The 130,784-nt window shown below is 36.9% G+C and overlaps 32 protein-coding genes and 3 pseudogenes across 40 annotated transcripts in view; 22 read left to right on the top strand and 13 right to left on the bottom strand.

The window, feature by feature from the left end:
• The first annotated feature begins 288 nt into the window (after window positions 1-288).
• LOC18024465 (late embryogenesis abundant protein D-29) lies at window positions 289-1,456 on the top strand. The gene has a single exon (XM_006406656.2). It carries the CDS (start codon window positions 365-367, stop codon window positions 1,226-1,228), a length of 864 nt encoding a protein of 287 aa, XP_006406719.1. The 5' UTR covers window positions 289-364; the 3' UTR covers window positions 1,229-1,456.
• Window positions 1,457-7,566: 6,110 nt separating this feature from the next.
• On the top strand, window positions 7,567-11,646 carry LOC18024466 (CBL-interacting serine/threonine-protein kinase 1). The gene is made up of 12 exons (XM_006406657.2): window positions 7,567-8,025; window positions 8,129-8,191; window positions 9,334-9,405; window positions 9,513-9,620; window positions 9,704-9,784; window positions 9,888-10,067; window positions 10,154-10,369; window positions 10,462-10,566; window positions 10,654-10,770; window positions 10,874-10,936; window positions 11,032-11,106; window positions 11,253-11,646. Exons 1-12 carry the CDS (start codon window positions 7,819-7,821, stop codon window positions 11,313-11,315), a joined length of 1,350 nt encoding a protein of 449 aa, XP_006406720.1. The 5' UTR covers window positions 7,567-7,818; the 3' UTR covers window positions 11,316-11,646.
• Window positions 11,647-13,221: 1,575 nt separating this feature from the next.
• Window positions 13,222-14,883, top strand: LOC18024467. Its single transcript, XM_024159262.1, has 4 exons — window positions 13,222-13,895; window positions 13,997-14,081; window positions 14,168-14,431; window positions 14,527-14,883. The coding sequence occupies exons 1-4, from the start codon at window positions 13,222-13,224 to the stop codon at window positions 14,881-14,883; spliced, it is 1,380 nt and encodes a 459-aa protein (XP_024015030.1).
• A 1,193-nt stretch (window positions 14,884-16,076) lies between these two features.
• On the bottom strand, window positions 16,077-17,147 carry LOC18024468 (putative F-box protein At3g17500). The gene has a single exon (XM_006406659.1). It carries the CDS (start codon window positions 17,145-17,147, stop codon window positions 16,077-16,079), a length of 1,071 nt encoding a protein of 356 aa, XP_006406722.1.
• A 927-nt stretch (window positions 17,148-18,074) lies between these two features.
• LOC18024469 (probable GTP diphosphokinase CRSH, chloroplastic) lies at window positions 18,075-20,347 on the bottom strand. Its single transcript, XM_006406661.2, has 4 exons — window positions 19,951-20,347; window positions 18,753-19,685; window positions 18,379-18,669; window positions 18,075-18,294 (listed from the first exon to the last, which is right to left on the bottom strand). The coding sequence occupies exons 1-4, from the start codon at window positions 20,338-20,340 to the stop codon at window positions 18,148-18,150; spliced, it is 1,761 nt and encodes a 586-aa protein (XP_006406724.1). The 5' UTR covers window positions 20,341-20,347; the 3' UTR covers window positions 18,075-18,147.
• Window positions 20,348-20,598: 251 nt separating this feature from the next.
• LOC18024470 (50S ribosomal protein L3-2, chloroplastic) lies at window positions 20,599-22,578 on the top strand. The gene is made up of 5 exons (XM_006406662.2): window positions 20,599-21,045; window positions 21,322-21,531; window positions 21,724-21,828; window positions 21,906-22,019; window positions 22,138-22,578. Exons 1-5 carry the CDS (start codon window positions 20,677-20,679, stop codon window positions 22,309-22,311), a joined length of 972 nt encoding a protein of 323 aa, XP_006406725.1. The 5' UTR covers window positions 20,599-20,676; the 3' UTR covers window positions 22,312-22,578.
• Window positions 22,579-22,759: 181 nt separating this feature from the next.
• On the top strand, window positions 22,760-23,794 carry LOC18024471. The gene has a single exon (XM_006406663.2). It carries the CDS (start codon window positions 22,886-22,888, stop codon window positions 23,507-23,509), a length of 624 nt encoding a protein of 207 aa, XP_006406726.1. The 5' UTR covers window positions 22,760-22,885; the 3' UTR covers window positions 23,510-23,794.
• Window positions 23,795-24,338: 544 nt separating this feature from the next.
• On the top strand, window positions 24,339-28,032 carry LOC18024472. The gene is made up of 5 exons (XM_006406665.2): window positions 24,339-24,608; window positions 24,890-26,965; window positions 27,060-27,143; window positions 27,224-27,613; window positions 27,705-28,032. Exons 2-5 carry the CDS (start codon window positions 24,968-24,970, stop codon window positions 27,867-27,869), a joined length of 2,637 nt encoding a protein of 878 aa, XP_006406728.1. The 5' UTR covers window positions 24,339-24,608; window positions 24,890-24,967; the 3' UTR covers window positions 27,870-28,032.
• Window positions 28,033-28,252: 220 nt separating this feature from the next.
• On the top strand, window positions 28,253-31,396 carry LOC18024473 (novel plant SNARE 13). The gene is made up of 10 exons (XM_006406666.2): window positions 28,253-28,612; window positions 28,906-28,998; window positions 29,314-29,407; window positions 29,731-29,768; window positions 29,929-30,029; window positions 30,355-30,434; window positions 30,511-30,567; window positions 30,650-30,742; window positions 30,821-30,895; window positions 30,983-31,396. Exons 1-10 carry the CDS (start codon window positions 28,536-28,538, stop codon window positions 31,088-31,090), a joined length of 816 nt encoding a protein of 271 aa, XP_006406729.1. The 5' UTR covers window positions 28,253-28,535; the 3' UTR covers window positions 31,091-31,396.
• Window positions 31,397-31,803: 407 nt separating this feature from the next.
• On the bottom strand, window positions 31,804-35,298 carry LOC18024474 (probable sugar phosphate/phosphate translocator At3g17430). Its single transcript, XM_006406668.2, has 10 exons — window positions 35,018-35,298; window positions 34,416-34,617; window positions 33,977-34,084; window positions 33,741-33,772; window positions 33,582-33,632; window positions 33,391-33,452; window positions 33,030-33,291; window positions 32,548-32,813; window positions 32,365-32,459; window positions 31,804-32,255 (listed from the first exon to the last, which is right to left on the bottom strand). Exons 2-10 carry the CDS (start codon window positions 34,506-34,508, stop codon window positions 32,097-32,099), a joined length of 1,128 nt encoding a protein of 375 aa, XP_006406731.1. The 5' UTR covers window positions 34,509-34,617; window positions 35,018-35,298; the 3' UTR covers window positions 31,804-32,096.
• Window positions 35,299-39,623: 4,325 nt separating this feature from the next.
• LOC18024475 (probable receptor-like protein kinase At3g17420) lies at window positions 39,624-42,588 on the top strand. Of its 2 annotated transcripts, none has more exons than XM_006406669.2 (7): window positions 39,624-39,817; window positions 40,436-41,047; window positions 41,132-41,359; window positions 41,453-41,623; window positions 41,718-41,847; window positions 41,944-42,159; window positions 42,249-42,588. In XM_006406669.2, exons 2-7 carry the CDS (start codon window positions 40,479-40,481, stop codon window positions 42,339-42,341), a joined length of 1,407 nt encoding a protein of 468 aa, XP_006406732.1. In that variant the 5' UTR covers window positions 39,624-39,817; window positions 40,436-40,478; the 3' UTR covers window positions 42,342-42,588. The 2 variants fall into 2 exon arrangements, with proteins under 2 accessions (XP_006406732.1, XP_024015796.1); XM_024160028.1 differs by lacking the exon at window positions 39,624-39,817 and adding an exon at window positions 40,048-40,063.
• A 187-nt stretch (window positions 42,589-42,775) lies between these two features.
• Window positions 42,776-46,017, bottom strand: LOC18024476 (pto-interacting protein 1). The gene is made up of 8 exons (XM_006406671.2): window positions 45,870-46,017; window positions 45,184-45,298; window positions 44,845-45,095; window positions 44,523-44,649; window positions 44,128-44,401; window positions 43,759-43,891; window positions 43,370-43,456; window positions 42,776-43,118 (listed from the first exon to the last, which is right to left on the bottom strand). The coding sequence occupies exons 2-8, from the start codon at window positions 45,263-45,265 to the stop codon at window positions 42,978-42,980; spliced, it is 1,095 nt and encodes a 364-aa protein (XP_006406734.1). The 5' UTR covers window positions 45,266-45,298; window positions 45,870-46,017; the 3' UTR covers window positions 42,776-42,977.
• Window positions 46,018-46,986: 969 nt separating this feature from the next.
• On the bottom strand, window positions 46,987-48,240 carry LOC18024477 (putative F-box protein At3g17620). The gene has a single exon (XM_006406672.2). It carries the CDS (start codon window positions 48,223-48,225, stop codon window positions 47,020-47,022), a length of 1,206 nt encoding a protein of 401 aa, XP_006406735.1. The 5' UTR covers window positions 48,226-48,240; the 3' UTR covers window positions 46,987-47,019.
• Window positions 48,241-49,134: 894 nt separating this feature from the next.
• LOC18024478 (S-adenosylmethionine synthase 2) lies at window positions 49,135-50,954 on the top strand. Its single transcript, XM_006406673.2, has 2 exons — window positions 49,135-49,242; window positions 49,483-50,954. The coding sequence occupies exon 2, from the start codon at window positions 49,513-49,515 to the stop codon at window positions 50,692-50,694; it is 1,182 nt and encodes a 393-aa protein (XP_006406736.1). The 5' UTR covers window positions 49,135-49,242; window positions 49,483-49,512; the 3' UTR covers window positions 50,695-50,954.
• A 54-nt stretch (window positions 50,955-51,008) lies between these two features.
• LOC18024479 lies at window positions 51,009-53,005 on the bottom strand. The gene is given in 7 exon segments (XM_024160029.1): window positions 51,009-51,271; window positions 51,352-51,514; window positions 51,555-51,841; window positions 51,928-51,993; window positions 51,996-52,102; window positions 52,356-52,485; window positions 52,981-53,005. Coding segments are annotated over 7 exon segments (933 nt in total). The 3' UTR covers window positions 51,009-51,116.
• Window positions 53,006-53,668: 663 nt separating this feature from the next.
• Window positions 53,669-55,684, top strand: LOC18024480 (methyltransferase-like protein 13). The gene is made up of 9 exons (XM_006406675.2): window positions 53,669-53,956; window positions 54,051-54,164; window positions 54,362-54,430; window positions 54,537-54,556; window positions 54,641-54,693; window positions 54,816-54,846; window positions 54,929-55,007; window positions 55,120-55,259; window positions 55,453-55,684. The coding sequence occupies exons 1-9, from the start codon at window positions 53,779-53,781 to the stop codon at window positions 55,486-55,488; spliced, it is 720 nt and encodes a 239-aa protein (XP_006406738.1). The 5' UTR covers window positions 53,669-53,778; the 3' UTR covers window positions 55,489-55,684.
• Window positions 55,685-55,760: 76 nt separating this feature from the next.
• On the bottom strand, window positions 55,761-66,338 carry LOC18024643 (kinesin-like protein KIN-12C). Its single transcript, XM_024160000.1, has 34 exons — window positions 65,805-66,338; window positions 65,566-65,721; window positions 65,249-65,332; window positions 65,046-65,165; window positions 64,855-64,968; window positions 64,664-64,756; window positions 64,415-64,575; window positions 64,268-64,342; window positions 63,856-63,943; window positions 63,721-63,779; window positions 63,574-63,637; window positions 63,417-63,482; window positions 63,162-63,323; window positions 62,981-63,085; window positions 62,638-62,873; window positions 62,492-62,561; window positions 62,374-62,418; window positions 62,218-62,276; window positions 61,805-61,871; window positions 61,668-61,724; window positions 60,269-61,577; window positions 60,069-60,145; window positions 58,673-59,959; window positions 58,477-58,584; window positions 58,213-58,376; window positions 58,051-58,123; window positions 57,865-57,939; window positions 57,333-57,572; window positions 57,152-57,250; window positions 56,989-57,063; window positions 56,841-56,899; window positions 56,550-56,661; window positions 56,367-56,462; window positions 55,761-56,253 (listed from the first exon to the last, which is right to left on the bottom strand). Exons 1-34 carry the CDS (start codon window positions 66,336-66,338, stop codon window positions 56,086-56,088), a joined length of 6,357 nt encoding a protein of 2,118 aa, XP_024015768.1. The 3' UTR covers window positions 55,761-56,085.
• Window positions 66,339-67,074: 736 nt separating this feature from the next.
• Window positions 67,075-68,390, bottom strand: LOC18024644 (wall-associated receptor kinase 2). Its single transcript, XM_006406677.2, has 3 exons — window positions 67,780-68,390; window positions 67,367-67,687; window positions 67,075-67,241 (listed from the first exon to the last, which is right to left on the bottom strand). Exons 1-3 carry the CDS (start codon window positions 68,288-68,290, stop codon window positions 67,141-67,143), a joined length of 933 nt encoding a protein of 310 aa, XP_006406740.1. The 5' UTR covers window positions 68,291-68,390; the 3' UTR covers window positions 67,075-67,140.
• A 1,468-nt stretch (window positions 68,391-69,858) lies between these two features.
• LOC18024645 (importin beta-like SAD2 homolog) lies at window positions 69,859-76,919 on the top strand. 2 transcript variants are annotated; one of them, XM_024159670.1, is made up of 21 exons: window positions 69,859-70,076; window positions 70,572-70,744; window positions 70,853-71,020; window positions 71,290-71,400; window positions 71,513-71,593; window positions 71,746-71,942; window positions 72,013-72,073; window positions 72,271-72,345; window positions 72,429-72,506; window positions 72,601-72,663; window positions 72,754-72,837; window positions 72,919-73,097; window positions 73,553-73,592; window positions 73,684-73,827; window positions 73,948-74,067; window positions 74,158-74,373; window positions 74,650-74,811; window positions 74,982-75,654; window positions 75,839-76,044; window positions 76,292-76,427; window positions 76,519-76,919. In XM_024159670.1, exons 1-21 carry the CDS (start codon window positions 69,917-69,919, stop codon window positions 76,668-76,670), a joined length of 3,279 nt encoding a protein of 1,092 aa, XP_024015438.1. In that variant the 5' UTR covers window positions 69,859-69,916; the 3' UTR covers window positions 76,671-76,919. The 2 variants fall into 2 exon arrangements, with proteins under 2 accessions (XP_024015438.1, XP_006406741.1); XM_006406678.2 differs by having other exon boundaries at window positions 71,516-71,593.
• A 338-nt stretch (window positions 76,920-77,257) lies between these two features.
• LOC18024646 (probable inactive DNA (cytosine-5)-methyltransferase DRM3) lies at window positions 77,258-81,469 on the top strand. 2 transcript variants are annotated; one of them, XM_006406679.2, is made up of 10 exons: window positions 77,258-77,383; window positions 77,759-77,841; window positions 77,939-78,073; window positions 78,209-78,305; window positions 78,426-78,523; window positions 78,604-78,700; window positions 79,099-79,247; window positions 79,327-79,426; window positions 79,624-79,715; window positions 79,800-81,469. In XM_006406679.2, exons 3-10 carry the CDS (start codon window positions 77,945-77,947, stop codon window positions 81,168-81,170), a joined length of 2,133 nt encoding a protein of 710 aa, XP_006406742.1. In that variant the 5' UTR covers window positions 77,258-77,383; window positions 77,759-77,841; window positions 77,939-77,944; the 3' UTR covers window positions 81,171-81,469. The 2 variants fall into 2 exon arrangements, with proteins under 2 accessions (XP_006406742.1, XP_024015582.1); XM_024159814.1 differs by lacking the exon at window positions 77,258-77,383 and adding an exon at window positions 77,508-77,586.
• Window positions 81,470-81,720: 251 nt separating this feature from the next.
• LOC18024647 lies at window positions 81,721-83,502 on the bottom strand. Of its 4 annotated transcripts, none has more exons than XM_024159778.1 (6): window positions 83,374-83,447; window positions 83,127-83,243; window positions 82,925-83,025; window positions 82,768-82,812; window positions 82,152-82,249; window positions 81,721-81,934 (listed from the first exon to the last, which is right to left on the bottom strand). In XM_024159778.1, the coding sequence occupies exons 3-6, from the start codon at window positions 82,976-82,978 to the stop codon at window positions 81,856-81,858; spliced, it is 276 nt and encodes a 91-aa protein (XP_024015546.1). In that variant the 5' UTR covers window positions 82,979-83,025; window positions 83,127-83,243; window positions 83,374-83,447; the 3' UTR covers window positions 81,721-81,855. The 4 variants fall into 4 exon arrangements, with proteins under 4 accessions (XP_024015546.1, XP_024015548.1, XP_006406743.1 ...); XM_024159780.1 differs by having other exon boundaries at window positions 82,776-82,812; window positions 83,374-83,445; XM_006406680.2 differs by lacking the exon at window positions 83,127-83,243 and having other exon boundaries at window positions 83,374-83,502.
• A 312-nt stretch (window positions 83,503-83,814) lies between these two features.
• Window positions 83,815-85,890, top strand: LOC18024648 (annotated as a pseudogene).
• A 1,228-nt stretch (window positions 85,891-87,118) lies between these two features.
• Window positions 87,119-89,409, top strand: LOC18024649 (zinc finger BED domain-containing protein RICESLEEPER 2). Its single transcript, XM_024159724.1, has 2 exons — window positions 87,119-87,268; window positions 87,502-89,409. The coding sequence occupies exons 1-2, from the start codon at window positions 87,232-87,234 to the stop codon at window positions 88,578-88,580; spliced, it is 1,116 nt and encodes a 371-aa protein (XP_024015492.1). The 5' UTR covers window positions 87,119-87,231; the 3' UTR covers window positions 88,581-89,409.
• Window positions 89,410-89,745: 336 nt separating this feature from the next.
• LOC112088998 (zinc finger BED domain-containing protein RICESLEEPER 2-like) lies at window positions 89,746-91,881 on the top strand. The gene is made up of 2 exons (XM_024159790.1): window positions 89,746-89,865; window positions 90,032-91,881. The coding sequence occupies exons 1-2, from the start codon at window positions 89,817-89,819 to the stop codon at window positions 90,973-90,975; spliced, it is 993 nt and encodes a 330-aa protein (XP_024015558.1). The 5' UTR covers window positions 89,746-89,816; the 3' UTR covers window positions 90,976-91,881.
• Window positions 91,882-92,716: 835 nt separating this feature from the next.
• Window positions 92,717-94,640, top strand: LOC18024650 (annotated as a pseudogene).
• Window positions 94,641-96,597: 1,957 nt separating this feature from the next.
• On the top strand, window positions 96,598-98,702 carry LOC18024651 (probable protein phosphatase 2C 43). Of its 2 annotated transcripts, none has more exons than XM_006406684.2 (2): window positions 96,598-96,885; window positions 97,417-98,702. In XM_006406684.2, the coding sequence occupies exons 1-2, from the start codon at window positions 96,598-96,600 to the stop codon at window positions 98,404-98,406; spliced, it is 1,278 nt and encodes a 425-aa protein (XP_006406747.1). In that variant the 3' UTR covers window positions 98,407-98,702. The 2 variants fall into 2 exon arrangements, with proteins under 2 accessions (XP_006406747.1, XP_024015744.1); XM_024159976.1 differs by having other exon boundaries at window positions 96,749-96,885; window positions 96,972-98,702.
• A 180-nt stretch (window positions 98,703-98,882) lies between these two features.
• Window positions 98,883-101,475, top strand: LOC18024652 (dihydrolipoyl dehydrogenase 2, mitochondrial). Of its 2 annotated transcripts, none has more exons than XM_006406685.2 (3): window positions 98,883-99,228; window positions 99,760-101,020; window positions 101,166-101,475. In XM_006406685.2, exons 1-2 carry the CDS (start codon window positions 98,956-98,958, stop codon window positions 101,008-101,010), a joined length of 1,524 nt encoding a protein of 507 aa, XP_006406748.1. In that variant the 5' UTR covers window positions 98,883-98,955; the 3' UTR covers window positions 101,011-101,020; window positions 101,166-101,475. The 2 variants fall into 2 exon arrangements, with proteins under 2 accessions (XP_006406748.1, XP_006406749.1); XM_006406686.2 differs by having other exon boundaries at window positions 101,170-101,475.
• A 298-nt stretch (window positions 101,476-101,773) lies between these two features.
• Window positions 101,774-102,606, top strand: LOC18024653 (pectinesterase inhibitor 2). Its single transcript, XM_006406687.2, has one exon. It carries the CDS (start codon window positions 101,869-101,871, stop codon window positions 102,508-102,510), a length of 642 nt encoding a protein of 213 aa, XP_006406750.2. The 5' UTR covers window positions 101,774-101,868; the 3' UTR covers window positions 102,511-102,606.
• A 35-nt stretch (window positions 102,607-102,641) lies between these two features.
• Window positions 102,642-103,578, top strand: LOC18024654 (pectinesterase inhibitor 2). Its single transcript, XM_006406688.2, has one exon. The coding sequence runs from the start codon at window positions 103,028-103,030 to the stop codon at window positions 103,547-103,549; it is 522 nt and encodes a 173-aa protein (XP_006406751.1). The 5' UTR covers window positions 102,642-103,027; the 3' UTR covers window positions 103,550-103,578.
• Window positions 103,579-103,741: 163 nt separating this feature from the next.
• On the bottom strand, window positions 103,742-104,616 carry LOC18024655 (stress-response A/B barrel domain-containing protein HS1). Its single transcript, XM_024159989.1, has 2 exons — window positions 104,367-104,616; window positions 103,742-104,150 (listed from the first exon to the last, which is right to left on the bottom strand). The coding sequence occupies exons 1-2, from the start codon at window positions 104,504-104,506 to the stop codon at window positions 103,961-103,963; spliced, it is 330 nt and encodes a 109-aa protein (XP_024015757.1). The 5' UTR covers window positions 104,507-104,616; the 3' UTR covers window positions 103,742-103,960.
• On the top strand, window positions 104,590-105,864 carry LOC18024656 (annotated as a pseudogene).
• Window positions 105,865-106,372: 508 nt separating this feature from the next.
• LOC18024657 (E3 ubiquitin-protein ligase UPL6) lies at window positions 106,373-113,987 on the bottom strand. The gene is given in 27 exon segments (XM_024159301.1): window positions 106,373-106,662; window positions 106,786-106,875; window positions 106,970-107,041; window positions 107,163-107,236; window positions 107,325-107,405; window positions 107,583-107,672; window positions 107,779-107,949; window positions 108,123-108,189; window positions 108,273-108,340; window positions 108,575-108,673; window positions 108,791-108,916; window positions 109,054-109,194; window positions 109,375-109,461; window positions 109,594-109,677; window positions 109,776-109,843; window positions 109,846-109,915; window positions 110,247-110,343; window positions 110,487-110,782; window positions 110,890-111,005; window positions 111,126-111,207; window positions 111,307-111,489; window positions 111,671-111,853; window positions 111,928-112,108; window positions 112,232-112,343; window positions 112,699-112,826; window positions 112,946-113,043; window positions 113,440-113,987. Coding segments are annotated over 27 exon segments (3,090 nt in total). The 5' UTR covers window positions 113,599-113,987; the 3' UTR covers window positions 106,373-106,595.
• A 515-nt stretch (window positions 113,988-114,502) lies between these two features.
• LOC18024658 (gibberellin 2-beta-dioxygenase 4) lies at window positions 114,503-116,665 on the bottom strand. The gene is made up of 3 exons (XM_024159866.1): window positions 116,322-116,665; window positions 115,297-115,672; window positions 114,503-114,918 (listed from the first exon to the last, which is right to left on the bottom strand). The coding sequence occupies exons 1-3, from the start codon at window positions 116,663-116,665 to the stop codon at window positions 114,655-114,657; spliced, it is 984 nt and encodes a 327-aa protein (XP_024015634.1). The 3' UTR covers window positions 114,503-114,654.
• A 5,557-nt stretch (window positions 116,666-122,222) lies between these two features.
• On the bottom strand, window positions 122,223-123,554 carry LOC112088893. The gene is made up of 2 exons (XM_024159266.1): window positions 123,474-123,554; window positions 122,223-122,913 (listed from the first exon to the last, which is right to left on the bottom strand). The coding sequence occupies exons 1-2, from the start codon at window positions 123,529-123,531 to the stop codon at window positions 122,819-122,821; spliced, it is 153 nt and encodes a 50-aa protein (XP_024015034.1). The 5' UTR covers window positions 123,532-123,554; the 3' UTR covers window positions 122,223-122,818.
• A 3,964-nt stretch (window positions 123,555-127,518) lies between these two features.
• The window catches only part of LOC18024659 (serine carboxypeptidase-like 33), a 3,528-nt gene continuing 262 nt past the window's right edge, over window positions 127,519-130,784 (top strand). The window contains exons 1-9 of the mRNA XM_006406693.2: window positions 127,519-127,817; window positions 127,899-128,006; window positions 128,139-128,234; window positions 128,390-128,482; window positions 128,717-128,805; window positions 129,107-129,531; window positions 129,649-129,744; window positions 130,364-130,469; window positions 130,724-130,784. The exon at window positions 130,724-130,784 is cut by the window's right edge and continues 262 nt beyond it. Coding sequence (XP_006406756.1) covers window positions 127,547-127,817; window positions 127,899-128,006; window positions 128,139-128,234; window positions 128,390-128,482; window positions 128,717-128,805; window positions 129,107-129,531; window positions 129,649-129,744; window positions 130,364-130,469; window positions 130,724-130,784 — 1,345 coding nt within the window. The 5' untranslated portion in view covers window positions 127,519-127,546. The remainder of the gene's footprint in view (window positions 127,818-127,898; window positions 128,007-128,138; window positions 128,235-128,389; window positions 128,483-128,716; window positions 128,806-129,106; window positions 129,532-129,648; window positions 129,745-130,363; window positions 130,470-130,723) is intronic.

Here is a 130,784-nt window from a genome sequence, read left to right on the forward strand (position 1 = left end):
ACTATTTTTTAAAGTAAGAGTATGGAATTTAGTGAAGATTTGTTATCCATTGTTTTTAAAATAAATAAGACGTGGATTGGATACTGTTAAGGAGATAAGAATTAAAAATGTCTTGAAAGCCTTTTTCAAGTCGGCAGAGTAACACGTGTAAAGAAGCACGGAACACGAATCCTAGATCGAAACGCCAGAAGAAGTCGGTACGCGCCACGTCCTTGGACACGTGTTAACAACCCATCTCGTTTTCTACTATACATAACAGAGCAATCACATTTACCAATCCTCGAAGAAAAATCCACACAGAGCTTTTCCTGAGAATCATAAATCGTAATTTTGGTTATCGATTGATTAGTGTTGAAGTAAAAAAATGGGTTTAGGGAGGAGAGTGCACGGTTTGGTTATGGTATCTTTGGTACTTATGGCCATTGTAACGATGTGTTGTGTCCAAGCAACCACCGAGGAAGAAGCGGCTAAAGATGAATCATGGACTGATTGGGCCAAGGAGAAGATCGGTCTGAAACACGAAGAGGACATCGCTCAGGAAGCGACTGATAAGGCCAGGGACGCTAAAGACGAGGCCACACGCAAAGCAGAGGAAGCGGTAGGAGCTACGAAGGAGAAATCGGAAAGGGCTTACGAGACAGCGAAATCGAAAGCCGGCGAGACTATTGGTTCCGTGAAAGACAAGGGAACGCAGAGCTACGATACAGCCGGTCAAGTGAAAGATGACTTGACTCACAAGTCAAAAAAGGTTAAAGACAGTTTGTCGGGAGACGAAAGCGATGAGACGTGGACTGATTGGGCTAAAGAGAAGATCGGAATCAAGCACGAAGACGATGAAAACTACCCTAACGTGGGGGACACGGTGTCGGAGAAGGCTAAAGAAGCTAAAGACGCAGCTAAACGCAAAGCGGGAGAAGCTAAAGGAAGGTTGGAAGAAACGGTTGAGACGGCGAAGGAGAAAGCTAGCGATTTCACGAGTGCGGCTAAGGAGAAGGCGGAGAAGTTGAAGGAGGAAGCGGAGAGAGAAAGCAAGATTGCGAAGGAGAAGAGTAAAGAAAGCTACGAGAGCGCGAAATCCAAATCCGATGAGACTTTGGAGTCTGCAAAAGATAAAGCGTCTCAAAGCTATGATTCAGCTGCTAAGAAATCGGAGCAAACTAGAGATACCGTCTCTCACAAGTCAAAACGTGTTAAAGACAGCTTGACCGACGATGATGCTGAGCTCTAAAATTTGTGTTTTTTTTCAAAAAAAAAAAGTTGTCGAGGAGTATAAACAGCTTTTGAGATGGGTTATGTTGCTTTTTCTTGTTCCTGATGTATAAATATGTATCTTGTATGAATCTGTTTTCATGTTTCTTTTCTTTCTTTTTTGGTTTCGTTGTGCATCGATCGGTTGATCTCTTAGGGTATACATATATCGTATGTTTTAAATTAAGAGGCTAGTTGCAGTTGGTTGGGCCTGATTAGTGAGTTTCATTGGCCCAAAGTCTTTTGAGATAAGATTTTGGAAATTGATTAAAAAGTCTTTTGAGTGAAGAAGCATAATCACAATAATATGAATATTCATATCTGAATTCATTTTTTTTTTTTAATTATCTGAGGACTGTCCGAGGAAGCATACATACTAATTTACCGATTAGCCATTAGCGTAGTTAATTTAAGCCTACTTTTGCTTTGATGTTAGTTAAATATGTTAATAATTGGAATCTGTTGAAACATGGATTAAACATAAGATAAACACGTAGGTTGTATATTAATTAACCTTTCCCTTTATTTATCGTTTGGCTTTTGCCCCCACTCCAGTAGTCGAGTAGTGGCTGGTGGGAGGAAGTGGATTGCTCACCTCACATCACAAACTTATAATAACAATACACTAAGCTCTTTTTAACCATAACGTAGTTCACTTTTCCAAATTAAATTAAATTATAACCTCGACAATCATTTTGTTAGTAAAAATAAAAATAATAGTATTCAACTTTCTTTTTAATTGCCAAAAGGGTTTTCTAATTGTTTTCAGCTTTCACTTTTTGCTTATGTCAAATGCGACAAATGGCTTTGCTTTCTCCTTTCTTGTTCCCAAGGGTTATAGATTCATTTCCGCGTCAACCAAATGTATAATTTAGCGTATCGTATTATATACCATCCCGTGTACTTTTGAGTTTCTTAATGCTACTAGCTATTAGTAAATTATATTACAATAAGTTATTGCATTCACCTGAATATAGGGCATCCAGTCTGGTTATGTTGATTATATGTATCGAATACCAAACGTAAACCATATCAATGAAAACCATATGAAATCGGAAAATAAGTATTCGGATTCGATATTTAATGTAAAAACGTTTTTTAGATTAACTAAACTTACATTCACTTGAAAAAAAAAAAAAAAATCAGATTCGGTCTTCCTTTTGTGTTCGAACTACCCATATCCGACACCAAATAAATAAATAAACTTACAAAGATAAATAAATTAAAATCTCAATCTTTTTGAAGGATTTTGAGTTGATTTTTTTAAAAAATCGAAACTGAACTACAACGGAATCCAACCAATACCAATTAATATATGTTTCTCTATTTCATACCTAAAAATTCAAGCCAACCGAAACCCAAAATCGTGTATGACCCTAATTTTGTCACTAACTAGTACTCACATTATTATTTTAGAATTAAATCGAAAGACATGAATCTATAGTATTACTATTACCTATAGTATTACTATACCTAGTGTTAATTATTGGGAATAGGATTCGGTAGACATCATGTTTCGATCTTGATTTTTAGTTGGATCTCTTCGTAAAACCGATAAAATAATATTGATTTTGTATCACTTTTGTTTTTTTTTCTTTTTCCTTTCCAATTGATGTATCTTAGAATTATACAAATTAAGCTTCCAATTTGGCATTCTTGGGGTAGACATAAACTAGACTTGTCTCTTCGTCAATGGAAAGGTTTGTGTCATGCGTCTATTTTAAAAATGTATAAGATAGGACATGTATATGTGGATTGAGTTTGGATAAGATTCGTAAAAAAAAGAGACTGATTTATCCATTTAAGAATTATTTAATGGGTCGCTTTTAGGAAAAAACCTATGTTAAACTAAGTTTATTTAAATATTGATCACAATATTTATTTGAACACTCTATAAATTGACGTTTAATTATTGTTATGGAATCTAAGATCCTTTTGGAACTTAAGTTATTGGCTATCACTTATCACAAAGTCTCCCTATTCTGTATACTATTATATATTTAATTAAGTGCGTTAACGTCTACAGATAAAGAATATTCCCCACAATTTAACATGGAATTTATAACCTCCAAAACAAATTTCAACATGGAATTTTAATCTCCATACAAACTTAGAAATAAAATAAGGCGAACATTTAATTTTATACAAGACAACTTGACGAAGAAAAGAGAAATACAGTATCAAACTTAGTGCAGATAAATCAAACTATATTTATATTTATAAAACCTTGTGGTATTTTATATTCATGTTAAATTTGTGGCATTTGGTATTTATTCCAACTATTTTTTTTTTTATATTTGTCACTTGTCCCTGCAGAACGATATTCTTTTTTCATTTTTTTTATGGTTCCATCTTCATTTATTCCATAATAGTCTAGTGGAACGTAAATATAGATTCAAAAAAAAAAAGGAACGTAAATATAGGGGATTTAGGAATTCAAGATGTTTGAATCTCATATTGCTAATGAAATCAGTTTTAGCATATAATATATAAAGATACAAGATATATCACTCATCACTAACTGATTTTATGTTGCAGGTACAAAATCTCTTAAATTAGCAAGATTTTTTTTTTTCACTTAAAAGGATACTTTTCTTAGCTCAAAATTTATGTATGAATATGGTAAATCTAGACAAAAATGAGCGAAATGGTTAATTTCACATATAACACTGAATATTGGATTCTATTTAGATAGGTTAGTATACGTATATTCTTTATTGAAATCGCAATAAAAGCTTAACAATCCAGGATGTCAAAACGACATCCTAACCTTAATCTTTACCTCATTAAATTGATATTAAATTGAAAACTTGGTTGTGACTTGTGATTGACCAAAAAAAAATTAAAAATTGGTTGTGTTTTAGTGTTTAATTCTTATCTCCAATGAAAACAAGATGCAGATCGTTGAAAGTTGAAACCTGTTTAAGAATTGTTTTTTTAATAAATATTTTCGTATATGGATTCAAACATTTTTTGCTGTACGCAACAAAACATGACGGGCCTGCATCCTAAAATCATCTACCAAAACCTTCCGAGTTCTGATATATATTCCCATATATAACCTTCCGGTGGGATATGTATACCACCAAATATTTTACCAATGATCATTCAAATGATTTGGTAGGGCTAAGAGTTTTCTTACTTGATCATTGTCATATACGAATACAATTAATCATAGGTAATACGCCAGGAGCCTAGGACCCGCTTACGATTATTATGGATACAACCAAATTTAGATGCGAGACTTTCTACTCAGACATACAAAGGGGCCACTTATTTAGATACCAAAATATGTATATATACACATTTATAGATCACTCTCACATGGGCACACAAATTTTATACGAGTTCAACTGCCTTTTTTGAGGTCAAGAATGTCACAATGTGGCTACTCTAATCGCCTGTCGTGTCTTTTTTTTTTTTTTCTGTCATTTCGTGTAGTTTCAATATTTGGCCTCTTACTCTATCATGCATGGTTTCTTCCAATTTCATGTGGTTAACTAGCTTTCATCTAACTAGTTTACATTTAATTTAGGATATAGTGTGCGGTGTACGCAATTATAACTATCAATTTTTGAAATTTGAGGAAAATGTTTTACTTATAGTAATGTTCACGTACATATCCACTAAGTTGATAATACAAGTAAATCACCAGTGAAATTTGATTTTTGATCTAAAAGGTGATAAAAATTTTTTTGGCATATGAAATTTATGACCTAAAAAATTCGTGGTGGCTTTTATAATATATGGAATGGTTGTCACTTGATCGTACGTGTTAGTGATGGTAAGGAATTTAGTATGTATATTTCTACCATCATATAATGGATAATTCGTGATTAAAGCCATCTTAAAACGAACTAAACTTAGTAATATATCCACTGGCCACCTAACACAGCAGACATGAAGCATAATGCATTTGATTCATAAGTTATTTAATGAGTCATTGATAGAAAGGAGACGGAGTTGATACATACACATCTAAATCTATAGAGATATAGGCATATAGCCCACAAACACCAAATCATAAACAAAGCTTGGACGCACTAACACATCATTTGTGAGGCTAAAATGGTTCCTTAAGCGACAAGTAGTCGCATCCGAATACGGCGCTAGTAAATGTGGTAACCCAGTGGATGATGAGAAAACGAGGAAACTATGCTAAAAGTATACATTTATTACGTTGGTTATACATCTAAACCTATAGAGTATATATAGTCCACAAACACCAAATCATAAACAAAGCTTGGACACACTAATACATCATTTGTGAGGCTAAAATGGTTCCTTAAGCGACAAGAAGTCGCATCCGAATACGACGCTAGTAAATGTGGTAACACATTAGATGATGAGAAAACGAGGAAACTATGCTAAAAGTATACACTTATTACGTTGGTTATAATGAAAAGAGAGGTGATGTGTGTTTCATTATATCTTTTTACTTTTTAGGCACATAACCAATTCCCTCTAAAAGTTTGGGAAATATAAGTTTAAACTCTTACAAATTTGTATATTATAGTTATTTCAAATATTAAAAATGGATGATATGTGAACCTTAGAACAAAAAAAATTGAGAAGTATTGAATAAGAGTAAATCATCTAGTAATATTTTATTTAACATGTTGAGATAACCTAAGTTAGGGATTTAATTTGTCCAACATGCATGCAAACATACATAAAAAATTGACAAGAAATTTTATTTTCTTAATTTAAATACCAACCATACGGCATAAGAAACGAGAAAACTAAGTTAGGGATTTAATTTGTCCAACATGCAAACATAGATAAAATTGACACGAAATTTTATTTTCTTAGTTTAAATACCAACCATACGGCATAAGAAACGAGAACAAAAAAGATGGACATGTTAGTTTTTCATTGCTCTCTTTCAGAAACAAAAATAAAATAAAAATAAAAATTTGTGGTTGGAAAAAACATAGAAGACATCAACCACATGGCTGCAATGGCCACACTAGTCAGTCATCAGTTGGTTGTTCGATTCACGTGCTCTCTTCCACCGTTCTCAAATATCTCATTTCCGTCTTCTCTAGCCACGTCTTTGAATCTAGATAATTTCTAAATCATGTTTTATAACTTGGAAAATCGAAGCCGTATTAAATTTTGTTTTATTACGTATGGACCAGTTATGTTATTACGATAGCCACTGACCACCGAAATGGTGTTTTTTTAGGTAGACAACATTTCTATGATTGATTTTGTGCGCATCGAGCGTATGGTGCGTTAGTTTAATATCTTGTAGAATTTGTTTAGATATATTTGGAACCATATCTTCTAATTTGGTTTATTGCTAACATTTCCTTCCAATTCTAATGGAAACATATATACTTTTTGTGATTCTTCTCAGTGTGTATGAACATGAACATTTTGGAAGTTTATGATTTCTTACGCAATTGATAAATTGATGTTTTTCTGTGTTTTTGTAAAAGCTATATGATCGAAGCCAAGTTTAAGTTGAGTTAAATAGTATCTAAATGCTACTGATAAATTTTGGTTAGAAAGTAATCCAAATGGAAATTCAAACTGTACCAAACTTGAGAAAACAATATAGAACAAGTTTCTATATTTGTTATAAAACAGGAAAATCTAAAATGTGAAACCAAATCAAAACTGCTCCAGAAACAATATCTAAAAATGCAACAATCTTTCGAATCTCTTATACTGTATTACTAATTATTATCTAATTTCAACATAAAACTAATGCAACAAATAACGTGGGCCCATAGAGATGCCTACAAGTACACGTATATATCATGATGAATATTTTTATACTTATATATATATATATATATATATATCTCTCTTTTTCGTTAAATGGTTTACAACTAACTTATATATTATCGCAAATACATTCCAACAAAAGTAATTTTAGATACTCTGTCTCTGTGCATGAATTATATACTTTTTAATTCAACTAAAGAAGTTCTGTGTTGACAAAAGTAAAAATAAAAACGAGTTCATTTTTTCCCTATATTTAAAATATTTCATTTAGAGGAGACACATTGGACCAATCACACATTATCTCGAATAGTACTTGGTAAAAAAAAAATTGTTTCGAAACTAATTTTAAATTTAGATTAGTCAGATTTTTATTTTTTTGTGACAACTTCATTAGTCAGATAAATATGTTTATGTTTTTCTTCATCGACTATAAATATTCTGATTGTTATCCAATAAATATGGTTATTGTTATCCAATTAAAATCTGTTTAACAAGGAAACAAAAAAAAAGAAATAAATTATTATTTGCTGAGTAATATATTTCAGAAATAAAATAAATGGGAATATAAGGAAGAGAGGAAGCAATGAGAAGTGGCGTCCTCTCTTCAAATTCAACCGGCACTTCCTTCATCTCTTCTTCTTCTTCCCAATCTTCGTCTCTTCGGATATACTTACACCTATATATATATATATATATATATCTCCCTCATACATACCTGATACCTACACAGCTAAATCCATATCCATAAATCATAATCGAATTAAGCGATCAAATTGGTTCTCTGTTTTTTTTTTGGGAAATTTGTAAATTGGTGAGATCGGAAATTGTGATTGGATGGTGAGAAAGGAAGAGGAGGAGAGGAAGAAGAAGGTGGAGGAGGCGAGGAAGGGAATGCGTCTGGGGAAATACGAGCTTGGGAGGACGCTCGGCGAGGGTAATTTCGGTAAAGTTAAATTCGCTAAGGATACCGTCTCCGGTCAATCGTTCGCCGTTAAGATCATCGACAAGTCTCGTATCGCCGATCTCAACTTCTCCTTGCAGGTTTGATTTCGCGTTTTTCCCGATAAGATCGCCGAGAGAGATTTTGCCGGATCCAATTTTTTATTTTTTTTAAAAAAGCTCTCTCGTTTTGAATTTTTTGCAGATAAAGAGAGAGATCCGGACGCTGAAAATGCTGAAACATCCCAACATTGTCAGATTACACGAGGTGCGTCTTGTCCAAATTAATTTGTGTAAATCATTCTAAAAACGTAATCTTCCTGGATTATCGAATGATTCTTTGATGATTATGTTAATTAAGTTATAGCAACTTGGATTCGTTTGTTTGCTTGCGGTGTAGGTTCTGTTTTTTTAGTACCTGAGTCTGACAAGAGGACATAATAGTAAATAAAATTTCTGAATTATTGTTTATGGTTACTATCCATTAAAAATTTGATTCATTATCGCCTGAAAAAAAAAAGTTAGATAATCGGGTCTGTGGATTACTATTTTTAGTCTCTCAGTGGTTTTTTTTAATATCTTATCTTATAAAACAAAAGTGATTAGAAGAACTTGCTGACAGGATTGAACATCAAATTTCTCTGAAAATTGTTGTTTGTTTTGGGTCTTTTGAGAACATCTCTTACATAGAGATTATGAAATTTGGTCATCAATTTCCTTTAGCTTGTTTTTCACGTTGCCAATTAGCCCACTGTTTACATAAAAAATATTATTTTCTTAGTTAATTATTCATTCCATTATCGATCGAGAACGTTGGCTTGGCTGATAACTAAAAAAAATATGAACTTTTCAACGGAAGGTGGGTCCCAAATATGGTCGTGAAAAAATGGCGCTGATTGATCATACATAATTGCCTAATCTTAGGACCTTTTTTAAGCTTTTATCATATGTATGGACCCACTTTGATCTTATGCATACGCTACTTATTCTTCTTTTCATGATAATACTAATATATTAATATTCAGATTATTATTTGGGTGTTGCTGTACCTTTGGGTTAAAAAAGTGGAGGACGTTTATTGTTGACTTCTAATTATCTCATTTCTTTGAGTTGCTTTGCCTTGTAACACGAGTTTAATCTTTGACTTTTTCGTCAAGCAACCGATTTATTGGATATACGTGGTCCAAGCTTGAGGTCGCGTCTAACGTTGTCGTGTTTCATCTTGTAAATTTCTCTAAGTGTTTACTGTTTAGGGAAAATCTTTGTATATGATTGATAACGTATTTTTACCTTTTTTTATTAGGAGCAATCTTGTTGATTTCTAAACATCTTATCTCAGAATTCACATTTCCCTCTCTTTTTTTTTCTTGAACTTAATGGGTCGCTTCCTTATGGTTGGTCATCATGCAGGTCTTGGCTAGCAAAACGAAAATTTTTATGGTCATGGAATGTGTCACCGGAGGAGAATTGTTCGACAGAATTGTAAGACCCTACTAGCTTCTCTGCTCAAAACAAAGCTCTTACTTTTTTCTTTAACATTATAAGTAGTTTTTTTAGTTAAACTCACCTTCTAATATAATAACTCACAGGTTTCCAAAGGAAAGCTTTCAGAAGCCGAGGGAAGAAAAATGTTTCAGCAGCTGACCGATGGAATCAGCTACTGTCACAGCAAAGGTGTTTTCCACAGGGATCTCAAGGTCCGTGCTTCTCACGTTTTCCAAAACCATGAAAAAAAGCTATGAAATAGTGCTCTGATGTTTCCACTTTATCCATATTGCAGCTAGAGAATGTTCTTCTTGATGCAAATGGACACATTAAGATCACTGATTTTGGCCTCAGTGCTCTGCCTCAGCATTTCAGGGTACTTGGATTTTTCATTTTATATCGTTAACATCATCAGAAAACAAAATATTGTTGAATCGACCATATGTAAGCTCTCACTAATTCTCTCTTTGGCATTTTAGGATGATGGGTTGCTACATACAACCTGTGGAAGTCCTAATTACGTTGCACCTGAGGTTTTAGCAAACAGAGGCTACGATGGTGCAGCATCAGATATATGGTCGTGTGGTGTAATCTTGTATGTGATTCTTACTGGATGTCTTCCTTTTGACGATAGAAACCTTGCAGTTCTTTACCAGAAGGTAAACCGCCTCTTCTCTTTGATATTTTCGATTGGACACACATTTTGAAGGAACAAGCTTGATAAAAGGTTTGATCTCTTTTTCAGATATGCAAAGGAGATCCACCAATACCAAGATGGTTATCACCAGGTGCAAGAACCATTATCAAGAGAATGCTTGATCCAAATCCAGTCACGAGGATCACAGTCGCAGGTATTAAAGCCAGCGAATGGTTCAAGCACGACTACACGCCGTCAATTCCCGATGATGATGACGAAGAAGAAGTTGACACAGACGATGATGCTTTCTCAATCCAAGAACTCGTAAGAATCTGTCACATCACTCGTTATTGCAGGTTGCATTTGCTTCAAGTACAATCTGCTCAATTCTCTGTTTTCTTTTCTGAACGGTGTAGGGATCTGAAGAAGGGAAGGGCAGTGATTCACCGACCATCATCAATGCGTTTCAGTTAATCGGAATGTCTTCCTTTCTTGACCTGTCCGGTTTCTTTGAACAAGAGGTAAAGTGTCTTTACTCTGTTTCAAAGATGTATCCTCTGCTTGAGACAATGTATAAGAATAAAAAAGTTATCCTTTCCATTTCTCAGGATATATCAGAGAGGAGAATAAGATTTACTTCAAATAGCTCTGCAAAAGATTTAATGGAGAAAATCGAAACAGCAGTTACAGAAATGGGATTCAGTGTACAAAAGAAACATGCGAAGGTGAGTCTTAACAACGTGTTCTTCCTCTTCCTTAGCTACTTGTAGTGTTAAGTTTGTAGCGTTCATAAAATTCTAAACTGTATTTTTTTTTTCGTCTCTTCAGTTAAAAGTAAAGCAAGAAGAAAAAAACCAGAAAGGTCAAGTTGGTTTATCAGTAACAGCTGAGGTATTTTAGTTATTACATATATATTTCACTATTTAGACTATTTAGTGATTATATTTGACGACTAATCAAAGGATTTGTTGTCGTGCGTATAACAGGTTTTCGAGATAAAGCCGTCACTGAACGTGGTTGAGCTAAGAAAATCTTATGGAGATTCATGTTTGTATAGACAGGTAAGCTAATATCATCTCTTCTCACTAAGTTCAATGGCTTCTCTGATATGATTCCTTTTTTTTTTTTTTTTATCTTCAGTTTTTCGATTTAAAAGTTTTAGAAAACTAAAGATAAAAAATCTAATTTAAATTTGGGGTTGGTGCAGTTGTACGAAAGACTATTAAAAGACGTGGGCACTTCCTCGCCGGAGCAAGGGATAGTATCATAGGTGTTGGTGTTTTCGGCTAATGCGAAATTTAAAGAGCTTAGTTTACGATATGCTACACCATCAATGTTCATAATTTTTTATTTATATAAAATATAAAGAGCTTAGTTTATATACTTTGTGAAAATATGTGCATTAGTTAGAAAAAGGCGAAGAAAAAGAAAATCACCTCACAAGAATTGGAGCTTTATTAGACGTGCCTAGTCGGCCGTGTAGCCAAATCTCAAGAAAATCTCTTCATTTTTTAGTTTGTAAAAATGAAATATATGTATATAGTTTGTGTATCTTATAGAATGATTTGAGAATACATATAAAATCTGTAAAGTTAAACCTTGTTTACGGGCATGGTCTGGGCAATTGGTCAAATTTTGTTGTTTTTCTCTTGTCTATTACTCAACTTTGCTAAATATGAACCAAACTTGGAACATAAATGAAAACAAATGACCTCTCTGATTCTCCAAAAGTGATTTATGTGTATAAAGTGCCCTCTCCAATTATTAATGCATACAAAGTTCATGATGCTCTCATCTCCGTCTCTTTTATCACTGCATGCATTCGGTCGATGAACAAACTCACACCATGACATACACAAACCGACAATAATGAGTGTATCAATTCACTACCAAGAACTTTTTCCAGGACAAGTTCATAGGTCAACACGATGATCAAAGCCAACGCTCAAAAATAGACTATCTAAAACATTCAAACACTCAAAATCGAAACATTATGGATAAGTCTATATCGAAAACATTCAAAACAACAACTCAAAGAGAAGTCAACCTAAAAAACATATTATATAATCGAAATATGCATAAAATAAAGATAAAGCCAAAACAGACTCTAACACCAATAAATCCTCGATCCTTCCCGCCAAGATGCATGCTGCGATGTGGTTATTGTTTTAGATGAAAACTGATCAATGTAATGCAAAGAAGAAAGGAACATATAAACTATAACAAGTGATAAATATATGTACACATAATAATATAAAATATAAGACAAATTCATACTCCTTCATTACACAACTAAAAAAAGAAAGACAAAAAAATTGGGAGAAATTACTCAGATTAGCACTAATTCATCCAGTTATTACTAGATTAACACCCAAAGAAAAAAAATTACTAGAATAGCATATAATTCTAATCAAAGGACTGAATACCCTATGTAGTTTCTAATAATAACAACTATGCCAATATATTTATCAATTTGAATATTTAAAAGTTAAATTATGTAAATATGATTAATTAATTAAATAAAGACAAATTTAGAAAGGGTAAAAAACCCTAACACTTCTTGGGTAAAAAAAAATCAACACAGCCACCGTCACCAACATCTATCATTTTCAACGGCACCAGAAATTGTCTCACCTCACCGTTGACTGCTCTCCTCAGACCGTGGTTTCTTCTTCTCTGCTTCACTGGTTGAGCCTATACTTTCAAATCGCGTTGTCGTTTATTGTTCGGTGTCGCCTTCACCGAATTTTGTGTTGTCTTCACCAAATTGCAGAGTGCAGAGTTCAGGTCGAACCTCAGCTTTCCTTTCCTTATCTTCTTCTCATTTGTGTGATTTTTTTAGTTTGATTGTTCAGTTCACATATCAAAAAATAATCTCTGTAAGTTCTGATCTGTTACTTTCTTTTCAAACTCATTCCCACTGAACTCTAAAATAAAAACTAATTGAAAGGATTTTTAATTCTTAGTTCATTCTTGTCGTTTTCCTTTGGTTAGTATTAGGATTTTAAATATTATTAGGATAATTAGAATTCTCTCTTTGGTACGTCTTCACATCGTCATCACTTCGTTAGTATTACTATTAGTATTAGAATTCTTAATTTATTCTCCCTCAATGAACTTATATCATTTAGCAATGATTTTACCCAGCTTCTCTTATCACGTTTTTTTAACTAATTATGGCCTCATCAAGTGTTAAGAAGAGGTACCCTCCACTACTTTTTGCTGAAGGAAAAGCACCTAGTCAGTTAAGAAGTATGAACCACAATTGCTATCTCTCCAATTTAAAAATGGTTGAAATAGGAGTTGGGGCAGATGTGTGGGATGCGTTAAAAACTTCTTCTGTTGGAGTAATTGCTAAGCTTAAGGAGGTAGACTACACATGGTGTGCTGGTGTTGTCCATTACTTGCTAACACATCAATTGGTCATTGAAAAGCCTTATGAGATATGGACACTAATTGATAGTCAACCTATTAGATTTTCTTTGCATGAGTTTGAAGAGATTACAGGTCTTAATTGTGCTCCATTTCAAGATAAAGAGAACTGGGATGTTGATCATAAAGAATTTTGGGCGGAAATGAATGTTTCGACGGGGAATGGACCGTCTTTAAAGGAGTTGCAAGCGGTGTTAGATAGATGCAAGGATTGGAGCTTTGAGAAAAGGAGAATGGTAGGATGGTTGTCGCTTTTGTCTATTGGGATCTATGGTATTTCTCCTACTAGTAGAATCCCTTTAGACAAAGCCAAAAGGGTACTTGACGCAGACGTTTTTGAGAGTTATCCGTGGGGACGAGTTGCGTTTAGGAGTCTGATTGAATCCATCAAAGTGATAACTTATGGAGTGAAGAAGTCGTATACAATGCATGGATGTGTTCATGTTTTACTCATTTTGGCATATGAGACAATTGAGGGTTTAGGAGAACGGTATGGAAATGAAAGAATTAGTCCTGCAGTTCCTCTTCTATGTTGGGTGGATCTCGTGCTCGATTCAAATTTGAAGACTTCATCTTAGAAGACAAGAAAGCTAATGACAACAAGGTATGAATGCTCTAATGAGAAGGTTTTAAATATTTTGCTTTTAATTTAAACGATTGCTTGACATGTTCTTTTATTTTAATCTTCAGTTTCGTGTTAGGAGTTTCATTTTAAAATCACAAGAAGATATATACCCTAAGTGGGATGACGATGAACCAGACGAGAAGCTTAACAATCTGATTGAAGATCTACTGAACAATAGATTGGATACACAAGCTTGGGAGATCACTGAAGCACCTGTTAGCAGGAAGAATAAACGTAAGGTATATGTCCGTCAGAGTTATACTGGGGTGGTTGAAGATAACGTTGTTGAAAAGTCTACAAAAAAGAAGAAAGACAAAGGAAAATCAGTTGTGAGTACTAATTATAAACGTTTTCTTTCAAATTTAAATGTTGTGTTTACTATGTTATCCATGTTCTTTATGCTATCTTGTTTAAATTTGTGTAGGTGGATGGAGAAGATTGTGGTGAAAATAGTATAGAGAATAGGGTGCTATCTCAAAGTGAAACTGCAATTGTGGGACTTGTGGACATGGTTAAAACGTTGGTTGAAAAAGTGGATACCATGGACAACAACCTTGATAACAAGGTTTTGTCTTGTTTGGGGCTTGCCTTTGATGCTAAACTCGACGCTAAAGTCCACGCTGAAGTTGAGGTCAAATTAACATCTGTTTACGAGAAGATTGCCTCGCTGGAGAATGAGGTAAAAGATCTTAAAGAACAACTTAAACCACGTGAGATCACAGCCGCCAACTCAAATGTCAACTTAGATGATGAAGTGACAAGTAAAGCTATGGTACGTTAATTTTTTTTTGTTAAGGGTAATTATGTTTGATGTTTGGTGTTATGTTGTATCTGTTAAAAGGAATATATCTTGTTTTGTAAAATGTGTTTTGGCTTGGGTCGTAAGGTAATGAACAGTGTTTGTAAACCTCTTAAACTACGTAAAGTGGACATATTCTCTTTTCATGAATGTCATGTTTTTTCATTTGTATGTGTCAAACATAATTGTTTAATATATTAAAGTCTTATTTATGCTCATGGCAGTTTATAATATTCAGTCATTACAATTTTATGAATAATACTTTTATTTATATTTTCTACAGTCATGGATGGTCCAAACAAAGAAGCCTACACACGATGATTTACCAGTCCAGTGTGTCATTAGAAATATGAAAAATACATGCAAGAAGACCGATAAGTTGCATCAAAAGAAAATAGTGGATAAGGTTGAACACAACAATATTCGGGTTGGTAAACATGCTCTTAAAGTGACAAAAAAAGAAGTTAAAGGGGATGGTGTCACAGCTACTTCTGAAACATGGTCAGACCCTATCTTGCGGGCAAAAGTTAAAGCACTTGGTATGGGTTTAGAGGCTACAGTAGGACACTTGAAGAAGTTGGAAGAGCATACGCCTCCACGAAAACAAACCTATACGATAAATCTGTCATTGCAAAAAGATTTCATAAAAAATCGGTCGTAGTAATTAAATCTGTTGTTTCATTGCAATAAATCTGTAGAATAAGTCGACCACATCTTAAAACACTGTAGAAAAAAATAAATATGTGAAGTCATACGAAAGATTTACTTCAAAAAGTCGGTCATTCAAATAAATCTATAAAAAAAATCAGTCATTAAAGATAAATCTATACAAAATCATAAATCTGTCATTATTACCAATATAGATTTTTAACATAAATTTACAGATTTTTTGCGAAATTTGAATGGCAATTTCGTAAATATTTATTTTTTTTCATTTAAAAAAATAATAATTATAATGGCATTTTTGTAATTGATTTTTTCCTAACAAAGGAAAAAAGGGTAAAATAGACAGACAAATTTTTTTAGTAATTTAAATAAAATTAGAGCTATTCTAGTAATAATCATATAAATTTGTGCTATTTAAGTAATCTTCCCAAAAATTGGAGTAAGGAATGACGTTTTATACCCCGACTAATTAATGCCCTTCTTTTCTTTTGCGTTTTGGTGTTAGTAGTCTACCCTGCTGCTGGATTTGAACCAAAGCTTGGAACATAATTGAAAATAAGAGGTATCATTGGGGATCTATATTCTCCTTGAGGGATTTTTATGCACAGATTGTCCTCTCCAACAATGTATACCGTGTCCCTCATATCCTGACCATATAGGAATTTCCGATCGCACAACACGGCCGCTTTCTTCTCCTCATCGACAAAGAAAGCTATCCTTTGATGAAGAGTATCCTCATATATATCCACATATAAAAACTTGCTCCACCACAAGACTTTGGTCTGATTATCAATCTTATCATCTGTTGTCATCCATATCTCAATCTTTAGTGGGTTACGCTTCTGATATAATACTGAGAGTCGTTCTTCTCCAACAACTGAGAGAGCTCTAGCCCAACTATCAGCACCAGAATTCGGAATCTTCATCGACCATAATTTCTCTGTTGAAAAATCAAAACAAGATATGAGGCTTTGTCCTTCTTTTACTACATTGTGAGCAAGCCAATAAGTATTCCCCTTCAAAGACACGCTGCTGTTTGGGACTATACGGAAATAGGGACAGACACGATTACGATCCCTCCACGAATCAGAGCTAAACTCATAGATTTCATACTCAACAACCATATAGGAAGGCTTATATTCAGTGCATAAGTACCTCAAGATTTTGTAGCTTTGACAAGACTTGTTGTTTTCGTATCCAAGTGCAAACTCACAGTAATACCCGTAACGTTTACTGTCTTGTATCCACCTGGTTTGGCCAGTACAAGGGTTCCAAACCACGAGTCTAAAGTCGTCTCTGGTGGTGCATAACAATAACCCGTCGCAGTGAAAGATTTTACATATCTCTACTTGTTTAAGATTATGAAACTCGTTTAGGCTCAACAACGTTGATGGATCTAGAGCATTGTTGTGAACTTCATGGAGATTTATACTCTCTGAGGAAACCCTTAAATTTTTCAACGTGAAAGCTTTCCATCGCTTGCAAGTAAAACGTAATCGACTCAGAGGAACTCTAGAGAGGATTTCCTCCTCTATCAATTCCCACGGAAGGTCGAGCAATCTCAACGTTTTTCTTGTCATCTCCCAAAGGAAGAAGAAAGCCAGAGGTGGCCGGCTAATTATAAATTAGGGTTTTCCAGTTCTTATATGATATATAGACAGACTTCCGCGTTAAATTTTCATTACTCTATTTTCCTATATGGAATATATTTACTAATTTTACATAAGAGATAAAACAAACTAAAAAAGGGAAACAATCATATTTATGTTCCCACAAGATTGTTGTTTACTAATATATGTCACAAACTTTGTGTTTTCATCATCAGTCATCCTATGAAAAATATCATACATGTTTTTTGTGAGTTCCAGGTGAAATATATGGTAAAGTAGAAATCATATATGGACGGGACTTTGATATCTACAAATTAGCCTTCACTAGTACACTTTACGTTATTAGTATATTTTCTTCAATGTATGTATTTATAGAGATATCTGAGTCTAAATTATAATCTTATGATAATTGAGATTTTCATATTCTGATAAGATTAGATCTAGAGTAAATTATTATGTAATTATCTCCTGTAATAGAGATATAGGTAGATTATCTTATCATAGGGTTCATTTTGTGATATCTCAATCTATGTTAATAACTAATTATTACAAACAAAAAGAGAGCTCACTTTATATTATACTGTAGGACTATTGCAAATGTCTACAAACAAAAAAAAGTGCTCAGTTTATCATAGTTTTACACTAATTAAAGATTTCATTAATTGGGCTGGCTGTTACATAAGCAAAAAAGGAACCAGAAACAAAATTTATGTACACGAAAGATAAACATAAATCAGATCCATTTATATTTAAAATGCTAACTATGCATGAAAAACGATATGACAAAAGGAACAAAACAAACGAAAAAGATAAATAAGATGGAAGAAAGTACGTCCTATTTTCAACTGAATAATCTTCTTCTTTGTAGAAAAATGGGATAAATTATACACAAACAGATAGAAAGATTTACGTTGAATATATGCAAGATTGGGACAAATTATAACCACATTGTAGAGAAAAGTTTTGGTATTTAATGGCTAGAGAGCCGATCCTCAAGCTCTTTGTTATATAACTGAATCAAACCGGTTGTATCTTGATGTGGAAGATCATGAAGCTTCTCATCTAAGAGACTCTTATACTCATTATCTCTATCTTCCCATTTACGCATGAACTCAACCTGCAAACACACAAACCCATCAATTATAAAAGAGAACAAAATGTAAGCAAATGTGAGAAGGAAAAAAAAAAAAAGGAACCGGACTTGTTTCTGAAATGTATCAAATTCGTCTGAGCTAAGAGATCCATCGCTGTTGGAGTCAAGAAGCTGCATCATCTCCTCTGCGTCTTCACCTGGAGCTCCAAGCTCTTCCATCACTTCCATTAGCTCCTCTATGCTGATCATCCCGTCGCCGTTTTTGTCCAAAAGACAGAACACTCTGTCTCTCTGGTTCGTTGTTGCCTTGAGACTTTGGTGTTTATTGGACGAGAGATCTTTGAGACGAATCGCTGCAAGATCCGCTGCTGCCATCATTATTGCCTTAAGCCGCTTCGCCTATAGATAGATTCAAACAATCAGCTTAACCTCCTACGCTTATCTTCTTGATAAACCCACAAAAAGAAAACATAATAGCTTACCTCTTTTGGGTCAGTTAGACCGCCTTTGTACAAAGAATGTGATGCTGTTCCAGCATTAGCGGATCCATCCATATCCATTGTCCGTATCTGTATTTCCATCAAAGGTCTTCTCTGATCGCTGTCGCTAACATCAACCGCCATATGTAAACTCCTATACCCATTTTCCTTTGGCCGAGCAATGTAGTCTTTTGTTCTATGCGGAATCTCCTTCCACAGAGACCGGATAATATTGCTTGTTCTGTAACAGGCTTTTTCGCCAACTTCAACATCGTTTGCCACAGAATTTGGCACCAATATGACCCGTAGACCAAGTACATCGTTCACTTCTTCCGGTTTACGCCCGTCTCTTAAAAGCTTCTTCATCATGCTGTACCTGCTTTTATACCGGCCTTTCACATATACATCATCTACCATTCTAGCCAAAACCAAATCATCCTTCAAAGTCCGATGAAGCTGCTCTTTGTACACGTCTATCAACGGTTTAGACCCGTTCTCGTGACTTCTTAACCATGAATCCAAGTATATATATGATCCCGGGAAAAGATAACGGAAAGAGATGTCCTCGAGCTCAAGTGACAGTTGATTAGCCCCGACGGCATGAGCTAAAGGAGAATAGATCTTCAACACTTGGAGGGAGAGAATCTGCTGGCGATACCTTGGCAAGTGATCTAAATGCCTCATCTCGTCAAGCTTTGAAACGAGGTCCATGATCACAGCTCTGATGTCGTAGTACGTGAGGTAGAACTTCCTCAGCGAAGCAGCGGTTTCATCGTCTAATACATCGACTTTAAAAGGGATGTTCTTCACACGGAAGATCTCGTGAAGCAGATGGGCAGTTCCGGTACCAATCTGGTCTCTCACTTCGTATATAGATATTGCATTTGCCTCCACCACTTCACTCAATATGCTCGCCGAGATAACTTCTGCATCCATCTGCCATTACAATATAATGGCTCAAAACATCAATTCACAGATTTTTTTCCAGATGAGCAAAACACATTGTAAGTAACTAATCATATCACAGAACCTACTTCATCGTCATATACTCTGGATTCATTAATCCTCAGTGATTTTGTATTTATGTAAGGTTCAATTTCCTAGTTTCCGAACACGGTTTTCCTCCAATTCTCGCCACAGAATCCACAATAGAACCTAATCATCTAAAAAGGAAACTGTGAGGTTACAGAGAGAAAGAAACCTGGAGATCGGCGAGGAGGATAGAGAGGGAGAGAGCCTTAGAGAGGGGAGAGCGACCGTCAGAGGCAAGAGGGAGAGACTGTAAGATAGGAATCGAGAGCTTCAAAGCCTTAAAGAGTAACCTAGACGAAGACGTCGACAACCAAACCGAATTCATCCTCTCCGTCACTTCGTTGAAGGCTCCGACAAGCTCCACCACCATTTTTCCTCCGGCTGCCTCCGGAGACCGAGCCGTCGATTCAATTGCAGTATCGTTCGCTTCCGACCTCGGATTCCACCGTCGACGTCGGTAGTGGTGTTGCTGGGTCAAGTGGATCGTATGTAGACGGCGATACACTATCTGGGATCTGCATCTCGGGATTCGAATTGGAGAAGGACGAATTACAGACATTTGAGAGTGAATTTTAAACCAAATTTTTTTTAGAAGATTTGTGTTTTCTGGGCATTTATAATGTGCCGTTAGCTTTTTATTTTTATTTTGCAGCAATGGATAAGCCACGTAGGAATTTGTGTTATCGTCCACATATGTATTTATTTATTTCTGTAAAAAGAGGGAAAAATAAATAAATTAATATCATTTTAGACTCTCCTTTTGGCTTAGAGGGTTCGATACGAGACGAGTAGCAACATTTGACGCTCATCTAAAACCCTACGCAAAAGCCTCTGAGTTCCGGTTTCTGCATCTCTTTCCTTCTTCTGCCATTGAAGCTAGCTTCGATTGGAAATCATGGCGGCCGTACCGAGAGGCCTCATTTCTCGCATCAATCATTTTCTATCAATCCGGTCCATGACTCCTTCACCCTCGCAATCTCTTCCCCATTGTAGCCTCTTTCTCCTCCGACGATTCAGCTCCGATGCTGGGTTGGTCGGCGGTAGTGGATCTGATATAATCGAGGCTCCGACTCGAATCATCGAGGCGAAACCCGGTGAGATGTCCCCGAGATCCAGAAGGACCGGGATCATCGCCGTCAAGTGTGGGATGACTGCGCTCTGGGACAAATGGGGAGCTAGGGTTCCTGTTTCTATTCTCTGGGTCGATGACAACATCGTCTCTCAGGTCAAAACTATTGAGAAAGAAGGGATTTTCGCGCTACAGGTAACTCCATCGCAGTTTATCATCCCCATATTTGCATCTGTAGTGTATCTGCTGGATTAGTGATAGCTCTTAGCTCCACTTGTGTATTCGGGTAACTGTTACTTGATCAATAGATTTTTTTTTTTTTTCTTTTCTAGGGCGTCAATATCTAATTTGCAATACTCAATATTAAAATGGAAACAGAGTTTGATGTGATTTTTCTTGATGAAATGGATAGTTTTTATGAAGCTCATGGTTTAGTAATGTGATTGGCATGTGTTGTTCTGTGTTAGTTAGATTGGATGTGGCCATAAGAAACCGAAGCATTTGACAAAGCCTGAGCTGGGCCATTTCAGAGCTCAAGATGTGCCGTTAAAGAGGAAATTGAGAGAGTTTCCTGTGACAGAAGACGCTCTTCTTCCTGTTGGCACTTCACTCGGTGTCCGCCATTTTGTTCCCGGACAGTATGTTGACGTCACTGGGATCACTCGAGGGAAAGGTTTTCAGGTGAAACTATTCTCAGCTGCTTTAAAGCTTGAATTCTACTTCGGTGTTTTTGCCTTACAGAACAGAACTGGATACTGATAAGTTGAATAATCAAGTAGCAATGTGGTAGATAAATAGCAAATGGAGTGAGCGAATGTAACAGTGTCTGGTTAATGGCTGTTGAATTGATGTCCTTTGTGATGTAATTTGCAGGGAGTCATGAAAAGATGGAACTTCAAAGGAGGACCGGCTTCACATGGTTGTTCAAAGGCCCATCGAAAACCGGGTTCCACAGGTCAAAGAGATGCTCCAGGAAAGGTATGTGCCAAATTGCTTTCTTGTAAATTTTTTCTCCAGAGAAATTCACTATACTGACTTGTTAATACGGTGAGCAGGTGTTCAAGGGCAAAAAGATGCCTGGGAGAATGGGTGCAGAACAGAGAACAGTAAAGAACGTTTGGGTTTACAAGATTGATCCTGCGAGGAACCTCATCTGGGTGAGAGGACAAGTAAGTATCTCAATCCAAATTCCGGTCTTTGTCTCGCACTTACTTTAGGATTGTATTATGAGAGTATCATTGAGACTTGTTGGTAGGTCATGATTGTTAATTGTTGTTGTTGTTGCAGGTTCCTGGTGCAGAAGGAAACTTTGTGTTCATAAAAGATGCGAATTACAAGAAACCCGACATCTCAAAGCTTCCTTTCCCAACTTACTTAGCCCCAGAAGACGAGGATCCATCAGAATTAGAACCGTTGGTCGCAGATCTCGGAGAAGTCGACCCATTTATGTTGGCAGAGTGATGGAAACGACATGATCTCGATCTTGATTTTGGCTTTTTCATGTTTTACGTGTGTGGAAGACAAGAAGCTGAGGAAGTGGAGAGTGACAGAGCCAAAGCTTTTTGCAGATGAAAATTGTCATTTCTTATTTAGTTGTTTGGATGTATGAAATTGAAAACGATGAATAGAGAGGGAATTTAGTCTCGCATTTGTTGAATCTCCGATGCTAAAGAGTTTTGCAATAAGCAATGAAGGGACACAGAATTTATGTCTCATCTTCTAAATACTGTATGCATGCACATAAGGGTTTGTATGTATATATATTTACAAGAACCAAAAAAAGAAAAAAGAGATTCGTTTTCTAATTCAACAAGAATCAAGATCCATTTATTAGGCCTCCCTTATATAAGTTTTCATCTCCCAATAGAGAAATACAGTTGTGTGTTCTGATCTCTTAGAGACCAAGATCTTGAAAATTCCTGAGAACACAAACGCTTATTTCATTTCTCTATCTCTCTCTCTCTCGCTCGATTAGGGTTACCGTTGAGGAAACTCAACGCAAGATAGAGAGTTTCCGAATCTCATTGACTAAGCCATGAATCCGGAACAGAATCGACGGCAATGCGCAGCTTGCGGTGAACCAGAGCCGCTTTTCACACACACCGTCCACAAAAACAGCGGTTTCCGGCAACTCTGCACCGATTGTTTGCTCAAGGAACATCGGGAACTCTTCTGCCCAGTTTGTCTCAACGTCTTCGTCGACGTCCCTCCTCCACAAGCTCGTATCATCTGCCTCAATTGCCCTTCAATCACCCACCTCGATTGCTATCGTCCGCCGTCTTCCTCCGCCGCCTCCTCCTCCTCCGCCACTCCTTCCTTCACCTGCCCGCCATGTTCTGACCCCAATTTCTCCTTCTTCTCCTCCAAATTTCGTCCTCCGAGCTCTGACCAAAGCGGAGAGATTAACAACGACGACGGCTCCGAATCGATTGTCGAATATGAATCGGCCACTGCTCTCATCGCAGCGGCGAATATCGCGGCGGTTAATATGAATAACGCGGCGGCTCATTTAAAGAAAGAAGCTGTTAGGAAGATCCTCGAAGCTAAGCTGGCCAAGAAGAGAGCTAAAGAAGCAATGGTGATTCTTCACGACCTTGTTCTGAAACAAAAAGCTTCTGAGAAAGGAAACCCTAACAAGAGGAAGGCCAGCGACCGCTGATTTTACAAAAATCTCACAGCAAAATCCTGCAATTTATCGGTAACGTAGGGATTTGTATGATAGATTTCCCTCTAGGGTTCAAGAAAAGACTACTCGTTGCGGATTATTATAGACCTGTAATATCCAGATTTGGTCAACTTCATTTTCTTCTTCACTTCTTAGTTCACTCTCGAACGTGTTTGATCACAAGCCTCATAGAGAAAGCTGGAGACTTTGAAATTTAGGATTAGATTAGGGCTTTTTCTTTTGTATAATGGTGTGCGACGCAGTGACCATTCATTCATATTAATGGGTTCTTCTTCAACCTTCAAATTTATCTGTGTGATTACAAGATTTCGTTTTGTTTTATGGTATACTGGTTTGGAGATTTTGATGATGTTCGGAGTTCTTCAGATAGTATCTTAATGAATTAGGTTGATCAAAAACATATCCAAGAACTTACAACAACAATAAAATGCTTCCAAGAAAATGATATTGCATTGATATTTGGCTTGGAAATTGTGAGAAAGACACTGTTTTTGGTTCTTTTGTTATAAGATGATCATCAAGATAATAATAGTTTGGAAAAATCAAATTCTGGTTTGGATTGGTGATATATGTAATATCTGTTTTTGCACCACGAAAACGGAAAGAGCAAGTTACAGGCATTTCCTAAGATATGTTTTGCCAAATTGATGAAAGAAGAAGAAGATCTGACAGGACTCTGCAAGAGAGTGGGCAAAATTACGTAGCTTTCCATCATTTTGCGGCTCATCTATAATAATCTTAAAATATAAGCCCTCGTTTTGCAAATTTGTTAAAAATGGCGAGTCAGCCGAGGACAGAAACCCTAGAAATCGCCCGAGTCGAGTTAATTCGTTCCTCACCCAGCTCTATCTCGCCGCGTGACTCGTCCCTTCCTCCGCGAAAACGCTTCGTTCCATTCGTAGCTCAAATTTTGTGCCTTGCCACCTGAAAATGTGTCCTAACAACTTTGCTTCAGTTTTACCTCTTTTTTCTTCTATCTGAAAATCGAGCAAGACTCCGTTTACAACATTCCCCTCTTCTCTCAAAACTTCTTGACTCGCTACCAGCACAAGAACGTTCTAAGCCTCATTAGGTATGCTATAGCAGACCAAACCAGTTACATTTCTTTGTTCTTGTCTGGTTTATAAGAATGATGAAAACGTTTGTTGGATTTGAGCAGAATATCATAGGCAGACGATATTTACTAACCCAAGAGTCGTCTTCTCCAGAGAAAATAACTTTCCGTTTACAGGATTTTTTTTGTTTCCTTATTTTGCAAAGAAATTGTTAGTCTCTTAGCTGATTTTCTTGCTTTTTGCGCTTTTTTTTTAAAAAAAAAATTGTTATTAAGATGTTTTTGTTGTTGTTGAATAGATTGAGGCTGTGGAGATTTTACGGTTTGTGGAACTGATAAAGTTTGAAGCTTTCTTGGAGTTTGAGTATGGTTTAACAATGGCTCCACCTGGATCAATGGGAGTAGTAGACCCTGGATGGGAACACGGTGTTGCACAAGACGAGCGGAAGAAGAAGGTGAAATGCAATTACTGTGGGAAGATTGTTAGCGGAGGAATATACAGATTGAAGCAACACTTGGCTCGTGTATCAGGTGAAGTGACGTATTGCGATAAGTCTCCAGAGGAAGTATGCCTGAGGATGAAAGAGAATCTGGAACGGAGTCGTTCCACCAGAAATCTGAGGCACCCTGAGGATAAAAGCAGGCAGTCTTGTTCCAGTTTCCGTCAATCCAACAATGGCGATGAGGAGGACGAGGAGGAGGAAGAGCAGCGATGCTGGTCTAGAAGGAGCAAAGGAAAACAATCCGTGAGTGATGGGAGTCTTCTCAGGTCTTCAGGATATGTTGATCCTGGATGGGAACATGGTGTTGCTCAGGACGAGAGGAAAAAGAAAGTGAAATGCAATTACTGTAACAAGATTGTGAGTGGCGGTATTAACCGTTTTAAACAGCACCTCGCAAGAATACCTGGAGAGGTAGCTCCGTGTAAAACTGCTCCAGAGGAGGTTTATGTGAAGATTAAAGAGAATATGAAATGGCATCGAGCTGGGAAAAGACAGAACATACCTGATGACGACATGGGAGCTTTGAGTTTCAGAACTGTCTCTCAGGATCCCGAGCAAGAAGAAGATGGAGTGGAGCTTGACTTTTATCCAGTTAGCCAAGATAGGTTGATGCTGGGAAATGGAAGGTTTAGTAAAGACGAAAGAAAAAGCTTTGATTCAATGAACGCTAGACCAAAGAGAGCGAGGGTGATCCCGTTTCAGTCACCGTCTTCTTGCAAACAGAGAAAAATATACACTAGTTGTTCAAACAGAGCTGTTTCCAGAAAAGAAGTCACTTCCTCCATTTCCAAATTCTTCCACCACGTCGGGATTCCCACGGAAGCAGCAAATTCTCTGTACTTTCAAAAGATGATTGAATTGATTGGTCTGTACGGAGAAGGATTTGTTGTGCCCTCGAGCCAGCTGTTTTCTGGTAGGCTCTTACAGGACGAGATATCGACTATCAAAAGCTACTTGAGGGAGTACAGATCATCTTGGATGGTTACGGGTTGTTCTATACTGGCAGACACTTGGACCAACACAGAAGGCAAGACGATGATCAGTTTCTTGGTCTCGTGCCCACGCGGTGTCTACTTTCACTCCTCTATTGATGCGACTGATGTAACAGAAGATGCTTTAAGCCTTTTCAAGTACCTAGACAAACTAGTTGAAGACATTGGTGAGGAAAATGTGGTGCAGGTTATTACACATAACACGGCTATCTGTAGAAGTGCTGGAAAATTACTTGAAGAAAAAAGAAAGAATCTTTACTGGTCTCCCTGCGCAATGCATTCCACAGAACTGGTTCTTGAAGACATCTCAAAGCTTGAATTCGTCTCCGAGTGCTTGGAGAAGAGCCAAAGAATCACCAGGTTCATCTACAATCAAACTTGGCTGCTCAATCTCATGAAGAACGAATTCACACAAGGGATGGATCTTCTTAGACCGGAAGTGACCCGCCACGCTTCAAGTTTCACCACTCTTCAGAGTCTTATGGACCACAAGGCCAATCTCAGAGGGCTGTTTCAATCCAACGGCTGGATTTTGTCACAGACCGCAGCCAAGTCTGAAGAAGGAAGAGAAGTGGAGAAGATGGTGTCGAGCGCTGCGTTTTGGAAGAAGGTTCAGTACGTTTTGAAGTCGGTTGATCCGGTAATGCAGGTGATTCGCATGATCGACGATGGTGGCGAGAGACTATCTTTGCCATATGCTTATGGTTACATGTGCCGTGCCAAAATGGCGATAAAGTCTATACATAGCGATGATGCAAGGAAATACGGACCGTTCTGGCGTGTGATTGATTACCATTGGAACTCATTGTTTCACCATCCTCTCTACGTAGCTGCATACTTCTTTAACCCGGCTTATAGATATCGTCCTGATTTTATGGCGGTAGGTAATGCTTATCGTTAAATTTGATTCACTCATTACAAATCTTTCGGCGATTTCCTTATATATTTTGCTGTTAATGTGGATGAACCAGCAGCATTCTGAGGTTGTACGCGGAGTTAACGAGTGTATTGTTCGGCTTGAGCCTGATAATATGAGAAGAATCACAGCATTGATGCAGGTGATAATATGTAACTAATCAACACATTTGTTCGTAGAACCTGTGGCTTATAAAACTAGTTTCTTGCTGAAATGTATCAGATTCCGGATTATACTTCAGCGAAAGCGGATTTTGGAACGGATATAGCCATAGGGACAAGAACAGAGCTTGATCCAGCTGCATGGTGGCAACAGCATGGGATAAGTTGTTTGGAACTCCAGCGAGTAGCGGTTCGGATACTGAGCCACACTTGCTCCTCTGTTGGGTGTGAGCCTAAGTGGAGTGTGTACGACCAAGTCAACGGTCAATGCCAGAGTCGTTTTGGGAGAAAGTCAACGAAAGATCTCACTTACGTTCACTACAACTTACGGCTCAGAGAGAAACAGCTGAAACGGCGGCTACATGATGATGGACCACCACCACCGACGCTTAACTACGCCTTGCTTGATCGGTTGCTCCCGGACTGGCTCGTGAGCTCCGAGAAGGATGAGGTTTACTTCAAAACCGCCAAATTCCAAAACGCTGATTAATATGTTGAATTGATGATGATGATGATGATAATGTTGTGTTTTGTTTGTGAAGGAGGAGACTTTGGTAGGCGAAGACGGACCAGAGAACGAAGACAATGACGACGATGATGATGAAGAAGACGAGGAGGGAGAGAATTGTTACATTGATTCTGTTAACGTTGACGGTGAAGACAATCTTGATGTTTACGATGATGATGATCTTAGCGACGACGATTAATGTTTTGCTACGACCATAAAAGCTCCTAACAAGTAGCAAACATTGTGTATTTTTGAATTTGACCATTTTATATAATTGAATTGTTAGTTGGTAGATTGTGAAAGAAAGCTGAAATGATTTATGATGGTAGTAAGCCAATAAGTAAAAATGAGATTTTTTTTTTTTTTTGTCGTAGTAAAAATGAGATAATTTTCTATTTATTCATAAACAACGGATAGATATAGGATATGGATCAAAAAGTTGGCGCCGCGCTGTCATAAGCCCGTTTTTTGTTATTTATTAACTACCGAATATCTGTCTTTTTTAAAGATTTATTAATTAATTTAAAAAAGTGCTCTTTGAATAAGAAACTAAATGATAAAGGAAAAAAATAAACAATTCACCTGACAGCTTCTTCTCTTTCCCTTTCCGTTGTTCCCTCTGTTTCGTTCTCCCAAGTCCTAACCCAGATTTTATCTAATTTTATTTTTTGAATTCCCTTTCGTTTTTGGAGATTATAAGTTCAGTTTTCGTCAAGCTAGAGTTTTTTTTTGGGGGGGGATTATTGGGATGTGGTGAAGCAGTTTTCGGAAGCGGGAGATTTCTGTGGTTTAATCTTTAGGGTTCGCCGGTTGAGGGGAAATTCCGGTATATTTTTCGTCGGAATCTGGAAATTTCTCCGGCGACATGGCTTCCAATCTCTCGTTGAGCCCTCAATTAGAGCAGATCCATGGCGAAATCCGTGACCATTTCCGAGCCCTCGCGTATGGTTTCTTCTATCCCTTTCTCCTTTTTTTTTTTTTCTCTTTCTCATCCTCTATCGTGTTTACAAAGCTCTGGAATTTTAAGTATCTGCCTCATTCTTTTTATCTCCCTATTATAAACAATCTCCAAGTAGAATGTCGATGCTTTAGAGTATCACTTAGCCTCATATGCGAGTAAATAAGATCTGGTGGTTATAATTTGAGTGCTCGGTGACATTTTTTTGTGCTTTGTTGATTACAAGAGATAGTTAGTTCTTCAGTGATACGAAATATTCACCATTATCTGTTTGCAGGAATGGTTTCCAGAGGTTGGATAAGATCAAGGATTCAAATAGACAAAGCAAGCAACTGGAGGAACTTACAGAGAAGATGAGAGAGTGTAAAAGGTATTTCCTTAATTATTTTCTCGGCCTCTTAGCATCATTTATTTTTGTGAAAGACACTGTATTGCTTAAAACCACCTTCTTAATGATTCGTTTTGCTTATGTCATGCAACTAAGTTTGCTAGTCTCGGGAGCATTCTTGCCATATGCCTTTGGTGGAACGTGCCGTTTGCTTTTTGTGATACTCACTTCTTTTTTTGTGATGGATGAGATGCTCTATAAGAATGAAAACGAAAAGATTACTGATCTGACAAAATAATGTTTCTCCCATGATTCAATAATCTATACTTTCGGTATCTAATGAGTACAAAATGTCAGGTTGGTGAAGGAGTTCGACCGTGAACTCAAGGATGAGGAAGCTAGAAATTCTCCTGAAGTAAATAAGCAATTGAACGATGAGAAACAATCTATGGTGAGTTATTATCATCTGTAATCATTGCGTTGATGAAATTCATCGAGGCCTTTCTTTGATTATACTACTATGTCTTGTATCTTAAGTACATGTATGCGTATTATTATTTACACACTCTTAAGGTTCCACTTTGCATCATCAATCATATTCCAGTTTATTCAATCTTTAGTTGCTTTTGTTACCAATTGGATATCTAAAAGCAGATATTCAATGCCATTGTGTATCTATCGCTCTCCTTTGCATTTTTCAATCCGCCATCATGTTAATTGAATGTATTTCTTAATTTCAGCTTTTGAACTTTTCCCTTGTCTTTAATGTTACAGATCAAGGAACTCAATTCTTACGTTGCACTAAGAAAAACGTAAGTTCTTCTAGCATTTTTCTTTAGGAAACAAATTTCTTGAATCTCATGCCTGTTCTTTTTTGGGTTTGATTTCATTATGGATCCGTTCAGCGCATGTCTGTAGGATTTCGTTTGGTTTTGATGTGTTCATACATGTTAATTTGGTCTGTGATCTCAGGTATATGAGTACCCTTGGAAACAAGAAAGTTGAACTATTTGATATGGGAGCTGGAGTCAGTGGAGAACCTACAGCTGAAGAAAATGTTCAAGTGGCCTCATGTGAGTCCTTATTTATGCTTGTGTATTCAATTGCTACCAAAATATGAGTTGGCTTAGAACATTAAGAGGTTGGCATGCTTGAAGCTCTTCATGATGCTAACTAAGTCTAGCATGATTTGTGATGCGTGTCAATAAGTTTCTGGCAGACATTAGTATGGTATTAGAATTGTTACCGGTTGGCCTAGATGATATCCAACTTGTTGTTCGATAGATTAAGACATACGTCTGGTGGCTTAAAGTAATATCATGTTTGAATTGGACATGAAGTATATTATTTTGGGAATGTGAAAACTGGGAAAGGCGCTTATGTCATTTTTATGTATAGCTATGTCAAACCAGGAGCTTGTTGATGCTGGAATGAAAAGAATGGATGAGACTGATCAGGCCATTGAGCGCTCAAAACAGGTAAGTCACAGAAAGAAATGTGTTCCACTTACCCGTTGTTACTATATATTTATGGTAACATTCGTGTTCCTTTCAGGTTGTAGAACAAACACTCGAAGTTGGAACTCAGACTGCAGCTAACTTAAAAGGACAGGTAATGCTAAGCATCCTCCATCTCATCCCTATTAATCTTATGAGTACAGTCTTCTCACACAAGTAGCCTGAAAAAATTGCAGACGGATCAAATGGGGCGAGTCGTTAACCACTTGGACACGATTCAGTTCTCAATCAAGAAGGCCTCCCAGCTTGTGAAAGAGATAGGGAGACAGGTTTGCAACCTCATATAGACATGGACATGCCCTTTTGATTGACTGCAAAACCTGAATCTCTATGTCTAATTATTTCAGGTGGCTACTGATAAATGCATAATGATGTTTCTGTTTCTCATTGTATGCGGTGTTATAGCCATTATCATAGTGAAGGTACTTTCTTTGCTCATTCCAATGAAAGTTGTAAATTGCTCATTAGTAAATTATAACTCTGGTTTCTGTTTTGTATAAACTCTTCAGATCGTGCACCCGAATAACAAAGACATTAGGGACATCCCTGGATTAGCTCCTCCAGCGCAATCGAGGAAGCTATTGTACTTGAGGAATCCAGAGTACATGGGAAAATAGAGATCTCTGTCTGTATATTTTGATTCACGTGGAATGAGGAAATTGCATCTTGAGGTTGGATAATCCATCTTCTTTGCTTTTGCATTTGTTTACACTCCATTTCATGGATGAGAGAGAGAGAGGGTTTGAGCTTTGTGTGCTTTGATAGTTGCCGAGGCTTGGGGTTGCTTAAGTTCATGTTTTTTTTTTTTCACCCAGTCATTTGAATCTGGGCTCTGATTGGAGGGTTTGTATATTTCATCTTTTGTTTTGCTTGTAGTAACTTATCACTTCTTCTTTTGTATAAAATTCAGAGCATGTTATACTCTCTCACGTTCTCATTACAATCTTTCTTATTTGTGTCCACCTGAAGAAAATTTCAGGACACAGCTGGAATTTCCATTTGACAATTTTCTAGCTTGAACAGCCCATACATCTAGTTTTCACTTGACATAATAACCAGGTCAAAACAGAGAACGTGAAGAAAGAATGTGCTGACACTCTAGTTTAGTTGATTATTACAACTTTTATAGATTCGTTTTGGTTCACCTTTTTAGAGTCTTGTAACTTCTGTTAACATACTTACATGCATACATAAATTTCTGGCCGAGTACATACGTACAATTATTTTTCTAAAAAGAGAAACATCAACTATAGTCCTAAAACCGATATGGATTTTTACGAAATCCCGGGTCAAGTGACGATGAACTGATGATGGTAAAAATAAAGACCACAAATGTAATAACATAAACGTCAATTCACTACAAACGAATTTGTGACTTTTATGTTTTTAAGCTAATCATCGGTAATAATCTCCGCTATTCTATTTCTTACTAAAGTTGCAAACTTTGAATAAAAAGAAACAGTTTTCACTTTTAGACACGAGAACACACGGTCTAGGATGATGATGCTGCACCTTTTCTTTTGGTTTCAAAGATTTCTATTTATACGCAACAAAAAAAAAAATAACAAAGAATAGGAAAGCCAAAAAAAACCTCTATAATACGTTTTTTTCACCAGCAGCATCTTAAGCGGCGTGATTTCCGAGCTGCGTCCGACCGATATGAGATAACCGAGATGTAATCAAAGGGGCTTCCTCGTCGTTTATCTCGGCTCCTACTCTTGGGCTCTCTCCACCGACATCAGGATTGAATTTATCTGAAGACTTCTTCTCCATCTTCCACTCCTGTGTGTAAGTGCTTTTGTTCATCAGTTGTTACATTTTACACACAAAAAAGAAGAAGAAGAAAAAAAGTAATTGGTTTCACATTACAATTATAGAATGTTTGACTGACCTTGTTGATTCGATCTGGGAGACTGTCAGCAGTTGATTGAGACGCCTTCACGTCCTTCACTTTTATATAATTGTACATGACGACGCCACAAAGCGCTGTAACAAAACACATGGCAAGCATAAAATAGTTAAACGATGCATAGTGTGTGAAACAGACAAGTCAACAAAAAAAAAAAAAAACTACCAATTGCGTATCCAGTGATGTTCAACCCAGTAATGGTGGACTCGGGAAATATGACGGTGGAGAGGGCTATGAGAATCCAGTCTTTGAGAACACCAGCTACCCGGATGGTCACTGCACCTGTTCTCCCGATTACTAAGAATATGGAGAAATTCAAGGCAAGAGCACAGAGAGCATTGGAGAAGAAGATCCAGAAGTTGAATTGGATCTGTGAAACTTCCATTGTGGGTTTCTCCAAAACATACCAAGGCAAGGCCAGAAAAACAAAACTGCACAAGATTAAAGCCTAGTGTTACAAGGAAAAGATTATGTGTGTACTAATGTGCAGTAGAGGATATAGTAGTTTACATCTATGCTCTAGCAATAAATAATACATGACACTCAGAATCAGAACGAAAGAAAATCATGCTACATTATACAATTAGATGAACGGGGAACCAAAGGTTAGGTGGTGAAATACCATAATCAGGATTCAGGAGTATCACCTGCAGGGAGCTATGTAATATAAGCTGTTTATAGGGTTCAATGTCAATCCTTTCTTCTGGAGAAGAACTTGAGTTAGCACCAGTCTAAGTGCTTCAGCAAATATGCCTGTGACCTGATAGACCGTGCCAACTATATTGAAATGGATTTCCCCATAAGAAGATATCACAACTCCAACACTGACCAGCAACATGTTCGAGAACACGTCGCATCTTGGTTTGTCAGTGCCGCAAATAACTGCCATGATGAATGTTGCTACTGGCACTGAAATTCCATAATCATGTATTAATATATGCTTTGTAAAATGAATAGAAAGTCTATACTAAACAAGATTCTGTAGCCAAAATGTAAGTCTTCACATACTTAGAGCTTTGAGCATCTGAATGAAGGCAACAGAAATGTGCAAATATGCAGTATTGCCAAACCTGCACAAAGAAGGATATCAGATAGTGAAGAGACAGTTTGGCAACGAGTTTGCCTGAGCACAAACGGTCATCAAGAAGAAGTGCATTAGAAAACCAACTACATGTACTGTCTATAGAACAGGAAGTTACCACAGGCTTGATGCAAAGAATGCGCTAATAGGTACCACACATGTTGCGTATCTGGACCCAAAAAGTGTGTCAGAATGGAGATAGGATGGAACTTACGTAGTTACGTACGAAAGAAAGAAAAAGAAAAATGAGGTATAAATACAGAGTAAGCAGGCTTACATTTCAAATGTCATTTTAACCGGAGCAACAACCTAAACACAAAGGAAAAACTTATCAGTTATCACCTCACAAGCAAAAGGAGTCTCAAGGTCCAGAGAAGATACTACATTTTAATAGAGAACTCCGCAACTGATTTATATAAGCACACTCCATAAAAATGGAGAACAAAGCACTCTGATGCAAGTAAGCATAACCTAAAATGGAAGTGTTTATGTTATTCATTGATTTTAGAATACCTTGAACACGCGAATAAGAAGGAACGCCACGAATCCAGAAAACCCCATATGGATCATTGTCAGCGTTATAGGAAGTGGAAAATTGAAGTATTTTGGCGATAAAACCCACTGCAATTAAAAGCAACAATAGGGACATCATTTAGAATTCAGCCTCTAATGTAACAAAATCTAAAACCAGATACGGCTATAATTAGCCCTAATCTATCACCTAATGTTATCATCGCACTAGTATCATCCTTTTAAAGACAGATGCTACGAAATAATACAATACGATTCACATTGCTACAGAAAAGGTCTCTGGCTACAGTTTCAGCTAAGATACATATCAAACATCTAATTCTTGTATCGGAGATATATACAGCCTATGAAGTTCAAAATCCAACAAATTTGCAAACTTCCATATCCGCGTAAGAATTAGATACGTTAACATTTGAATCACCTTGTTGTACAGTATAACTCCTGAAGAGAGTAGAATGTAAATCAGTAAGTAGATATAAGTTAGTACAAGCGTCTTGTTTATCATCTTTGCCATCTTCCTCGTCCCTTAATGTTCTTTGATAGTCAATTTCCTCTCACTGTGCCAATACCAAAATAGGGCAGTGTCCCGAAAAAACCAGGTGCAGAGGTTCCGTGGCCATTAACTGAACCCAAAAACAAAGCAAATATTTTGTCAGCCATTGCAGACATAACTAAGCAATCAAAGTTTCCGCTTTCCTAGTAACAAAGCAAGCTTAATGCCACAGTTGAGAGAGCTCTACTTCTATTATCGAAATCAACAGTGAGGGACTAATACGCCATGAGAAGCAGGACAGAAACTAAAACCATGCAATTCGATTTTTACCGCACCGAAAATAATCACACTAGAAGATAAAATCAAATCCAAAGACATGAAAATTCAAAACTTTAAAACCTAAATCCACCAGCTGGAGCAGGAGAAAATCGAGAGATCACGATCAGAGAAAAAAAGCGAATTGTATCAGATCCGATAAGCTGGGAGTATCAAAATCGAGCAAAATGGAGAAGAAGAGCAGACATTACTACCTCGAGATCATAAGCCGAGAACTGCACATTATCAACAAGGAACCAAAACGCACAAATCTAGTTCAAACGAATCGATAGATATCAGACGAACACTATCGAAAAGAAAATTTCAGAAACTAAAAAAACTGGAATCCGACGATAAGACGAATTGGTTTTCTATGGGAAACAACGAAACAGAGAGAAGAATTTATTAATAAATGGAGAGAACAACGTAGAAGTTTGTGAGAACTGGAGAGCTACAGTTGTTTTAGTTGGAGAAGAGGGATTGGAACTTGAAATTATTATATTTTCGCCACAATAAACAACAATATTGGACACAAGTATAATAATTAAATGAATAAGTAAACAAATAAAAAACGGGCGGTGGTGATGAATAGGCCAATCTGCAGAATCTGAATCGGACGGCTAAGGTTCTATCTCACGGATGTGGAGAAGACCCGCCAAGTAAGTTATAAGGTTTGGGCTATATGGGCCTACTTTACACCTTATGTTTTGTGAAATGGTTTTTATAGGCCCATTTGTGCTCTGAATCCCAACATTTCAAGATAACGAAAGAAAAATCTGCAATGAGCGATAATGATGGGAGTATGTATATATCGACGTGGTTGTGTTTTGTTGTATGTTCAAGATCTAAGGTCTATCTTATGATTAAAATATATTTTTCAAAACGTGAGGATTTGGGAGGTTTTAATATATTTAATTAAGAGTAACCAAGTGAATGTGATATACTAACCAATTTATAATTGAAGGTCTTATTCTATTAATTGGTATATTACTAACCAAATCTTGTCGGCAATAAGATAGTGTTGTCGATTCATTTTCCTTTAACACAACAAAAAGTTACCGATAAATTAACTCATCTATTACGTGTGAATACACATTCAAAGTACCAAATAAAGTTACTCTAAGGCTAATCTACCTTTTCAGCTAAAAATGTTTGACTAACTGAAAATTCGTGATTGGATATGAATTATGAAGTAAACCGCGAATACTTGAAACATATTCAAGGTATTGTTAGTCGACATTGATGACCATCTCATTTTGCATCAATATTACATGCTAAAGAAAAAAAGAAAAACTACATGAGAGAGACATGTTATACAATTTTTTTTTAGCACCGACCCTTACGTAGCAGCCATTGATGTATCTTCTTCTTTACCCGCTGATTGTGTTAACATATACACACGTGTCCTTTTTGATCCTTTTAACCTTGTTAAAGTTTATATTGTAAATTACGAAATAAAGCTAAATCAACATCGTTGGTATGAAAGTTTAAGGTTATGAGATGTTCATATAACTATTACAATTTCTTTCATAAACCTTAACTGTAATTAAGTAATAACGTGTCATGCTATAGAATGCATGGTTGGATAATGTATACAGAACCCAGCCATATATGGCGTTATATGGATTTGAAAATATACTATATGACTTAATATAAGCTCTTTGCAGCGTGTTTCCAACCGCTATTCAAGTAGTTATAAGTGTTTAAATACAACACTTGTAGATATTGAAACAACCTTTGATGATTTTTTCTTTGTTTGTCAAAGAAATATTATACTAAATTTAGATGATGACATCATGACACATCAGGCGACAATTGTATAAAGTATTAGGCTATATCCTATATGTCATGGCTTAATGATAAAGTATAATAGTATTAAACTATCTGTAATAATTATATTCACAACCACAGCACTATGTATTTTATGTTACTTGTGATATTTTTCTTGAACACAAATTCCGACAGTATTGTTGTTTTTTGATTTAGATGCAATGCATGTGTAGTTTATAGACAAAATAGAGCTTAAACAATCACTGAATGATATTAAAATTAATTATATATCAGTGTTATTAAGACCCTAATACATTAATTTTGGACTATCTTATGTGATAGTATGACAGATTTGATGTAACCCAACAACTACAAGACCATAATAAAATAATAAAACAGCAACAAATAGAAAAGGCATATAAAACAGCACCAAATAAAACTTTCAAGAAAAGAGAAATTAAGAACGACTAACTGAAAAACAAAGGAAAAAAGAGAGAAGAAACTAACATAAATATTCAAATAAACTATCAACAACACCAAGTCACCAACTAAAACCCAATTGCTGGTTTGCTTTTGGAGGCGGACACTAATCATGCACTTGTTTGTTACGCGTAGTCTAAATTATTGTTCTACTTCTACAACCAATCAACTTATTTTCTTTTTATTAAGTTAAAATTCAATAATTCAAAAATTATCATCTGCCATCGTGTAAGGTTACATGAGAAGGTGTGTTTGATATACATATTTTAGTATACATATATGATTCCAAAATTATCTTGGAGGGATATACACCATATGTCCATATTATATCATATATAGATCTAATACAGCTTGTAATATAATACAACTTGCAAAAATTAAATTCAAAACGAAAACAAAAACTTTTTGTATAATAACTCGTGAAACGCTTGAATAAAACTTAGAAATGTTTTATTAATAAAAAAAAAACTACCGTTTTTGAAAGCGAAATAAACAATCACATAAGTGGTCTTAAATTATAGATAATTGCCATCAACTATGACAATCGCCATGGACTATGACAATTTTTTTTTATAAAAAACTACCATGACAATTAGTTCCTAAATATTTGGATTTAACAATTTTTTTTTTTTAACAATTTATTATTAAAATGAAGTTAGACGGTTTGAGGCGGCTTTACGTGCACCTAGACGATTTATATTGTCCTGACATATTTTGCTGATAAGTAGAATTCATGGTGAATATTATGTCATAGTTTCTTTCTTTTTTGATAAATTGTATTATGTCATAGTTTCTCGATCATAATACTAAGTTACCAACTATATAAATTGTATGAAATCACCGTTGGTGTGTAAATCTATCATTTACATTAGATATCTAGATTATTAAAAACACATTGATCATCGTTTGAAGGAGACGTAAAAAATCGTGTGAAGCAAATACAATTATGTATATAAAAAAGAAAAATTAAAAAAATGAAGAGAAAGAGATAGAGAATCCTTTGTCCAGCTGGAGAATGATGATGAAGAAGGTATGTCTCTTGTATTCCACGCAGCAAGACAAAGGCATTCTCAGGTTGACTTTTGTCAAGCACACGCTAAGGCAACATTATTACTGCTTTATCTGTATTGATTTAATTATGTCTCTATTTCTTTGTTTTTCTATCTTAATTTTTTTTTTCTTTCTTCTTTTCGATTTTCCAACCCAGCAACCCTAATACATTTGTGTGGTAGAGACATCGTCAAAATTAAAGTAAGTATTTTCGAAATATTCATAGTGGAGTTATATGTAGTAGTCTTTTCAAGAAAAATGTTAATCAGATAACGGTATGAACTAATTGGAGACGACGTGCACTTATATAGTTATATGAAGGATTGAAGGTGAGCATATTAATGGCATAGGTATTGCATTTGCATGCCAATTTTTCTTTTTGAAAAATTTGCTTTCAATTGCAGTATGTTTATTACATGACTAATTAATTAATTTCTACATGAAATTATAAAAAGAACACGGACCCACGAATGCATCTTCTAATTGTTTATCATTTTGTTCTTAGAATTATTTATGTCTTTCTTCTTCTTCATTCAAAGAACCAAAATCCATAATTTTGATTGCAGCCGCTCGTTTCTTTTAATTTAATCGTTAAAAAAAAAGTATTTTTAAAAAATTAAAAACAAATGTACTTCCTTAATAGATAAAAAAATGTTTAGTGGAGAAGAATAAACGGAAAGGTGGTGATAGTATAATGACCAATTTATTACCTTAAAGAGTTAGGTGCGACGTCTAATTTAATGATGTTGACCAAATTGTTATATTAATTAGTAACACATTTTACAATGCTTATTTCCCTTAACAGTTAATATTTTACTTAAAAATTGTGGTCGCCAATCACGGCCCATATCTTCGTCATCCTCTATCATCATATCCTTATAGTTGTTCTTGTGTGTTTTTTTCTTCTCAACAACTAAAGTGGACATTTCATATGCAACTTTAAATATAAAGTATATTACATAAGATGAGAAATCTGAGATAAACATTACGTCACATATTTCTATACCTAAAACGTTTTTCTTTTTGTTCAATGAAACTGAAAAGTTTAAGAGATATATTTTAAAAGTTCAATCAATTAATTACCTTAGGTATTTTCTCCCAAGAAAATTGATGCAATCAGTTAGGCGAATTATTTTGATAGCAAAACCCTGTTTGGTTTTTTTTTTGTTTGGTCGTCAAACTCTCTGTTTGGTAAAGACTAAAGAATACTACTTCAACGAGAAAAAAGTAAAAAAGAAAAACCTTTATTAACAACCTCAGGTATCGAAACTTTTGTTAATATAGAAAACAAAAGCTAAAAGAATAATTTAATTGCCGAAAGATGTAAAATAATAATGCATGTCAAAAAGAAAAAGAAAAATTGCAATTTAGAAGAAAAAAAAAAACAAATTAGACAGGAAAAGGACGAAAATAAAAAAACCAAACACAGCCCACAAGCATAAAAAATATTCCAGAAGAAGAAACATCAAAGAAAGCTTCAAAACTTCCTTCTCTATTTCCCCCCTCTTTTGCCCCCCCCCCCCCACCAATGGAAACCCTACAAAGATCTCTGTAAAGATTTCTGAAAATGGAGAGATAATCTCACTTATTGTCTTTATTTTTTTTTCGTTTTTTCTCTTCGTTGATGGGCTCCCTTTATTAACCCGAGCTATAGTCTCCATCTTCCAACCGGATATAGAAAGAAAAAAGTAAAAGAAAAATTGTTCGAAAAGCAGGTACTGGGTTAATCACAATTGAATGATATTAGTGTTTATCATGGTTTTCTGAAGTTTCGATCTTTCTCTGTGGGTTTCGTTGGAAGATTAAAAGTTTCTTACTTTCTGCAATTTCGACTTTTCAGTTTCTTACAGTATCAATGCTCAAACAGTCTATATTGCTTACGGGATCTTGATCCTTGTATCGGAATGGTTTCAGATTATAAGTTTTGGATGATTCACTAGTCTGATATGATTATGGAACTCGTAAATTCTTTATTTTGTTACAGCGCAATCCTTTGTTTATCTTAAGTCATCCGTATCAGATTTTACATGTTCTTGATTTCTCAGGGGGAGAGTTTTAGTTTCCTATACTCTGCTTTTTAAAATTTTGCTCTGTTTGATTCTCTTTTGTTTAGCTCTTTTAGCGACAAAGCTGAGGTTTTTATTATAATATGATTTAGCTTAACCCCTTGTTGATCATCTTTTTCATTATTATTATAATTTACCAATGCTTCATCCTATAGTATTAGCTTCAATATACTATTTTCCCCCTGATTTGTTAGGTTCTAGTTTGGATTTAATGTTCCCTTGACACTCAAATTTGATTACATTGATGATCCATTTACAATTCTGCAGGTAAATATATATAAACACGAATACAAATCTCTGTGAACTATAAATGGCGTCTGAGCTGAAACAAACTCTAACCAAGAGATATGGTGCTCTTCAACTTTGGGAGATCATAGTGATTGCTCTGTTTGCAGCTTTCATAGTAATCCTCGGCATTTCAGTATGGCTCAGCTTCCGTAAAAAATCAAGAAGACCTAACTTAACACAGCTTCCCGTAGCTCAAAGCCCTCGCCTTCCTGAAGAAATCAAAGAAATAAGTGTTGACCATGTCTCATCCAACAGCAATGGTACTTGTCATCAAACTCTTGATGAGAAATTCGGCGAGAATAATGACATCGAGAATGGCAATAACTACTCTGGTTCTCTAGAGAAAAAAACTCCGGTCGGGTCACATTTGCCTTGTTCTACTTCTCCAACAACATCTCCTTCACCTCTCTCTGGTCTTCCCGAGGTTTCTCACATTGGTTGGGGTCATTGGTTCACTCTCCGTGACCTTCAACTCGCGACCAATCAATTTGCCAAGGAGAATATCATCGGTGATGGTGGCTACGGAGTTGTGTACCATGGTACTCTAACTAACAAAACCCCTGTAGCTGTCAAGAAACTGCTCAACAATCCGTAAGATCTCTGATAACACCTTTCTTTATCTATTGAATGATCATGATCTGAGATGAAATCTTTGTTTTTTCTTTAATCGTTTAGAGGGCAAGCCGACAAAGATTTCAGAGTTGAAGTTGAAGCAATAGGACATGTCCGGCATAAGAACTTAGTTCGGCTTCTTGGATATTGTGTTGAAGGAACTCATAGGATGCTGGTTTATGAGTACATGAACAATGGGAACTTAGAGCAATGGCTTCACGGAGACATGAATCACCAAGGACATCTCACGTGGGAGGCTCGGATCAGAGTTCTTGTTGGCACTGCAAAAGCGTAAGCTCCCTTTCCAAAAACCACTTGATGGTTCTTGATTCTTGTTTTCTTGTTTCATGAGAATGTGTTTTGATTGCATTTTAATCTACACAGGCTGGCTTATCTTCATGAGGCTATTGAGCCGAAAGTGGTGCATAGAGACATAAAGTCGAGCAATATACTGATGGATGACAACTTTGACGCCAAGTTATCTGATTTCGGTCTTGCTAAATTGCTTGGAGCTGATAAAAGTTACGTCAGTACTCGAGTAATGGGAACATTCGGGTGAGTTATAAACTGTAGCTTTTATCTTGACCTTTCCATAATCTGCATTGTTTATTGATCATTTTTCCTCTGTTTCACTTATGAATATGTTCAGGTATGTCGCGCCTGAATATGCTAACTCCGGTCTCCTAAACGAGAAGAGCGATGTGTACAGCTTTGGTGTTGTTCTCTTGGAAGCTATTACGGGAAGGTACCCAGTGGATTATGCGCGGCCTAAAGAAGAGGTATACAAAACGGTTCATATGTTCTCCATATTGTTGTGGAACACTCTGATATTGAACAGTTGAGGTTGATCTTGATTCATGAAATGTGTTTTTAAGGTGCATATGGTGGAGTGGTTAAAGCTAATGGTGCAGCAGAAACAGTTTGAGGAAGTGGTTGATAAAGAGCTTGAGATCAAACCATCAACAAGCGAACTTAAACGAGCGCTTTTAACAGCTTTGAGATGTGTTGATCCTGATGCAGACAAGAGGCCAAAGATGAGTCAAGTGGCTCGAATGCTTGAATCAGATGAATATCCTGTAATGCCTAGAGAGGTAATTACAACATTACTCGCACACACACACAAAACTGCAAAACTGCTTACTTTTTGTGGAAACTAAAGTGTTAAGAATTGTTTTATTAGGAACGAAGACGAAGGAGAAGTCAGAACGCAGAGCTGCCTAGAGAAAGCACAGAGACGAATATAGATGAGATAATAAGAGATGCAAAGATTTGAGTAACAGACAGAAACATCGACCCTTTTTATAAACTTTGGGGTTGAAAAGAAGAAAAACCTTTAGATTCTTTGGAGATTGTTTAGATTCTTTACAGTAATTATGGGTTAATTATGTGATATATCATACATACAGAGAGAAGAACAATATTTGTTTCTATTTGTCTGGAGGAGAGGGCTTTTGTATAGCTTTGTTGTACCTTTATTACCTTCATACACGGTCAGTTACAGACTGTTAATTTTACAAGGTGTATCGTTTCTTCGAGCTTTATATATTTCTTTCCAATATAAGCTTTGGGACTTTATATAAAATAGATTTTCCAATGAATTTTTTTTTTTGTGTGTGAATAGGTTACAAAATGGTACGTTTTCTCAGTTTTACAAAACGGCACATAAACAGTATCGGTATATATATCCTTTCCTCGCATATTGTAAAATTAGTAGAAAACTTACATCACAGGCATGATATAACATAAACAAAATAGAGCAACGTTGAGCTTTCCAAGTGAGAGTTTCAGTGAAGTGAGTAGGGTTTTATGAGAGAGATAATAGCCTATTTCACGAATTTACACAAATCGGGTTCAAACAAAAACAAATGAAATAGTGAAGATGAAGCGTGGAAACAGATCGGAGCATATATCAATAAGGGTTGTTCCTGTGTGGAGTCTGAGGAGCAGAGCGAGGAGGATTGAGCAGAGGCTGAAGAGCCTTCACCACTATGCTCATGTTTGGCCTGAAGTCTGCCTCATATTGCACACACAGCGCAGCTACCGCAGCCAGCTGATCATACCCAGTCATAAGAGACAAAACCAAAATCAGACTCAGAGATCATACCCGGATTTTGTTTTATGGTTTAAATACTTAGGTTCTAATGTTAGAAAATGAGATTTTGTATTTCAGTCTAGGCCTACAATAGGGAACACAACAAGAGGGAATCAAAACGAATTCTTTTTGTATTTCTAAAACAGGTCTTGGGGTAAACTGTCTCTACTGAAACGGTGAGAGTAATACAAGTTTATGGATGAAATTACCTTAGCAACAGCTTTGGGAGGATATTCTCCATTTAGTCTTGCATCAACGCACTGCTTCACCTTGTCTTCACTCAGTTTAGGGGTTGCCTGAGACACACAAACGCGTTTTCTTTTAATAATGGTTTTTTTTTTTGGGGAAAGTTCAGAGTATCTAATCTCTCACAATCAAGCAGATTTAAAAAACACCCCCACTTTAATACATAAACATTCCTTCTTTTCTAAAATTGGCAAGCTTTGTTCTTATTCTGATATTTTCTAGTTTAAGCTCTTCTTTTCCCATTCCTAATAGACTGAATAAATGTCTACTTCTAAATTTTTGGTCTTCCTGAAACATTTACTTATAAATATGAGTAAACCAGAATAAGAAGCAGTAGTGTACTAAGCATTACCCATGTCACAAGACTCTGCTGTCCTCTTGGTAAGGTATGATCAACTGGTTTACGACCTGTGAGGAGCTCTAGCAGAACAACGCCAAAACTGTAGACATCACTCTTTGTGCTCAATGTTCCTGTCATTGCATACCTGAAATAAAGAACCAACAAATGTTAAAGACTCTAGTTTGGTCAATTAGAGGACATACTGGACACACAACAACGTTAAGGTATGACAAAATGATCATCAAAGCTTAATCTAAGGAAGGACTTAGTATCTAATAACAAACGTCTCTGAACAAGATTTGAATGTAACCACATGATTAATCTCAACAAAACAAATCAAATATCACTGTACAAGATAAAGGAAGCAAGTAAAGCGCTTACTCTGGAGCGTGGTAGCCAAAGGTTCCCAGCACACGAGTTGAGTGAAGGCGTGCAGCCATGTCAGGGGCTTGATTGGACAGATCGAAATCAGCAATCTTGGCAACATCATCGTCAAACAGAAGTACGTTGCTGGATTTGATGTCTCGGTGGATAACATGAGGGTTTGCCTTCTCATGCAAGTACTCGAGTCCTCTAGCCGCACCAACAGCAATTTTGACTCTCTGGTGCCACGACAGAACAGGACCTGGCTGTGCTCCTTTGACACCTTTTCGACCTGCACAAAAAAAAGTCACCATGTTTCATTAGTTCTTCCTCCAAATGGCGTGCATCCTCCTTCGATTATAGTTTCAAATGTTCAAGTCTTACTTAATCAAAGTTTTACATTAGTAGCTTACCATGAAGAATATCATGAAGAGATCCATTAGGAGCATATTCATAAGCAAGAACACGGAGTGGGCCATCAACGCAATATCCCAGAAGCGCAACAACATTGTCTTGTCGCAATCTTGAAACCATTGATACCTGTTAAAGTACCTTATGTGAGTAACAAAGCCAAAAATTTGACAAAACAACCTCAACAGAGTAACTTCGCGCTGAAATAATAGAGTAGAGGAGTATAAGGCCTACTAGGATCGGTATCCAACAAATGCAAAGAATTCGTTCAATATGAGATGAAGGCCGAAACAAGACTGCAATGATCTACTAAGTAGCATCTACCTGTGCAAGAAATTCTTGATCCGGTTGCTTACTGGAATCCAGTTTCTTAATGGCAGCTGCCTTACCGCTTTTGAGAACACCGTAAAACACTCTGCCATATGAGCCCTCACCAATCAACGACTTTGAACCATAGTTATCGGTTATATCCTTCAACTCATCTGCTGGGATGGCCGGAACAGCGATAGGCTGCATCTGAATGACTGGCGGGTACTTTGGCGGATCTGCCCTTTGATGGTGACCTCCATTGTAACCTAAACAACAGTTGAGAAAAGTTTCATTAAACTGAAGAAAAATACTGGTATGAATGAAGCAGTTGAATACAGGGGTAAACTAAGCTACCTGCTGCGTTGTGCACTGGCTTTGGTCCTGTTTCAGCGACTCTACGGAAATCCTCACCACCACAACAACCAAAGCAGCTCATTACGCTTTTTTTCTCTCAGACCAACTTACAAAACTGTACAAGTATAACGCGAAACGTCAGCAAACAGGTTTCCTAACATCAGTGGTTTTGTTTTGCAGAACAAGAATTTTGAGCTAGAGAAACATTAATTGCAAAACAGAAATTAGGCATGGGAATTCCAATTATAGGGTTTAAGCAAGCAACAGAGACAGTCTAATCGAATAAATCAAACGGAAACAGATTCTTCACAGAAACAGATTCTTCACAGAAACAGATTCTTCACAGAAACAGATTCTACATCATACAGAGTAAAATCGTTTTTACGGCCATGATCATGTTTCTTCATAAGTGCATAATTCGATCGAAAATTCACACACTAACGAGACGACCGAGACATTTGGTGACCTAGAATATCACAAGTCAACGATCGTAACCCGTAAAATGGATTTCAAGCCAAAATAACTATAAATAAACTCCGATAAATCCGTTTACAGTAACTAAATCGGCATGGAAAATCGAACACTTAATGAAAAAAAGAAACAAAAAAATCCGATTAAAAATTGATGTACGAACATAAAAGGATAAAATGGAAATCCATGAAGAAGAAGAAGAAGAAAATATTTACCTGTTCCAAAAATCGCAAAAGAGAAAAGATGAGACGAATCGCTGAAGCCGGATGTTTTTTTCTATCGTGTTCGTCGTAGGGTTGGTGAAGCTTACGCTTAAGGAAGGCAGACTTTTCTTCCCGGCGGAAAATTTACAGTAAATGATATATAGGGTGGAGCAGAGGCGCACGATAGCTACTTGTACTAGTCTGAGTCTCCCCTTGCCTTCTATTTGATTTATTTTACTATTTCGTGTTTAGAGGTCCAAAAGTCTTTAATCTACTAATTAAATTAGCCATTTGATTAAATCTAACTGGTCGATAATTTCATATAATTTTTTTTTGGGAAATGAAGTGATTAAACAATAACAGTCAATATGTGTACAATGGGTAATTTTGGCTTGGTAACTAATGTGAGAGCTCAAGCTTTTTTTACCTGGGATAAATTTGTGTGAGACAAATAAATAATACCGAGATGAATCATGTAAGCATGAAGCATCTTGTTTTTGAAGATTATTGATCTAAAAATAATTGTAAATACTGTGATATAATTCGGTCAATATGTGTACACTGGGTAATTTTGGCTTGGTAATTAATGTGAGAGCATCAAGCTTTTTTCACCAGGGGTTGAATTTGTGTGAAACAAAATAAATAATACCGAGATGAATCATGTAAACATCTTGTTTTTGAAGATTATTGATCTAAAAAATAATAGTAAGTACTGTGATATAATTCGGTCAATATGTAAAGCGAGTCTCTTTTGACCATCAAAGGCGATCGTGTTCTTTGTGATATTTGGTCGTCGGGTTTACAAGTCAACAACCACCTCGAAGTTTTCGCATCTGTCTCACCTTAATTTCCACCATCTTTTCCTTTTCTTTTAAATTCAAAGTGAACAAACTTATTACATACAATGTAATTAAAAAAAAAAAAAAACAACAAACATAGGCTTGTATTGGCTTATACAACAATAAACAACCAAACACCCTTCAATTCCCTTTGTGAGGAGATTAAAAACCACTCTTATCCATTGCCCAAGCGTACACAATTGTCTAAATAAAACCATATTGTCTGATTTGTTTTTTTGTTTTATCCACATATTAACTCAACAAAAAATTAGTTGATTAATCTTGTCCAAACAAGACATAAATGTTGAGTAATCGCAAATGGACTATAGACAAAAAAAAATAAAATAATCTATTTTAATTTTCCTTGTGGCACATTGCTTGATTAGGGCTAAGCTTGGAACATAAGAGCACCCAAATGGACGATGTATTTCTGTAGAACTTCCAAGATCCACTTGTCTGAAATACCCATCCTCTCCAATGATATAAGCTATGTTGCGATCGAACCAATCATCATCTTCATCGTCTTTATCAAAAACCACAGCGACTCTATTCTCTTGGTCAATGAAGAAACTTCCTTGTGAAGGTCCAAACTGAACATAAGTGAGTGGTATCATATCCACTGCTAAGAACAACTTGTTCCACCGCACCTCTTTAGGCTCATTCTTAGTCGTAACCCAAATCTTTATACGTGCTGTCTCCTTTCGCTGAAATAACACATCAAGTTGCTCTTCTCTAACACTAGAGAGAGTCACAGTATCTCCAATATAAGAGTGAAACGGGAGACGAAGACGCGGTCCAAACCTCTCTGCTGTAAAATCAAAACAGATCAAGAAATCAGCAATCTCTCCATGTCTGTTGCCTTGACGCTTTTGTTGAGCAAACCAAGAAGTATTTCCGTTGACGGACACGCCACGTGCATAAAACTCTATAAACCACTCGGATGTGACATCAAGAGCCCTCCATGAATTAGACTCTAACTCGTATATTTCGTACTCAACAAATCCATCAAATCCATGTAAACCATCAACAAATCTCAAAATTTTGTAGCTGCGGCATGATTTGCTATTCTGGTATCCAATAGCATACCTGTACCAGTCCAGTCTATCGTGAGGACTTCTTGGCTTGAGCCACAAGGTTTTGCCCGAATATGGATTCCAAACAACGAACCTAGCGTAGTCTTTTGCGATGCATAACAATAATCCGTCGCAGTGATAGACTAGTGATATATCGACTCCATCTGAATCTTCTAGGCTAATAAGCTTACCTTTACGGTCCATAGATGGGTCTACGCCCTTGTGAATTCCATGGAGATCGAGGGTCATTAAATAAACACGAAACTCTATCACCATTACCACCATAAACTCCTTTGCTGCTGCTGCTTTTGCTTGAGCAAGGTGATTCTTTGTAAAGGACCGATCTTTAAATAATGTGTTCCAGTTTTTGCAAGCAGATCGGAATCCTCTCAGAGATTTCATCGGGAGCCTAGAGAACACCTCCTCTGCCAAATCCCTTGGAAGATCAGACATCATCGTCAATTTTGCAGGTAACTTCTTCTTCTCCTCCTTCTTCGTTGCTGCTTTTGCTTGAGCAACGTGCTTCTTTGTAAAGCTCTGATCTTTGGATAAAGTATTCAACTTTTTGCAAGCAGATTGGAATCTGCTCAGAGGTGTCACCGGAAGCCTAGGGAGCAACTTTTTTGTTCTTCTCTGTAATCAGATTTTGAAGATATAGAAACACTAAATGGGCCTTTTAGAATGTATTGGGCTCAAAAATGTGGACCGACAAGACATTCTGATAAGATTTTCCCCAGCGTTATAAGATGGGATTTCGGAAGTTTAATGATTTTCTGGAATTTGAAAGTTTTTTGGTCATATTATGGTTATTTTCCATTTTGGATCGGACAAGATTGACCCTTCGGTCTAATTTAACAACATAGCCGACACTACTACGTACCAAAGATGAGAAAAAAAAGGAAGAATTCTATGTTGTCTTTTTGCCGGTAGGCCCAGTGGACCCTTCACTAAAAGAGTAAAGAGACAGCCTGTGTGACTGACTCTTTGTCTATGTGTATCTCTATTTCATTCCCCAACTGCCCCATCCGGTTTCCCGGTAATTAACTCACCGACACAAACACCATCCCAAAGATTTACATTGCTTAAAAATATCTAGCAATTATATAGATGATTTTTTTGTTGTAGTACCATATTTAAATCTCCTTAAATTTGATTTTTATTCGACAACTATTATTACAATAGTAATTCGCGATCTTCATTAGATGCTGTCTAGTTGTACTTGCACGCGGTGACCCAGTTAAGCAAATCCAACGGTTGAAACTTAGCTTTCTTTTATAGATCTAATCTGAACCGTCAGATATCTGGATCTCATTTTCTCTGAACAGAGTGGGAATGAATCTAGACGAAATTACGATCTTACACCACTTTTCATAGCTTCGTATATATAAAGCTTATACGCTCTTCCTTCTCCTTCGTACCACTACATTCCTTTCGCAGCCTCCATTTACGTATCTCTCATTCTTCTCCCTTTAGGTATGCAATCTCTGCGTTTCTCTGTTTCTGTTATCTCATCGGTTGAATTTTGATTGACTGTTAATTATATAGTTTTGAATCGAATTGCTGTCTGGTTCGACGAGCTTTTTAGATTGTTGATCTGTATCGTTTTCTAGATCTGGCTAGTGATCTCGATTCCAATTTCATTACTATATTGAAGTTTCTTATTTGTTTATACTGAATTTTTTCATTGATAAATGCTTGAAATTCTTTTGCTAGGTTGTTTGTTTTTCGAATCCGACGGAAAAAATGGAATCTTTTTTGTTTACCTCTGAGTCTGTCAACGAGGGACATCCAGACAAGCTCTGTGATCAGATCTCCGACGCAATCCTCGACGCTTGTCTCGAGCAAGACCCCGAGAGCAAAGTCGCTTGCGAGACCTGTACCAAGACCAACATGGTCATGGTCTTCGGCGAAATCACCACCAAGGCTAACGTCGATTACGAGAAGATCGTCCGTAAAACTTGCCGTGAAATCGGATTCGTCTCCGACGACGTTGGTCTAGACGCTGATAACTGCAAGGTCCTCGTCAACATCGAGCAGCAGAGTCCAGACATCGCACAAGGTGTCCATGGCCATCTCACGAAGAAGCCAGAGGAGATCGGAGCTGGTGACCAAGGTCACATGTTCGGCTACGCCACCGACGAGACTCCTGAGCTCATGCCGCTTAGCCATGTCCTCGCTACTAAGCTTGGAGCCAAGCTCACTGAAGTTCGCAAGAACGGGACTTGCGCGTGGCTGAGACCAGATGGTAAGACTCAAGTCACAGTTGAGTACTTTAACGAGAACGGAGCTATGGTCCCTGTCCGTGTCCACACTGTTCTCATCTCGACGCAGCACGACGAGACAGTGACCAACGACGAGATCGCAGCTGATCTCAAGGAGCACGTGATCAAGCCAGTGATTCCAGAGAAGTACCTTGACGAGAAGACCATCTTCCATCTCAACCCATCTGGTCGTTTTGTGATCGGAGGTCCTCACGGTGACGCTGGACTCACTGGCCGTAAGATCATCATCGACACTTACGGTGGATGGGGTGCACACGGAGGTGGTGCTTTCTCCGGTAAGGATCCGACCAAGGTCGATAGGAGTGGTGCTTACATCGTTAGGCAAGCAGCTAAGAGCATTGTAGCTAGTGGGCTAGCGAGGCGGTGCATTGTGCAAGTCTCATACGCCATTGGTGTCCCTGAGCCATTGTCTGTGTTTGTGGACAGCTATGGAACCGGGAAGATTCCAGACAAGGAGATTCTTGAGATTGTGAAGGAGAGTTTTGATTTCAGGCCAGGGATGATATCTATTAACTTGGACTTGAAGAGAGGAGGTAATGGTAGGTTCTTGAAGACTGCTGCTTATGGTCACTTTGGAAGGGACGACCCTGATTTCACCTGGGAGGTTGTGAAGCCACTCAAGTCTAACAAGGTCCAAGCTTGAGAACCTGAACCAAATCTCAGGTGTAGCCACTGTTTCACGCCTGTCCAGATTCAGTCGCGGTCTCTGTATTTTTAGGCTCTTTCTGGGCTTTTTAGTTTCAACTCTGAGAATGGGTTTAATTATTTTTTCTTTTCAACTTTGAAGAAAGAAGTCTTTTGAGTATTATTTATTTGTTATTGTTGTGGGGAAAGTTAAATCATATTTTGTATTTTCTTGCTTCTTTTGAGAAAGATCATTATATAAAAGAGTATTCGATATTACCATCCTTTGTTTGTATTCTAATTGTCAAAGATTTTTAGCTTCAGATTCAAAAGAATCCGACAACATTTTTGACGAGTCGTCTCAATCACAGAGCCAAACAAGACTGAAAGATAGAAGACAACCAAATCTGACTTTGAGGGAAAACATGATGAGATCAGACATCAGAGTGCACTAGTGATTCCATGAACGCAGACATCAGCTTCAACGAGACAGACATCTTTGAGCAACAAGCCACTGTTTGGCTGGGTCAAATAAACCATGGATACATATTTCACCCATCCGTTCTCCAAGCTCGTTCGAGTGAACCATTTAGTAACTGTAAACCAAGACACAAGTTACAAGTGAGCGGATTCACATTTCATACAAGCATCAACAACTGAGTTTCTTGGATGTTACCTTTCCCTGCGATGTGCCTGCCTTGAAGCTGATAAAATATTCGTATTGTAAACTCTGCAAATATCTTTGTACCGTCTGAAACGGTTTCAGGATCTGCGAGAATCAAATAGACAGAAAGATGAGTTCCTGTTCCTTGCTTCGTTCCACTCGGATAAAACCGTATCTTCCTGCATTAAAACGGTTGAGTAGCGTTAAAGCATTACGCTATGGTTTTTTGGGATTGTTACTAAATAAGTTGTTACCACACTTTCTTTGTCTAACTTGGAGAAATTCTCGATTTTCCAGACGTGTTTAGAGCTAGTAGCATCTTTAATCATTGATAAACACTCTCCTCTCCCACTTCTTCTCTCCTTGGAAACAAATACATCAGCTCCAAACATACATGTGTCTTCCAAGAGGTATCCGTTTGAGGCATCAAAGAAGGTACTGGTAGGGATGAATTTATCGAATCCCCATCCACTCTTTACCGTATGGAATCGTCTCTCTTTTCCTGCAACACGAAAATGCATATTAGAGAGGATGAGAAAAAGAAAAAAAAGAGATATTGAAGAAGTGAAAAGAAGTTATGAATCTTACCTTGTAGGATCAAATAACTATCTTTGTTTTGATCTAGCAAAAACAAATACAGACGGAAAACAGCGAAACCTCCCACCCTGGACCTAATGAACTAGAGTCCGCGAGAGCCAAATAAACAGAAACATGATCTTTCATGTTCTTGCTCTTGTTTCCATTTGGATACAGGACCAGTTTCCTGCAAGAACAGCCACATACATATTCTGTTAGATATATGCTAAGACCAAAACAATGTAAGTTACTAAATTCAGGGTATTTGATTGGACAACAGAGAAAATAGAAACAAATATGGTCCCATATTCACATGTTGTGTAATAATAATGACGAGCGATACCAGACACATGTTAATGATGATAAATCTTTAATCTAAAAAGGTTGGTTAATAACTAAAGAGAGAAGAAGAAGAAAGTTGTGTAACAATGATGCCATACCAGTTGTAGCCTCCAGCTTCAAAGCTCTCTGTTTCGTATCTCTCTATAGCGTGCTTTGTAAGGAGTGAGAAAGACTCTATCTTGACCGTGTAATGCGTTGGTGGGCCATCAGAAACAGACTTTATAATTTCTGCAATGATACATCTAACAAAAAGTTATTTTTGAGAAAAAAATAACTTTAAACTATAAGTGAAAAGAAGAATGAATTTAATAGGTTGTGATCACAAAAACACAATAAGAGTTTTCTTTTTGCAAATTTCAAGTCTGATCATTATCTTAACCATGAGGTCTTTAAATACACATAGGAGATCGATCCTACAAAGAAGGAGATAAGAAAGTGGGAAGAGGGAAGTGGAGAGTGGAGATTACTGGCCCTATGATTAAGCATAAATTAAAAGATTTCATTAACAATAAAATTAACAATTAATCAGTCCCATCAGAATTCAATAATATTCTTCACAAGAAAACAGGGCAACAAGAAAAGATGATATTATGGGAAGGTTGAAATAATAGAGTTTGGAGGAAGTAAACAAGAGGCTCATATGCACATATACATACACGTTTAACTGTTGGTAAGTCCGTGTATAAGCTAAGTGAAAAATATAGAGAGAAAGAGAGATGATACCATCATGATCTCCGAAACTGGCCATGAGAAGATTTGCAGAAATCAGAAAGGAATATGCAGATAAGAATATGCAGATAAGCGTCACTCTATTAACTTTCTATATATAGATTGCATCTGGAAACAAAAACCCTGTTTAGGATCAAACCTTTTATACTTTGCTTGAAAGGGTTTAACCTTTTGCATGCATGAAGACTTGAAAGGGTTTAACCTTTGCCTCCCACAAACAAAGGGATTCCAAAACGGAACGAAGTGCATTGCACATATATCATTGGAGAGAAACAAACAACAATAAGAGTATATATTAAACAAACGATCAAGGCAGGTGTTTTGAAAGCAACTTCCTGATCAACAATTCCTCTGCTTTTGACACTCAAAACAAAACAGTGTTATTGGTAATGCATAAAATGAGACAGAAGAGTATTCGGGTTAAATTTCGGTTAAAGCTTAATTAGACTGTTGTAATCAAACAAACCGGAAAATGGGTCTTGTATTAATCCGATCCGACACTCATGACACGTGACTTTATTACAAAGGTCTTCACTAGTGTGTGGTCTCCAGTATCCAATTATTCTCTCTCTCTCTCTCTCTCTCTCTCTCTCTCTCTCTCTCTCTCTCTCTCTCTCTCTCTCTCTCTCTCTCTCTCTCTCTCTCTCTCTCTCTCTCTCTCTCTCTCTCTCTCTCTCTCTCTCTCTCTCTCTCTTTACCCTTCGTTTGATCAGAGGAAACAGAGAAAAAAAAAAAGAAAAGAAAACGAAATCGGTTAGTGTGTGATTACTTACGACGGAGAAGAAGAAGACAATGGCGACAGAGACGTCGACGCAATCTTACAGCGAGCAGTGGTACTGGGACGATCGCTACTCGAACGAATCTGAGCCGTTCGATTGGTACCAGAAGTATTCTGCCTTGGCTCCTCTCATCAATCTCTACGTCCCTCGCCGTAATCACCCAGTCCTCGTCATTGGCTGCGGAAACTCAGGTACATAGCGACGAAAGTCTCTATATTTAAAAAATCTTTCTTTACAAAAATTTCTGGATCCGTCTGATTTTGTTGTTTCGAATTTCCGATGCAGCGTTCAGCGAGGGAATGGTGGATGATGGGTACGAGGATGTTGTCAATATCGACATTTCCTCTGTGGTGATCGATTCCATGATCAAGAAATACTCTGACCGTCCTCAGCTCAAATGTACGTACGTCTCTTTTGTTTTTACATTTGTGATTTCTTCTGCTGCTTGCTTAATGTTAAGCGTGCGAGATATTGACAGAAGAACTGTTCCGATTCCTACAAGTTTATTTCCATGTATCTTCGTCTGCCTTGGTCGCTTAGTTACTAGATTTAGCGTAATTTTTTTTTTTTTTTGTATTTTTGATCGTGTGAAACAGATTTGAAGATGGATGTGCGTGATATGAAGGCCTTTGAATCTGATTCTTTTGATGCTGTAATTGATAAAGGTATATTATTAGTACATGTTTGATTCCCATTATCATCCCAGTTCACTCTGTTTCATGCAATAACATATTGGACTTTTCTTGTGTGTGTGTGTGTGTATATTTTCAGGAACCTTAGACTCCATTTTGGTGAGTGAGGACTGCTTTCTCTTTACTTATGCAATCTCTACATTCTGATTTCTCACTGAAAGTCTAATCCTTTTTCTTGTTCAGTGTGGGAGCAATTCGAGGCAATACTCAACACAAATGCTTGAGGAGGTTTGGAGGTACTAAATCAGCAATCTATGGCATGAATGTTGAATGGTTTTCTTTATTCGTTCTGGCTTCTCCTTGTATATTTCTTTCTTGATCCTTCCAAATATAATGAAACAGTTGATGAAAACTATAGGGTTCTCAAGGATAAAGGAGTCTATATCTTGGTAAAATCTTCATATCCGGGCTTATGATTATGTGTTTCTGTTTGTTGAATGCACACATTGACTTTAAGCAGGTTCTCTGCAGATTACATATGGAGCTCCAAATTACCGTCTTCGGCTGTTTAAAGAATCGTGCTCTTGGACAACCAAACTGCATGTGATAGGTTTAGCTATATAATTCAGAAACCATGATTTGATTCATATCTGGGAATATGCCTCTTGTAATATTTGTGTATTCTAGCTAAGACTTGCTGTGTTTTTTTTTTTTCTTTGCAGACAAAAGTTTGACCGAACAACCACTAGAAACGCCAAAATGGGAACTCACAAAACCCATTGCTCTAGATGCTGAGGAAGATTCAGTGGAATCGGCAATTGGCAAAAGTCCTGATGTTCATTACATCTATGTCTGTACTAAGGTGCGTGCAGTTTGATCCTCCTCCATTGTTTTCTTTAGCCTTTTAGCTAAGATGATGTTTCTATGTCTCTGGAGAACCATTTGCATCCGGCTTTATCTCATGATATGTTCCACATATATCACGCAAATCGATCTCATCTACAAACTCGGTCTGAGTTTCACCTGTGTCGTTGTTCATTTGAAAATTGTCTCAGGATGAGTCGTTGAAGGTGGAGGCAGATGCAGTCTAAAGTCATTGGAATCTTTTTGTGCATTTCGCTTCGAAGTTCGAACATATAGGTCCTACAAGGACTAAGTTTTGTCTTTGTTTGTATTTTTTGTGCAAGAGTGAAGACGATCATATCTTGGGTTCATGTTGACTGCGTAATTAGAGGAGGAACAAAAATCATAATTGTTTTAGCAACGAGAAATCGTGGTCAAGTGGCTTACGGCCTTAACACCGATTGATGGCAAACTCTTCCTTTATAGAGAAATATAAACATACAAATACAAACAACAGACCAATTACAACAACTTATACACAACAATTTTCAACTTAAACACAAAAACATCCCTAAAACGTAATTCCATCAAGCTACTGGACGTGGGACTTGTGGTCATGAGTGTGTGAACGATCAAGCCAAATAACGCAGAACAGTTTGGGTGAAAATTCACTCTTTTCTTCTCTAAAATCTGATTTGTTTAGCCACAATTTGCAGAACTTGTACCTTATTTATCTTCTTGAACTAGCTTCATATATAGGACTCGTGTGCAATATATACTCGATTCCTGGTATAAAGACGGGTTGTCACAAGCCGAGGAGAAGAGAGAAGCCTTGAGAAAAGCTCTTACCGGTATCTTATACCAGAGCTCTGTCCTTGAGTTTTTGTAGATGGATGATTATTGCTGGTTTTGCGATATTTTGCCAATTCATTATTAGCATGAGAAAGAAGCTTCTGAGCATTTTCCAGTCTCTTGGTATAATCAGTATCAGCAAGTTTAAATGATACTGTATCCTGGATAAAAAGAAAACTCAAAATCTTAGACTCAATCATTAAGTTCTTCTCCATATTCTTTGTTTTGGCCACATGCAGCAAACACTGCAGCGCGTTAGAAGTATTATGCATACCTTTTTTGTATGTGGAACATGTTGGTTACTGACCCGTGTATCATTGATAGTTCGTTCAAGTTCAGCTAACCTCCTCAGTAAATTGCTCTTGTCATTCTGGAAAAAATGGAAGATAGAATCAGTGAGTTAAGGACAACACAGACAATGGTGGTGAGATTAAAGTTGGAAGGATCTCCTAATTACCTTCAACATTTCATTTTGCATAGAAAGCAATTGAACTCTCTCTTGTAGTTGGTCCAATGATATCTGTGTCGTAAGAACATCTGTATCTTTCTTGTTCAACTCTGACACGCAACTGTCCACAGAATTGCAGGAACATCACATGAGAGCCAAACTTAGTAAGAGTTTTTCGGCAAAAATTATTTTTTTGGGTTGAAATGCTAGTTTAGTTTGTTTTTTTAGTAGTTCAAGAGAGAAAAATAAGCATATTGGCTCGTCATAGAACAGTTGTAGTAGAAGTAGAACAGGGCTAACCTCTCTCTTTCCTTAACAAGAGCATCAATATGTCTCTTCAGGTTGATGATTTCTTGGTCCTGAAGTCGATAGAGAAAAATGGGTATCAATAACGAAACTAATGATTAAATAAAGAAAGTGGATGCCGTTAAGTATATAGCATCATCACTTTGGACATGATCTCTTCAACATGTTGCTTAGCCTCTTCAACCACTCTTTGGACTTGCTGCTGGTCAATCAACTCCTAAAATATCCCAACAAAGAAACCGATAGATTTAGTAAAAATGCATCTTTAACTCTCTTCAAGATGACATATAATCTGAAATACTTACAGCATAGCTAGTAATATCCATTTTCACACCAAGTAAATCCCGAATAACATCATGAGTCATGCTATCAGCTGCAGCTATCCTCGTGTTCAATGCACAAACCTGTTCCAGGATGAAAATATGTAAGAGGGATCCACAGAGTCACTTCATAAGAAAAGAATAATTAAGTGCAGGTAGGCTGGACCTCTTTCTGTTTAGCACCTAGCAGTGACTCCAATTCTTCAACACGAACCCTTGCCATGGTCAATTCCTGATCCTTCTCCACTTTCATCTGTTGTACCAACCCAACTATACATTTAAAGGGTGAACTTGAACCTCTGCTCCTTACCGAGCTTTTCTCAATTTTATGTGATATGGTCTCTGGAACTGACGAACTTGAGTCCTCAAATTTGAAGTCTCGAATCATGACCTCCAGAGTCTTATACTGTTAACATGGGAACCGAGGAAATCATATGAGCTACAAATTAAGGAAAACAGGTGCTAATATAAATCTACACTCATATTATAAAATTCTGCCTCCTTCATATGCAGTAGTATAGAAATCAGAAAGAATTACAATTCTTGACATGAATTTTTCTCCGAACCATGACATAGTGTTTTACCAGGAACGTCAATAGAGACATAAATATGTGGAAAATGTCCAGCACGGAAATTAGTTATAGCTTTCAACAAGTAAACTACACGCTGAGAACTGCTAAAGTCTAGAAGTCTAATACCTTCTCTTGGTAAGCAGATGCTTGGGCCTCAGAATGCAGTAAAATTTCGGAGATGTACTCTTTTAGCTGTTCAATCTGTATGTGGAGAAAGACAAAGGTAGAAGTAAGGCAAAAAGAGTTAATCATACACAAAAATTAGGGAAATTCATGGAAAACTGAGCCGAGCAATCCAAGAAAATAACACACCTCTTTCGTTTGTTCTGCTACTTCCTTCTGGAGGACTAGTATCTGACGATGCGCGCCTAGCAGCTCTTTTGACCTGTAGTACATTTATCTTATCAGACTCATTTTTACCGAAAAAGATACACAAAAGAAACTGATATCTTTAGTAAGATTAGGATGCCTGACTTGGATATTTGACTCTCATATTCCTCTGTGCCTTTATTGGTTGTGTCCACAGTGCCAGCGAAGCTTTCAAATCTAAACAATCTCTGCTTGAGAGCTTGGAGCTCTGTCTCTAGTGAATCTTGAGTGGTGCGATGCCTTTTCACTTCTTCATCCATATCATACACCTGGAAGCCAAAATAGCTCACAAATAAGTATAAAGAATTAATGCAACAGACTGGCAGTAAGCATATATACCTATCAGACTGACAAACAAAGCAAACTAACCCGTCTTTCTAATATATTTACAGTACGCTCAAGTTCCTCGACAGAAACTTCTAGAATCTTGACCTCCTCTTCCTTTTGTTCAGCATATAGTTTACTTGCTTCCGATTCCTACATGAGAAAATTTTCAAATTCCTGTGAACCCTCAGTATTACTAAGAATAATTCATCTAAAAATAAAAAGGCTTCAAGTTACATACCTGACGAGCCTTTACGGCAATTGCTTCTTTTTCATCAGCTATAGCATACGCCAACTCAAGCTTATCATTCAACGAACATATTTCCTCAACAAGTTGATCTTTCTCCTCACTGGTCTTTTTCAAGTTTTCTTCGACGGATTTGACCCCAGAAAGCAACTGCTTTTCTGCTGTAGTAGTTAAGTAAAGGATTTCTTTTTCGAACCTTTTGACAAGCTCTTTTTGTTCCTTCAATCCCTTTTCAGCTGCAACCTTTTCCATACAGAGGTCTCTGACGAGGACGCTTAACTCATCATTTTGCTCCGCAAGAATTTGTATCCTCTCTTTGGCCTGCTCTAGATCTGCCTTTGACGTAAACAAAGCCGTTTTCAAGTCATTGGAGCAATTTTCAAGATTCTCGTTATGCACAAAAAGATCTTGAACTTGACTTGCTTTCTGCTCCAGCTCTTGCTGAACTTTGCATAACGCGTTAAACAGCTCATCCATTTCATCTTTGATATCTCTTTTGTTTGATGCTGATTCCTGAAGTAGCCTAAAATCAAAAAGCAAACCTTCAAACAAAGCTTCTTTTCTCTCCAGCTCCATTTTCAGATAAAAGTTCTCATATAACAGGCTTTCATGTGACTGAACAATTTCTTCATTTTCTAAACCTGCGACCACGTCTTCTCTGTGAACTCTATTTAGCTTTCCAGTGACTTCATCTTCAGCACTATACCCAATAGCATTAATTTCCATTGACTGTTGGTTTTCTTGCCCTGCAAAGTGGGGAGTGATAACCTGTTTTCTCTGATCCAAAATTTGATCAATCAGTTTCCCAATGTGGCATTGATATGTTGCGTACATGGTGAACTCTCTCTCCATGTTTTCAGATACGATCTGTTCAAGTGACGTCCTTGAGTTGCAAATCAAATGAAGTAGCTCTTTCTTAGCTAAAAGAACATCGGAAAAGAAAGCTTCTAACGTTTCTCCTACTTCTCTTTTCGTTTCCAGAAGATATTCTTCAAGCAAAGACACTGACTTTGCCATGTCCGCCAAATTCGATTGTGTTTGATTTAGCAGGACTTTATTTTCTTGTTCAGTTGCCGATAGTGTAGACTTGACCTGTTTAAGATCATCCGTCAGATTTTTCTCCTTAACCGTTAGCTCTTCATGCGTTTGACGCCACATTCCAGCTACATGTTTTGACTTTTCATTGGCATTTACTAAATCACATAGTGAGAGATTGGCTTCTTTCATGGTAGCATTAACGGCCTCAAATAGATCGAAGAAACTACTCACAGGATCCACTCTCTGCATAAGATTTATATTTATATCAGAAGAAGCCAAGAAGGTGCATAATTATAAGTTCAGTGGTTTACTTTTTCACCGACAGAAGGAACGGATGCTAATATAAGCTTACCGGGTTGCTGCATTTGCAATCGGTTTCTGCTCTCTCCATTGTTACCGTTAATGGCCTCTCTACTGACTGCTTCCCCTCTGCATAAAAAAAATTAAAGCTTCTTTGTATACGTAAAAAAAAAGAACTGGTAGTTTAGCCATTCAAGATTACTCATTTTACAAATTTAGGGTGGTGAATAAGAGAAAACAAGCATAGTATACCTCCACAGTTCACACAATGTATAGAACCATTCGTAGAAATCAAAACTCCTGATGTAGGCTTGTTATGAATTTCCTGGGCGCCAGCTCCAGAACCTGAAACTCCTTGACCCTTTGCGGTCAATGCACAATCATGTTGCCATCTGCAGTTTGAAAAGCTGGAGCTTGATGTTGAAAGCTCATCACCCGTCGGATATGTTGCTTCACTTAAATATCCATCCTTTGACACACTTATATCAGCATTCCCTTTAGAACTAGGAGAAGCAAAGATTGAACTTGTTTTTTCCAGCGTTTGATGTTGATTTCCTGAATCAGATAGCCATTTTGTAACAGCAAAGGCAGCCTCGGCAAGTCGTTTTTCTTCCAGAATAGAATACTGCTTTTCTTTTAAGTCACTTTCAAGCGTGTCTACCTCATTACTCATCCTGTCTATTTCAGTGTTCACGCGGAAAGTCTCTTCAGTGGTTGCAGCATTGGCATCCAGTTGAAATTTGTTGAGAGCAATTGTTGCGCCCTTTAAGGAATTCAGCTTCAAATCCATCTCTGCTAACAATATCCGTGCATCCTCCAAGCTTTTCTGTAGGAGTAAAATTGTTTCTTCCTTTCTTATACAATCTTTTGCAGCCTTCTCAACATAATCACCAATCCACGCATTCACATGTGGAAATGAACAGATTACACTTTCAATCTGTGTAGAGGCATCTTTGATGGATTTCGACCCATCCACAATGAAATTTGTTAGTTCTAAGGTGGCCTTTTCCCAGTCTTGGTTAATTGCCCTTATTTCTGCCTCTCTAGCAGTTATAGTATCTTTCATCAATTGATTTTCTTCGGTCAAGTTACAGATTCTTCTTTGGAATTCAGACTGGATAGCAATCACCTCTTCCTGCAGCTCAAGAATTGTTCTGGCAGTTTCTGTCTCAACTTGCTCACGGACTACTATAATATCTTGTTGCTGAGATAACTGAGACTTATGCTCTTTTTCATATTGACAATTGAGTGTTCTGGCCTCCTCGAGGTCCTTAATTACTTTCCCCAACTTTAACTGCAGAATTGAGTGGTCCACCCCCTCATCAGTCTTCATTACAGCATCTGTGTTATTGACCATGCCACTTAACTCCATGTCATAACCTTCTAACCTAGGAAGGGCTTCTCTTTCCATACAACTTTTCTTGGTCAGCCGTTTCATGGATCTATCATTCTCCTCAAGCACATCAAGATTGCCTGATTCATCACTGATATTACTGCAATTTTTACTCTCCGAAAAAGCCCCCTCCTCTCGGGTTTCACTTATAGTTGACATTGTTTCTGCCTATTTCAACAGGGAACAAAAGTGCGTTAGACGAGCTTCTCATTTATATACAGTTTTCCTATTAAGAACTTTAAATATGCAATGTCACACCATTGTATATTTATGTGCTTGATTAACCTGCTCAGCTCCACTGGTGGAAGATGTAACCTGCAAAGGTACAACAATGTTAAACCACCAACGAAGAAATTTTTATAACAATCACTCCTCTATCAGTCCTGAATTCTTACAAACTCGGATTGTGTTTGGTCGAATCTCAAGTATCTTCCAAGTCCTGCTTGTATTTCATCTAGTTCTCTGCATAGAAAAACAACACCAAAACATAAAAGACATACTAAATCAGGCTTTTCCGATTTAGTCAAAATAATCATATTATATTCAATGAGAAAAAATGAAAGAGTTTCAAACATTATACTATCACAAACACAAGGCATATCAGAACTGTAGTAGAACAGGGTTATAGACGTAGGATGAAACCCCAAGAAAAGGATGACAGTTTTTAGATAAAAATGCAACAGAGAACTCAGAAATTTTCCATTCCACATCCACCACAAAATAAAAAATGCAACAGTGTAAATAATTTTCCCACAATATCAAAACCTTCACAAAAGATAATTGGATTTCATATAATATTATATAGTACCTGATCAAACTAGAGTTCATGCTTCTGCAGTCTTCCAACTCCTCTTCCACTTCGATCTCCTACAGTGTTATCAAAGTTCACGAGTAAGAAACCGGAAACACAGTTTCTAAGAAATTAACAAACCGAAAATAGCATAATATCCCAAACTTTCATTACGTGTTTAGAAAAGGACTCATCTTTTGCTTCAAGAACATCAACCAGCTGCATGATATATGACAAAACTTTAGACTAAAATTATAGGCTAATGGTCCATTCGGTGAAGGAATTCTCAAACCTGGTCGCGTAGTCCCGTCACCTCAGCAAGCAATGCCTCTCGTTCCCCACGCTCATAAAACTTCTGGTATCTGAAAAGGAAGTCAAAATCAAAGTATAATATGTTAACAAAATAGACTCTTCCAAAGCATGAAATAAGTGATTTACCGTTGTAGCTGCTCCCGGAGTTTGGTGTTCTCCAAGGCCGAACGTGTCAATTCTGGATTCTTGTCAATGCTTGCCCGAAGAAGCTTGATCTCTCCTTTTAGAGATTTATTTTCTTCAATGAGACATTCTTTTGTCATCAACGAACCAGACGTAGAGAGTTCCATCTCTCCAACTTTCTCTTCCCGAAGATTAAGCATTATTTTAATGCACTTGGCATCTTCTTCCATTTCTCTAACCTGAAGTAAATGATCTAAATATAAGATGAACCGAAATGTAATCTAGTTTGTTTGCATCATAATATGAATCTGTCAAGGTTACATCCTGTCCTTGTATCAAGACTAACCAAGTTGTCTATACGCTCAATTTCAGCCTCGGACTTTTGAAGGGCAGTTTCGGCAATCTTTTCTCTTCTGAGAGCACCAACCAAAATATCTTTCATAGTTTTCACCTGTTATACAGTTATGAAGCCAGTTTATAATTATAGTCGCAACTCGCAAGATATCCGCGAATTTGTTGGAAAATACCTTCTTTCTCAGTGAGTTGTGCACCTGCCAGTGGCACTTATCTTCTTTTGTTTCTTTTGACACTTCACATGTACCAGAGTATCTGGATTCTTCCAGAGAAGCTATGCAGTCTGAAAGAGCCCCAAAAGAGTTATGGTTCTTCGTAAGGGAGGACAGTTGGACCTGTTTGAATATATGAAAACGTTTTTATACCACTGTCACATGCATATGCAGAAATGGAGGAAAGTCTGCTGTTTGGTGCAGTTTGTTAAATACCTTTAACTTTTTTATTTCCTGTTGGAGTGCTGTAACATCCCCAGAGGCATCTTCATTGACTTTAGCCTGGAACATGAAAATGAAGCCACCTTATATCAAGTCAAACTTCATAAAAACTTATAAAAGAACTTGTAATAACTGAAGAATCACAAAATACATTATTCTGGATTAGTTTGGCCCGTTGTGCGAACTTCAGAGTGCTGAGGGTTTCGTTTGTAGAGCTGCAATAAGTCAATAATAATTAGATATACACAGTACATGGCATATTAGGTAAACCTATTAAACAAGAATTATTGGTACGAACCAAAGAGATGGGCTGACGTTGGCTATTATCATTGTTTTAGAATTACCCCCTAGAGAATCCTGGAACCATATCTGAAATTAGTCTCAATGCAGTTGGCAAGAAAAATGAAGAGTGAAGTACTCTAATTAGTAGTACCTGCAGTAAAAAGGTAAGTCGCGAATCTCTATACGGAACATGTCTATGTTTCCCATGTGCCAAATCCACCAGAGACATTATCACTAAGCTAAATTGACAGAAGAATGAGATAGTGTTAGTAGCTACTAAGATTTTGGTACAAGATTTAAATGTAAGACATGGTAGGTATCTTATCTTTTCTAAAGATTATTTATCTTAAAGTTGAAGCAGTAATCATTATTAAGTTATCAAACACCTCAAAGCTTTTAAAGTCGGGTCATCCATTTTTGTTATGCATATTTTCAGTTTCTTCACAATTTTTCTCCATCAACCCTATATTACTTTCACATGAGGCTTGAGACGTACATCAAAAAATAGTTTATGACAAAAAGCTGGACAGACAAACTGACACGTGAATATGTGATCTGATTACCCCAAAGTGGATAAGGATTTGTTAATGTTTGCTGCTTCTTTTAGGCGATCCCCTTCCGCACCTGAGCTTTTCTGCCTGTATTTTGTAGCAAAAACAATTTCAACAGTCAAAGATGCAAATGTAACCATAGAGAAATGTACTGGCTACCTTTCAGAACCAGCCAAATCAACCAAATTTAGTCTGGCAAATCTTGAATGGGTTAGCGAATCTCTCTCCCAGAGGCTCTCGATCGTACACGTGAAAACACTGTGGGATCTGCTGCTTTCACTGTTCATCCGGGTTGCTGCAATCTTCCGGTTTGCTGCTCCCTGTGCATGAAGGATACAATTCAACTTAAATACTTGAACACTTAAACAATTAAACTCTTATCATAAAGTTTGGGTATCGAACTCTTGCCTGTAGTAGAAGCTTAAGAACGTCATTAACAGTTCTCACATTATATTCTACAAGATTTTCAACATATACTCCTTTTCCCGAGTCTTCTCTGAGCTAAATTATGAAATTCAAGGATATGACATCTCAAAACAAAAAGCAACAGCATGGATAATTTATAATCAAGGATAGAAGAAAAAGAAAAAAAAAATTACTTGCAAATTGGTTGATGATGGCTCCAAGAGGTCGGTAATCTGCTCGTTATATATCTCTAGGAAAGAACATTTGCAACTGAATATCAGTTTTTCATCTCTCCTTCCCTCTTCTTCCTGTTATGAAAGACCCTTTTAAGTACTTAGATTTATTGGACTTGCAGTGATTCGCTGGGAGAAAGTTAAGTAATTACCATTTTAATTCTTGAGAACAGATATTCAAAAATACGAGCAGTAACTCCGCAGTCTTCACCGAGGCTTCCCTCTGCCTCAGATATCTCTCCCATCATAGTATACGTCTTGCCACTACCAGTCTATATGAGAGGATGCCAAGTTTATAAACTTTGCTCCATAGGAATGCTAACAAGCAGAAACATGTCATCAGTTATGATCTTACCTGACCGTAGGCGAACACACAGCTATTGTAACCAGACAAGCAATTCTCCACCATGGGCAGTCCAGCAACGCGAAATAGTTTTTCCTGAGAAATCAAGGTAATACACATCCGGAAACATTAGAGATCATCTAATTCAGGTAAGTACATCACATGACAATATCTGATATAAGAAAAAATAGATGAGAAAAAAAGTGAATGTAGCACTGTGATACACTAATCTTTTTTTTTTTTTTGAGTGCGTAGTACCAAAACAAGCCTCTAAAACTAGCTATTGTTTGCGTTCAAGTATAACTACATGAATTTGAAATGAGGTTTACCTGAGATATTGTCTCACTTGCAACATGGTCAAAGGTGAATCTGGTCTCTGGATGGCCTAACCAGACCAATGTTTGTGGACTCTCCTGCTTTAAACATTTCCCATATCCTTGAGTTGCCCTTTCCATTGTACTTAATGGTCTCAGCCTTATCAAAACCTACACCATATAGAAGGATGCCTAAATTAGTAAATCTCAAAACAACCAAATTCATCAAGAATCTCCTAAACAAATGCACCAACCTGCACATTATGCTCTTTCCAAAACGAATGATCTTCATTGAGCTCAAAATGTGGAGTTGTTTCCGCAAATGTAACAGAATCAGCCATAGAGATTCCCCTTGGGATCCTCGAGAACGAGCTCGTTCCTCGTCCACCGAAAGACTGAACAACTCTCGCGCCGGTAACACAACCCCCACCAAGTGAAACCCTAGCACCGTTCCTAGTCGGCGTACTCTGTGCAGAGTTTGGCTCCGACCGAGATTTTACACTACGAGTAACAATCTTAGGGTTTGAATCATGCACACCACTCGAATTTCCAGCTCTACCTTCCAAAACATCGAATCTCTTCTCCGAACCCAGTGTTCGATGGTGCTGCGTTCTTGTACCTTCCAATTTCTGACCCAAATCGAGATCGGATAGGTGATTCGCCTTCTGCAGTTGACTTGGATCCGGTATTGAATTCAGAGGAGCTCTTGATGGCGAAAACAGAGACAATCTCGCGAACTCGTTCTCTTCAGATTCCGGCATCTCGATTCTCGGAACATTTCGGGCCATGATATAGATCGAGCACTAGCTTAGCTTGTAATGTCTTTCAACATACACGGATTGGGAAAGAATTAGGAGACGATTCAGCTTCAGAAGCTCGGTTTGCTCATACTGGAAAACTGAGAGACTTGCTCAGGAGCTTGAGGATGAAATTAATGATAACCCAGCTTTTGAAGTTTCTATTTTAGTACTGTAGCCTTCAAGCTCAGATTTGAATTGGGGGGAGGGGAATTTCAAATTCACAAAGTTTAATTTTTTAATCATGAGCCCTTTGACTTCTTCAATAATACGAACGAGGCCCTATCATTGTCTCGGTTTTCAAATTTGGTGTTTTACTTTGGAAAAATAAACTAGTGACCACAAAAGAAAAGAATAGAAGAACAAACGAACCGGCACTTAGTGTAGTTGAAGGGTTTAAATTTAAAATTTACAAAACATGTGTGGTTATAATGAAATTCTTGGATTCAAGGGAGCTTAACGGGCCCACTTATCAACACAAGTGATGGTGTTGCAGTAATATACACTGTAATAAATGTCTTTAATGATCTCCTTATCCAAGCGGTCCAAATAGATAAACAAATCAACTAAAAAGTGTAATGTTCAAAATTTGTTAGCCGTTAATCTGAACTTTGATCCACATGCGATTAACGGTGGTCAGATTATTTTACTATCTATCTTTTCAGCTAGTATTACTAAAAACGCGACAATATCATGAAAAGGTGCAATGACAGAGTAATTTAATCAAATAAATAATCCATATATTACTACAATTATAACTTTCTTATAAATTGACATAGGGATAGGGGATATATCACAAAATAACGTAAAGAAAAGACATTAACATAGCCAAAAGAAGCGTCGTATAATTATTGTTTGTAGAGTTGCAGCCTCCTCGATCAGTCATACCTCCACCTGGAATAGAAAAATCACAAATCTCAGACAATTACTGCTGTCTTAAAACGACAATGACCAGAACAAAAAGTTTCTTGTTCTCTTTAGAATTAGCAAAAAAGCAGAGGGTTTGATACGGTAATTACCACATTCTCTTGTAGGGTTATTGTTGGAAGCGATAGGGTTATTGTTGGAAGCGGGACACTGGCAAAGAAAGATTTCCGTCTCGGCGTCGAAGCCACAAATCCCGCCTGACTTCCGGCAACGGTCACAGCCGATCTCCGGCACCGAGTAAGAAAGCTCGATCCCGTACGACCAATCCAAAGGCGTGGTCGTGGCGTCTCTCATATTCCCACCGTCAATCACCGTCGTGTAATGTGAGCAGTCCAAGATGTTCATACTCATCACCCGCACCGTATCGTAGCTAGTGAAACAACAATACGGCGTCGTATGCACCGTACTATTACCTTAGGAATCAGAAAAAGAAATCAAAATCAACAAATTCAATTTTGGGGGAAAATGGCTGACAAAAATTCTCCAATCAAAATTGATTACATACCGGAAGGGGAGGTAGTGTTGAAGATGCGAAAGGAAGTGCAGGAGCTGTAAAGCTCGTCACAGGAGTGGCCGGAGGCATTGAAGCAGAGATTCCGGTACCGATTAAAGACCGGCGAGTTGGTGGAGCAGTTGAGGAGTGCGAAAACGGTGTCGTACGAGGGCCTTACGACGGCGTTTTGGATATCTGATAATTTGAAATCGTGGTGAGGCTGGAGGATCGAGCAAGTGGACATGGCCGGATCGAAGACGACCATCTTGTTCTTCTGGTAATCGATTCTCTGGACCTTGTAGCCACCGGAAGGAGTGATGAAAAACAGATCGGTGGAGCAGTTTAACATTCCTTTGAACTGTGGAGATCCACAGCCTTCGTCGATGCCGAACGGGTAGTTTATTGGGATGTTGCCGCAGAATGTCCGGCAAGAAGATGTTGCTCCTGAGGCTGTTAATGGCGGAAATGTGAGAGTTGTTACTGTGTAGAGGAAGACGAAGAAGAAGAAGAGGAGCGTCGTCATTGTTGTCTTCTATGTACTTCCTTTTCACTCGCCTGTAATCTATCTTTCCCCTTCTATTTACAAAACTAGAAGGGTTTATGGAAAATTAAAAATTAATATTGAAAACAAAAACACTCGGTATCGTATATTGGTGAATTTATTGTCCTTTAAGTCCTAAGTCCTAACAATGGTAAACACATAAATTTGAATATCATCTAGAAATTGTGTTTTTATTTCCTTCCTGTTTTGTATGGTGTTTACTGATTTTTTTCTTAATTTGATAATCCAATTGTCAAAATTTAAAGTAATATTGAAAAATACAAAATGTTATGTCCATACTGATATACGTAAAAACAAAAAATAATAATAGGAGTACTCTAAAAAATAAATAAATACCAAACCTTACATGAAAATATCCAAATCTAATACACGAACTTCAAAATAATTTGCAAAAAGAAATAAAAAACTTGGAGTATTTAATGATTTAATCGTTGTTCGGATTTAACCATAAGGTCAATTTTGTGCCATCTAAGTGACTGAGTCCATCATCTGTTGACCTTACTTCCAACAGGTTTTGAGAACCTACAGATCAATTACATGATTCTTGTTAATTGGTACACAAGTCTACACAACAGAATTCTTCTAGTTCATCACGATAATCAATAGAAAACTCTAATTGCAACACCGTGACTAGGCATAAGACCAAGAGGAAGACAAATAGTATTTGACGATGAGAAATGCGATTTATAACCATATTCTGCAGTAAATTAGTCTTAGTAATTAAAACAATAATCATTTTCGGAATAACCCATCGGCTGCTTTTTACAGTAAAACCTTTATAAATTAATAATGTTGGAACCATAATATTTTATTAATTTATCGTGATATTAATTTATAGAGAACATTTGTTTTCTGCATATAATTTTCTAAAAAATTCTTTGAAATAGTGTTATATTTCAAAATTTTAACAAATTTCAGAATATATATTATGATTAACAATCATAACTATCGCAATAAAATAGTTTTTAACACCATATTAGATCGCCCATGTAAATATATATATGTTTCATAAGTTTGAAATTTATAAAAAACCATGGTTACTATCACTATTATTGATGATAAAATTAAAGATAATAGTACAACACATTTAAAAACATTTACATGTAAGAAAATCAATTATCACATAAAAAAATCATCATAAAATTTAAATGTTTTATAGTAAAACAGCAATAAAAACTAATGATATAATAATTAGAGAGATTGAACCAATAAAATCTTAACTTTAAATAAAAACAAAGACATTAGTCATACTTTAGAATATTATTTTTACATATTTACATAAATTTATATAATTATTAATTTATATTTTTGTTGGGACTATATATTTACATAAGGGTTTAAAAAAAATTATTATCTTATTATATTATCGAATTTGATAGATTTTTAAATTAGCTCGATTTGAGACAGTAAAATTTATTAATTTATAGTGATTATTAATTTATCGAGTATTAATATATAGAAGTTGTACGGTATTTCTATTTCTCCGTAATATATTCCCGCCACTGGTGTTTACCAATTCAGTGAATAGAGAAGCCAGGAGGGGGAAAATTCCCTGAAAGACCAAAAAAAAGCAGAAAGGAAACGAAAATGTTCGTCGCCGACGACGACTCAGTTCAGATTGTTCGGCTTCTTGACCAGACGCTTACTTCCATCGATGGCGGTTCTGTCCTCGAGGCGACGGAGGCTCTGGATCGACTGTCTACGGAGCTCCCTCACTTCCCTTTTCGTCTTCTCTCCATCGCTTCCGGTAAACTTTTTTTTTTCTTCTAATTTCTCCCCATTACTTAGCCTTTCGCTAAGCATGGAATTTTGTTGAAGACACGGGATTTTGACTTCATCGAACCGAAGGGGCAATTAGGGTTACGCTGGTTGATTTCACAGTGGCAGCCATTTCACGAAATTTTTTTGAGGTCTTTAAGAGAAACCAAGCTCAAGCGTTTTATTCCCTGTTGGGGTAGTTCCACTTCTAGTAGAATTTGAATTCTAATTCAAAAAACGCTTTGCTGATTGACTGAATCTCACAATCTCACCCTTCGTGTCTATGGATTTTCTTATGAGATCCGTCTTTTTTGGTTTACGTAATAAAAATAGTCCAAATTGAGCAGCCCTTTTCACTGAAAGATATGATTTCTGTGTGTGCTGGAGTTTGATAAGCTATATTTTGATTCAGCTGATCCAAAACTTATTCAGAGTCTTTTGCCTCTAGCCAGCTTATGTATAGTGCAATTTTTCTGATTGACAGGAGGTGAAAATCCAAGTCATAGAGTTGCTGCTGCGACATATCTCAAGAATTTTACCAGAAAGAGCACCGGGACTGGAGGGACCATCTCAGAAGTCAGCAAGGAGTTTAAGGATCAGCTCCTCCGAGCTTTGCTTCAGGCAGAGCCTGCACTTCTTAAAGTTCTACTGGAACTGGTAGGCGTATTCAACAAGCTGTTGTCAATCTTATTTTCACCTCTTTCTTCCCGTAAATTTCAAATTTTCATTTTGTGCACACCTTCACTTTACTTCATTTGTGGCCAGTTCCACATTGTTGTTGTGTCAGAATTTGTGAAGAAAAATGCCTGGCCTGAACTTGTACTGGAGCTGCGTGCTGCTATCGAGCAGAGCAGTTTAATAAGCAGTTCAGACTCTAGGTGGAGTACTGTGAACGCTCTGATGGTATTGCTCACAGCTGTAAAGCCTTTTCAGGTATTTGTTGCATTCCCTTTCGTAAGCATATAAATAATATACTGGTGAGCTTTAAACTTACATTTAGATTTCTCTCTCTCTCTCTCTCTTTCCCAGTAGCCCCCCTCTAGCTTACCCTGTTTTCCATCATATCATGGTTGGTTGTCTAATATTGTGGTCGTGAATTTTTGCTGCTCTGACTATAACTACTTCTGTGAAGTGGTTGTCCTCTATTATGAACCTGGTTCAGTATGGTCTTTTAAGTGGCATATTTTGTGTCTGCTTGGTAGTACTTCTTGCAACCAAAACTTGCTACGGAGCCAGTACCAGAGCAGCTCGAGAGTATCACGAATGAAATTCTTGTACCCTTGATATCAGTATTCCATCGTCTCGTTGACAAGGTTATTCCTTTTCCCTTAGTGTTTTTTGTTCTTCACCTGCTCACAATGTTTATGTAAGATATGTCTGCTTTTTGGATCTCAATGAGCATTCGTATATTGTATGATTCTGAAGCAGGCTTTGGCTACACATGAATGGGGTGAACTGGAAATGGAAAAGACACTCCACATCATGTGCAAATGCCTATACTTTTCAGTAAGTCACACCTTCAGTTTATATTGCGTGTCTGGACGATTGAAAATTGCCATTGATTATTAAGCGTAATCTTCATATTCCTTTCATGTTCATGTCGTACTATCCACTGTATTTTCTTATTTTTTTTTTGCTAAGGGTGTTTAGTGTTGTAGGTGAAGTCCCATATGCCATCTGCTATGTCACCTCTGCTCGGTTCCTTCTGTCGGGATATGATCAGAATTCTGGATACCTTGAGTTTTGATTGGAGTGTTAATCCTTCCGATGGGTACTTGATAAGGTTGAAAGCTGGAAAAAGAAGTTTGCTCCTCTTTGGCACACTTGTCAGCAGACATAGAAAATACTCTGACAAGTATGCAAACACCTTAAATTACTCTTAGTAATGCTTTATTTAAAACGTCTAATAAATCTCTACTATGCAGGTTGGTGCCGGAGATAGTAAACTGCTCAATGAAGATTGTCAAACATAGCTCAAACATCAGTGTATGTATAATGTATTGACGTTTCCAGTTTGTGAAAGCTTTCAAGTAATTCTTACCAGCTGCCATTTTTTCGAGCTCTTCAAAATTCGGTTTTGATGCCCGAGCAGTTTCCATCAAAATTTGTTACTGTCAAAGCTTTCATCAACATGTTACTATTTTTCTTAATTTAATGCTATGAGTGCCTATTGTCATGTGCAGAAGCTCGGATGCCTAACTGAGAGAATTATATCACTTGCTTTTGATGTGATTTCACGCGTTATGGAAATTGGCCCTGTAAGTTGTTAGAATGTTTACAGAAAATCTAAATAGAGTTATCAAATGTCTATGAAGACAAATATTTTGTAACTTGAAATCAGGGATGGAGATTACTTTCTCCCCATTTTTCTTTTTTGTTGGACTCCGCAATCTTTCCAGCCCTGGTGCTGAATGAAAGGGTATGGTTTCCTTATATTGTTGCAAGCATTGCTTACTACCGGGGCTGTTAATGCAGAAACCTTACTGCTCTTTCTGGGTTGTTTTTGCAAGTAGGACATATCTGAGTGGGAAGAAGATGCAGATGAATTCGTTAGAAAAAACCTTCCTTCTGAACTAGTATGGCAACTGATCTCTCATTCTCTCTACACGGAATACTTTTATGTCTATGGTCTTAAAGTTAGGATTAATCTCACTTTCATTTGGCAGGAAGAAATTTCTGGGTGGAGGGAGGACTTGTTTACTGCCAGGAAAAGTGCTATGAACTTGCTTGGTGTTCTTGCCATGTCAAAGGTGAAGAACCTATTGTTGGTCAATAACCTATTTCAGCTAATTGTTCATAGGTTCTTATAGGTTGTGATCCAATTGTCATAGGGACCACCAGTGTCTTCTACAAATAAAGCTTCCTCAGCGGCATGTAAGCGGAAGAAAGGTGAAAAGAACAGAAGAAATAACGAAAGATGTTCCATGGGGGATCTACTAGTGCTTCCATTTTTGTCAAAGTTTCATGTGCCTTCAAAGAGTAACATAGTGGATGCTCGTACTTCAGCAGCGTGAGTTCCTATACATTTTCACGACTTCTGATTCTAACTCCTTGAAATTTGAGGCAGATGTCTAAACCAAATAAAAAATGCTTTTGCAAACTATGAGCAGTAACATGTTTGTTTGACTCAGTTAGTAATGCTAAGTTAATGCTTGCGGTGGGTATTAGAAGATATGTTCTTCTAGTGGAAATTTAAAAACTCGTTTTGCAAGTTGGTCTTCCATTGCCATGTTTCTCAAGCTCAAGGTCAACTTGTCGTAGATAGTTGTTCAGTAGGTTGAAATGTATTCAGTGTTCTCTTATCTTCTTTGCTAGACTTCTCAGACAACAGGCCAACTTTTTAGTAATGTTATCACGGGTTGGAAGTACTTCTTGTTGACTTTTCTCTTTCACTTTAATATTGTCCTGTTTCATTCCGTTTCACTTTGTGATTTAGCTGACGTTGTTGCTACGTCGACATGTCAGCTATTTTGGTGTCCTAATGGCATATGGTGGCCTGCAAGAGGTGAGCAAATCTGGTTCCCTTTGTTTTGGAGTTGACTAGTTGAGCATTGACTGATATTGTATATGGAATTACGATGCCTCTCTTCTTACAGTTTATCCAAGAACAAAATCCTGAGTATGTGGCATCGTTTGTCCGTACCCGCGTGCTACCGATTTATTCTACACCTGATTGCTCACCTTACTTGGTTGCATCTGCAAATTGGGTACTTGGAGAGCTTGCGTCCTGCCTACCTGAGGTGTAAATTTTACCTTTTCTTCTCGATATTTTTTGTGCAAAATTATTTGCTGGAATATTATATATTAGTAAATTTTACTAATACTGATCTCATTATTGATTGATTGCTTTATGCTTCCAGGAGATGAATGCAGATGTTTTTTCGTCCCTGCTGAAGGCATTAGCAATGCCAGATCAGGTGGAGATCTCTTGCTACCCAGTGCGTGTTTCAGCTGCTGGTGGAATAGGTTCACTACTTGAAGTAAGTCAGTACTTATATTAACAATGGCACTCGTAACTTGAAGTGATGGCTTGTCATATCTAACTCAAAGAATATGTTTGTTCTTTTCAGAATGAGTACCAACCACCTGAATGGTTGCCGCTTCTTCAGATTATTATTGGTAGGATTGGCAAAGAGGAGGAAGAAGATAGCATTTTGTTTCAGCTTCTCAGATCTGTGGTCGAGTCAGGAAGTCAAGATATCGCCATGCATATTCCGTACATCCTATCCTCCCTAGTTAGTAATATGCTGAAGTTTATGCATCCTAGTGAAGATCCATGGTCTCAGGTATGTTTAATCCCTGGTTTCTTAACATTTTAGCTTAAATTTAAAGGTTCAAAACACGAAACCTAAATGTAGGGAATGTAGTTCTCTTGATTTTAAGTAAAAATAGTGACACATTCTGAAAATGTTTCCATCACACGCACATGAAATCCTAGACGTAACCCAATATATTTGTGGATTTGTTTTTTCTCCTGGTTTAGGTATCGTCAATTTTCGAGTATTTTAAGTGGACACAGCAAGTCACTGTCCATTTTTGTTTCTTAAATTTTGTCAACTTAGGCTATTCTGGGTGGCCTTGAGGCATTAGCAGCAATGGCTCAAACTTACGAGAGCTCCAAGCCTGAAACAGATGAAGAGAAAAATCAAGCCACTGAAATATGGCTAAACGGTCAAGGCACCATCAGCAAAGCTTTGTCAGAAGTTTTACAGCACGCATGGCTGGTATTTAATTCTGTCTTTTTTATCCCTTTGTGATATCTTCAAATACCACTGCTTCTTTATACATCGAATTATAGTAATGAAAACCAAGCATGTGCCTTCATGGAACATAAAAATCCTGTTAGAAAAGAATTTCAGGATACTGATGTGCCTTTTATCTTTGCATGATTCAGGCAACAGATGTGCCTCCTACTTCATGCATAGATCATTTGTCGACGATGTTGCGGTTCATTGTGCTTGCTTCTACTAACTGCAATATAGTCGTGGAGCTCAGATTAAACGAAATACTCGTAGTTTGGGCTGATCTTCTTGCTAGCTGGAATGGTTGGGAAGAGTCGGAGGACTTGTCCGTTTTTGACTGCATAGAAGAAGTTGTGGGAGTAAACAACAAATATGGTTTTAGGAGTTTCCTTTCCAGAGATATGCCATCCCCTCCAGCCATGCCAGTCCGTCCACGATCTGTTGTTGAATCCATTGGTTCGTTTGTCAGCAAAGCGATACTTGAGTACCCGTCTGCCACAAGGAGGGCTTGTTCTTGTGTCCACTCGTTATTACATGTGCCAGACTACTCATCTGACATTGAAGGAGTAGGGAAATCATTAGCGGTTGTCTTCAGTGAAGCGGCCTTTTCTCATTTTCTAGAATTGCGTGAGGAACCTTGTTCTTTGTGGAGGCCTCTTTTGCTGGCAATATCATCATGCTATATCTCCTATTCGGATATTGTGGAAGGCGTTCTAGAGAAAGTGATATCTGGAGGTTTCGAGTTATGGGTATCTTCATTGGCATTTTCATATTCGCTTACGATTGATGCCAGTCCATCAATAGCATCAGAACTAAAGCTATATGGTGAGTTGAAGATAATCTTTCGTTTATATGCTGATGCTTCAGAAGTAACAAACTTGTAGTTCACAGTTAAAACCTCTGAATTTTGCAAACTGGTCAACATGATCTTAAAAGGTTTGGTTGTATATAGTAACTATTGTTAGTCATAAAATGCATGGGTATAGACTAAAAGACTGCTTCTTTCCAGTGTTGACGTTAGTAAAGGTGATCGAGCAGCTTTTAGATGTAAGGCATGAGAATGCAACTGATGATTTGGCAAGGAAGTGCTTTGTTTCATTGATGGATGCTTCTCGGAGGCTAGAGGAATTGAACGAAGTTACAGAGGATGATGAAGATGATGGAGAATCCGAAGAAGAAGAGGCAGAGTCTGATGAAAGTGATTCAAATGACGAGGTTTGATTTGATTGCTAGTATTCGTTTTTAAATTACACTGAAAGTAGGTCTGTGTGGGCTCTTTTCCTTGCCTTACACTAGAGGGTGCCATGGTAGTTTGTTGTTAAACTATAAAATCAGATGAGGAATCAATTTGCTGTTCCATTTGCAAAGTAGTTTATAAACTGCTGTTTTCAAGAAACAACATTGGATCTTCTCGTAACTTGATCTTTCGAAATAAGCGGTTTCCTATTCTGTCTTTGAACAGGATTCTGAGAGCGATGAGTGTGACGAAACTGAGGAAGAATTTCTGGAAAGGTATGCTAAAGCTGCTGCAGCATTGGAGGATGGTGAAGTTATTGAAGAGGCGGATGAAGAAGATGATGAGCGTGAGATTGATTTGGGTAAGTTGTTCTTCACAACAAGAAAAGAAACAACTTATTGCTTTGTTTGAAAATAGAGATTTATAAAGCTCTTTAAATACTTAATTTGCAGGTTGTCTGAATGAAATCGATCCGCAGAAACTGGTTGTATCATTAATGGAGAAGCATCACCAGAAAGTATTAAAACTTGTACCCTCTGAAGTGATCTCAACCTTTCTAAATGCTTTTCCTGTATATACCAGTTTCTTCTCTGAAGTGCACTAAACATTAGACTACACTCGTCCATGTTTTTGGTGAGACTTTTGACTTTTTGAGGCATTGAAACAGTTTTCGAATGATCTAATATTCTCGGGCACAACCTTAGATTCTCTGAATTCTCTGATACTGATCATGATTTTATCCCGATGCATATAAGATTCCCCTCTATAGAATCTTAGACATACATGTAATAACAGAAATAATTATTTTACTGTTCATACCATGAATATGTGACTAATTAAGATTTTAGAAAAAGAATTAGTTTCATCAAGTTGAATGTTTTACGTAAATGTTAATTATTTTATTGGATAAGTAAATATGAATCTCTTATTTTAACTCCACTGTGGTAATAAATCATATACAGATTTTGCAATATTTAACTTTTTTTTTTTTTTTGAACAACTTTTTTTTTTGAACATCTTGCAATATTAAACAACGCAGAATATTTTACTGGAAAACACAAACTATTATCGAAGTTCCAAACTATCTATTGATTTAAGCCGTTCGTTTACCTCACGCGCTCGATCTAACGGACTGCTGAGAGCTTCGGTAAGGGAAATAAATAAATTCTGGTTTCAGAATTCAGACTTTCACATTAGTCGGCTGTGAAGTCCACGCGCCGCTATACAGTGCGATCAGTTCTTAGCTTTCCCTCCGCCGGACCTGATTCGATTGAGTGAGACGCAGAACACCGCACAGGCATGCACCTTCCTGAGCAAGTACGGTTACATCCACACACACTCCCACTCTCACTCTATGCGCTCTCTTTTTCGCAATCTCTGGAATTTGTGTGAAATTCGGAATTTACTTAAAATGTCTACACTCGTGGTCTCTTCTATTAGTTCGAGGATTTCTATTTTCGGGGTTGTACAAGTACGGCTTTTAGATTCTGTGTTTATGGGAGAATTATCTATCAGTGACAGTGAGCAAGGATCATTCTTTTTCCTTTTTTTTTTTTTGACAAACCATTCCTTTTCCGTTTATCACCTTTGTTTTGTGTGTGTGTGTGTGTGTGTTTTTTTTTTTTGGTTTGAAGTGTGTTTTTTTATTAAGGCAGTAAGGTGACACTGACAGAGTTTCCACGGTATGTGCAGGGTTTCATGTGATAAAAATTTTAGCTTGCTGTGGAGTTTGTGGATCTTGCTCGTGAGCTTTTGTTTGTGATTTTATTCAATTGGTATGACTACTTTGGGAATTATCTTTTGGATTCACTTTATTTTTTCCTTTTTTTAAAAAATTGTGTTGTATTTTTCATAATTTTTTGAATCTTGCAGGGTGACATGCGTAGAAGAAACGGAGGTGGAGGTTCCTCTGATGATCATGAAAGAAATGAACACACAATGTTCCCAAAACCAGAAACCTTAGATTTTGACTTGCCCTGCGACACGTCTTACCCTCAGCAGATTGCTGTATGTTGTTAACCATTCTATACCTAGAGACAAAATGGATTCTACAAAATCCATTGTGTCGACATTTTATTTAAAACGGTCTCATTACGTTTCTGAGTATTTGAAGGTTCGTATTGTTTCCTACTTGATGTGCAGGACGCAGCTCCTAGTTCTTCTGGAAGTCATGTGAAGCCACTCCTCATCGAGATGGGATTTAGCCCTACCGATGTTCAGAAAGTAATTGATGAAAATGGTATTTAAAAAAAAAAATTTTCCCACAAAAAGGATACTGTGATCTTATGAAAAGCTATTGTGCATCCTAACTTCAATCTGAGGGATTTATTTACTGAGGAGGTTGCCTTTTCACATACAGGTGGAGATGATCTTGAGTTGTTATTAGAGATTCTTACTAAGAGTTCTCTAACAAAACATCCTGAACCTAGCTTTCATGAGCCAATGGAACCCAAACCGGTAAATTGCTTAACGTGTGATGCGCATGTCTTGTATCTCATTCAATATAGTTTCCTAATTTTCTTTCTATTCTTTGTCAGGAGCCCGATATTGAATATGAAGTCGATGGTAGAAGGACATCGTTACTAGCAATGGAGTTTTCTGAAAATCTAGTTGACTTTGCACTAGATAAGCTTGGTAATGTATTTAGAGTGACTTTGGCTTTTCGTTCAATGTTTCAAAAAATTATGGCTGCATAAGTTTTACTTGTCCATATGTACACTGCAAAATAGACCAAATTTCTCATTAAATGTGTTCTCAAAGATTACTTGTGTGACAGTCTGGAACTTTCATTGTGTGAAATAGGCATAAAACTGAGGAACTCATAGTATGTCGCCAGTATGTTACATGATAAATAACATTTATGAAGCTGTTGTTTAAATAATGCTCGAAGGTGAACACTGTTGCATCTAGATTTTAGAAGAGATGCTTATGTTAGTTGAATCCATACATAAACTTGGATGGCGGAAAGTAGATGTCATTTGCCATGCCACCAATGCCTATCTTCATGATTGTCTTTTTTTTTTTTGTGATAGGTAAAGATGCACCAGTTGATGAGATGGTAGACTTCATTGTTGCTGCTCAATTAGCTGAAAAGTATGCAGAAGAATCTGAGGACTCACTTGATGATATTGAAATCAGTGAAGATGAAGATGTTGCTCCAGTTGCTGCCAGGGGACCTGAGGTCTTTGGTGCTCTCGATATTTAGTGGTTTATTTATGTGCTTGTTACCTTCTAACCTTTGTTTCATGTTTTACATGTAGGTTCCCAATGAAGTACTGTTTGAAACAATGGACAAAACTTTGCATCTCATGGAAATGGGATTCTCTAATCATGAAATCTCAATGGCAATTGACAAAATAGGTGCGAGCACTTATCTGTTCATCCAGATTCCAGCGTATAGAATGTGTATGAAAATAAACACTGACCAGATCGACTCTGCCACAATATTGTTAGGGACAATCATAATAATCGAAGAGTAAAATGAGAAAACTATATAATTTATTTTGCATCCACTCCTACTTGTTGTCTGGTACTTAATCTATTTTGCGCTTCTTCAGGTGAAAAAGGACAGATTTCTGACCTTGCTGAGTCTATTTTTATTGGTGAAGTTCCTGGTGACATTCATGAGGAGCATGAAGATATAGAAAAGGTTTGTGCCTTCTTATTTTTGTTTTGTTATCAGTCACAAAAGAGGCACTTGTGTATCTCGTCTTGATATTTGGTGCCATTGTAGAAAGTCTCAACGGCTCCAGCAGCGAATCGTACAAGTCTTTCAAAGGGTTGGAGATTTGTTGGTGTTGGTGTCCAGAAAGAGGATGGTCGTAGGGGTTCTTCAAGTGGCACTGCTAATATGAAACGAGATACCGGTATTGACTCTAATCCTCTCACTGCCACTGCCAATGTGGGAGAGAGCTCAAGGAGTAAAAGACTAAAAGATGAAGATGAGAATGCCTATCCAGACGAACATAGTGACTTCCTTGACAGAGGGAAACGGCTAAGACCCGAAGATATGGGAGACTCAACTTCTTTTATGGAAACCCCATGGATGCAAGATGAGTCGAAAGACGAGACATATGGATTTCCCAGTGCAATGCAGCCACGTTTGTCCCAGAGACTTTGTCCAGATGTTGCCAAACGACCTTATTTCTTCTATGGAAACCTAGGGGAGCTATCTCCTAGGTGGTGGTCTAAGATCTCCAGTTTCTTGTTTGGGATTCACCCTGAACATGTAGATACTCGGTTGTGTTCACCTCTCCGTAGGACAGAAGGTTACTTGCACAACCTTCCCATAGAAAATAGGTTCAACATCCTCCCAAACCCCTCGTTAACTATACAAGACGCAATGCCACAAATGAAGAGTTGGTGGCCTCAATGGGATGTGAGAAAGCATCTGAATGGTGGTGCGTGTTCTAAAACAAATGACGAAGCAACTCTTCTATGTGAGCGACTTGGACGTCATATAGCTGCATGCAGGGGAAAGCCTTCTCAGCAAGACCAGACTCTAATACTTCGACATTGTCACACCTCTAATCTGATCTGGATTGCTCCAAACATTCTCTCACCTGTAGAGCCTGAACATTTAGAGTGCATCATGGGATATCCATCAAACCACACAAACATTGGTGGTGGAAGATTGACTGAAAGATTGAAGTTGTTTGAGTTTTGCTTCCAAACAGACACATTGGGTTATCATCTTTCTGTGCTCAAGTCTATGTTTCCTCAAGGGTTAACAGTTTTATCACTCTTTAGCGGGATTGGTGGTGCGGAAATTACATTAAGCCGTCTTGGAATACACCTGAAAGCTGTAGTCTCTGTTGAGGATTGTGGATTAAGCCGTAACATATTGAAAAGATGGTGGCAGACTTCTAGACAACTTGGAGAGCTTGTGCAGATTGAAGATATCAGGAGCTTAACAACAAAGAAGCTACAGACTTTGGTGCAGAGATTTGGAGGATTCGACTTAGTCATTTGTCAAAACCCACCAACACCACCTGATCTCTCTAAAGAAAGCTCAAGAACTGAAGTTTCTGAATTTGATTATATGTTGTTTAATGAGTTTGTTCGTGTCTCAAAACGTGTCAGAGATTTGATGGCGTTAAATTGACCAGGTGTGTTTACGTCCTCAAGAATTTGGAGACTTGTCGTCTTCCATTTTGTTTTCTGAAGGTAACTCGTCAATCTTGGGAGACTATTAATATATCTACTTGATAAGACAGTCGCAAGAGTAGTATCCATGTTTTTGTATCTTTTAAGAGAACTTTTGTTTGAAAATCGATGCTTTAATGCATCCGTCTGTATGTTCCATAAACCGCACGAACGTGGTGCTGTTCTTGCAGTGAATCAAGTGGCCCAATGTTGTATCTTTCTGAACTTATCTTTTTCTTTGTTTTGCTCAGTGTTGTTGGGTGTTGCATTTTTACTAATATCAGGTTCTTTAATTTTAGTGTTCTTGGCATACCAACTTCACATTGTTCTCTGTTAAGTATTTCTGCTTAGAATGTTTCTGCTAATAAACACGTCTCTTTTTAAGTACGGAATCTCAGTCGAAAAGGGTTTTGTTTTAGACTCATTTCGTCAAATCAAATTTTTAATGATTTTAAAAACTGTAAATATATCTAAACCAAAGTTAAAAAACTGTATGATTGGATTAGAAGTAGAGAACATCCTGATTGATTGCACACCAAAACCATCATTGTTAAGAATCACTGAAGCTCAGTACAAAGTCTTTTATTAAAGCCTACCCTGGACCACAGAGCGCATAATGACAGAGAGTCTGCAACAAGACTGCATCAGGATCTCTGGCTAACCTTGCGTCCTGCTAGCTTCTCTGACTCAAACAACATGTGATTGATGAGTCCCCGAGCAGCACTGCCAAATACCAACATAAAACGTTTTAATTCATTCCAAACTCTTCAGATAGATGTATAAATCCCAAGAGTGTTTTGTAATATATGGCATCAATGATATCGTGCGGCTATTTGTGTGTGTGTGAAACATCATTTTTTTTACAACGTATGCAGCAATGAGTCATAAGGTTTAACAAAAATAGCATTCACTGGAGGTTGGAAAGAAGAAGAAAACTCACTCATCCTTCAACTTCTGAATCTTCTCTGGGTCTGTCTCATTCATATGTTTCTTAAATTGCTGCCTCACCATACCAACAACCAGCTCAGTGTTGTGTTGCTGCAAGACACAAACAAGTAAACAGAACAATGTTCATTTCTTATACCAAATCTAGGCAGAAAATCGAAATTGCTCACAGAATCAAAATAGAAATGATGAAATGATATCTATCTCAAACTTTTCTGGATGCATCATATCGATACAAATGTTCAGGCTTAAATCAAACTGCATTCTTATATGCAGAAGGCAACCCCCACAAATGGGTCAAGAGAATCAACTCTAAAAGGTATCAATATACACGAGTTCTTGGGAAGAAAACACAAACACAAAGTACCTTGCGCTAAAGCAAAAATCTCTACATTTTGCTCTAAGTAACTAAAACTTAAAGCAATCCAAAAAACCTCGTTTTAGTTTTGAAGGGCTAAAATGAAATTCTTATATTGGACACATTATCATATTAGAAACAAGAATGGCAATCATACTAAACACAATCCCATCGAAAGCAACAGGGTGTCTGAATCTGAAAAAGCAGGTTCATATTTAAAGCTCAGAGAAACTATTAGTTCAGAGAATCTCACCTGCTTACCAATAAATGTAGCTCTACGAAGACATTCTCGGTACAGCTGCTCATAAGAAGAGGCGAATAGATCAGTGAAATAACATTAAGAAAGGAAAAAAAAACAAAAGCACAAGTTAATGTGGACATTGTAAGAAAATCGAACCGATGATACTGACCCTAACCACATTGTTAGCGAGCTCAGGAGGCAGAGAACCTTGTAGAGTCGGCATTTTCACAAGAGATCTTGGGCTTCAGTTACGCTCTTCTTTTCCTGTTACTGTACAAAAACACAAGATCGAAATTATCGATCAGAAACGTAAACTTAAACCCTGAAGCTGTAGTCACCGAAGAGCAATTTTACTCATTTCAAGTCCTCACCGAATTTAAAATTGATAGAAAAAACCGGTATTTTCGGATAAACAGCATCCAAAAATTGTAGAAATCTAAAAAACCAGAATCCATTGAAAGACCAATCTGAATCTGTGCTGGGATCGTCTACAAAAAGTGGAACAGAAGAAGGCAGAGAGATTGGATTGCAGAGAAGAAAATTTTCTGAAATCGATACCATTATTCAAACCAAATAGACAAAAGGCGTAGAGAGAGAGACAAATAGATCGATGCTTACCGGCGAAATGACCGGACGTCGAAATCTCGAGCTTGACAGAGACGGCCAGAAGCAGGCATTCAACGGTGAGACAGACTGAGAGCTTCGGATTTTTAAGACTTCAGGTAAAAACTAACAGATAAACGACGTCGTTTGATAAACTTAAAAACGCGCCGAAAATAGGCCCATTAAGTTATTAGGTTACATAAGGCCCATAAGAATATATATATTTCCAAGTAATATGTTTGAAACAATCTCATCCGTCCATTGTTAGCGTTACCAGCCGTAGATTATCCCTACGCGGATAGCTTAGACTCCAGTAGCATTCCCGCCTAAATCATAAATAAGAATCCTGCAAAGATTTTAGCATTGAAAATCGGAATCGTCTTTTTATTGCTCAAAACGAAAACCCTAAATTGTCTCTCTCTCTCCCTTCGCCTCCCCAGAAGAGCAACCTTTGTTATGGACAACAGTGATCTCGCCGCCGGTTCCGGTTCCGGCTCCGCCTCGACCACCGGTTCAGGTCTGATTTCTTCTTTCGTTTTTTTTCATTTCATTGCGCGTTTCATCAAGTCCTCTCTCTCCGGAGAGCTAAAGTCTGATTAACTTGTCTTGTTTTCTCGTATTTTTTAAATGGATTTTATCCCAATTTCTAGGGTTTATTCTGTTTGGTGTTTCAAATGTCTAGTGTTGTAAAAACCTACCAATGTGGCGTCTTTTTGGGTATATGTATTCTACTGACTCTAGTGTCTGCATATATAATAGGTTGTTTTTTCTGTTTATGTGTCTGAATGTATAGTGATGTCTTAATACTGTATGCATCATGTGGATTTTTAGATATGAGGAAGAAACAAAAGCATGACGATTCTGTGGATGATAAAGAGAAGGTTGGGGTTGATTCTTCTCCACAGGAAGAGGACGAAGAGAAGAGCCGTTACAGATCTATGGCCACGATTGCCATTGGTTATGGGATCAATCCCACTGTTGAGAACTTCATCATTCCAGGAATGACACAGACGGTGTGCCCGAGTTTTTCTCCCAATACTCCTAAACTCAAGAGTACAGTTCTTGAGATGTACGAAGAAGGTAGAGAAAGTCAAGAAATTGTTGAAGGTTTCACCTGGGAAACTAACCCTCTCTTATGACTGGACTGTTCTTGGGGATTGGACTAGTGAATGCATTGAGGGTCCTATCTTGCACGAGGATTTCATCGTTACCCGCGTTTATTTCGCTGATGAAAACTTTAGGATGAAGAAATGGATCTTGGGTTACCATCCTCGCGAGTCTTTGAAGGTGAAAGACATTTATGTTGACTCTTTCAGGAACGTTATCACGGAGCACGAGATTGAGAGCAAGGTCTCGACTCTTCTTGTGCCTAACTATGGCGATCTTGGTGTCAAAGCGTTTGATGATTTTAGAAAATGGATTGAAGAGAGAGGGAACAATCCTATCAACCCTCGTGTGTTCCTCATCTACTGTTGCTCCGACATTTTTCGGTTGATGGTTGATGACGTGTTAAAGGACATAAACATATGGGTGATGGAGCGTGTCCGGATGCTGGTTGGTTGGGGAAGAATGGTACCTACCAATTGGCACGTCACATTGGGTAAGCTGCAGAAAGCTGTAGATATGGAAGCCAAGAATGTATTTGAAGAGGAAGAGGATTACCAGGATTATGAGCAACCAACCGATGAAGAATGGATAATGATTAAAACCTTTTGCAAGCTTGCGGGTTGCATTTATAAAGTTGCAAAAGAGCTTTTTGAGGGAGAGTATGCAACATCTAACGTCTACTTCCACCTTCTCGCGGAGCCAAAATTCATGCTAAACCAAGAGCTCAAGAATGGAGATAGCGATTACTTCCTCAACAAAGCTAAAGAAATACTGGAGAGGTTTGATAAGTATTGGAACGATATGTTTCTTGTTTTGGCATCTGCTTCTGTGTTAGACCCTCGGTTCAAGATGAAGTATCTTGAGTTTTACTGCTCAAAGAAGGAAGTTAGTGATGATGGTTCAAAAGCTGAAACTGTTTTGGACTATTTACGCAATCTATATGCTCACTACGCTTCTAGTGATATCCGTCCTCAACCAGAACGTGTCGATGGTGCAGTTTACCCATATTGCAGCTGGATTAAGAAGATCTTAGAAGAGGAAGAAAAAGAAGAAGAAGAAGAAGAAAAAGAGGAAGAGAAAGAGAAAAAGCCTGATGCGTACAAGGATTTTGTTTTCGTTCAGGAATATCTCAAGTTTGAAGGATCTTCACGAGAATTTCATGACTCAGAACTTGATTCTTATCTCAAAGAACCAGTTTTGGAGTGGAACAAAGACTTCAATGCTCTGGATTGGTGGAGAGAAGAGAGCCCAAAGTACCCGATCCTCTCCCGAATAGCTCGTGACATTCTCTCCATTCCAATATCTCGTGGCACATCGTATGACGCTTATGTTGCAGACAAAAGAGAGCCTCCTGATTTTGTTGTCTCCATGGAGGCAAAACTTGTGAACGCCATGATGTGCAGCCAGAGCTGGCCACGACGTTGATATGGCAGATTTGGTAACTGGTAAGAACATAAAATGCTATTATTGCCTTCATGAAAACTCGATAACTCTGTTTTCCCCTATCGTTATCTGTAACATGCTTTATCTTAAGGTATTGCTTTTGTTAGAGTAGACTAACATCAAAGTTCTCAATTCCACTGTCGATTAGAATTAGATGTGAAGTTTATAAAACAAACCACGTTTCTTGTCAATAAATAACGGTTCGATCCTGAGTTTCATGTTGTGTTTCTTTGATATTCTGTTTCAGGTACTGTGTTATGGAGGAATGGCTCAGTCACAAACATGAATCATTCATTCTCAATCCTTTGTTCCAAGTTCAAACTATTATAAAAGATCGATTAGAACTTAATATTATTAGTTTTGGTATTTTTGTCTTTTTGGATCAGTGACTTTTATATTCAAGGAATTGTTCTTTTTGGTTGATAAAACCGAGACTAACTGGATTAAGCTTTTCTTTGTTCCTCTTCTTTTGCTATTGAAATTGGATCTAACTTTAACGGAGAATCACTTCAAATGATTGATCTGCCTATGTTCCAAATATTCTATCGAACTCAGCCTCTGTTCTTCAATGTATAACATTCAAACATTGCCCTCTCCAAACACAAACATCTAAATAACCGTATATCATATTTGTTCATCGTGTTTCATGAGTTGCACAGAACAACGATACATTGAAAACGAATGGTACTAAATCAAAATACAAGTGACCAGTAAGATTTTGGTTGGTCTGTATATCATTTAAATAAAGAGATTTGGGTGTGTAGGTTAGTTTGGATGCTTATTGAGTACAACATAGCATTGCCCATATATTAGAGAAACCATCCTTCATTATTTCACACTCTGTTTCTTACAGTTAAACAGAAAAAAACAAAATGAAGTCTCTACTTTATGAAACTCCTTTAAGAAAATAGAAACGGAAACAAGATAATCTTCTTTGGCAACTTTAAAGTCTATCTTGTAGCAACAACCTCACGACCCGTGATTCAAACTAAGGCTTCCACAGAAGGCCTGTCAAGAGATGGCCCATTATCTGTGGAAAGGCCTAGCAAAAGATGGCCCATTATCTTACATATTCGGATATTCCCTGAATAATCGCGTCCGTCCACTGTTTGCTTTACCAAAACAAACGTCCCATTCAGCGTCGACTCTCGATAATCATCAAACCCAAGGAAAGCCAAAAAAATAATAAAAATAAAGAAGCCAACAACAACGTACGTGGACAGCTCCAGTAGCATTCCCGCCTTAAATCACCTTCTTCTTCCTCTACCGGAAACCCTAATTATTCTCTCCGCTTCCTCTCCCCGCAGAAACAGCAACGCTTCTATGGAATACGGTGATCTCGCGCTCGCCTCCTGTTCAGGTCTAAATTCTTCTTCCCTTTTCCATTTTTCTTCTCACTGTCACACTCCTGATATCCCTAATTTCTAGGGTTTCTTCTCCTCACGCTTTCCACTTGTGTGATTTTAAATCTTTCCAATTTTGTGAACCTTTTTGCGTATCTAGTACTGATTTTAGTTTCGATTATCTTTGCGTGTTCAAATCAAAGTGTCTCTGAATGCATAATGACATCTTTGCATCATCTGCGTTTTTTAGGTATGAGTAGGCAACTGAAATCGGACGATTCTATCGACAATGAGAAGACTGTGGTGGATAATCGAATCCCTACGCAGACGGAGAAAGAGAAGAAATTTCTGAGATCTACAGCTGAGTGGCTCATCCGTACTGCTCGTGTACCTCCTCATTCCTTTGTGGATCGCATGGGCCCGGTCTTGCCTTTCGATGATTCTCTACAGTCTCTACTCGAGGGAGAGATTCTTAAGATTCACGAAGAACGCAAAGACAAGGCCAAGAAATTCCTCAAGGATTTCGATGGCAAGTTGACAATCTCTTATGATCGGGTCGCTTATGATGATGAGTGGCTGGCTTATGATGAGGAATATGATGACAGTTATTCCAAAGATGGCCCTGTTTTGCACAAGGCTTTCGTCAATTTAAGTGTCCATTTCGTTGATCGTAACTGGAATGTCAGGAAATGGATCTTGCGGTACTCTCCTATCGAGTTTGAACGCGTGGAAAAAGTTGAGGTTAAAAAGTTTAAGAAAGTTATTCTGGATTATGAGATTGAGGACAAGGTCTCTACTATTGTAGTGCCTAACCACGGTGATAAACGCTTTGATGCTCTCAGAAAGTGGATAGAAAAGAAGGGAGAAAATCCGATCGACCCTTGCTTCTTCCGCATCTGTTGCTGCTCTGATCTCTTCAGGTTAATGGCTGGTGATTTGTTTGACGACATGGACTTGCTGCTAGAGGATATCCGAGTCTTGGTTGGCTGGGGAAAGATGTCATCAACCAACTGGAACGTCACTTTGTGTAGTCTTCAAGAAGCTCTAGATATGGAAGATAAGAAAGTATTTGAAGAGGATGAGTATTACCAGGACTTTGACCAACCATCTGAAGAAGAATGGATGATGGTTCGAACTTTCTGCAAACTCGCTGGTTGCATCTACAAAGTGGCAAAGGAGCTTTTCGAAGGAGGGTATTCGACATCTAACGTCTACTTCCATCTTCTTGCGGAGCTAAAGGGAATGTTGAACCAAGAGCTAATGAGTGCTGATGATGATTACTTCCTCTGCAAAGCTAAGAAGATATTGGAGAGGTTTGATAAGTACTGAAATGATATGTTCCTGGTTTTGGCAACTGCTTCTGTGTTAGACCCTCGGTTCAAGGTGAAATACGTTGAGTTTTACTGCTCAAAGAAGATTGACAATGACGAAGCCCCAAAAGCTGAAACTGTTTTGGACTATTTACGCAATCTATATGCTCAGTATGCAGCTAGCGATACTTGTACACAAACAGAATGCATGAATGCTACAGTTGATTCACTTTCCTATACCGCAGAGGAAGATGAAGAAAGTGATAAAGAATATGAAGAAGAAGAAGGTGGAGTAGAAGAACAGAAGGACGAGGAAGAGAAAAAACATGATACATACAAGGATTTTGTTTTGTTTCAGGAATTTCTCAAGTTTGAAGGATCTTCTAGAGATTTTGATGAATCAGAACTCGGTTCCTATCTCAAAGAGCCAGTTATGGAGTGGAACAAAGACTTCAAAGCATTGCAATGGTGGAGAGAAAAGAGCCCACAGTATCCAATCCTCTCCCGAATAGCTCGTGACATTCTCTCCATACCAATCTCTCGTGCCACATCGTATGACGCTTATGTTGCTGACCAAAGAGAGTGTCCTGAATTTGTTGTCACCATGAAAGCCAAAGTTGTGAACGCCATGATGTGCAGCAAACGCTGGTCACGACTTTGATTTGGCAAATGTAAGTCGTAACAACAAAAAATGCTTTGGCCTTAGTAGGATCATATTTCTGTTTCTTTTTTTTTTTGTATTTTTCTTATCATTCAGTCTGTTTTCCATTTCGACAATAGTGACATTGGGAACTTGTGATTGTTCACAATTTCAAATTAGTATTTTCGACATTTGATATTTTTAGGGAACCTTACATTTGTATGATTTTGCATCACCAAAACTCTCATCTTGCTGTACTTTTATGAATGGTTCATGATGTCAACAAAAATATGGTTCCTTATTTTTGTGGCAAATATGGTTTGTATATAATTTTGTATCACAAAACCCCGAACATAATATCCGAAATAATCTCATCCGTCCACTACTTTCATTACTGACCGTGCGATCCATCGCCTCGATGATTAAATCAGGTAAATAAAAGAAATCGCCAATAAAGAAAGCCACGTAGGTCGATATACCTCAATTAGCATTCCCGCCCAAATCATAAATAGAGATTAATTAGCATCGGAAATCGGAACCGTCTCTTATTTACCCAAAACGAAAACCCTAAATCCTCTCTCTCACTTCGTCTGCCCCTGAACAGCAACCTTTGCTATGGACAACGGTGATCTCGCCTCCGGTTCTGGTTCCGGCTCCAGTTCAGGTTCTAATTTCTTCTTCCTTTTTTCATATCTTTCTCTCCAGAGAGCTCTGTTTTCTCATAATTTTTGTAGATGTTATCCCCAGTTTCTAGGGTTTTGTTCTAGATATGGGTTCTTGTTTTTTGTTCGTCTGGATGGCATAATGATATTCTAATACTGTGCATTTAGATATGGAGAAGAAACGAAAGTTAGACGATTCTGTGAACGATTCTATTGATAATTGTGAGGACGATTTTGTGGACGATTGTGAGGACGATTGTGAGGACGACGAGGAGATGGTGGCGGATGATCTTACTTCAACTGCCGAGAAGGAGAAAGATGGTTACAACGCTATGGCCAAGTGGTTCATTAGTGATGGGATTAATCCTAATATCATTAAGAAAGCGTCCTTCGCAAAGTTTATGCGGCTTGTAAAGCCAGATTTGCCTCTTAGTGTTCCACTAGTCGAGAAGGAAGTTCTTCTGATACACGATGAATACAAAGAGAAGGCCAAGAAATTTCTCAAGGATTTTCAAGGGAAGATAACCCTCTCTTATGAATGGTTGCTTCTTGGGAATGAGCGGACCATAGATCACATAGATGACCCGATTTTGCACGCGGATTTTGTTCGTATGGCTGCTCATTTCATTGACGATAACTGGAAGGTCAGGAAATTGATCCTCGGTTACTCTACTGACGAATTTATACCTCTGGACGACATTTATCCATACCATTTTAGAACTGCTGTTCAGGGTTTCGAGATTGAGAACAAGGTCTCTACTATACTAGTTCCTAACATCGAGGATTTAGATGAAAAAGCAGTTGATGCTATCAGGAAGTGTATAGAAGCGAAAGGGAATAGCTCCATCAAACCACCGGTTTTTCTAGTCTATTGTTGTGCTGATCTTTTCCGGTTAATGGTTGAGGATCTGTATGGTGGCATTAGCCCGTTGCTGTATGAGAATTTACGTATGTTGGTTAGTTGGGGAAGATGTTTGTCAGCACCCAACTGGAACGTCAATTTGAATCATCTGCAACAAGCTGTAGATATGAAAAACGAGGATGCATTCTCAAAGGATGAGATTTACGACGATTATGACAAACCGTCTGATGAAGAATGGATAAAGATTTAAACTTTTTGCAGTCTCACTGGTTGCATCTATAAAGTGGCAAAGGAGCTTTTCGATGAAGGGTATTCGACATCTAATGTCTACTTCCACCTTCTTGCTGAGCTGAAGGTAATGTTGAACCGAGAGCTCGCTAGTGCTGATAATGATTACTCCCTGATGAAGGCTAAGAAGTTGTTGAAGATGTTTGATAAGTATTGGAATGGCATGTTTCTGGTTTTGGCAACTGCTTCTGTGTTAGACCCTCGGTTCAAGATGAAGTACATTGAGTTTTACTGCTCAAAGAAGATCGATAATGATGATGATGCTTCAAAAGCTGAAACTGTTTTGGATTATTTACGCAATCTATACGCTCGCTACGCAGCTAATGAAATCTATCAGAAGCCATTATGTCCGGTTGCTACAATTGACTCCGAGGAGGAAAAAGAAGATGATGAAGGAGAAGAAGAAGATTTTGATGATGAAGAACGAGAAAGAGAGGCACCAAAGGACAAGGAAGAGAAGAAGAAGAAAAATCCTGATGCATACAAGGATTTTGTTTTGTTTCAAGAATTTCTCAAGTTTGAAGGATCTTCAAGAGAGTTTCAAGAATCAGAGCTCGATTCTTATCTGAAAGAACCTGTTATGGAATGGAATAAGGAATTCAAAGCATTGGAGTGGTGGAAAGAAGAGAGCATAAAGTATCCAGTCCTCTCCCGAGTAGCACGAGACATTCTCTCTATACCAATCTCACTTGCCACGTCGTACGATGCTTATGTTTCGGACAAAAGAGAGCCTCCTGAGTTTGTTCTTAACATGGAACCCAAAATTGCTAACGCCATGATGTGCAGCAAAAGCTGGTTACGACTTTGATGATAATGGAAAAATTGGTAAGAACTTTTTTTTTCTCTAGCAAGACTTGTGAAATGCTTTTCTAGCCTTCATGAAACTTAATAACTCTGTTTTTCGTTTTGGTACTTTCGTTTTGGTACTTTCGTTTTAAATTATTGGTTTTTGTAACAACAAAAAATGCTTTGGTTTTGGTGAAATCAAATTTCTTTTTCATTTAGTCTGCTTTCCATTTCAACAACAGTAATAACCTTGTACTAACTAATATTAAAATTCTCAAATTCACTTTGATTAATGTGACATTTGAAGTTTCTTGATCGAATTACTGTGTTACTTTATTAGTATTTTCGACATTTTATTTTTTTAGGAACCTTTGACTTTATGCTTCTGAATTTTGCATCACCAAAACTTATATTCGTTACAATGGCAATATTGGGATTTTGTAGATAGTAAACTTTATATAACTTGCTGTATTTTTATGGAAATGGAAGTTAATCTTTATTTATTAGACCAAAGAAAAGGAGTTTTTTTTTCTTTATAACAAAAAAATCATAGAGTTAAAGGCAATTGCGGAAACTTAAAGAAAACATTCTTCATATGTATATATCATTTTTCTATCACAAAATGTGAACATAATATTCGAAAATAATCGCATCCGTCCACTCTTTTATTACTGACCGTGCGATCCAGCGCTTTGATAATCAAATCACGGAGGGAAAGAAACTTTCCAATAACTGGAGGCCACGTAGGTGTATAGCTCAATTAGCATTCCCGCCTAAATCATAAATAAGATCCTACAGATATTTAGCATCGAAAATCGGAATCGTCTATATATTAGTTACTCAAAACGAAAACCCTAAATCATCTCTCTCACGTCGTCTCCCCCAGAACAGCAACCTTTGCTATGAACAGCGGTGATCTCAACTCCGGTTCCGGCTCCGGCTCCGATTCAGGTTCTAATTTCTTATTCTTTTTTCATTTCTTTCTCTCCAGAGAGCTTTGTTTTCTCATAATTTTGGTAGATGTTATGCTCAATTTCTAGGGTTTTGTTCTAGATATGGTTGCTTTTTTTGTCGTCTGGATGCATAATGATATTATAATACCTTCGTTTTTTAGATATGGGGAAGAAATTAAAATCGGACGATTCTGTGAACGATTCTGTGGACGATTCGGTGGATGATTCTGCTGATGATTGTATGGACGATTTTGAGGACGACGTTGAGAACGACTTTGAGTACGACTTGGAGAACGATTTTGAGGACGATGAGGAGATTTTGGAGGATAATGTTCCTGATTGGTTCATTAGTGCTGGGATTAATCCTGATAACATTAGGAAGGAAGTTCTGAAGATATACGAAGCACAAAAAGAAAAGGCCAAGAAATTTCTCAGTGATTTTCAAGGGAATATAACCCTCTCTTATGAATGGTTGCTGCATGGTAATGAATGGACCAGCGAATACTCAAAAGGCCGTGTTTTGCACGAGGATTTCGTCTGTATGACTGCTCATTTCGTTGACGATAGCTGGAAGGTCAGGAAATGGATCCTCGGGTACTCTACTGGCGAGTCGATACCTCTGGACGACATTTTCACTTACCATTTTAGAACAGCTGTTCAGGGTTTCGAGATTGAGAACAAGGTCTCTACTATACTACTTCCCAACGATGAGGATTTTGATGAAAAGACGGTTGATGCTATCAGGAAGTGTATAGAAGCGAAAGGGAACAGCTCCATAAACCCACCGGTTTTTGTAGTCAATTGTTGTGCTGATCTTTTCCGGTTAATGGTGAATGATCTGTATAGTGGCTTTAGCTGGTCGCTGTACGAGGATGTTCGTATGTTGGTCGGATGGGGAAGATGTTCGTCAACAAACTGGAATGTCAAATTGTATCACCTGCAACAAGCTGTTGATATGAAAAACGAGGATGTCTTCTCAAAGGATGAGATTTACGACGATTATGACAAACCGTCTGATAAAGAATGGATAAAGATTCAAACTTTTTGCAAACTCACTGGTTGCATCTATAAAGTAGCAAAGGAGCTTTTTGAAGAAGGGTATGCGACATCTAATGTCTACTTCCACCTTCTTGCTGAGCTGAAGGTAATGTTGAATCAAGAGCTCGCTAGTTCTGATAATGATTACTTCCTCCGCAAAGCTAAGAAGATGTTGAAGATGTTTGACAAGTACTGGAATGATATGTTCCTGGTTTTGGCTACTGCTTCTGTGTTAGACCCTCGGTTCAAGATGAATTACATTGAGTTTTACTGCTCAAAGAAGATTGACAATGACGAAGGTTCAAAAGCTGAAACCGTTTTGGACTGTCTACGCAATCTATACGCTCGCTATGCAGCTAACGAAATCTGTCAAAAACCAATATGTCCGGCTGCTACAATTGGCTCCAAGGAAGAAGATGATGATGAGGAAGGAGAAGAAGAAGATTATGATGATGAAGAAGGAGAAAGAGAAGCAGAAAAGGAAAAGGAAGAGAAGTAGAAGAAGCCTGATGCATATAAGGATTTTGTTTTGTTTCAAGAATATCTCAAGTTTGAAGGATCTTCAAGAGAGTTTCAAGAATCAGAGCTCGATTCTTATCTCAAGGAACCAGTTATGGAGTGGAACAAAGGTTTCAAAGCATTGGAATGGTGGAAAGAAGAGAGCCAAAAGTATCCAATCCTCTCCCGAGTAGCACGAGACATTCTCTCCATACCGATCTCACGTGCCACTTCGTACGACGCTTATGTTTCGGACAGAAGAGAGCCTTCTGAACTTGTTCTTTCGGAGGAACCCAAAATGGCTAACGCCTTGATGTGCGGCAGAAGCTGGTTAAAAGTCTTACCACTGTGATGATATGGAGAGAATGAAAACTTTCCTTTCATTGCTAAGAACTTCTCTCTTTTTTTCTCTAGTAAGAACTTAAAATGCTTTTCTACCTTTCATAAAACTTAATAACTCTGTTATCGTTTTCGTACTTTCGGTTCCCATTTCTATCTCAGTAGTGTTTCTTTTTTTTGAGTTGTTTACACCATCGTAATCTTGTTGAGTCGCACTCAAGGTTTTTTTTTTCTTTTTTTTCGACGTCTGACTCAGGGTTTATGATACCCATTTCCTCTGTTTTACATCCATTTCAGTTTTCTGTTTCTCAATTATAGATTTATAGCCGTAACACGTATGTTTATGTGATGAGAAAATAAACACGTCACATTTTATGAAAAGATAAGAATGAAATGAAAAGATAAGAATGAGATGAATATATAATTGTCTACTAAATTGACCAGAACTAATAGCGCTAAATATTGTCACCCTTTTGGAGTTCGAGTTGTTAAAAAAAAAAAAAATATTAAAAAATGTTCGTTATCTTTGCTTATTAAACCACAATTTCACAAAGAACAACACATATTAGCAGTATTGAGGAATACCAAATAAGTAGTTTTAACAATTAGTTAGTTTTTGATCTGAAATTTGTTAATAGCTTTAGAAAAAAATTACTCTTTTTTTCTTCAAGATTATTGTTTTAGTAATATGAACACACGTTAGCAACATATAAATCTAACATTTTTGGTTCAACCTATTGTTTTATATGTTTACTTTTTTCCACTTCTTTTAAAATTTGTTCTGTGTGAGCTCTTTACAATTATTCTTTTTCATTTCTTCAATAATCAAGTGAGTGAGGTAAAGAACTATACGGTGGCGGTGTATTGGTAAAGAGGCCAAGTGGTTTGAAAGGTTACACTCATGTTTCCCACGTGGTTCCACCATTAGCTAAGTACAGTAAAATTTCTATAAATTAATAATATTGGGACTATAATATTTTTTTAAATTATTGTGATATTAATTTATCTATAAATTAATAATTATTAATTTCCGCATATAATTTTCTACAAATTTATTTGGAATAATATTATAGTTTAAAATTTTAACAAATTTCATAATTTAAACTATAATTAAAAATTATAATTATCACAATAAAATAGTTTTTCACCATATTGGATTGTCCATATAAAAAATATACATGTTCATAAGTTAAAAATTTATCAAAAACCTATGGCTACTATCAGTATTATTGATGATAAAATTAAAGATAACACTACAATACATTTAAAATATTTACATGTAAGAAAATCAATTATCACATCAAAAAATCATCATAAATTTTAATTGTATATAGTAAAACAGCAATAAAAGCTACTGATATGATAATTAGAGAGATGAGAACCAATAAGATTTCAACTTTAACTAAAAAAGAATACGTTAGTCATATTTTAGAATAGTAAATTTACATATATTTACATAAATTTATATAATTATTAATTTATGTTTTTATTGGAACCATATATTTATATAAAGGTTTAAAAAAAAATTATTATCTTATTATCTTATTGAAATTGATGTATTTTTACATTAACCCGACTTGAGACCAGTAAAATTTATTAATTTATAGTGATTATTAATTTATTGAATATTAATTTATAGAGGTTTTACTGTATTATTAATCTTTGTCTTAATTGCTATTTTAACAGATTAGTGTGAGTTGTGAACACAAGAGTTTCATGCATTTAAACACCTAAACATAGATATCTACAATAATTTTTTCCCTTAAATGTAGAAATATTTAAATACCTAAAATAGAGTTTATTACATTTGTCAAAGATATATATATCTCATTTTCTAAAGCAAAATGTATCGAAATAGAATATAATATTTTTTTTATATATACACATATATTCTCAAGTTGAGAATCTCAACATATTCAGGTAAACCTAATTTGGTGTTTTCTTTAATATTTCGCTAAAAAAAAATTAAAATGCGTCCAAGCAAAGCTTCAGTGACTCAAACATGGCTGCTTTTTACACAGCTTCGTCTCTGGAAAGATCTCGTAATCAGATGTGTCCGTCAGTTTATTAGAAGAGCAAAAGCGATGCTTCTGAGTCAAAACATGGTCGCTGAATCTGCTGAGATCAGTGTCATCGACGTGAAGTCTCATCTTTCCGTCGAGAAAGATCCCAACAACTTTCAGATTGCCGAAATTCGAATTCACGACTCCGTTTGCATTGAGATTCCGGGTTCTGAAGAAACGTCTCTTTTAGGATCGGTACGTGTTTGGGTCTCTTTTTGTTTTCTCTTTCTCTAATCTCAATCTTGCTTCTTTTGATACTTTAGGACTCTGTGTCATTCCAGGTTCTCCGATGAAGTCGAAGCTCGAATTGAATCGGATTGAGTCTTTTTTCTTCTTTGTAATTCCGCTTGCTTGTGTAGTTGTGGATTAGAATTTAGCTTTTTGATTAGAATTCGGCATCAAGACTTGACTTTTCAGTGTTAATTTTTTCATTTGCGTCTTCCTTGTTAAATCCTATTCGAGTTTAGGAAAGAAAGACTGGTGATTTAATATAGTGTCGCCTTTTTCCTTGTTAAGACTTTGATTTCAGCTTTTCGTGGATCAATGTCTTCTTCAGTGTCATAGTTAAAGCTTGATTTCCTTTTGCTGCTCTATTGCACAGAATATTCTGCTGTGTAAATTCTCTGTTTGTTCCTGTAAATTATCTCTCAATACTATGATGTTGGAGGAGCAGAACAACTAAACACTAAACAAGCTCTAATGTTACTTTTTTAATCCTCAAAACAGGTCAAGAGTTGTTCTGCAACAAATGCAACTACCATTGAAGAGCCTGCTACTGAGTTTGTCCCAACAATAAGTTCTGGGAGTTATGCGGATAAGGGTGACTACCGGGAGTATATGGAAGATGAACACATATGCATAGACGACCTTTCAGCTCATCTTGGGTCTTCCTTCTTCAGTTTCCCAGTGCCCATCGCTTTCTACGGTGTATTCGATGGCCATGGTGGACCTGAGGCATCCCAGTACATAAAAGAGAACGCAACGAGATTATTCTTTGAAGATGCTGTTTTTCAAGAATTGCCTTCCATTGTGAACACCTTCTTCTTGAAAGAACTGGAGAAGTCTCACCGTAAAGCTTATAGGTTAGCTGATCTCGCCATGGAAGATGAAAGCATTGTTAGCGGTTCTTGCGGAACAACCGCCTTGACCGCTCTTGTAATCGGGCGGCACTTAATGGTAGCTAACGCTGGCGATTGCCGTGCAGTGCTCTGCAGGAAAGGAAAAGCTGTTGATATGTCGTCTGATCACAAATGTACGTTTGAGCCAGAACGTAGACGTGTAGAGAATCTAGGAGGGTACTTTGAAGGTGAGTATCTCTACGGTGATCTCGCTGTTACAAGGGCTCTTGGAGACTGGTCGGTGAAGAGGTTTTCACCACTCGGAGAATCTCTGTCACCTCTGGTATCAGACCCGGACATTCAACAGATGATCTTAACCGAGGAAGATGAGTTCTTGATTATGGGATGTGATGGTGTTTGGGATGTGATGACAAGCCAGTATGCTGTTACATTCGTCAGGCAAGGACTCAGGAGACATGGTGACCCGAGAAGATGTGCGATGGAACTTGGAAGGGAAGCGTTAAGGCTTGACTCATCGGATAATGTTACAGTGGTGGTCATATGCTTCACATCATCACCAGCTCCTCAAAGGAGAAGAATACAGTTTTGTGTTTCTGATGAAGCCCGAGCTCGGTTACAAACGATGCTTGAAGGCTAATTCGATTAAAGTTTTTGCTCGGTCTTGAGGGAGACAATGTATATAATAGAGAAGCAGAGATGTGGTTTTGAGATAATCATCCCCCCTCAAGGCAAAAGATTATTTGATGACATTACATCTCTGATATTTGGATGTAATAAAAGAAGGCAAAAAGAGAAGATGAAGGACTTTTTGTTGTTGTTGTTGTTGAATGTTCATAAGTGTTGTAGCCATTTTTGATCTTGTTTGTTTGGCTATTTCTCCGGTAGGATTATTGAGCACTTATGTACAAAAACTGATTTAAGATTAGAGGCAAATCAAGGTTATTAAAGTTAATCACCAGATGTCTCCATTTTTTCTCTTCCAGATTGTAATGTTTAATAGTTTAAATTGATTTTGGATTCTGTTAATTATGATTTACGGAAAAGAAAAAGAATAATTAAGGGAAAAAGAATTATTCAGGCCCTTTCTAGTGTTTTTCCGTCTTTATTCGACTCTTCAAAGAGCCAAAGTCTCTCTTTCCCATCTCTCTCTATAAGAAAGTTCGACGGAAGGAGAAGAACAACAACGATGGCGATGGCGAGCTTAGCTAGGAGAAAGGCGTACTTTCTGACCAGAAACATCTCTAAATCTCCCACTGACGCTCTCAGATTCTCTTTCTCCCTCACCCGCGGCTTCGCTTCGTCGGGATCCGACGAGAACGATGTTGTCATTATCGGCGGCGGTCCTGGAGGTTACGTGGCGGCGATAAAGGCGGCACAGCTCGGTCTCAAGACTACCTGCATCGAGAAACGTGGTGCTCTCGGCGGTACTTGCCTTAACGTCGGCTGTATTCCTTCAAAGGTGATTCAGAAACTCCTTTCTCCTTCGTGGAATCAACTCTCTCTTTTTTTTCTTCGAAAACCTCGATTCGGCAGAATTTTTCTCTAATTTTTGTCGTTGATCATTATTGCGATTCGATCTATTTCTTTACGAACTGCTTGTGTGATGATAATTGTTTAGTACTCCGATCATTTTGAGGACGTTTTGCTGAATTCTGTTTGTGCTTGATTTCGCGGAAATGGAATTATCAATTTTATTCTCGTTGAATTGGGTTCGTGAAGTGCAAATGCTGGATCATGATGCTCTCTTGGCTCGTTGTCCAAGTTTGGTGTAGAAAAAGTTGTATGAAACTCTCATTTCCCTAGACCATAACTGTGGTAGATATTAAGAGCACTAGATTTTTTGTTTTCTGATTTTATTAGGCTCTTCCCCCACTCTGCTTAAGCTTTGAGAAATCTTATATGATGTTAATCTAATTATCGATATGCTGAATTGAATTTGTCTCGATACAGTTAACATAGCATTCACTCTATTGTTTTTCTTGTGTATTAGGCCCTTCTTCACTCTTCTCACATGTACCATGAGGCAAAGCACGTCTTTGCTAGCCATGGTGTTAAGGTCTCTTCGGTTGAGGTAGATCTTCCTGCTATGTTGGCCCAGAAAGACACAGCCGTCAAGAATCTCACCCGTGGAATCGAAGGTCTGTTCAAGAAGAACAAGGTAAACTACGTTAAGGGCTACGGTAAGTTTCTGTCCCCGTCTGAAGTCTCTGTGGAGACAATCGATGGAGAAAACACGGTTGTGAAAGGCAAACATATCATAGTTGCAACTGGCTCAGATGTCAAGTCTCTGCCTGGCATCACCATCGATGAAAAGAAGATTGTCTCATCAACCGGGGCACTGTCTCTGACAGAAATCCCAAAGAAACTGATCGTCATTGGCGCTGGCTATATTGGTCTTGAGATGGGTTCTGTGTGGGGACGGCTTGGATCAGAGGTCACAGTTGTTGAGTTTGCATCAGATATCGTGCCGTCAATGGATGGGGAAATCCGCAAGCAGTTTCAACGTACACTAGAGAAGCAAAAGATGAAATTCATGCTCAAGACTAAAGTTGTTGGCGTAGATTCATCAGGAGATGGCGTGAAGCTCATCGTGGAACCTGCAGAAGGTGGAAACCAGACTACTCTAGAAGCTGATGTTGTCCTCGTCTCAGCAGGAAGGACTCCGTTCACATCTGGACTTGATCTGGAGAAAATCGGAGTTGAAACAGACAAAGGCGGGAGAATTCTGGTGAACGAGAGGTTCTTGACAAATGTTTCAGGCGTTTATGCAATTGGAGACGTGATTCCAGGACCAATGCTTGCTCACAAAGCCGAGGAAGACGGTGTCGCTTGTGTTGAGTTCATAGCAGGCAAACACGGACATGTGGATTACGACAAAGTCCCTGGGGTTGTCTACACCTACCCTGAAGTTGCCTCTGTGGGTAAAACCGAGGAGCAGCTGAAGAAAGACGGTGTAAGTTACCGGGTTGGGAAATTCCCGTTCATGGCCAATAGCAGAGCCAAGGCCATAGACACAGCAGAGGGAATGGTCAAGATTTTGGCTGATAAAGACACAGACAAGATCTTGGGGGTTCACATAATGTCAGCAAACGCAGGAGAACTGATCCATGAGGCGGTTCTGGCGATCAACTATGATGCGTCGAGTGAAGACATCGCTCGAGTCTGTCACGCTCATCCCACCTTGAGTGAGGCTATCAAGGAAGCTGCCATGGCTACCTATGACAAGCCCATTCACATGTAGAAGCCCACAGGTAAATCACGGTTTAGTTTTGGTTCTGTTTAGGTTTAACGATTTTTTTTGTCTTTTCGTGTCTTAATTTGTCTTTACTTGTCTTAATTTGATTCTCTTTTCGTGTCTTAATTTGTCTTAATTTTTCGTGTCTTAATTTGATTCAGAAAGACGGAAAGCCTCGTATGACAAATCCAAATCGAGATCTTAACCGGCGTTGTTTTGGTTACTGGTTTGGTTTTCTATTTTCGGTTCAAACCTTGATTTTTTGTTTTTGGTGGATATGGGATGAGCTGAAAGAATATACTTTTACCACTCTTTTTACTGTTAATCTTCAACTGATGTTCAGCTTCGAGTTACGCTCGACCATAGTAATAATTTGAAATGCTCACCTAACCTGTTATGATTCATCGGGTTTGATGGTTGGTTTGAGTGGCCCCTTTTTTTTGGGTGAGTAAACCAAATTCTTTGTGATTTCATTTCACAATTTCGTTGATTCTGTTGGTATATCTAGTATCGGTTGTACTTCCAAATTTGACCATTTTGTTCGTCTATTCTCGGCCAGTTAAGTTACGTTTCCTTTGTGTGGTACTCTTTAAAGATATTTTTGCTAATTATCATGAACATCGACAAAAACAACTCATCATGGACACAATTAGGAAGTTTTCATACAGAAATCTACAAAGACGCCGGTCTATTCAATAGTCGCACTAATAATGGAAATGAGATAAATACGTTCATTCTTTCACACATTAGTTTAATAGTTTGAGTCAACAATTTACTAAAATAAACTACGTCGGGTCAACATTTCATTGACCCACACCAAGATCCTACCAAACAGGAGTTACACTTTTGCCACACCGAAAACTTATGTATATCTCATATATATACAACGAAGAAAGCTATCCCACATCTAAGAATACGCATAACTATTCTTCCATATTCAAGACAATGGCTTTTTCTTACGTCAAAAGAAACATTTTTTCAATTCTTCCTATTCTCGTTCTTCTATCAATCACCCCATTGTCTTCATCTTTCTCTCCGAATGACAAAGTCACAAAAGAATTAGTTAACCAGCTCTGCTCGCAGCCGACAATTTACAAGCACTTCTGCGTCGCTTGGCTGAACTCTGACCCAAAAACGTTCACCCTCGACTTACACGGTCTTATGGGTATGGTCATCGAAAAGACGGAATTGTTAGGGTACAAGAACCTAGCGATGATGAAAGGCTTAGCGAGAACAACGACTGATCCGAATCTCAAGATCCCATACGGGTCTTGCGTGACAGATTATGAATCATCCATTAAAGCGATCGAGGGAGCTAAAGGGTTTGCGAGCTCTAAGGAGTACCTGTTAGCAACTAAGGCTACTTTTGAAGCCTTTAATACTATATCTGATTGCGAAGCTCTGCTTGAACAACAGCCAATTCCGGCTTATGTTTCGCCACGCAATTTGATGTTTGAAAGAATGTGTAACATTGATACGGTTTTCACCAACCTTTTGGCGTCTTGATTCTTTATGTTTTCTTCACCTTCACCTGCAAGATGGCAAAACTTTAAAATGTCATTAACTCTGGTGTAGTAACGTTCAAACCAATAAATGAACAAATTCAATACTTAAATGGAAAAACTTTCATCTCTGGTGTAAATTCATGATGAGTATACATAAATCTCTAATTTTTTCAACAGTAAACTTTATTAGCATCAGAAATCATGAAGAAAAAAAATATATTAAGGAATGAATATATACCTAAAGGAGAAAATTCAAGAAAGTAAGTTAGAAGAATACTAATCAGATAACTCTCAATCTCTGCACTGTTGCTAAGAATAGCAAATTTTTTCTCTATCTTATATTAGGACTTGTGGTCTAACTAAGAATCAGAGACAGCAATAATCCTGTCCAAGAACTTCTATTATTAGTTCTAGTGGAAGCAATCAGTCCCAAGCACCTATAAATATGTAACCTCAGGCATATTAAGGGAGTAACCTTACCAAAAGAACCAACGAACACAAGAAAGAAAGAACCGACGATGGCAGCATACGTGAGGAAAAAAGTTTTTGTGTCTTCCCTGATGTTTTTTGTAATGATTGGTTCCTTGAACGCACAAGTGGCAGACATAAAAGCGATCTGCGGGAAAGCGAAAAACCCGTCCTTCTGTTCGAGCTACATGAAATCCAACCCAAAGACCTCGGGTGCTGACCTTCGAACACTTGCAAATATCACCTTCGGTTCTGCACAAACAAGTGCAAAAGGAGCTTTAGCTAAAATCCAATCTCTAGTCAAGACAGAAACCAATCCTACTTTGAAGAAAGGATACACCTCGTGCGTAGAGCAGTATAAGAATTCCATCAGCAATCTCAATGACGCTAAGCAGAACCTAGCGTCAGGCGATGGCCCAGGGTTGAACATTAAGGTTTCAGCAGCTATGGAAGGATCTAGTACATGTCAAGATAACCTGGCTAATGTCAAAGCTGATCCTTCCACTGTGAAGAACAGTGGCGATTTTCAGAATATCTGTGGCATTGTTCTTGTCATCTCGAACATGATGTGAGAAAGGGCTTGATTCGATATCCCTTCACACTCGTTAGATCACTACATCAGTCAGTTATAGATTCATATTACATATACAATCAAGAACTTGGTTTCTTGGCAACTTGTTTTAACATTGGCCATTACCACTATTGATAAAGTGCAAGAGATTAGAGACCACAAAGTATTCAAATCACAAAAGAAGACAAGCAAATATTCGAAACCAAACACTTTGATTATCAAGTAAAACTGAGGATCGTTTACACATCAACTCTAAAACAACATTAAAACACACACACACAAAAGAAAAATGAAAAGAAAGAATTTACAGAAACATCAGAACAACACAGGCCATTATTGAAACATGATCACAAGCAGCATGCCCGAGAGGAAAAAAAATGAAATAAGATGAAATTTTGCAGCTGCAAGATGATTAGAGATGGACAGAGGTAGGCTTGTAGTCTATAACCAATACTTTATCCAAGCTTCCAATGAACAAGTTGGCGAATTCAACGTGAACAGGATGAGCAATGTACTCAGCTACAGCTTCTTTGCTCTCAAATGTGGATTCAAAGATGTGTGTGAAACCTTTATGCAGATTCTCAATGCTCACATCGGTTCCCCTAAAACAATTTCCCCCAATTGCTAGTTACAATACCTATCATATTTGGTAGATAATAAAACTAAGCAACCCGATCGGGCGTGAATTTTCTAACTCTAAGAAGCTTTTTAGATCTACATTGGGGATCAATTTTTCGCTCTAATAAGAATCAAATCAAAACATTGAAGGATCGGCAGAGATTAAAATGTTTTTGAGAAAATGGGATAAGATATATTACCAGTGGAAAGCTTTCATAGGTTCGATGAGATTGACGAGATTGGCGTAACCATTGATAAGCTCTTTGATCTTCTCTGGGCTCACGTCATCTTTGAACTTAGCAAGCAATACGTGCTTCACAGGTCCCTTAGCTTCCTCCATTTTCGCTTCCTTTTTTCCTGCGATGTTCTCTGCTCTCTCTCTCTCTATCTCTCTCGGCTCTCTCAATGTCGCAGTTTAGATAAATGGACGGTCAAGATCTCTTCTACAGTGTAAAACGTGGAAACACGTGCCTCGCATTATTTATCATATCACGAAATAAAAATTAAGGCGATGAATAAAGCTTTTTATTTTATTTTTTTTTCTGTAAATTGAAGCTTTTTAAGTTAGTAGTAAAGGTTTGTAATAATTATATCAACCTAATTTCTGTTACGAGCAATAAAATTTGATAACGAAACTTTTTATCACTAACTTATAAACAATTTTAATCTTTAAAGATCGAGATCATGACTTAATTTGATTAATTTAAGGAATCTAATAACCATGATCGCAAAGAGATTAGAGACGTGAACTCTTCAAAACATGGTACTAAGCAAATAATTTACAATTCGGGTTGACATTTCATTAACAACACTAAGATAAAACCTGCCAAATAGAGTTGTTATATTTTGCTACCTCAAAAACTATGTATACTAAATATTAGTAAGCAATAAGCATATTTACACTATTTGCTAGAAAAAAGTTATAAAATCTATAGTACTTCATTAAAAGTCCTTAAATATAGTGTACACAATTAAGTGATTAAATTTAGTTTTCATGTGATTTTTTTCCTAGTACTGCGAACATTCCTAAATAGAGAGAAAAAGTCTCTTATCTATAATACGATTACCAAGGAATAGGCTCTAGCTTCCCAAATCTAAGAAAACACCTAACTGTTCTTTCACATTCAAGACAATGGCTTTTCTCTTGCGTCACAAGAAACGTATTTTTAATTCTTCCTCTTCTCGTTATCCTATCAGATCACCCCTTCGTCTACATCTTTTTCTCCAAGTGGCATAGTCACAAAGGAAATACTTTACCAACTCTGCTCAAAACCAACAATTTACAACCATTTCTGCGTCGCTTGGTTAACCTCTGATCCAACAACCTTCACAGTCGACCTGAATGGTCTTGTCCATCTGGTCCTCCAAAAGACGCAATTGTTTGGCTATAAGAATCTAGCGACGATGAAAGGCTTAACGAGAACCACGACAGATCCGACGCTCAAGACCCCATATGGATCTTGTGTGACAGATTATGAATCAGCCATTAAAGCGATCGAGGAAGCTCAAGGGTTTGCGAGCTCTAAGACGTATCAGTTAGCATCTCAGGCAGCTTCTAAAGCCTTTGATAGTATTTCTTCGTGCGTAGCTCAGCTTGAAGGGCGGAAGAATGTGCCGGCTTATGTTCCGCAACGCAATTTGATGTTTAGAAGAATGTGTAACATTGACACCGTCTTCTCCAACGTTTTGACGTCTTGATTCTTTCATCTTTCATTCACATGCAAGATGGCCCAAAAATAAAACTATTAAGATGTCATGGACTCTGGTGTAGTAACTTATAAACCAATAGAATTATTAAATTCAGAGTCAAATTACTGTCTTCCAACTTCGCTACAAATAAGAATTGTAAAACTTTTTCATCTCTTGTTACTTATGGACCTTATGGTGTTTTTCTTTATTTTTTATTTTCACTTATGATTTTTTTTGTGAAGCTTTGTTTATTGTTTTTTTCATAAAAAAATTGATGGTTTTATCAATATCTTGTTTCAGTATGTAGATCTTTATTATATTGATCTTGATATGATTTGGTAGAAATTTTAGGTCAAGATAGAACTATCCTTTTTTGGATTGTTTATGTTGCAGGTGGCTTTCATTGATCATGTATCAGCCAATCAGATTCGTGACACATGGACAATTTGTTCACTGGTTTGAACTTGGTTTGTTTATTCTCCAACCAGAGTAATCTACAGTTTCATTTCTTATGTACTTAATGGACTCAAGATATTTACCATCATCATAAAATGTTACAAAAAACAGATAAACTAATTTCCTTACAAATCCAAGACAATGGATTCTATTATTAGTCCACATCCAAGACAATGGGTTTTTCTTGCGTCACAAGAACCATGTTTTTGATTCTTCTTCTCCTCGTTATAAGTCACCACTTTGTCTTGATCTTCTTCTCCGAGTGACAAAGTCGCAAGAACTATTCAGCTCAGATCAAATCCCGCTTCTGCGCTTATGGCGTACATCAATTTGGTCTCCAGTAGCTCTTTGCTGCATCATTGACAGAGATGTTTAATTTGCTTTCTCCAATTATTCCATCAATTAGTTGCAAGATAAGTTATTTGAGACAAATGATAAAGTTTCTTGAAATGAGCAAACAAACCAAAAGAATACCTTTGATAGGGCGGAAGCTTAAGAAGGTTCATACAAGTGGCTGATGTCGGTAGTCTATCAACTGATTCATTACTCGCGCTACCAGCAGCCCTGAAACACATTCCCGACGATGATAAATCTTTTATGATTTTGACTGTCACTGCACAAATCACGTCAAAAGTCAAAAAACGGTTTTGTAAGTTACCTCTGTATACAGAATGCAGGTTCCAGGTATTTGAAACCGAGCAGTGGTCCTCTTGAACATCCCGTCACAAATCTGGAAATAAAGATGGTAGATGTTTAGTTACCTCTCCATTCCGTTGAAGAAAAACACAAAACACTCCTATGATGATGATTGGGTAAATAGGTTGTACTTAGTAAGGGTGAACTTGTCTTACTTTAAGAACTTCTTCTGGTTTTCGGTTGAGAAGCTTTTCATAACTTCCCAGAACATATCAATCACATAATGTCCCTGTCAAGAACACAGCGATGTATGTTAATCATATAACAGTGTTCCAATCGCACAATGACATTTTGGCTGACAGCGAAGAACAACTCACAGCGTGGTAGCCTCCAGCATAATTAGTGTTCTTTCGCAAGTCGTCAATGTCCAAACTATCAACTGAACCAGATATGAGAACCTGCAACCAAATCCCACAAAAGTAGGCACGCCAAACAATTAGGCAATGAGTCTAGTTATCAGACGGAAATTCTAGATCATAATTATCTGCTCGTCATGCTCCTTGAGGAAACAACTAACAAAGCAAGCATATTAAGCATATTTTAACCATCTAGTGCAGATAATTATTCATTAGCACCTGAAGCTCATGTTCATTGAACATGTCGATCCATTCTTTTGGAATGAGTTGCTGAAAACCCCTTAAGAAATGAGAACTCTGCTGGCGTATCTGCAGCAGAAAAAATGAGATGATATCAAAAGACAAAAGCTGTTGATTTTACAAGGTGGCCCTGAAGTATGCTAAGATAAACGAGAGGAAAGTTGTTCCCCGGTACCTGAAAATTCAATCGGTGATTGGAAACCAGATGAATGAAAGTTATAACATTCTCATTTGTAACTCGCATGTCTTTTCCCCCTGGAAGTAGCTCTTCCTCTGTCCTCTCTCCATACTCATTATTCAGAATAACAAAGTAAAGCTCCAATTCTGAGATATTACCCTTATAACGCTGCAAGTTTCATAATGTATTAGTAATACATAAAAAGGTGGATAAAGCTCAAAAAAATATCCAAAAACCTCCAAGGAATACTAACAGATTTCAGCTTTCTTGCACATCTATGCTAACAGCTATCTATCGGTTCCACAAAGCAACAAGAAAATAGAATGTTGAGCAAAACTCACCTTCAGAAATATAAGATGTCTATACAACTCAGGATCCAGAGAAGGCAAATCGTTCAAGTAGTTGTACCTAGCCAACGAAAAATAGAAGGTTTACGACGTCTTCACAAGGTCTATGCGGAAAGTTGAAGGTAGAAATCAATTTAACAATACTTTTGTTTTAATTTGCTGAGGAAAAACGTTGCAAATGGTATATCAACTAGGATCCCTTCAAACATAGCCTGCAGCAAGATGACGGGAAAAGTATTTCATGAGTCTTATCATAACAGATGAAAATCAACATCAATAAGTTAAAAAAAGAAAGACCAAACTAAATTATATGTATATGAAAACATCAACACAATTATATCCATACTAGCTCTATTTGCATGAAAAAAATGGCGAGAGTAACCAGTAAAAGAAAGATTGGTAACTTTTAAGACTTTCGCATCAAGGGGGCCAATCAAATAACATACTTTTGCGAGAAGAGTGCCGAGAAAATGAAAGAATTGGAGATGCTGTTCATGTATCATTCCTGATCCCGGATTAGGATAAAGCATGTGATCAGCGGTCTCCTGAAAGAAAGCATGTACAAGATTCAGAAAAAAAAAGAGAGACTACATGCAAAAATGATGGAGTGTAGTAAATTATGAAATCCACATAAACTTAAGTGAGTAAAACAGACATACGACCTTAAACAACCCATATTGCACATCAAAAGCTGCTCGGGTAATTTTCTCCATGAAGTCTTTGAAAATGCCACCACCATCAATACCAGCTTCCTCAACTCCGAGTTCATTGACAAATGTCACGCGAATCTACAGCCAGTAGTTATTTGCATTATAAGTATCGCAAAAGGAAACTAAACCAGAGACACAAGCAAGATTATATGCATCTGTTGCAATTGTGAATAGGCAAACGCTTGAAGACAAATATCAGGCACGAGAGAACTTACCGATCCCCGGAGATCATCCTCGGACAATGCACTCATTTGATTGTAAGCATCTTCCAAGATGTGATCTCTTCTTATTCTGAACCGATTTCGAGCAAAAATGCCTTGAGACCCATGACTTTGCCTTGCCGTTGCTAATTGTGTCTACAAATGATGTCCAGCATAGTAAATGCAGCCGCAGAAAAGTAATCAGTGAACAAGTACACGCAATATTTCCTCCTATTTACCCAGATTTCTCATGCAAGTATATGTTAATCAGCACTCCTAGGGAACCCAACAAATGACAATCATTCACCAGATATACACATTCAAACAACCACTCACTGTGAATATTTTGACTCTGCTTGTAAACGGAATCAGGAAAGGAGCTTGCATCAGTATGTAGTTGGCTCTCGTACCCTCCATTATGGCCTGGACAAAGGAAAACATTATCAGCAATGATAGGGGACAATTAAGACCAAATCATTCAAAATGATCGATAACGAAACTTTCCTAGTGTTGTCATGTCACAGACATTAAACGAAACTAAAGTGTAGCAGTCACCTGAGAGATGAAATATTCATTGACTGGATCTGCTTGGAAGTCGCTCGAGGAAGTAAATTGTTGCCGGTTGTTCCAATCTTGCAACTGTGGAAAGATTTCATCGACAATGCATAAAATGAACAATGGCCTTTGCCAATGTAATACTGAGTTACAGTCAAAATAGCCATAAAATGAACAATGACCTGTGAAAGTAACTCAGCGACTACAACCCCAACCCTGTTCTGAATCAAGCCAACAGGGTTCTTCTTGAGAGGTCGTTGGAGACAGATTTCCCAGAGTTAGGTTGCGTAAGTGGATTTACCCATAGTAACTGCCATAAAGCCTGGAACAAACGAGGATAGACAAAAACAATTGAAAAATTAAAAGCATGCCACATTAGATGCTATTTTTTTGTGAGCCCAATAGAAACTGTTATATAAAGATTAGCAGAAAATTTTAGCATACTACTGCCAAAACGCAAGCATGTGAAAACACAAAGCCAATCTAGCCTATTATTTTTTGTATTACAGATACCAAATTAAGGCCTTAGCTATACGCGTCTTAAAATTTTTGCCGCATGTTTAAATTTTGTGCAAGTGTCTTCAGTCATATCTCCTAAAACTCTTCACATCAGAGTTACAAGACAACTTAACGGGATCTATCAGAACACTTACTTGCTTGAGAATGATGATAAGCAACCTAATATCTTGTAGCGACAGTGGCTTCTCTCTTTCGTAAAACTCCTCATTGTCGACTATCATAAGCATATGCCTGATCAGTAACAACAATGTTAAACCAACTTTTAAGTATTAAACCACCGTCACAACGTTATCTTACTTATAGTCATACAAGAGAGTGACTTTCAAGTAATAGAATACTACAGAAAATTAGGAATTATATCAAGCAAATCTTACTTATAAACAGGGCAAAAAACAACCAGAGGTAATAGCCAACCCGGTGCATCCCATGGAAGGTAAGCGAAGAGTTTAGGCATGGATGACCACTTCTGGTTCTCATGGCATCGCTTCATATAATTCCACAATACAGCAACAAGCTCGGTTCTATAAGCCAAAATTGTCATGATTCGCTCAAGAGGGAGAGTGTTGAATGCTGCATACAGAAATGAACTGGCTGTGCCAATAGCTAGTGCTTCTTTTTCTTCGTCATATGACTGCGTACCAAGCGAAACTTGATGGAACAAAACATTTGTCTGGATAGTTAACAATAAAATAACTTAGATTAAAATTAAAGCATCACTTGATCCAGAGGAGTAATAGCACTTAATGTGGTTTCAAATGACAGGGAATGGGTACATACTAACTGCAGAAGAAAACGTGAGTCTATAGCATTGGTAACTATCTGCTGCTCCAGAGTCCTATTCAAGATTAATTCTGGTACATCGTCAATCAACATATCATCCTCGTCAGAAGAGCCTGAACCAGAGTAAATATGACCAAATTAATGAAGAGCTACTACGCGCAGAATGGACAAGAAATTTTAGGATAATAACAATGCATGTGCAAGATAATATAGCAAGAAAAAAAATGCCATACTCTGTCTGCTTTCTATTTCAGATGACTTCACAGGAGGAAGTGTCTCCAATAAGAAAGTTGCAACAGTTGCAATGTCCACTGCCTGGTAAAAAATACAGAATGAAGACAACACAACATTAGTGTCAAACAGAAGTGGGAGCACAATGTTTTTTAAATGAACTAAACTGCATTAAGAACCTACCATGTTCAACGAACATTCCGGCTGTGACAACACCACATTTGCAGTCTCCAACATATTACCAAAAAGACAGGCATAACCAGGGAATTCTGTGCTTGTATCTATTGGGAGAACATGGGTATCTGTTTTAATGCAGAATGCTATCTGGCGAATGTAGTGTTGACTTAGACTTGGGTTGGAAAAGACCTGTACCATGAAACTATGAGCTTGCCAAATTTTAAGTTGATGATGATGGTCAAGATAATGTTTAGCTCAACGTTAAACATAAACTTGTCAAAAACCAAACTATCATATAAGCCTTAATGATACTGCATATATTTTGTTTAGTGTCTATCCGTGACTAAATAGCATGGGTTCAGGAACCAACCACTTTCAAGTCTGGGAAGAGCTGCCATATCAAAGGTATTGTAAGGATCATAGATGAGAAACTCCAACGTGGATCAACAGCAGAGCAGCAACATGGCTGACGGCCAACATGGGGAACAACCAGGATCAATACTTTTTCTAGTGAACGGATGCCGCCGGTCATAATTTGACCTCCAGGGCTTTCCTGCAATTAAAATGTGCAGCAAATTAGAAGAACTGTGTGGCGGGGGATAATCGTAGGGAACTATTGGACAATACCTTAGCCGTAATGACGATTTCTCTGACCATTTTGAATATGTTTCGTTTCTGCAGATAACTAACTATTTCGCAAACCCAAGGCAGCTTAATATCTAGCATCAACGACATTGCGTCCATCAATATAGCTGTTGAAATGCTAGCTTCTTCAGAAGTAACTAAGAGTTGATCCCTTAAACGGTTCCTGCTGATTCAAATAAAGAGGCAAAACTAAATAATTCAATAACAGAAAAGCCAAGATAACGACAGTTGATCATAGTTGCTTGCATCTGCTCTACAAAATGAGAGAGGACAAAAAAAAAAATACCTATTCTGATGTACAGCTTCGATGCAGGTAAATGCAAGTTTCTTTACTCTGAAATCCACCAAACTATGCTCAGAGGAATAGTCCAAGCCAGAAAAAAGGCTGACAATGTCACCTGTCATGATACACTATGTAATATCAGTAAGCAAGATCCCGCTTATCATTTGGAAGAACCAAGAGGATTGATTGTTCTTGAAGCAAAACATAATAATATAGTGTATGTGTGTGGGGATATAAACAGCAAACGGCAAAGTTTTACTTTGTGGTGAAGGGGACATTCGCAATGTTCTAGTATTACTGCTCATAAGATATACATATCCCAAAATCCATTGATAAGTGATTAAGCAAAATAAATACTCAGAACAAGCTTCCCTTTACATAGAGTTACCTATAAAGTTGACTGCTGTGAGCAGACTGAAAGAATTGACAAAAGTGTCAACAAAATAAACATGCATAGATATTGGAAATACCACTGCTGTGAGCAAACTTTTGCAGTAGTCGACACGTCTCCACAAGTATCACAAAATCTCCCGAGTTCTGTGCCTTGAAAAAAAACAGCAACTGCCGGAGGAAACTTGAACCTGGCTGAAAGCAATGCCTGAATTCAGAAAAAAAAAACAAATTAAAAAGGGTCAAAACACAAATAAGTAAGTAACCAAAGAACAATTTGACAAATAACAGAGAATGTAGCAAAAAGGACAGACTAAATAAATATACCTATCGACATTCTGGCAATTATTCCCATAGGTTTCACAGAAATCACGCCGCACCTTGGAGCGCTCAATGGCCATTGATCTTCTACCTCTAAAGAATTTCTGAAGCCAAAAGAAAATAGTCAGCACATTGCCCATAAAAGTGTTCCATTTGCAGCTCCAGCTAGTATTTTGTTATCGAAATGGTTCATTGCTAACTACCACTACCAAAACGAACCCACAAGAGTCGCATCGCAAGAGGCTGTAACAGAGTAATTTTGTTCCAGAAGCCAAAATCTATTGAGGACAGTAGAGATTCTGAAGCAGCAACCAGCAAGGCAAATATCGATTCAATATTTAATTAAACTTCAAGCTATCAAAAGTGGGCACTATAGAGTTCAACATCAAAGGCATATATTTGTTCTACATTGCTTACGAAACGCAAAAAAAAAAAAAAAATCCAAAACAAAAAGGCATACTTTAAGTCCGTTCTACTGTCGATTGTATAGATGAATTTACCTGAATTCTGACGGCAGCGGAGTTCTGCTGCTTCTGTAGCAACCGACGATTTCGCTCCATTCTGGTCTGCTCCAGAAGCTTCCGGGCATCTCTCTCCTTGGTGCTCCGGCCACCTAAATCGACTCGCTTCCGAGTCGACGGATCGCCGGAGAAAAACATGTTTTTGAGCTAACCCTAGAATTAACAATACAGGAATTGTCCTCCGAGAACCCAAGATTCCAGATACTCTTACTATCCGCTTCGATGGAGCCGAAGAAACTAGGGATGTGATCGGCGGTTTGCCCTAAAGCTGGAGCTAAGAGAGCGATGAGATGGATTCTTTCAGGTGAATATACGATCAAGAATTTGGATGATTGCGTGCAAAGAGGATTCTAACAAAGAAAATTTCTGGCGCTTTCTCTGGATTAGCAAGAAAAGAGCAAACCCAAGAAGAGAATTAGTTTAGTTTTGCAAGCCGACTCCTGCACCAACAAAAAAAAAATCTCAACGAAGAAGGAAGAGACCCAAACGACGACGTTTCGCATATTTTCCAAGGAACGAAAATGTGGCTCGGGTCATGTCGTGTTTCACGGGGAAAATCAAAAAAAGGTTTAGGTGTACAAATACTGTAAAGTCTGTAATACTACTAATACAAGGAAAAGTCTTTTTGATAGAAAAATGTATCTTTTGGTTGGTTGGCCTCGAAAATATACTGTATGTGGATTCGTTATAATATAATTCTAAGTAAAATAATTGTTTTCTTTATTTGGTTATACATCGAGTTAAAATACTTTTCATAATACGTTTCAGAAAGGAAAAACGAATATAACTTAGTAAGCGCGAACTATTGGGCCGGAATGTTTGTTATTGTCGAGTGAAAGCAAAAGAATAAAGGATTTTGGTCCGATATTTTTTTGTCTTGAAAGCTAAATACACAATTCTGTAGGAGCGGCCCAGTTATAATCGAAGAAAAAAATCAAGATTTGAAAAGAAACAAAAATAAAAACTGAATTTGCAAAATTTCCCTTTTGATTCTTTTTTTCCCCCTTCTGGCTTGCAAATGTCCCCATACACAAACGTGGAAAATTGTTCCTAATCCTATGTTACCTTACCAACACTACAAGTAGCTTGATTTTAGACTTAAGCACTCTCTGCAAAGCCAAACAAAAGGAACATAAATAACTACCCGAAATTACCCTCAACATGGCATTTATTTGATATTACTAGAAGCCCAATTCATAACGTACGCTCATCGACACATGAACGGAAAATGTCAAGACGGTTATCTCCAAGACGGAGCGAGTAGACAAACTTCTTGTAGTCGGCCCATGTGAACGTCCGGTAAAGTGGCGGCTGATCTCCCGCCGCGATGATGGCAGAAAGAGGGCTTATCTTGGTGTGGACAGACGGACCAGCAAAGTATACTGTCGATAGTCTGTTTGCATGGCCGGTAGTTACCGCTCTGTGTCGTACGCTTATAAATCTCCCGTTGGTCATCACCTGAAAATTTGACCGCAAGAAGGGCTTAACATGTACAGTAATTATTATGAAAATACTACACATCCTAACAGTCATATTTTTTCAATGTATACTTGAAATAGTTTAATCCAGTAGCTAGGAGTAGTGGTCTGATGGTACGTATATGAAGGGTACGTAGAATATTTAGTTAAATATTATTGCATGAATTATGTATCATATGTATGTACTTTTTGTGAACTTAGTTATATGATTGTAGGAGAATTTGGTACTTGAATTCGTCGGATATTCAACTTTTTAGAGTAATCTACGCATTCACAACAATTAGTGCATGAACTAACAAAAATTGTTGTGTGTTGATAGAAAAAAAAAAAAATTGTATGAGAAAATAGGAGGACTGACCTGCAAAAGATCGCCTACGTTTAGGCAAAAGGCTGAAGGGTCAGGGGAGACAGGGACCCACCATCCGTCAGGGAATGCCACTTGGAGGCCCCCTACTCCGTTGGATCTGAGAACTGTCAAGATCTGAGGGTCTGTGTGCTCCCCGAAGCCAACTCTCGGTAATGACAAGGACACATCAGAGTGCTTTGCTCCAGTACTACTACGGATTTTATCGGACGATGGGTAGTGATTGAGCCTCAGAACGGAGTCGCTATCAACGGCTCTGATTAACTTGCTGAAGGTATGAGGTGGGACCGATAGTCCTTCAGCCATCAGATCTAAGATCTCACACGCTAACTGCTTAACTGCTTCTACGTAACATGTCACTGCCGAGCTGTCAAACCCACACTACGTACCATTTAAATTAAATCGCTGGTGACTTTAATTTTGAAGTATAAATAGTTGATAAGAAAAACAAAATGTGAAGTAAGAAAATCGAAAATTCCAGTTCACCTTCTTTTGGTTTAGTAAATTTCAGTTCACTTGTTTACTGTTTAGTAAGTTATATGTTATCTATGGTTATGTTAGCTTTGTTTCTTTGAATTTTTTTTTTAAAAAAAAAAAGGTTTTTAATTCTATGTATGTTCTAATTATACACAGTTTTCGACATGTACCTTAAACTCGTATATAGTTTATAAATACATGCATACACTAACCTATTAAGAAAATGCAAAAGAAAAAAGAAACAAATATACGCATGCATGCGAAGGCATATATATATAGAAAGGTTTTTTATAAATATATATATACATATACATATATATATATATAGAAAAGGTTCACCCATATTACCATTAAGAAAAGAGCTGCCTGCATGTACATTAACAATTAACTTCGGTACGTATATAAGACTGTTGAAATAGATATGCAAAATCCTTTATATTTTGCATTTACTCTAAATCAAGGTTAGACGACATATCAATTAGATCACAAAGTACATCATATAAGTATATATAACGTACCCGAGCTTGGTCGAGTCGCCACCAAAGGATAGCTGAGAAGGGAAGCGGAGATTAGTCGGAAGAAGCAAATATTCGAACTCTCCAATATCACCCATGAGCCCAATGTTCTTCAACCCATAACCGAAAGGTCCATTCACAACTGGTTCGGCTAATTTCTTCTCAAGAACCGGCTTAGCGAAGAAGTGTATGGACTCCTGCTCCATTCTCGAGATAATGTCCGGGTCAACGCCGTGGTTGACCACTTTGAAGAATCCAAGGGTCTCGCAAGCTTTGACTATCTGCATGGAGACATGTGATCTCTCTAATGACATGTCTATTACGGGTATGTTTTGATCTGCGGCCAAGAGTCTCTGGGACTCCTTCACCATTTTTTTAGAGACAGAAAGAGAGAAAGAAAGATGAACGAGCTGTGTTAGGGAGAGAGAGAAAGAGAGAGAGAAAGAGATGAGCGTATGCATGTGGAAGAACACATATATATATATACACACAAACATGCGACAGATGTTATAAGAAAACACAAACATATATTTAAGTGTAAGAGACTAGAGTGAGAGAGAAGGGGGATTTGATGTTGCCATAGTGGTCTTTTTTGTTATATAAAATATCCTCGTGAAGCCAAATACGATTTATCTTATCTCGGCATGTTTACGTATATTTTAGTATGTGTGTGTCAGTGTGTGTGTGTCTAAGCATACACTGATAGTACATATATAACGAGAAAAATAATATCCGTTAAACTTATTCGTTTAACATAGCAAAATCTTTAAAATAATAAAGTATAATTATATAGTCAGGAGCCGTTCAAAAAAAAAAAAAATTTATATAGTCAGGGAGCTCGGGCCCTTGACAATCCCGTACCGCCAGGGGTAGCTAGAAGCTTTAGAAGTAGATCTATGGGTTTGGACACTTGGATTTGGAACTCACATATGTATCATGGAAAAATGATTATTACAAGGTTATAAAATAACGAGAGATCGCATATTCTAATGGAGTGAACTTAATTAGCAGAGTAATATCGGCATTTCTAACTATTCGGGTTTAGGCGTCTGGTTGATTTTACTATCCAAATTTGGTTGTGATGAAAAATTTGCATATACCAACAAAATAAAAAAAAATTCATTATTCGTAGTTAGGCCTAATTCGTCATTTGAAATGTTTTGGTATTTTGTGTCAGATATTGTGAATGATATAATATTTGGACCGGATCTTTGGTATTTGAGTATTTGGGATCATCTACTGCGACCTAATGAGAGTGAATAGAAAAGACGTACGATACCGAATCTTTATTTCAAATTAACCCTAGTGACGTTGGTCCAAAGCAAGGTGTTACGAATAACTTCATGTTCTATGCTGTCTAAATCAGATTGCAATCTAAATACTAGAGGTGTTCAGTATGGAGTTTGATTCCCTTTCAGTTCGTGTGTAATGTTCATTAAAAGAGAAATCGCTACCAAACTAATATCATTTCTGGCTATATCAATTTGGATTTTCTCATTAATTTTTAGTTTCTACCCAAATAAAATATTATTATGCTCAATTTTGTTTTAAATTGTATATATAATATCATTTATATATCAATTTAAGTATCCCTACATCTTATTAATCATGTTTATTCGTACATACTTGTAACTGAAAAAGAATACTATAGTTTACGAATAACATAGTATATGATTGTGGACCAAACAACAACATGAGTATGATGAATGGATGATGGAAAATTATCCTATAGTATTTGTTTAGGTCTTCATTTGATCATTTTTTCTTGATTGTGTGTAGTTTGGAAATGTTTGATGAAATATACATGTCCATCAAGTAAAGGAAAGAGATAAAAAGTCCCTTCCAACATAATAGATGTTATAGAACAGAGCTCCGTCAGTAACAAACCACCTAACTTTAAATGCTTCTTGCAAGGTCCTAAGTTAGGAACTAACAAATGATTATGTATATTGAATAGATTCTCTAATCTTAATTTTCACACAATTAATGACTAATTTTTATATACACTTACGTCGTCTCTCGATATGTATGGGTGAATTATATGATTTCATGGCTTTATCGCCAATTTGATTGGATGTTAGGCGGCCTACCTTTCAATTCTCATCAAACATTTCCAATTAATATCATCTCCAAGATAAAGGTGACTGAGCTATATTGGGGAGATCGACTTTATGTAATTCTCTTATTTCAATTTAAGATTTTCTATAAGAAAATTTCCATATACGCAATATCAGTTAGTCAAAGTTTCTCCTGGATTTAAGGAAGCCTAATACCACGAATAAACGAAAATTGATTATGATTTTAAGTTTTTTTTTTTATCAATAAAAACATGCACTAGAATTTAATAAAATACTTAGTACTGTGAAAACCATTTAAATGATCAGTAGAAGGCAAATAGGACCTAGCTCGGTTTGTTACTGGTCATGTATGGGCTGCACCAAATTTGGGTTATTGAAACTTTTGACAAAACGGGCCGAGAGGCATGTTTCAACAAAAAGATTGATGTACAAACAAATAGCCCAGAAAATTATTTCAATTTATTATTTTTTGGTGGTTGAGTTTAATTATATATGTATTTTTTTTTTAATTGAATGTAAAATTAATTCATTATATATGTAACTATAATTATTTCAGTGTAACTATATATAAGCATAGACATGCTCGTCAACTTCAGACACAAGATGGAAAACATTATTTTTAAGTAAACTTAACCATATAAATCATACAGTATATGATTAGAAAAAATGTTAAAAGCATCACAATCAACTTACCCCTGTATCTTTATAATCAAATAATTAGTGTCAAATAATCAACGTTATATACAAACAAGGTGGGAATCACATGAAAAGGGTTAGAAAAAAAAAAACACTAAAGCCAACAAAGGTGGGAAAGGGAATAACAAATAAGAAAGAAGCAGAAGAAGAGAGAATTGATGAGTGAGCCATGTTAAGTTGTTACCCATTCTTAGTATAAAGTTTGAACATCTTGTCCCATCTTTCTTCTTCGTGTCCCTTCCATTTATATACACGTTTTATGTATATATGTATGTGTGTATGTTAGTATGTATCAATATTAGTGGTACAATGATCATCATGATTCCTAAGAACGAATGCTTTTAAACCAAAATAGAAACACACATATGCCCCGTTATCTATGGCTATTGTATATAATCTCATTACTCTGATTATTGGATGTTTTTTGGTTTTTTGTTTTGTCAACATCGATTATTGGATGAATTATATTGACCGTTTCCGTTTGAACTTCGATTCATTAAAAGCGAAGAGAATGGTTTTTGGTCGTATCGAGCAGAATCGAGGATAAGATATTGTATATTTGTAGGATTAGGGTTTGGCGAAGAACGGGGCTGTATGGCATATGGTACATTGAGTTTTAGCGTTAGGTGAGGAATATCGATTCAATTATAATATTTTCACAAATTTATTGCCATTTTTCGTTTACTGATTTCTACTTCAACAATTGTTATATTAAACATGATTTTTTTTGTAGTAAAAAGTAAAATTATGGAATTTAAGTTAAATGATTTATTTTTTAGTATACCTTTCCATTTTCAAAAATATAACAAATGGTATTTTAAAAGGTTTGATGTGGAAAAAAAAAACTTAAAACTCCAATCTTATATAGAGGGAGCTATCTATAACAGACGACAAAAAAAAGGGAGTATATAACAATCCTGCACCCAAATGAAAATTCCGGAAAAAAAATTCATTTTCTGTCTACAAAAATTCCAAGACTTTTTAATGCTATGTTTGGTACCGTTACGAATAAAGGAGGTAAATATGTTGCAAACCTTTTTTATTTTTAAATTTTATTTGTCCACTTGCAGACACAATCATTTCGTGGTAGAATGTACCACCACCATAACCTCAATTATATGAATATTATAAGAACCAAAATAAAAATGCCCATATTATTTTTTCCTGTAAAGTCTCTTTAATTATTGGACATAATAATACAATTCTTTGTAGTTTATTGTATAGAAATTGTCTTAAAAGTCGAAGATGCCAATGATTAAAACCAAAAATTGGCATTGATATTGGGAATTGATTTTGACCAAAGACTTTTCATATAATTAAAGGGGCCGCTGACAAAATTGAAGCCAATTAATTTAGATGAAGTAGTGGAAACTTTTACTTATCTAATAGTTTACTCAATATCAGCGCATAAATTGTTTGTAGACTTCTGATTTCCTCCGATTTCCTTAGACATTTACATGCAATTAACATTTGGTTTTAGATTTGCATGGTAATAAATGGCCATTTTTTGGTTGTTATATGAATTTCATGCATATTCTACAAATATTATTATTATCATATTTATTGTAACAAAACTAAAGATTTTGACCATTTTCTACTATGCTCAACTTCCAGCAGCATCAGATAAATTATTTTGAAGAAAAATAGTACATGAAATATGCTAAAGGATACTAGAAATAAGGGCTGGGTATATATCTACACATAAACATAACTTCGCTCTCATGCAACAACATTATTATAGTTTAACTGTCATAATAGTTGTGTGAATATGGTTGAATATATATCCAGTATAGTTACAGCCAAACAAAATGTTAATATAAACACAACCCTAATCAAAAGAATAGAGAGGAATCAACTTGTAGAACGGATAACTCATTTCTCCAATTCTCTCTAACCCTAACTCTAATACTCTCCCTAAACAAAGAAAAGTTACTCTAGAGACCGGCAAATAAAAACACGGTGAACAGGTTAGGCAAATGCAGCCATCATGTGACCCTTATCTAATGTCCGTGTTGTTATATCTCTCTATCATATAAATCCAATTTTTTTATATATAAAAAAATCTTCAAGAAGAAACTTACTTTATTGTTTTTAAAAATCATGTAGATGATAAATTTGTCAAATACAAAAAGAGAATTTAGAATTCGTTATATTTTATCTGTTTGACAGAAAATAATTGTTATATAAATATTACATTGCAGGTTTATAATTTCAATCTGGAATCTGAAACTAATATATCAAATCGCCTATACGTACATATGCTGGATATACAGGGTAGTTGATTTGATATGAAAGCTATCAACAAATCAGCTGTAAATATTGTTACTTGAAAACGAGATATAAATGTACAATTATGATATAAGAGACTGATCATAAGTCCTCACATGATATGTATTTATGAGGAATGGCGAAAAGATAAGAGAACAAAATTTAAGCAACATTTACTCTCGTATGCAACACAAAAGGGTGGCTCAGCTTTTCCTCTCTTCTCAGTAAAACTTACCACTTTCTCCCTATTTGATTACTCCTCTAAAGATCAAACTAATAATTATGCATGAATCTTTTTGCCATTATAAAAATTAAAAATTTATAAGTACAGTTCACTCATCAAAGGGTTTTATGGAATTTGTTATTTGCTGCGGTTTCGCCGTTTTGGCCTACTGATTATTTGAGCATAGACTGTGTTTGCTGGTTTAATTACATTTGACCATATTGACTTGTCGTAATTATTTTGAATAATATATTGATATAATTGTCTACTGTTAAATGCCTAAAATATGAATCCCTAAATGAAGATAAAACTATAGCATAATCTAATAATTAACTACGTTAACAGGGTTTTGAGACATTAAACATCTATCAAGTTGTGCTTATGTTTTGAAACATACTCGTTTCTGCAAACAACGATTTTTATTTCTTTGTCATCTCTATGAACGACCTAAACACCTGAAACTTCTCTCATTTCGGTCTACAATTTAACTTCCGGTCTTCCCCATCCATCAATCGGTTCTAACTTATATTATAATAACACAACTAAATGCTAAGGCTAGGACTGGTAAAAATATTAGTACCGAAGGTGAGAAACATAGTCACGAGTGAGAGAAAGAGAGAGAGATATAAATATAAAGGGGCAATAAATGATTCTGAGGGAATATTTATTAAGAGAGTTCTCTGGTTTGGCTTTGGCCTTTGGGGGTCAGTCAGACCCAAACAAACACAACACATAAAACAAAAGTAAATTCCTGTCCAAAGCCTTAAAAGATAGAGTAAAGGCATAATTCTTTTTGCCCGTTTCCTTATTCATTGCCTTTTGGCAGTCCCCTTGATAGCGAGACTTTTCTCACCTCTTTTAATTTTATTACAGCAATATAACCAACACCAACAAAAGTTAAAACAAAAGAAAAGTTAAGTTCTTAATTTCCAATATGGAGTTTATATCAACCATACATATATCAACAACAAACAAAAAGATGCAAGGATTAGCTCAGAAGGGATAGACAAGGTAGGAGAAGATGACTAGGATGAATTAAGGGTAGATATACATACATATTCTACACCAAGAAGAGATAGTAGAGAATTTGTAAAACGATAGAAGATGGAGACACTTAGAAAGGGATGGGGTCTTACAAGGTCAAGAAAAGGCCTTACAAGGTCAAGAAAAAAGAAGAAAGGAATGAAACAATTGAGTTTAGGAAAAGAAAAAAAAAATTTAAGGAAACAATATGCTCAGGTAGGGATAACACCGGATTATCAATGAAATTGGATTTCCAAAGAGAAACATAATGTGTCAGCACAAAGAACCCAATAATCTTTATGCGTCATGATGGTTATGGTTTTGTTGTTGCCTGCAGAGACCAAAATATAAAAAAAGAAACTGATTACTCTTCACGATTATAAGTGTATATTATGTGATTCCAAATATTGGATATTGTTTTTGAATTTTTGAGTCTTATACTATATTAGCTTCAAAACTCCAGACCATACGTGTACATAAGAGAGCTAGATTGTGCACAACTAACTACATGTATCACTCTATATACACATGTTTATATATCACTCTGTAGCATGTGTTAAGCTGCGCATATTCATACTTGTGATAAACATATGTGCCAAGAATGACGATGACTAAGAACCCTCCTCTTCGTAAATCGAAAGAAGCGAAAGTGTGTGGATAAATATATATGCGATATGCATGTATACATAACTAATGACTATGTATAGACACCTCTACACTATATTATGTATTATATAATTCAGTACTTATAGATATCCTTATTAATCTTTTTTACATCATTAAGATATCAACAATGAACAAACATGACTTCGAACTGAGGAAACCCTGACTCTTCACATTACATATACAATATCATCATCACACATAGATATATGTATGTATTTTATTTACCTTGAAGAAATTCATGCCTCGTTTTTGTCATCCATGAGAGCTCTTCTCCCTGTTCCATTTCAGAGAGAGAGAGAGAGAGCGAGAGAGAGAGAGAGTTTTGAGAAACGGTGGGATGATGATTGATGAAGAAAGTGTCGCGGATGAGTGATATTAAAGCGATGTTTATATAAAAAAACAGATAACAAACCTAATTTGCACACAAAAAGAAGAAGATAATAACCTTCATGGGCCGGGCCCAATTCTGACCTTTGCGAGGGATCGTGGCGTTGTCTTTGCTTGAAACGAGCTATTTAGGTGAACTTGATGACGTCATCGTTGCGATATTCATAGACCAACCTGCCCGAACACCTGACCGTTCTGCCCGGAGGTGGTCCTTTCCTCTGAGTTAGTAGTTTCTTTGGTCCTAATAAGCGAAACAAAAGTCAACAGGTCACATTTTACTTTTCTCTTTCTTAAATTGTCAACAGTTTCTACTTTTCTTTTATAATTGGTTTTCTCATGTTAAATGTATTCTTAAAGTAAAGAGAACTTACAGTATATTCTAATTTACGTGATTTAATCGTAATTTTTTTATACATTCTAGTTGGACTAGGCTTCATAGCTATATAATTATTCACTAATTGGTGAAGAGACTGAGTTTGAGGAAATTAAGAGAATCTTGGTAAATGGAATTCCTCAATCCTAGAGAAAAACACTAACTTTCAAAATTCAAAATAAATCATGTTCACATACGATAGTTATTCTCCAGAAAAGATGATATATAATGTATTTTTGTTTCTATTTATCAACTTTGTGCATTTTTTAAAACCAAATGTATAACTTTTTAAAGAGGTTTCTTTTTCTATAATGTGTTTTTTTTTTTAGTTAGGAGATTTTTACTATATTCAAAAAGATTATCCATCTACTGAATAATGAAGTAAGCTAAGGAAAGATCGAACTCGTAAAAGAGTCATTTCAAATTAAGTAATTAAAAATCTGAGATTTGTGGGGAATAGAAACTTTGTGGGCGTGCGGGAGAATCACAGTCTCCTAAGACATAAGATGGTCAAAGTAATGCAATAAATAGTAATATCAAATACATTGCTTATAAGTTATAAATTTATAACTATTACTATCATTATTATATCAATATTGATGACGCCAAAAAGAATCCCTTGACCTGCGTTCCTAAATTAATCAATATATCGTTTAATGTGTGAATGTGATTATTAGTTTATACTTTATAGTTTATATACCGTATTAGTGGTTTATGGTCTTCACTCCTAAATAAAAGAATTTGGTGTCTTTTTTAAAAAAATGCATTTTTGGTAAATACAAAACCAGGACAAGGCTCTTTATTTCTCAAAAGGGATGGTCCCCTAAATTTATGACGAGTAAGAATGAGAGTAATGATTTTTGTTTCATTTATTTTTTTGCCCATATCAACCCGTCCGTTCCTCTCTTTGTAGTTTGTACTATGTTTCAGTTCAGAGAATTTTGATTACTTGCCCTCAACATTCTCACCAATTCTAGTTTTGGTCCCATAACTTATCAATATCTAGTTGAACTGGTAGAGAAAAACTGTGATGTAACATGTAAAAAGTGAGGAAACATAAAAAATTTATAGCAATTTCCAAGAATTGCTCTGAATATTCATTATGTGAAGTTAAATATTTATTTTACAGAGGGATACGATATTTTTCAGTTTTTGTTATGGAATGGAAACATATAAACAATCACAATATCAGTGAGTCTACGGAAGAAGATACTAGGATTTAGTTGTCATTTAGTTAGCCCATTATCAGCCCATCGTAAAGTAACGAATGCTATCGAAATTTTCTTGTTTTTTTTTCAAGTAGATCGATTTTTCAAACACTGAGCAAATTTCTGGGGTGATTTTCCTTCTCGAAATTTGACATCTCTACAGCCACCAGCATCTCTTCCACATCTCTACAGCAATGCTTTACCGTTCAGTTTCAATGCCTACATTCTGGAATATCTAATAAATTATTTAGTCAATATCATATTTCTACATTTCATAATAACCAATATCAACTTACCTTCTTAATCAACTGCTTATGTAAAAGCAACATGCCCAAATTTACTAAACAGTCATTTTCATGTGAAGTAAATCTAGCATCGACAATTTTACCAGTTTTTTATAAGAATTTTTCTCTGCATTTTAATTATCGAACAACAAAAATTATATCCGAAAAAACAAAATAAAAGTTATATATACTTATACATCGATCAGATCACATAATCTCTCCACCGCTTTTTCTTTTGGAGCACTATTTCATTAAGAAGATATTAGTGGGAGTTAGATTTTTAAAGATTTAACGGAAAAAGACTCTCCTCTACAAAGAACCACGACATATTTATTAAGGATGAAAGATGACCGACCATGTGTTCTTGCTCTCTTAACGAGGCAATCTGCACGAATATTTTTACAACGAGTGATATAATTAACTAATAGTATTAAAAAAAGGGAAAAGGTCTTAAGATTTTTAAAATTTCGTTAGCTCCACTGCAAACATATATATGCCACTCTTGACAGATTAGCCAACATCGTTATAATCTCGATTGGTGCTATCCGAGGCCAATCTGATCACTGGTCAAAGGGATCGATGATATTAGGCATTTCATGTCCCAAAGAAGAGATTCGAGTTAGAGATTCAAGTTCTGTATGAAAGGGTGACAAACATTACGTGATCCTTTCAGATCTAGTGGATAAATCTGTCCTCCTCCACTCCACTACGACCCATCCGTGTCCGCATGATAACATATTCAAAAAAAAAAAAATATATATATATATATATCATAGCAAAACATGCACAACTAAGTTTATATATATATTGAACGTTTTTTTTAGCTGTTTTACGTTGGATTTCTTCTATGCGTCTACTATTTAAACATCAATGCGTCTAGAAGCTTTTTAGCATGAGATGGTTTCTGAATCAACTAAACACATAAGTCATATATAATACGAAGATGAAAAGGTTTTGGTGATCATGTCTAATAATTTCAAAAATACCCTAAGGCATATATATGCTTAACAATAGCTCTTAAAGTTTTGATTGTTCTAGGAAGAAAGGGTTAGGTACTAGTGTTAGTGCTTGTCTTCAATTGTTAGATAACGACGCCAACAGTGTCGTTCTTGACTAACTCGAATGGAAATGTCATTTATCACAAAATATTGACACCGATTAGTTATTCATGGTATATATAAATAATTCTGGATATATTTTGGGGTAAATATTTTGGATCTTTTCTATAACATATCCACATCATATGCATTATGAGCAGAAAGCTGAGAGTTCACTAAATCATGAGGCTAAGCCTTTAGGAAGTTGTAAGATGTGGAATCTCATTATTGACTTTGGTTCTTCGTTAGTGAGTTAGTGCCAGTCACATGATAATAAGTGGAGCTAAACACTTGGCACATCACGGCCATCTCAAACCTTACTAAAATTCGAAAAAACATTAGTATGCGAACAAATACGAAGTTTCTTTTTTTTTTTCTAACCATCAAAATAAAATATGTAGATCTTAAGGGCTTTTTAGTTGCAACTAGTGAGTGACGTCTAATAGATACCTATTCACTTGAATTTTTTATCAGATCTAAACTTTATTTTATCTAATTTCTCACAGTATGAATTTGAAAACAACAGAGTACTACTACTGTTTTTTCATTTATGTAACAATTAAGGAACATTTTTAAATGTCAATATTACTTTTTGTGATGTTTAAAATATGATCGAACTTGGCAATAATTAATTTAATTTGTAGTTAAACTAAAAAAAAAATTCTCGATGAACTTCAATTATGTCTACTTGTTATACCACAAGATTGAAACTATAATGAGTTATCAAACGAATTGTTCACAACTCAGAAGTGCAAATTCAGCCTCCATTCATTACAATTTTGACATAAAATAAAATAGGAATTGTAAAAACTTATCCTTAGCATTTGTGGTCACATACTCTACTTTCCACAATCAACCAACATTCCCAATAAATCACCATATGTACTATTTATATACAATCCCGAGTCCAGGCTAGACAAAGGCAAAACCAAGAAAACAAAAACCTGATATGGATTTGACTCCTGCGAGAAAAAGACCAAATTATCTGCTAATCATCTCATTATCATTGTTATCATTATGTCATCAAGATTATAACATTGAAGCACAAAATTCAGACAAAGTAGTAAATCTTCCGGAACAACCAGTGAATCCAGAGATATCTCATTTCTCAGGTTATGTAAGCGTGAATCAAGAAAATACACGATCACTCTTCTTCTGGTTCTTTGAAGCCTTGTCTGAAGCTCCTTCAATAAGACCTCTAGTTATCTGGCTCAATGGAGGTAATAGGTCGTACACTTATATATTAATTAGTATTCGAATTTTATATTAATTTTCTTTTTGTTTATGAGTCTGTCGCGCAGGTCCTGGATGTTCTTCTATTGGATATGGAGCAGCATCTGAATTAGGACCTTTTCGTATTGTTGAAAATGGGACAAGCCTTAGATTCAATCAATACTCTTGGGTCCAAGGTTTTTATTTTTTTAATCATTTTTCTTTTATTTCTAACTACTGTATGTCTAATTATGGTTCTAATTAAACCAATCATTAAGATACTTTTTATAATTAAAATAATCACGAAATGATTGTTGATATAATTGCAGAAGCAAATATGTTGTTTTTAGAATCACCGGTTGGAGTAGGATTTTCGTACACCAACTCATCTTCCGATTTGGATAACCTCAACGACGGTTTCGTTGGTAAGTAAGTGGACAAGAAGATGGCATGGTCAACTCTTAAAATAAAGTTTTTATTATTTAAACTAGTAGAAAAAAAAATTCTCGTTAAAAGTCCAAACAAAGTGGAATGATGAAACTTAATTTTAAGAAATAACTGTGATAATTTTCTGCAACAGCGGAAGATGCATACAACTTCCTGGTTTCTTGGTTTGCAAGGTATCCCCAATATAAGTCTCGTGATTTCTTCATTGCTGGTGAAAGCTATGCCGGTGAGCTTAATTAATTACTCTCATGTTTATGTTTTTCTCGAGTTGTCGATTTCGCTATATAAATATAAATATATATATATATATATATCTGGATTTAGAACATCAACCAATCAAGCAGAAAAGGATTTTGGATTAAACAAGTACAAAACTGAATAATGGAACTAAAATGGATTTTATTTAATTATTATAAGGAAACTGTATAGAATATGAATGGTATGGGTTTACACTTTACAGGTCACTACGCACCTCAGCTAGCCGAGCTTATATACGATCGAAACAAAGTTAAACCAAAGGACTCCATCATTAATCTCAAAGGCTTCATCGTACGTATTATTATTTATTATATTAGACAATAGTCACCAATCACCATATATTCGCGATTGCGACTATTAATTATGAGCACGAGGAAAGTGTAACGTTAAACCAATACATGCTACCGATTCTTTTTTTTTTTTTTAAGGTTATATTTATCAACATAGATTGATTAATATATTAGACCCGTTTGGTAATCCGTAGCATATATAATAGAAGTTTCACCGCCATTTTTGAAAATTCGCATATTCGTACGTTGTGTATTAAACAAAGCTATTATAAAATTTTAACCTCTTTATTATGTCAACTTAGGTAGGAAATCCATTGACGGACGACGAGTACGATAACAAAGGGATTCTAGAATACGCATGGAGCCACGCAGTGATCTCCGACAGTCTCTACGACACTGCAAAACGTAACTGCGACTTCAAGTCTTCGAAATGGTCGGAGCCATGCAACGTCGCCATGAACACAATGTTCGAAAAATACAAAGAGATCGATATTTATAACATTTATGCTCCCAAGTGCACTACCAATAGCTCATCATCAGGAGCTTCCTTCTTAGGTGCAGGAGATTTTAAGCCTCCAGCGATCAAAGACTGGTTCAAGAGAGTGAGATGGTTTGAAGGTTACGATCCTTGTTACTCTGATTACGCTGAAAAATATTTCAACAGAGTCGATGTTCGATCGTCTCTTCATGCCACTACCCGAGCTGTATCAAGGTGGAAGGTTTGCAAGTAAGTATTATATACAATAGGTCTGAATTTCCAAATTATTATGTATATTAAACAAGGTTGATATGTTAAATTTTAGTCATACTCTTTTTATTTATATTATTATTACTGTGATTACAGTGCTTCGATATTGCAAACGTACAAATTCACGGTCTCCTCAATGTTGCCTACCTATAGTAAGCTCATCAAAGCTGGTCTCAAGATATGGGTTTATAGGTACTCGACATACACTATATCTATATAGTTGGTGTTTTAATTCAGTGTTTTTTTCACTGTTAATTCAGTGTTTCTTTTTTGTCCCAGCTGATCTACTCTTTTAATTATTAAGAAAATGGATAGATGAACCCAAGAAATCCTCGTTCAAACATAATAATATGCACGAGATTCTTGAAGAAACACCATTAACATAAAACATACGTACAGTATTAGTTTAATTTATGGTGTACTTTTAAATAACTCACTTTTTCTTTTATTTTTCTACAAATTTCACAAATTTTGACAAATTTCAAAAATACTACTAAATAGTTTAAGAGTTGTTCTTAGGCATTCAAAATGAGTTCTAATCATTCGTAGGAAATAATTTTTTTTCCACAACCCTTCTTAAAATAATTGTGATATTTTAGAAAATCAAATATATATATATATGTGTATATATATATATATATAAATAACACGAGACTCATGAAGTAAACCCACCGTTAATTATACACCAAACTATCGTACGTACGTCTCTTTGGATTACATCTCTATAGAAATATTTTCTGCTCACTTTTTTTTGGCTGGAATTAAAGCTTGAAAATGGATAGATTATGTAATATTTGTAAGTGTGTAACAGTGGAGACGCCGACGGGAGAGTGCCGGTGATCGGAAGTCGGTACTGTGTTGAAGCTTTAGGCCTTTCCGTCAAATCTGAGTGGCGATCTTGGTTCCACAATCATCAGGTTACAGTTCATTATGAAAATGATTGTTTACAGTCGATTTATTTTTTTTGATAAAAAGTTACCGTTGATTTATACTCAGCTGTTTTTTGGTCAATTAAAAGTCAATACATGATTTTTTAGCCAAACTAGTGTTTAGTTAAAAATTACAATTTTCTCTATCTTTTTTTGTTAGCCTAAATCATCATCGTAGATTCTACATTTGTTTTTAGGTATTTTTTGTCCAATTTTCTGTTTGTAATTTGTTGTTTCTTTAGGTGGGAGGGAGGATAACGGAGTACGACGGAGGGTTAACGTTTGTAACGGTGAGAGGAGCTG

Source organism: Eutrema salsugineum, unplaced genomic scaffold, assembly GCF_000478725.1.
Source record: "Eutrema salsugineum unplaced genomic scaffold, Eutsalg1_0 scaffold_13, whole genome shotgun sequence".
NCBI lineage: Eukaryota > Viridiplantae > Streptophyta > Magnoliopsida > Brassicales > Brassicaceae > Eutrema > Eutrema salsugineum.

Coding starts and splice junctions, on each gene's coding strand:
- LOC18024465 (XM_006406656.2), top strand. CDS start 365: ATGGGTTTAGGGAGGAGAGTGCACGGTTTGGTTATGGTATCTTTGGTA.
- LOC18024466 (XM_006406657.2), top strand. CDS start 7,819: ATGGTGAGAAAGGAAGAGGAGGAGAGGAAGAAGAAGGTGGAGGAGGCG. Junction 8,026..8,128: donor ATCTCAACTTCTCCTTGCAG/GTTTGATTTCGC, acceptor AATTTTTTGCAG/ATAAAGAGAGAGATCCGGAC. Junction 10,771..10,873: donor TACAAAAGAAACATGCGAAG/GTGAGTCTTAAC, acceptor TCGTCTCTTCAG/TTAAAAGTAAAGCAAGAAGA.
- LOC18024476 (XM_006406671.2), bottom strand. CDS start 45,265: ATGAGCTGCTTTGGTTGTTGTGGTGGTGAGGATTTCCGTAGAGTCGCT. Junction 45,096..45,183: donor GCCAGTGCACAACGCAGCAG/GTAGCTTAGTTT, acceptor ACTGTTGTTTAG/GTTACAATGGAGGTCACCAT. Junction 43,892..44,127: donor TTTGGCTACCACGCTCCAGA/GTAAGCGCTTTA, acceptor TCTTTATTTCAG/GTATGCAATGACAGGAACAT.
- LOC18024477 (XM_006406672.2), bottom strand. CDS start 48,225: ATGATGTCTGATCTTCCAAGGGATTTGGCAGAGGAGGTGTTCTCTAGG.
- LOC18024647 (XM_006406680.2), bottom strand. CDS start 82,978: ATGCCGACTCTACAAGGTTCTCTGCCTCCTGAGCTCGCTAACAATGTG. Junction 82,250..82,767: donor CTACATTTATTGGTAAGCAG/GTGAGATTCTCT, acceptor TGTGTCTTGCAG/CAACACAACACTGAGCTGGT. Junction 81,935..82,151: donor ATTCAGAAGTTGAAGGATGA/GTGAGTTTTCTT, acceptor GGTATTTGGCAG/TGCTGCTCGGGGACTCATCA.
- LOC18024468 (XM_006406659.1), bottom strand. CDS start 17,147: ATGACAAGAAAAACGTTGAGATTGCTCGACCTTCCGTGGGAATTGATA.
- LOC18024469 (XM_006406661.2), bottom strand. CDS start 20,340: ATGTCTGTAATTCGTCCTTCTCCAATTCGAATCCCGAGATGCAGATCC. Junction 18,670..18,752: donor GTCTAACTGACCCAAAAGAG/GTAAGCTATTAT, acceptor ATCTATCTATAG/GCGAAGCGGCTTAAGGCAAT. Junction 18,295..18,378: donor TTGATACATTTCAGAAACAA/GTCCGGTTCCTT, acceptor GTGTGTTTGCAG/GTTGAGTTCATGCGTAAATG.
- LOC112088893 (XM_024159266.1), bottom strand. CDS start 123,531: ATGGAACAGGGAGAAGAGCTCTCATGGATGACAAAAACGAGGCATGAA. Junction 122,914..123,473: donor GAGGCATGAATTTCTTCAAG/GTAAATAAAATA, acceptor TGGTCTCTGCAG/GCAACAACAAAACCATAACC.
- LOC18024658 (XM_024159866.1), bottom strand. CDS start 116,665: ATGGTGAAGGAGTCCCAGAGACTCTTGGCCGCAGATCAAAACATACCC. Junction 115,673..116,321: donor TTCCCTTCTCAGCTATCCTT/TGGTGGCGACTC, acceptor GTGTGGGTTTGA/CAGCTCGGCAGTGACATGTT. Junction 114,919..115,296: donor ACGTAGGCGATCTTTTGCAG/GTCAGTCCTCCT, acceptor TCAAATTTTCAG/GTGATGACCAACGGGAGATT.
- LOC18024655 (XM_024159989.1), bottom strand. CDS start 104,506: ATGGAGGAAGCTAAGGGACCTGTGAAGCACGTATTGCTTGCTAAGTTC. Junction 104,151..104,366: donor CCTATGAAAGCTTTCCACTG/GTAATATATCTT, acceptor AAATTGTTTTAG/GGGAACCGATGTGAGCATTG.
- LOC18024480 (XM_006406675.2), top strand. CDS start 53,779: ATGGCGACAGAGACGTCGACGCAATCTTACAGCGAGCAGTGGTACTGG. Junction 54,557..54,640: donor GAACCTTAGACTCCATTTTG/GTGAGTGAGGAC, acceptor TTTCTTGTTCAG/TGTGGGAGCAATTCGAGGCA. Junction 55,260..55,452: donor ACATCTATGTCTGTACTAAG/GTGCGTGCAGTT, acceptor AAATTGTCTCAG/GATGAGTCGTTGAAGGTGGA.
- LOC18024643 (XM_024160000.1), bottom strand. CDS start 66,338: ATGGCCCGAAATGTTCCGAGAATCGAGATGCCGGAATCTGAAGAGAAC. Junction 62,874..62,980: donor TTGAGCGTATAGACAACTTG/GTTAGTCTTGAT, acceptor CATTTACTTCAG/GTTAGAGAAATGGAAGAAGA. Junction 57,940..58,050: donor TAGCAGAACAAACGAAAGAG/GTGTGTTATTTT, acceptor CTCCACATACAG/ATTGAACAGCTAAAAGAGTA.
- LOC18024475 (XM_006406669.2), top strand. CDS start 40,479: ATGGCGTCTGAGCTGAAACAAACTCTAACCAAGAGATATGGTGCTCTT. Junction 41,048..41,131: donor AAGAAACTGCTCAACAATCC/GTAAGATCTCTG, acceptor TTAATCGTTTAG/AGGGCAAGCCGACAAAGATT. Junction 41,360..41,452: donor CTTGTTGGCACTGCAAAAGC/GTAAGCTCCCTT, acceptor TAATCTACACAG/GCTGGCTTATCTTCATGAGG.
- LOC18024478 (XM_006406673.2), top strand. CDS start 49,513: ATGGAATCTTTTTTGTTTACCTCTGAGTCTGTCAACGAGGGACATCCA.
- LOC18024653 (XM_006406687.2), top strand. CDS start 101,869: ATGTATATCTCATATATATACAACGAAGAAAGCTATCCCACATCTAAG.
- LOC18024467 (XM_024159262.1), top strand. CDS start 13,222: ATGGCCTCATCAAGTGTTAAGAAGAGGTACCCTCCACTACTTTTTGCT. Junction 13,896..13,996: donor ACTTATGGAGTGAAGAAGTC/GTATACAATGCA, acceptor TTAGTCCTGCAG/TTCCTCTTCTATGTTGGGTG. Junction 14,082..14,167: donor AGAAAGCTAATGACAACAAG/GTATGAATGCTC, acceptor TTTAATCTTCAG/TTTCGTGTTAGGAGTTTCAT.
- LOC18024646 (XM_006406679.2), top strand. CDS start 77,945: ATGCGTAGAAGAAACGGAGGTGGAGGTTCCTCTGATGATCATGAAAGA. Junction 78,306..78,425: donor GAAAGTAATTGATGAAAATG/GTATTTAAAAAA, acceptor TTTCACATACAG/GTGGAGATGATCTTGAGTTG. Junction 79,427..79,623: donor AATGGCAATTGACAAAATAG/GTGCGAGCACTT, acceptor GCGCTTCTTCAG/GTGAAAAAGGACAGATTTCT.
- LOC18024471 (XM_006406663.2), top strand. CDS start 22,886: ATGAATCCGGAACAGAATCGACGGCAATGCGCAGCTTGCGGTGAACCA.
- LOC18024472 (XM_006406665.2), top strand. CDS start 24,968: ATGGCTCCACCTGGATCAATGGGAGTAGTAGACCCTGGATGGGAACAC. Junction 26,966..27,059: donor ATCGTCCTGATTTTATGGCG/GTAGGTAATGCT, acceptor ATGAACCAGCAG/CATTCTGAGGTTGTACGCGG. Junction 27,614..27,704: donor TGAGCTCCGAGAAGGATGAG/GTTTACTTCAAA, acceptor TTGTTTGTGAAG/GAGGAGACTTTGGTAGGCGA.
- LOC18024651 (XM_006406684.2), top strand. CDS start 96,598: ATGCGTCCAAGCAAAGCTTCAGTGACTCAAACATGGCTGCTTTTTACA. Junction 96,886..97,416: donor AAACGTCTCTTTTAGGATCG/GTACGTGTTTGG, acceptor TCCTCAAAACAG/GTCAAGAGTTGTTCTGCAAC.
- LOC18024654 (XM_006406688.2), top strand. CDS start 103,028: ATGGCAGCATACGTGAGGAAAAAAGTTTTTGTGTCTTCCCTGATGTTT.
- LOC112088998 (XM_024159790.1), top strand. CDS start 89,817: ATGGACAACGGTGATCTCGCCTCCGGTTCTGGTTCCGGCTCCAGTTCA. Junction 89,866..90,031: donor TGGTTCCGGCTCCAGTTCAG/GTTCTAATTTCT, acceptor CTGTGCATTTAG/ATATGGAGAAGAAACGAAAG.
- LOC18024645 (XM_024159670.1), top strand. CDS start 69,917: ATGTTCGTCGCCGACGACGACTCAGTTCAGATTGTTCGGCTTCTTGAC. Junction 73,593..73,683: donor CATATGGTGGCCTGCAAGAG/GTGAGCAAATCT, acceptor CTCTTCTTACAG/TTTATCCAAGAACAAAATCC. Junction 76,045..76,291: donor AAAGTGATTCAAATGACGAG/GTTTGATTTGAT, acceptor GTCTTTGAACAG/GATTCTGAGAGCGATGAGTG.
- LOC18024644 (XM_006406677.2), bottom strand. CDS start 68,290: ATGACGACGCTCCTCTTCTTCTTCTTCGTCTTCCTCTACACAGTAACA. Junction 67,688..67,779: donor CAACACTACCTCCCCTTCCG/GTATGTAATCAA, acceptor CTGATTCCTAAG/GTAATAGTACGGTGCATACG. Junction 67,242..67,366: donor TAACCCTACAAGAGAATGTG/GTAATTACCGTA, acceptor TTTCTATTCCAG/GTGGAGGTATGACTGATCGA.
- LOC18024473 (XM_006406666.2), top strand. CDS start 28,536: ATGGCTTCCAATCTCTCGTTGAGCCCTCAATTAGAGCAGATCCATGGC. Junction 29,769..29,928: donor TACGTTGCACTAAGAAAAAC/GTAAGTTCTTCT, acceptor CTGTGATCTCAG/GTATATGAGTACCCTTGGAA. Junction 30,743..30,820: donor TGAAAGAGATAGGGAGACAG/GTTTGCAACCTC, acceptor TAATTATTTCAG/GTGGCTACTGATAAATGCAT.
- LOC18024474 (XM_006406668.2), bottom strand. CDS start 34,508: ATGGCAAAGATGATAAACAAGACGCTTGTACTAACTTATATCTACTTA. Junction 33,453..33,581: donor TTCTTTGCATCAAGCCTGTG/GTAACTTCCTGT, acceptor TTCTTTGTGCAG/GTTTGGCAATACTGCATATT. Junction 32,256..32,364: donor TCCCAGATCGAATCAACAAG/GTCAGTCAAACA, acceptor ACTTACACACAG/GAGTGGAAGATGGAGAAGAA.
- LOC18024470 (XM_006406662.2), top strand. CDS start 20,677: ATGGCGGCCGTACCGAGAGGCCTCATTTCTCGCATCAATCATTTTCTA. Junction 21,532..21,723: donor CTCGAGGGAAAGGTTTTCAG/GTGAAACTATTC, acceptor TGTAATTTGCAG/GGAGTCATGAAAAGATGGAA. Junction 21,829..21,905: donor AAAGAGATGCTCCAGGAAAG/GTATGTGCCAAA, acceptor TACGGTGAGCAG/GTGTTCAAGGGCAAAAAGAT.
- LOC18024649 (XM_024159724.1), top strand. CDS start 87,232: ATGGAATACGGTGATCTCGCGCTCGCCTCCTGTTCAG. Junction 87,269..87,501: donor CGCGCTCGCCTCCTGTTCAG/GTCTAAATTCTT, acceptor TGCGTTTTTTAG/GTATGAGTAGGCAACTGAAA.
- LOC18024652 (XM_006406685.2), top strand. CDS start 98,956: ATGGCGATGGCGAGCTTAGCTAGGAGAAAGGCGTACTTTCTGACCAGA. Junction 99,229..99,759: donor TCGGCTGTATTCCTTCAAAG/GTGATTCAGAAA, acceptor CTTGTGTATTAG/GCCCTTCTTCACTCTTCTCA.